The 140,433-nt window shown below is 45.5% G+C and overlaps 12 protein-coding genes, 2 long non-coding RNA genes and 1 other non-coding gene across 16 annotated transcripts; 8 read left to right on the plus strand and 7 right to left on the minus strand.

Annotated features, from left to right (window-relative positions):
* The first annotated feature begins 9,109 nt into the window (after positions 1 to 9,109).
* On the plus strand, positions 9,110 to 16,307 carry mmp23bb (matrix metallopeptidase 23bb). The gene is made up of 8 exons (XM_026193683.1): positions 9,110 to 9,498; positions 11,709 to 11,821; positions 12,803 to 12,942; positions 13,546 to 13,713; positions 14,111 to 14,275; positions 14,517 to 14,627; positions 14,709 to 14,835; positions 15,386 to 16,307. Exons 1-8 carry the CDS (start codon positions 9,448 to 9,450, stop codon positions 15,576 to 15,578), a joined length of 1,068 nt encoding a protein of 355 aa, XP_026049468.1. The 5' UTR covers positions 9,110 to 9,447; the 3' UTR covers positions 15,579 to 16,307.
* A 2,498-nt stretch (positions 16,308 to 18,805) lies between these two features.
* Positions 18,806 to 20,736, minus strand: LOC113036269 (stress-associated endoplasmic reticulum protein 1). The gene is made up of 3 exons (XM_026192488.1): positions 20,524 to 20,736; positions 19,906 to 19,978; positions 18,806 to 19,278 (listed from the first exon to the last, which is right to left on the minus strand). Exons 1-3 carry the CDS (start codon positions 20,605 to 20,607, stop codon positions 19,238 to 19,240), a joined length of 198 nt encoding a protein of 65 aa, XP_026048273.1. The 5' UTR covers positions 20,608 to 20,736; the 3' UTR covers positions 18,806 to 19,237.
* Positions 20,737 to 22,706: 1,970 nt separating this feature from the next.
* On the plus strand, positions 22,707 to 33,171 carry eif2a (eukaryotic translation initiation factor 2A). The gene is made up of 16 exons (XM_026192487.1): positions 22,707 to 22,803; positions 24,402 to 24,471; positions 24,560 to 24,631; positions 24,720 to 24,838; positions 25,833 to 25,932; positions 26,017 to 26,099; positions 26,180 to 26,253; positions 26,325 to 26,469; positions 26,547 to 26,663; positions 26,794 to 26,950; positions 27,275 to 27,359; positions 30,366 to 30,698; positions 30,781 to 30,894; positions 31,458 to 31,571; positions 31,688 to 31,753; positions 31,932 to 33,171. Exons 1-16 carry the CDS (start codon positions 22,776 to 22,778, stop codon positions 31,995 to 31,997), a joined length of 1,743 nt encoding a protein of 580 aa, XP_026048272.1. The 5' UTR covers positions 22,707 to 22,775; the 3' UTR covers positions 31,998 to 33,171.
* Positions 33,172 to 48,031: 14,860 nt separating this feature from the next.
* LOC113036853 (uncharacterized) lies at positions 48,032 to 48,996 on the plus strand. Its single transcript, XR_003274513.1, has 2 exons — positions 48,032 to 48,107; positions 48,289 to 48,996. It is a non-coding gene; the product is annotated as an uncharacterized LOC113036853 (long non-coding RNA).
* Positions 48,997 to 52,828: 3,832 nt separating this feature from the next.
* LOC113036381 (uncharacterized) lies at positions 52,829 to 56,029 on the minus strand. Of its 2 annotated transcripts, XM_026192706.1 has the most exons (6): positions 55,592 to 56,029; positions 55,314 to 55,363; positions 54,187 to 54,773; positions 53,956 to 54,032; positions 53,260 to 53,511; positions 52,829 to 53,143 (listed from the first exon to the last, which is right to left on the minus strand). In XM_026192706.1, exons 3-6 carry the CDS (start codon positions 54,731 to 54,733, stop codon positions 52,886 to 52,888), a joined length of 1,134 nt encoding a protein of 377 aa, XP_026048491.1. In that variant the 5' UTR covers positions 54,734 to 54,773; positions 55,314 to 55,363; positions 55,592 to 56,029; the 3' UTR covers positions 52,829 to 52,885. The 2 variants fall into 2 exon arrangements, with proteins under 2 accessions (XP_026048491.1, XP_026048490.1); XM_026192705.1 differs by lacking the exon at positions 55,314 to 55,363.
* LOC113036383 (dual specificity protein phosphatase 14) lies at positions 55,314 to 57,833 on the plus strand. The gene is made up of 3 exons (XM_026192708.1): positions 55,314 to 55,562; positions 56,924 to 57,240; positions 57,316 to 57,833. Exons 2-3 carry the CDS (start codon positions 56,930 to 56,932, stop codon positions 57,527 to 57,529), a joined length of 525 nt encoding a protein of 174 aa, XP_026048493.1. The 5' UTR covers positions 55,314 to 55,562; positions 56,924 to 56,929; the 3' UTR covers positions 57,530 to 57,833.
* Positions 57,807 to 65,154, minus strand: polr2d (RNA polymerase II subunit D). The gene is made up of 4 exons (XM_026192707.1): positions 64,841 to 65,154; positions 64,487 to 64,667; positions 64,317 to 64,412; positions 57,807 to 58,103 (listed from the first exon to the last, which is right to left on the minus strand). The coding sequence occupies exons 1-4, from the start codon at positions 65,121 to 65,123 to the stop codon at positions 58,025 to 58,027; spliced, it is 639 nt and encodes a 212-aa protein (XP_026048492.1). The 5' UTR covers positions 65,124 to 65,154; the 3' UTR covers positions 57,807 to 58,024.
* Positions 65,155 to 65,435: 281 nt separating this feature from the next.
* On the minus strand, positions 65,436 to 65,507 carry trnag-ucc (transfer RNA glycine (anticodon UCC)). Its single transcript has one exon. It is a non-coding gene; the product is annotated as a tRNA-Gly (tRNA).
* A 2,718-nt stretch (positions 65,508 to 68,225) lies between these two features.
* Positions 68,226 to 69,130, minus strand: LOC113035754 (uncharacterized). The gene is made up of 5 exons (XR_003274386.1): positions 69,105 to 69,130; positions 68,662 to 68,686; positions 68,498 to 68,573; positions 68,400 to 68,416; positions 68,226 to 68,320 (listed from the first exon to the last, which is right to left on the minus strand). It is a non-coding gene; the product is annotated as an uncharacterized LOC113035754 (long non-coding RNA).
* Positions 69,131 to 72,062: 2,932 nt separating this feature from the next.
* On the minus strand, positions 72,063 to 77,716 carry LOC113036238 (uncharacterized). Its single transcript, XM_026192448.1, has 2 exons — positions 77,686 to 77,716; positions 72,063 to 73,724 (listed from the first exon to the last, which is right to left on the minus strand). Exons 1-2 carry the CDS (start codon positions 77,712 to 77,714, stop codon positions 72,551 to 72,553), a joined length of 1,203 nt encoding a protein of 400 aa, XP_026048233.1. The 5' UTR covers positions 77,715 to 77,716; the 3' UTR covers positions 72,063 to 72,550.
* Positions 77,717 to 87,106: 9,390 nt separating this feature from the next.
* Positions 87,107 to 88,099, plus strand: LOC113036487 (olfactory receptor 11A1-like). The gene has a single exon (XM_026192880.1). It carries the CDS (start codon positions 87,107 to 87,109, stop codon positions 88,097 to 88,099), a length of 993 nt encoding a protein of 330 aa, XP_026048665.1.
* Positions 88,100 to 98,368: 10,269 nt separating this feature from the next.
* On the plus strand, positions 98,369 to 99,346 carry LOC113036488 (olfactory receptor 478-like). The gene has a single exon (XM_026192881.1). It carries the CDS (start codon positions 98,369 to 98,371, stop codon positions 99,344 to 99,346), a length of 978 nt encoding a protein of 325 aa, XP_026048666.1.
* A 12,606-nt stretch (positions 99,347 to 111,952) lies between these two features.
* On the plus strand, positions 111,953 to 112,963 carry LOC113036489 (olfactory receptor 51G1-like). The gene has a single exon (XM_026192882.1). The coding sequence runs from the start codon at positions 111,953 to 111,955 to the stop codon at positions 112,961 to 112,963; it is 1,011 nt and encodes a 336-aa protein (XP_026048667.1).
* Positions 112,964 to 123,861: 10,898 nt separating this feature from the next.
* Positions 123,862 to 124,803, plus strand: LOC113036490 (olfactory receptor 10J5-like). Its single transcript, XM_026192883.1, has one exon. It carries the CDS (start codon positions 123,862 to 123,864, stop codon positions 124,801 to 124,803), a length of 942 nt encoding a protein of 313 aa, XP_026048668.1.
* Positions 124,804 to 129,206: 4,403 nt separating this feature from the next.
* Positions 129,207 to 130,142, minus strand: LOC113036491 (olfactory receptor 10J5-like). Its single transcript, XM_026192884.1, has one exon. The coding sequence runs from the start codon at positions 130,140 to 130,142 to the stop codon at positions 129,207 to 129,209; it is 936 nt and encodes a 311-aa protein (XP_026048669.1).
* Between the last annotated feature and the right edge of the window lie 10,291 nt (positions 130,143 to 140,433).

Below are 140,433 nucleotides of genomic sequence, written 5' to 3' on the forward strand. Positions count from 1 at the left end.
TGGAGACGGACTCACTGCTGCCCCTGCTGGACATCTCAGGTTCAGTCTAACAGCAGCTCACACTGAGGCTGTGACACTAAAGACAACACAAACCTGAAGCTGCTCTACTTCGCGACACACACACACACACAGAGTTTTTGCAGAGGTGATAATCTTCAGTCATAAAACTGGAGCTTCAGTTAAACTGAGCAACCTGGTTTCTCATCTCTGCTGATGGTCGAGGCGTCTAGTTTGACCTGCAGGACATTTTTTGGTCGCTCCCGGTCACCACGGCAACCAGCAGCCTGTAAAAACAGAATCGTTTCTTTTCATCGACCCGAAAAAATACAAGAAAAGAACAAGATGGAGGGGCTGTTTGTGAGGTGTGGGAACCTGCTGACGAGTGTGTGTGTGTGTTTCTGACTGTGTGTGTGTGTGTGGATGGACAGATGAATGGACAGAAGTGTAATTAAATCGTCATCCTTCAGCTCCGGCTGAAAGTCTGTCTTCTCCTCCGTCTCTCTGAGTGACGTGCCGTCAGGTTCCCAATGCGCCGGGCCTCCGAGCCAGCTGGACTCGAGCCAGGAAGCCGTGGGCCCCGGGCAGTGGGCCAGAAACACTGAGACATGATGGGATACCCAGCAGGTGTTACCTGAGAGGCTGTAAGCTGTGAGGGTGTTTCCTCAGGTTTGTTTAAAAAGTATGAAAACAACAGTTCAGTTTCTGCTATGTGGGGTGGAGATCTCCATTCATAGTTATTATACTCAAAGATGGGAGACGATGAGCCCTCGGGTGCACCTGAACAGGAAGCCCACCTGTTGGCACCTGGCTCATTTTCTGTACTCATTGGGCATTTGGTTGAACTTCCTTCAGGAAGCCTGCAGTCACTCCAGCAGAGCTGCAGGAGCAGAATTCTTCATTTAGCATCGATGCATCTGAAGTCACGCTAAATAAAACCCAGTAAAAATAATTCAAAGTGCTTTTAAAGGAGAACTAAGATGGATAACACTTACACGTCCTCCAGCATTGCAGGTGCTCCTTCAGCTCAGAGCACAAGGCAGTGAAGGTGGTGCAAGGAAAGGAAGCAGAAGTGAGGTTGCAGAGCTGGAATTACAGAGACAACCTCATAAACCAGCGCTTCCCGGTCTTTTCATCAGCAATGCCAGATCCCTCTTCAACAAAATGGACGAACTAAGGCTCCAGGTTGTGACAGATTGCACCATTAGGGATAGCTGTGTACTTATGATCACAGAATCCTGACTTCATCCATTCATCCCGAATTCAGCCATCAAGCTAACGGACTTAACAACATGGTGCTAAATCAGGACCGTGGTTAGAGAAGAGTAGGTGGGGTGTGTGTAGATCAACAATAACTGCTGTACAGACACAGTTACTGTGGACAGCCATTGCTTCCCTGACCTGGAGTAAATGAATTGCAGACCCTTTTACGTACCAAGGGAGTACACTGTTGTTTACCTTCCACCAACTGCTAATGCTAACTATGCTAACCTTTGCTGACAATGACTGGGACTCAATTCCCCCTGAGATCCGGAGGGACACGGACTCTAATTCCACCATACCACCGCTGAAGTGGCGTAGGCGACGGAGGCACAGGAAACAGAAGAGAGCAGGGCTGAGTGCTAGGCTATGTGCTAACCCACACAGACCGGCTATTCCGAGTCTCTTCCTCACCAACTCACGGTCACTAAATAACAAGATGGATGAGCTACGACTGCGGATCACCTTACACTGTTTGGATTATTCTGTTATGATCATTGAGCTAGCGGGCCACGCTACATTCAGAGCGGACAGGAACAAAGAGTCCGGAGGAGGTCTGCTAGTGTTTGTGAACAATAACTGGTGCACCAACAACACAGTTAAAGTCGTCCACTGCTGTCCGGACACAGAGTACATGATGGTTCAGTGTAGACCCTTCTACTTGCCGAGCGAGCTCACAGCGATCACAATAATAGCAGTTTATGTCCCGCTGCAAGCTAATGCTAAGTCAGCCATGGAGCTACTCCATTGCTCCATTAATAAACAGCTAACAACGCACCCGGACTGCACTGTGATCGTGGCTGGAGATTTTAACCATGCAAACCTGAAATCTGTCCCGCCTGGATTTTTTTTAAAAACGTGAGCTTTCCAACGAGGGAAAACAACACACTGGACCAAGTCTGCACCAACATCCCAGATGCTTACAAAGCCCTCCCCGCCTCATCTCGGACTCTCTGACCATCTCTCTCTGTCCCTGATCCCTGCTTATAGACCTCTAATTCAAAGGCAAAAACCATCTGAAAAAACAGTACGAGTGTGGACCGTGGAAGCCACCACAGCCCTATGGGACTGTTTTGATAACACGAATTGGAGTGTATTTGCAGAAGACTTGGAGGGCCACACATCTGCCGTACTCTCATACATCAACTTCTGTAGTGAGAGTATAACAACAACAAAGACTGTTACAGTGTTCCCGAAACAGAAGCCATGGCTCAACAGTGTGGTGAGAGCCCTACTAAGAGCACGTGACAGCGCCTTCAGATCAGGAGACCAGCAAGTCTACAAAGAGGCACGCCACTCTCTGCTTAAAGGCATAAAAGAAGCCGAGCGCAAATACAAACAGCAAGGAACACAAACAACTCCAGAAACCTGTGGCAGGGGATCAAGACACTCACTGCTACAGTCGGTAGTACCATCCTGCCTTAAGTCAGCCACCATCGTTCCAGTGCCCAAGAAGAGCAAAGTGAGCTGCTTGAATGACTATCATCCAGTTGCTTGAACACCCATAATTACCAAATGTTTTGAACAGCTCATCATGTCACACATTAAAGTTGCCATCCCTGCAGACCTCGATCCACACCAGTTTACATACTGGGCAAACAGGTCGACAGAGGACGCCATAATAACAGCTCTTCACACAGCCCTCACCTGGACAGTAGCAACACCTGTGTGAGAATGCTGTTTGTGGACCAGCTCTGCCTTCAACACAGTCCAACCCCACAAACTGGTTAATAAGCAACTCATGACTCAGCAGCTCACTGTGCAGCTGGATACTGGACTTCCTGCGTGACCCCAGAACATCAGGATGGGAGAGCACACCTCCTCCACCCTCATCCTGAATGTAGGTGTCCCACAGGGGTGTGTCCTCAGTCCCCTCTTATACTCACTTTTCTCCCATAACTGTTCACCAATCCACACCAGTAACACCATTATAAAATTTGCTGACACCACCATCATAGGACTGATCGACAACAGCGATGATTCAGCTACAGAGAGGAGGTTCAGCATCTGAAGCGATGACGACAACAACCTGCATCTGAACACAGCCGAGACCAAGGAGATGGTAATCGACTGAGCACTCCACCCTCTACATTGATGGAGGAGGTAGAAAGGGTGGAGAGCTTTAAGTTCCTCGGAGCCCACATCTCGGCCAGCCTCACCTGGTCCACAAACATCTCCCACCAGGTAGGGAAAGCACAACAATGGCTGTACTTCCTCAGGAAACGACGTCAGGCCCAGTTACCCCAGAGACTGCTAATTAACCACAACCGCTCCACCATCGAGAGATTTCTGACCTCCTGCTGCACACTCTGGTTCAACTGCTGCACCATGGAGGGCAAGAGGAAACTGCAGCGGGTGGTGAGGGCAGCAGAGCGGGCAATCGGCACCTCACTGACCCCCTCAGAGACATTTATACTGGCAGACTTCAGCAGAAAGCCAGCATCATCATCAAGGACCCCTCACACCCTGGACACTCACTCCCCCCCTTCCCTCTGGTAAACGTTACAGGTCCATCAGGACGAAGACAAACAGACTCAACAGAAGTTTTTACCCACAGGCTGTCAAACATCCCCTACCTCCACCCTGATCGGAGCATAACTGCACTGCCAACACCCATGGACATTACACCTTATTTATAAACCGTATTTTTATTCATACTATAATGGAACCAACAGTCCCACCTCCTAAACTGTGCTTATAACTGTATTTATTGTAGTAGCACCCCCCCCCCCCCCCCCCCCCCCCCCAAATGCAGTTTTATTATTGCGGGGACTTCAATCATGTGGATCGAAGATAGCGCTGCAGAAATTCCATCAAGGTGTAAATTGCACTACCAGAAGATTCAACACGTTGGACAAGCTGTACTCTAGCATCAGACTGGGCTACAGAGCTAAGCAGCTCCCACGTCTGACCCAGTACGCTCCTGTTACAGGATGTCAGGGCTCCACATTTTGTCAAAGATCTTGATGGCAGCAGACTCTAGAGAGTAAACACAGCTCTGGTTCAGTTGGACCTCAGCTTAAATACTGTAGATCACAGCATCATGATAAACAGGCTCAAGGACCTGTTTGGGATTACTGCTGTTCATTTTTTTCTACATATTTTTATTGAAATTTTCTGTTGTACAATACAAACAAATATTTGAACAACCTCACATTCACACACCCATCCATACATCAAACCTGCCTACATCATATTCAAATGTAGAATGAGCATAGTTCTCACAGTAATACAAAAATACAAGAAATTACAGATAAGGATAAACAAGATTTTCCCCTCCTTCCCTTCTTCTTTTCCTTCTTTCTCATAAACATCCTTCACCTCCACTCCCTGAAATGTCCATATATGGCTTCCACATATTCACAAAGTCCCAGTTTTTGCAATATATGTTAGTCTTTCCAGGCCTAGAGCCTGCAATTTCCTTCTTCCAGAGTCCCATGGAGGGAGCATCCTCTTAGTGCAATGGCTCTTCTGGCTTGAAGTAGTCCATAGTCCAGTAATTTAGTTTGTTTTTCCAGTTGCTTAAATCCCCTTGGGTATATTCCAAGTACACAGAGTTTACCATTTAAAGGAATTTTTACCTTAAACACTTCAGTCAGACATTTGATGACATCTTTCCAAAATTCCTGGATTTTAGGACATTCCCATAAACAATGGAGAAGAGTTCCTCTGCTGATGATTTAAAATGGTTCATGTCACATTTTTCTGAGAGGTGTTTTGCTGTTCTGCTTTGTGGGGCCCTCAGGGATCTGTCTTTGGTTCAGTTCTCTTTTTTTTAACAATCATATTTCCTATCACCTGTATGCTGACGACCAGTGTTGGTCAAGTTACTTGAAAAAAGTAATCAGTAACTAATTACTGATTACTTCCCCCCCAAAAGTAATACTTTACTGATTACTTATTTTTGAAAGTAATTAGTTACTTAGTTACTTTACACCCTCAATAGGTAATGACGCGATAGATCAGGGGTCCCCAATCCCAGTCCACAAGGGCCGGTGTCCCTGCAGGTGTTAGATCTCACCCTGGGTCAACACACCTGAATCACATGATTAGTTCATTACCAGGCCTCTGGAGAACTACAGGACATGTTGAGGAGCTAATTTATCAATTTAAACCAGCTGTATTGGTTCGAGGACACTAAAACCTGCAGGGACACCGGCCCTCGTGGACTGGGATTATGGACCCTTACGACAGATCTTCAATCGCTTCAATCCCAATTCTACTTTTTCTGCATAATCCATCATATAAAATGTAATCAAATGGAAAAGTCTCTTTTTAAACTTGTTTTATTAGTTTTAATCTTTTAACTTTATGCATCAAGCAAACATTTAATTATATGCAACATTCTCTGACTGGAAGAAATTAGTTTAACATTTAAACCTATTTTCTGCACATTCCAGCTCATAAAATAAAATATTTTGTGTGTTTACACTCAGTCTTTCAAATAGATGCAAGTAAAACACAGCAGAAAATAAATAAAGTCAAAGACTCAGCGGTCCTGTTGCTCTATTTTCACCTGTTTAGCAGGAGTGGGGTAGGCGGAGGTTTACCCTGGTGCAGGTGTGCTGCGGTCAGTGGAAGGATCCGCGAGTTTCTCTGTGAATTTTATATTCCCATCGTAGCTACTCGGTGCTTGTTTGGAAGTTTAGGGGTTTTTTCGCTGTAAAAAGAAGTTTCCTTCCCACGCACAGCGGACACTAATGTTTTTGTCACTTTTTATGGAATCAAACTCAAAGTAAGGTCAGTACTTCCACGCTTTAAACGCTGCACGCTCATACTCTCTCTGCACTCCATATGTGATCCACTGTTGATCTGCACACAGCTGTTGTCACTAACGTCGCACTCGCTTACGTCACTGTCGTGAGACATTCTCGCAAAAAATCACGGTTTTAGTAACGCAGTAATGCAGCGTTACTACGGGAAAGTAACGGTAATCTAATTACCTTTTTTGAAATAGTAATCCCTTACTTTACTCGTTACTTGAAAAAAGTAATCGGATTGTCTGAAGAAGCTTCTTCAGTTCTAGGGTCAGGGGGTCCTTTTGTCCCTCTTTGGGGGGTCACTCCCACTGGGTTTAAATCTGGGACTCTCCACCATTTGACCTTAGAACTGAAGAAGCTTCTCGGATGAGAGGTGAAACGTCTTCAAGTAACTTAAAGAAGTCCAGACGCTTTTCTTTGCAAGCTCCTTTGACCACGTTGTTGCAGTATATGAATGACTAACCTCGTATTGTGGATGGATTATCTCAGTTGTTCTCCTGACTGAAGTTTGGTCCGTTTACAGCATCCTGCCATGCAATTGCATTTGTCTCTAACCATCAGGAACCTTCACGTTAACTTTTATAAGTGGAAAAGTGTTAGTGTTCGTCCTCCAGCTTCACTGTTTATATTATGCTAACATAGCTGTGTCGCTAGCGATCACGTAGCACATCATTATATAGCAGCTAGCCCAACTTCAGTAACCCTACAAACATCACTGCTGTTTAGTTTCCTGTCTTCATTTATGTTGGAAGTGATAGCAGAGTGTGTGTGGGGTCCTCCACGATGCTGGTGGCTTTGCCGATTCAGCAGGTGTGACAGGCCTCTGTGATGGCTCCAATGATCCTCTCAGCTGCTCTCACTAACAGTTGTAGAGCATTGTGATCCGATACGGTGCCGTTACCATCCAGACAGTGATGCAGCTGCTCAGGATGCTCTCGATAGTCTCTCTGTAGATGGTGGTGAGAATGGATGGAGGGAGATGGGCTTTCCCAGCTTCCTCAGGAAGCAGAGCTTAGTTATGGAGCTGGTGTTGAGGGACCAGGTGGATACCGAGGAATCTGGAGCTCTTGACGACCTCCACAGAGGATCCATGATGTTCAGTGGGCAGTGATCTCTCCATGCTCTGAAGTCAGGTCTCTTTTGTTCTGTCCACTTTGATAAACACACGGCGGAGGCGAACACATTTCAATACTTTTCAGGATTCTGTTATTACTCTGTGGCTGTCACGATGCGCGCGCGCGAGCGCACACACACACACACACACACACACACACACACACACACACACACGCGCACACACACACACACACACACACACGCGCACACACACACACACACACACACACACGCGCACACACACACACACACACACACGCGCACACACACACACACACACGCACGCACACACACACACACACACACACACACACACAGCTGAACACTTCCCAAAAACCTCGTTCACCCTTTCAATGCAGGAACAGCGTGATCGTTTATGCCGCTCAGGTGCGTCCACCTCGTTCTGCCACCGTCACATGTGATGGTGTCACATTAGAGTTACAGGTGCAATGATGTGAATGACTGTTGTCAAAAGGATCTCATTGATCTCATTATATTTCATGTATTTATAGTGACAATAAAGACAAAGACAGGTTGGATGGCACTGCGTGTGATGTCAGCAGTTTCAGTATCAGCAGTACCTGCTGCAGAACCGTCTCCTGGCCGGAGAGCACGGTGTGTTTGCAGCTCTTCCAGAAATGTGGAAAATACAAGTCCTGCAGACTAACGTCAGGGTGAAGAAAGAGTGATGATGAGACATTCAGGGACCAAAGCGTAATCACGGCTCTTCTCTCAGTTTGACCTTCACTTTCCTCAGGAGATCACTGACTTTCTAACAAACTGCCTCTCGGATGAATTTTGGTTTCAGGTTTCTGTCAACGTATCGATCGATTCTCACCCTGCCAGCACAGAGTGAGTCGGTGTGAGGTCACAGCAGTGTTGTAGTGCATGATGGGAATCTGCCAGGCCGCTCAGCTGCCAACATTCAAACCTCATTCAGCTCACAATGCAGTGTTAATGAGCTGCTTAACATGCACCATATGATGAGCTCCTCTAAAGATGCCTCTGCAGGCACTTTGTCAGAGTGAAGGTGACCGCGAGCTGGACAGAGACGCCAAGTGTGGGCGGAGAGATAAACAAGACAACAATGCAAGCCGGGCCGGGGGGGGTATTGAGGGGGCTGCAAGGAGTGATTAATTCACCCCTCCCAGATTAATTTAGGCAATAAGACATCCAGAATTAATCCATCAGCAGGGCTTTGTCTTTCTGTTGCTTCAGCCACATTAATCAATACTTTAATATTAATGACTGTGGGTGTGTAAAAAAGGTCACAACCACATTCAGAGCACAAGTCTCAACAGAGAACGTGACTGGATGTTTCCATCGCTGCTGTGTGAATAAGCAGCTAACTGTGGATGCTCCTCAACCCCAAACTGAAAGTCTAAACATGTAAGGCCCATCAAAAGATGGCATGAAGCAGATCAATAAAGCCAGACCATCAGCATCAGAGGACCGATGACGGAGCCTTGGGGAACTCCACACGTTGTTGAGTTTTATCGCAGGTTTCTCTTCTGAATCCTCCCACATCATGTTTTTTCTCTTAATTATTTCTGTAAAGTCATAAACGGATAGAAACCTGCAGCGAGTTCAACCTGTTCAATCGCAGGACCTTTGTGTGTGCGTGTGTGTAGTACTAGTAGTGCAGTATTTGTAAGGAGTTTTTGATGTGTGTATTTTTAGGTCTACAGGTCTGTTTTGTTAGTATTTCTCAGTTTGTAAACGATTTTTGGTTTTTGCTGTTTTCGTGTCTCCCTCACAGGAAGCTGTTGAGTGTTTGGACAGATGTTCTTAGCAGAGACGAAACAACTGCTGCACATCTGGACCGCTGCTGCTGGGAAAACACCTCAGGGTGGCCCAACCTGCAGTCTGGAGCCCTTGAGGCCCCAGAGGGAAACACCGGGAGCGGGTCTGGTTTGTTTATCCGCTGAGTGAGCTCAGTGCTTAAACAGAACTGTGGTTCCGGTGGGAAAGGGTTAAACTGTTCTCCTCACCTGACCCCGCCCCTCCGGACCAGCCCCGCTGCAGCAGCGAGCGGACACTCCGGGAACTTCACTCAGTTTGTTCCCCAGCGGAGCGCGTTCCTCCCACGGGTCCCGGACCACGCTGAGCACGCGCACGGAGCGGGTCGGGTCTCCGGGGTTCGGATCTTTCCCGCTTTTTGATTTTCTGCCTGAAGTGGAGCTTGCGCGACTTTTAGCTCCGCGGAGTGTGCGTGCGTAAATCTGCGCGCCTGGAAACTCCGTGGGATGACGCACGCGCTCACCGATCGATTGTTTGACTGACATATTGACGGGCACGCGGTCCGAGACTCGCCATGGACCCCGTTCAGCTGATGATGATGATGATGATGATGGTGATGATGAAGGTCAGTGTCGGGACCGACTTCAGACAAACTGGTAGAGAACAAAGAGCGCGCAGTCAGCCCGAGGTCAGACACAGGTCATAACCCTCCTCCTCTTCACCCTGGCGCTGGAGCCGGCTCTTATTCGCTCAGACTTAGAAATGATGAAGTTTCTGAGTTCAGATGATTTTGCGCTTTTCTTTCTCTCTGACGATAAACTGAAGATGAATCTGAGCGTTTTTTACTCTTTCACACATCAAACTAAAAAAAACACGTGATTGGAGTCACGTGATTGGCTCTCAGCTGAGGGACCCTGAAGGTCAGACAGCAACTGACTCCAACATCAGTTTGCAGCTTTTGTGAGAGTGGGTGGGGAGCTGATTTCTGGGTCTGAAAAGTCACTGAAACGTAAATCTGTGAAACGGTTTTACAAGATTTTCTTCTATTTAAAGTCAGGAAACAAAATTGAAACGTGATGAGAGTGTGTCTGCGCTGTAATCTTTTTATTCGCTGCGTCTCTTTGTGATGTGGTCTGAGTCTGTTTTCCACAAAGCTCTCTGAAGACGTTTGCAGACGTTTTGTGGTCTCTGTGGTTCTGCCATTTCTTTGTGCTCATTAAAACTTTTGGAATGATTCTTTAAACATCTTAAGTTGACTTTGCTGAGATGATTTTCCATGAAATAGCTGACTGGTTTGGTTTGAATATTTAGAATGAGCCTTTAAAAGCCTGCAGAGCATAGAGGTGACCTCACACAGTCCTGCACTGCTAATTAAAATGTTTACTGCTTTGTGTCTCAGACTCAGTGTAGAAACGTTCACACTGTCTGAAATCTGATCAAACTCTGTAAGTCTGACGATTCCTGTGAAACGGACTCCAGGCAGGTCTTAGGTTTGTTTCCTCAGTCACACTCAGGTCCTCAGGGTGTTAGCATCATCTGCAGTCTGCTGTCAGTCTGAACTCACCCGTCGTTATCACAGTTTTGGTTCCTTCAGTCGATCCAGATCAGAAACAGATCAAATATTCAACTTTTGCTGTTCGGTGTCACAAACGTGAGGCTGCTGATGTTATCTGTGAGCTGATCTGTCAGTGTCAGCACTGATAACAGGAGAAACACCATTCAGCCAGGCTTGGAGTGTTGGTGTTGCACAGTCTGTCCACCAGATGGCGCTCTGCAAGTTTCCTGCAGTAACAGCAAACAGCTGCTGGGAGCAGAGCATAAACGTGTGAATGAACAGCGCCAAAGCAGAACCTGTAGGTGGTGTCCACATAGCAAGGGGCGCTGGGTGGAGCCTGTGGGGTCCTTTCTGTCTGAGCGCTCAGATGTGTGAGCAGACTTTCTAGCGAGTGAAACGTGGAGGCAAAGGAGGTTCAGCCGAGTTCACATGTGGCTGACAGAAACGTGGGGAGGGGGGGGGGGGGGGGGGGGGGAAATCAAAGCACATCAAAGCCACACATGAAAGAGACAAAGAAGGAAGTGTTTCACATCTGTATGGAATCACCCTACTGCCACATCTGTCCACATCTGTGCACAGAGCCTTCCAGAGTCTCCTGTTTCATTAGAGCGCTGCAGTATTTCTGTTTCTGTTTGAACAGCGTATCATGCACGGCTGCTGAGACTTGAGCTTTTATTTTGAAATAGTCACAGGAAATCACAGAGGTCAGGAAGTTATTGCTAGGCCAAAACGCTGCAGCTGCATCAGCTCCTGACTTTGGTAAAACCAGTCATTCATGTGACCTATGACCTCCTGAAACTACAGGTGGTGTCAAATCATCAATAACAGAAAACCTCCAGACGGAGCTCGCCGTGCTCGATAAAACAGCCTCAGCCAGCAAAGCCAGCATGGCTGAGTCATGAGCTGGTCTGCATCCACAGACACGGGCCAGTTAGGGCTCAGTACTATACAATCAAAATCCTCCAGTTTGCCGCATTAAACCCAGAGCTCAGCCTTGTGGACGCTCTGTTAGTACAGTGACCTCACAGCAGACATATTATTGGTCAGATGATGTCATTACAAAGGCCCCAACAGCACAAACACGGTCCAGACGTCGCGTATCCACAGAGACCAAACAGTTTGTGTATCTGGCTGTAAACGTGTTTAATTCTGCTGTAAAGTTTAAAAACGGGAGTCTATGAGGACTGACTCAGTGCTGCCTCTGCTGGACGCTAGAGGCACTGCAACTGATTTTAAGGAAGCTGATTGGTTATTAACTCTGCATGTTTGCTGTGTTTCAGATGTCTGACAGCAGCAGATCAATGGAGGTGTTCGGGGACCGAGCAGCAAGAAGCAAACGCTATGCCATCAACCCTCTAGGACACAAGTGGACTCACCATAACATCACGTACAGGTAGAGAAACACCTGTGTAGACTTAGTAACATCCTGTAATTCATTCAGTGAAGCTCTGAGGTCATTACGTGTGCTTTTACAAGGTCAGGAACTTCAAAATGCTCTGTTTCTCTAATCGTCCTCTAAGATCATGTGTAAGTTAAAGATTTAATGTCGTCATCGTCTAATTCTGCGTCTTTCTATTATTTTGCTGCATTTCAGCGTTTATTGGTTGGACCTCTGCACCTCTGCCACAGCTTGTATTAAAGCACATTCTACGTGTAGAATATTTAATTATGAAGGTAAACATTTGGAGCCTGAAATTCAAGCTAATACTGAGGGCCTGCTGGCTGTCATATCTACAGTGATTCAGGATGTCACCCAGCAGGAGCCTGAACAGAGAAAGTGACCCTCACACAGAGCCTCGTGTTCGGCCTCCAATTTATACAAGTCAAAAATAAAGAGCAGAATTTAAACCACAAGGCAGAGAATAATCTCTGGTGTCCGAGAGTCTAACCAATAAACAGCGCAGGAACCAACCCTTCCTCCTCCTCCTCATCGTCGGCAGCAGGAGCAGCAGCCTCAGGTCAAAGTCTAGAAACAATCTTGACACTCAGGACCCTTCGCTGTAACGCCTGCAGGCAGTTATTTGGGTGGTTATTTTCATTCTGGCTCCTTCCATGCAGGTAAAGGGCCTGTAGTAGCAGGCGGAGCCCGGGTGACTGGAACAACATTTTGTCCTTTCTTTGACAACCAGTTTTTTTTGGGGTTTTTTTTGTTAACGACTGAAAAACGTTCATAGATGACGATGAAGAAAGCGAATGGCGCAGCATCGTGATTGGCTCGTTTGTTTCCTGATTCCATGCTGATGAGTACCTACCTCACTGATTGCCCTCCCATTGTATTTCTATACCAATCACACAACTGAAATCAGAGGAGGCGGAGCATCATTCTCTGAGGACCAATCAGAGTCCAGTTATCTGTCTGTCTCTTCCATCTCAGGATCATCAAGTTCCCCAACACCCTGAATGTGGAGGACACCAGGAAGGCCATCGGCATCGCCTTCACAAAGTGGAGTGACGTGTCTCCGCTGACCTTCACCGAAGTTACTGACGGCAACGCTACCGCTGACATCACCATCGGTAGGACTGAACGTTTAACTGGCTGTGGACCCACAGGGTCAGGTTAACACGCACCTCTCTCTGTGTGGGAGACTTCATTTGAAAAGGGCCAACTTCTGCTTAAAGTGATGGATTAGAGCCCTAACCCTGGCACTAAACAGGTCACAGGTACTTTATTTTAATACAAGATTAGTCCATATCATTAAAAAATTGCCTCGTAATTGTAACTGCCTGTGTTCAAAGTGATTCAAACCTTAGAAAAACCAACCAAAGTATCAACAGAAGGTGGAGAGACGGCATCGATGTTGTGTTGAACAGATATCAGCTGATATTAATATGGAGACAGGCTGTTGTTTCATGTTATACCAGTTTGTACCACAAGATGGCGTAGTGAGTCAGCCGAACCTTTACTAGTGGGCTGGACAAGCTGAAGGTTCTGGACGAAGCGGCGGTAAGAGTAAAACTCTGCCCCCTGCTGGTGAAGGCTGCAGCTACATGTTGCTGGTGGTAATTAAAGAAGTGCGTTCAGTAGGTCGTCCTCATGAAAGGACACGAACACGTCTGCAGGATGAGGAGCTCTGCTTTCGTCCTCTGAGATGTTCCACTTCAGTTTCCTATTTCCAGGTTTCTACACCTTCAACCACACGGACTGCTGGTGGTCTCCTCTCCACCCGTGTTTCGATGGGCTGAACGGCGAGCTGGCGCACGCCTTCCTGCCACCACGGGGAGAAATTCACTTTGACAACCACGAGTTCTGGATCCTCGGGAAGTCGCGCTTCAGCTGGAAACAAGGTTGGAGCACGTAGGATGGTTCTGTGTGTGTTTAGTGTGTTCCTAGAAGGCCACCGTAGTCTGAGAGATGAAAGAAACAGCACAAATGTTGTTTTAGGTGTTCCTCACTTTTTGAGTTTATAACATGTGTGTGTGTTATAAACAGCAGCGCTGGTATCGTGACAGGATTTATTCCTCAATGCTTCTTAAATGATAAAAATCTAAACAAACTCCTGAAACATGACAGACAGGAAGAGCACAGCAGAAACCTCAGAGATCATTGTGCGAGTGTGGTGGGCGTGGTCTGTTTGTAGGAGGCTGCAGCAGGAGTGACGCTCCTCTGAGAACACGTCATTACCATCCTGCAGCCGGCGCTCTGAGGATGATAATGATTGGATGTAAAAATCTCCTCCTGCAGGAGTCTGGCTGAACGACCTGGTCCAGGTGGCGGCACACGAGATCGGCCACGCTCTGGGTTTGTGGCACTCCAGAGACCCTCAGGCTCTGATGCATCCCAACGCCACCTACACCGGACAGAGGAACATCGCCCAGGACGACGTGTGGGGCATCCAGAGACTCTACGGTAAACCCCAGCGCGGCCGGAAACGAGCTCGTCCTGCTTCAGTCAGGTTTACAGCTGTTCGCTGCAAAGCTGGGAAACAGCACATTTATGCATTTGAGATATTTAAGGTGGACTGAGGGGAAACTGCTCTGACCGATCAGAAATAAACATCCCCTGATGCAGACAGGCGGAAACACGCCGCTGCATCATGTGACGTGTGTTTGTTGTGTTTAAGTGACTGGACACGTCTGTCGCTCTGCAGGTTGTCTGGATAAGAAGCGAGTCTGCGACCCGTGGGCTCGGCTCGGCTTCTGCGAGCGAAGGAAGACGTTCATGAAGAAGAACTGTCCTCAGCGCTGTGATTTCTGCTACGGTGAGGCCCCTCTGACCTCTGACACCCTCACAGAAGCCCGCACGACGCTCATTGCCCGTCTCCATCCTGTTCCCACTGCAGAGCCTCTGGAGGTGGTCACTACAGCAACACCGCCGGCAGCCAACACGAAGATCAAGATGGTTCCTCGGGGAAAGGTGGTGGGTTTCCGCTGTGGGACCAAAAGCACCCGCTCACCCCCCAAAATCAGGTCAGCTCATCAATGCTGGCGTAATCATTATTGTGGGTGATTTTAACATGTAGATGCTAAGAATGACAGCCTCAACATGGCATTTAATCTGTTATTAGACTCAACTGGCTTCTGTCAACATGTAAAAGAACCCACCCACCACTTTAATCACACTCTAGATCTTGTTTTAACATGTGGCATAGAAACTGAACATGTAACAGAGTTTCCTGTCTGATCATTTCCTGATAACATTTACAATAACTGAGCCTTCAGTTTTCAGGCCCCTCTTCTGTGGAACCAGCTTCCAGTTTGGATTCAGGAGACAGACACTATCTCTACTTTCAAGATTAGGCTTCAAACTTTCCTTGTTCATGTTTTGAAGCTAATGCTGCGGCGTCACTGGTCATGGACACAGCTCGTCAAGGTTAAAATCTTTCTCGGAGAGTTTCAGGAGCCAGGACGAGTCACAGTTAACGAGCCGGGCTTGTGGTCATTTTCTGTACAGCTGTTTGAATGATTGTGGGCGGAGCTGAAAGCTTAAAGGTCTGTGGTGTCTGTGGTTTTCCTGCAGCTGGTACAAAGATGGCGAGCAGATCCTCTCATCCATTCCAGGGTACATCGTCATGAAGGACCGAGACTTGCGCATCGTCGCCAACGAGTTCAACGAAGGCGTTTACACCTGCCGCGTCCATCGCCGTGGCGACATCGTCTCTGCAAACTCCTGGGCTATCAGACTGAAGCCGGAGCAGGCATCCAACAGCTGAAGACGACAGACAGGAAGTGACCTGACAGGAAGCATGGCGTCTGTGGACTTTTTTCCTGACTTCAAGGGACTTTAAACATTAAAGAACAACGAACCATTGGCAGCTCTGTGATGTCACGGCGCCACATCCTCATGACTGCGAATGACATCACAATGTGTAAAGTGGTGACTGAGCTGACTGGATGGCGTTTTGGTGATAAGCAGCCTGCTGCTCATCTACGTGAGAATATTTCTGTAGCCTGTAGGAACTGTGGCGTTTGACCCTGCCCACTTTAGTTGCAGCGGTTGAGTTAATTACTTAGCAACGACAGTCATGTAATCCCTCTTTGCCCTTTGACCTTTGCTTAGACTTGTGTCCTGTCAGACGCTGTTCCTCTGTCCTCCATCATGGGGAAGCTGTTTCACATCTTTGTGCACTTCCTGTTTCCCCCGCCGGCCCGTCCTCACCGCCACGATTTGAGTGCTGGACTGACGTAGAGCAGCTTTGCATGATTCACAGTTCAGACTAATCCCGCCTCACAAACAGCACGGCAGCGCTCTGAATGCGAGTGATGGGCACTATGACAGGTGTGAGTCCTTCACCCAGTAAACTGGTGGTGTCCTCTTTCTGTCCTTAATGTGTGAAATTTGTTTGTTGTTTTGTTGACAAATTACAGAAATAAACAGAAACATTTTAGTAAATGTTCTCCTGCTGGACGCAGCTCGTACGAGGTACGAGTTCTCAGAGGTGGAGCCCCCTGGTGGCCGTTAGAGAGAACGCAGGTTTGAGACGCTCTCAGGTCGTCCATGCTCTCTTTGGGGGGAGGGAGGGGGAGGGTGCTCCAAATATTCAGATGAAAACAGGTCAGACTTTAAAGAAATGGGTTGGATGATGAATGTGTGTGTGTGTGTGTGTGAGAGAGACACTGTCTGTGGAAACAAAGGCCTGAGAACAAAGAGTGTCTGCAGGGTTAGCGTGGGTCGCTCACCCTGCAGACACAAACAAACCGACAAAATCATTTTAAAAATCAAAAACAAATAAAGTTTAACAATCTCAAGTTAAATATTATAAAATAAATAACTACAACTAATAAATAAAACAAAATAAACATCTGAAATATTAATATTTTAAAAGTAAATGAAAGATTTGTTTTGTGATATTTTTGATTTTTACACAATTATCAATAATAAACAAACAAATCAGCAAGAGCTGCGAGAGCCAAACAGGAAGTAAACTAAAAACAAGAAATGACAGAATTAAAACACATTTACTAAGTGATGCGAGTGGCTTCCATTTACGTGAAAGGCAAAGACCATCTCTGAATGGAGGAGGGGCCTAAGGGTTCATCTGTCGCCATCTTACTTGCTGTGATTGCAGCCATTCCCCAACTCTCTGTGAATGGGACTCGTGGTTATTGATCAGTGGTTGTTGATCAATGGTCATGAGAATTTGCATAATTATGATGAAGGTGACCTCCCAGCCCTTTGTTCCTTCAGTGCTGCTGGTTTCAGTCATTGTACAAATGTCCTGTTTATAAGGTTGGAACCTGCAGTCAGCTGAGACTGAAGAAGTCGCCTGATGATGATGAAACGTTTCTCCCACTGAAACCATCCAGATGAACAGACTCAACTTGTGTACATTTACATTTAGTGTAAAAAGATACAAAATAATATTTATAATAAAATCTATGAAAAACAAGTATTCACAGTGAAGACCAGCTCAGGACAAAAGTGTACATAACCAGTTTGACACACACACACACACACACACACACACACACACACACACACATGTGTGTATTCATGTTGTTGTTGTTTCTATATCGTATTTAATAAATGGAAACATTTTATTATTTTCATGTAATTATGTAAAAATACGTTTGAAATGTTCAAAAGTCCGGACTGCAGATTATTGACTGATCAGCTGTTTGTTTACGCTGATCAATGAGGCCTGAAAACATGGTTCACACTCACACAGCACCACCTGGTGGGCCAACAGGGACACTGCAGCAGCTCCCTCCCTGCTGCCACCTGCGATGTCCAAATTCATAGGCTGCATCGTCCTGAGGCCGATTACAGCGACGCAGCAAAGGCTGTCCAAATTTGTAGACTCCTCCAAACGGGTCCTCCTGTTCTCCAGATTTGAAGGATGGGTCCGGTGTATCCTTCGTGGCCCGCGTTCCCAGCATTCATAGTGTTTCCAACAATGGTGGCAGCTGCTCAGTTTTAATATTACTCTTACTAATCTTTCTGGGTCACAAAATAAACGTTTAAGATATTTTCAGGCGAGAATGTTTCTGTGTAAACTTCAAATATCTGCTCGGTTTATCAAGACGTCACATATTTGGAAAAGGTTAAACATGATACATAAGTCACTTAAAAATGTCATCGTCCATCCATTTTCCTCCGCTTATCCGGGGCCGGGTCGTGGGGGCAGCAGCCCAAGCAGAGAAGCCCAGAGGGAGGTCTGTTCGTGAGTAAATCGGTTTGGCTGAGATCAAAGTTATTAGATTACATAAAACTTTATTAATCCATCGGGTGCAGTGGCGGTCCTAGCCTGTTTGGCGCCCTGGGCGTACACTCCCTCTGGCGCTCTGTTTGGAAGCAGCATGTCTCCTCCCCTTTCAACGACCTTTACTCCTGGTCCTAAAGTGAGGGTTAGGGTTACCCTAGCTCTAACCCTGCAGCGCCCCCTGGAGGATGAACCAACTTAGCCAAAGCTGCTCAGATCTGATTGGTCACAGTAACAGCACAGTAAGAGGTCAGAGGTCAGCACAGGCCTTGATCCAGGAAGCAGCTTCAACACTGATCAGCTGATCAGTCAGTTCATGACATCATCACAGACTTCAGAGGAACAGCTGCCGGTCCTCGTCACAGAGCGTGAATCCTAACGGTACCTTTGATTTGAAATCTGTGACATCACTCAGCGACTGACTCTCCACCTGTGAGGTTAAATGTAATCTGATTACACTGTAAACACCCTCGTTTCAGTTTGCAAATAGTTTCATCGTCTTTGCGACTGTGACACCGTCACACCCACCAGTGACCGCCGACTGATCGCTGTGATGTAATCAGGGACTCTACAGTAAGGCACAGTGAGTGTAATCTGATTACACTCACAGATACAGACGTCTGACTCTGACGGAGTCGCCGTCTCAGGTCTGATGACTGATTAGAGACGATCGTGCCGACAGCTTTGACTTGGTGAGCGAGGAAAGGCGGGGCTTAGACACGACACACACACGGCGCTCCGTATTCAAAGTGAACTTTATTGAGTGATCGGGAATGTTCAGGTGCAGCTGCACACGGTGCAGGCTCACCTGTGAGCTCCTCACTACCTTCTGATTCAAAAGACCTTCATGTCCAGACGCCACCATCACTTTGGTCTGCAGCTGGCCCCGCAGGGGGGCGGGGCCAAAGCTCAGGTAAGCACAGAAAGGCACAGAGTGAAACATGAACACGGTGAGAAGGACAGCGGGTGGCGACAGGTTAAATCAACAGATAACAGGCTGGTGTCAGGGGGCGGGGTTTGTTTGAGAGGGGGGCAGGGGGTTGGTCTGCTCAGGTGACGGTGGTCAGAGTTCAGGAATGTTTTCGTCGGGTTGGGGCGGCAACACGGTGTTCTGATGGTGCTGGCGTTCGCCGCGCCTCCGTGGCCCCGCCGCCGTCGATGACATCACTCTACATGCCCATCCTGATGCTCTGGATGATCTGGAAGATGGCTGCGGGACAGACGAGGCATCAGCGTTACTGCGTTTCACGTTTGTCTTTAATCCGTTCAGAATAAAATAATCACTGGTGATTTTATTCACACCACTCGAGTTATGTGAAAAACGATTTCACGTGGAAAATGTGATTCTTCATCATTTTGATGTTATTTAAAGGATTTGTTTACATTTTTATTCAAAAAACAAACTTATTTTTAGTATTAATGCGATTTTTTTGCCCTAAACTTAAAATATTCAGTTTATTTAAATATTTATGACATTTTCAGAACTTTTTAAAGCATTTTTCTCCCTTTGATTTTATATTATTTTAAATATATTTTTTAAAAGTAGTTTCCATTAAAGATAACCTGACACGACCTCTGTGATCACGTCTGAGCGTGCTCAGATCACCCTGATCAAACACACCTGAAGCACCAGGTGCTCGTCATCAATTAAAGGTCACAGCAGCACGGCGTGCCATGACATCACAGGGACAGGCCCCACCCATTTCCAGCTCTTTAGTCAACAGTTATTTAAATCTTTCATAAACCAGAAAATCAAAGGACACGTTTATAACACACAATGAACGAGCCGTCAGCGTGAAGCAGACCTTTATGACCGAAGAAGAAGAGGAGGACTCACCTGATCCACAGACGACGAAGATGAAGAGGGCGAGCAGCCACGGCCCCACACCTTTGTCATCAGTCAGGCTCCTCTGAAACACACACACAATTTATTGATCAGCCCATCACGCTCATCCCGATCTGTGTTTATTGAGGATTGGGTGGAGCAGCGGTTATCACGGTCGCCTCGCTGCAGGAAGGTTGTGGGTTTGACTCTGATTGTGACTAAAACTAGACCTGACACCTGTCCAGGTGTACCCCACCTTTCTCCCAGGCCTGCTGGGACCAGCTCCAAGTGCGCTGCCTTCACGGACAGCCCGTTTCTCTGGAATTCTCAGACTTCTGAGTCACATTGGCTCTAAACTCGATCACCTGTGATCAATACCTGCGCTTTACTCTCCTGTAGAGACACTTTTAAAGCGTCTCACCTTTAAAACAATCATCTTTGACCTTTGACCTTTCCTGTTTTTAAACACATCTGTTACAGCCTGTCTATAGGGGAGCTGAAGTGCTCCTGAAGTTGGCCTGACTGGACCTGACGACGGATCCTCACGCGATCGATCGGTTTCTGATCGTTTATCGATCAGTTTCGGCTCGCGCTCTTCGCCCTGACGATGATGATGACGGTTTTACTCACCGTGGTCTTGGCCACGTTTCCTCTCTGCGTGATGTTCTTGCTGTGTTTCTCGTTCGCCATGCGGATCCTCTGTTTGGCCACCATCTTGTCGTCGCTGTTGTTTGTTTGTTTGTTTGTTTGCTTGTTTGTCGTCGTTTCGTCCTCGCGCTCGTCGCTCCGCTGTTTCACGCACTGGGACCGACTCTTGTTTGTCGACGTACTCAAAAACCTGATGTCCCGCCCCCTTTCGTGCTGGTCACGCCCACACTCCATGGAAAGCGCCTTACTGCGCAAACATGATTTCCTGCAGGACCTTTCAAAATTAAAGCCAGTTGTGGTCTGCCGTTCAAGAGGACGTGGTTCCATTTTTATCATGTTTAAATCAAGTTTATATCCTTTCTGTGTCGTAATAACTTGTGATGTAATATCTGTTAGCTTTTATTTTGAATCCTTTATTGTTACTTAATTTGAAGGCTGTAATTTATAAAGTATAAAACAGGTTGAATTGTTTATTATCAGTTTTCTTTAATGACTTGCAACCAGTCAAAAGGAAAGGTTCACATTTTTTCATCTTTATCTTTTTAATAGCCATACAATTTATTTATTTACAATCATATAAAACAATTACAGACTCAGTGAAAATTCTGATAAAATGTGTGTTTGAAAAAGTTCCCCTCTCCACTGTGGATTTATCAAGGTTCAAGGTTCAAGGTTCAAGGTTCTTTATTTGTCACATGCATAGTTATACAAGTATAACACACAGTGAAATGTAACCTGACACGCTCCTCGACATGTGCAAAGGGGGGGGGGGGGGGGGGGGGGGAGGTAATAGTATATACACTGGGTGAATGTGCAGTAGTAGCAGCAAGCAGGTGAATTCTGTACATTAATATGAATAGACATCTGACTATTTTACAGGATAGACAATATAAACATATTTAAAATTAAAGGAATTGAAATGTACATTGTGCCTTGGTTTAGTGTCTGGAAGAGTCCTGTCTCAGTCAATTATAGATGATGTGAGAGGGCGGGTGTGTGTGTTTAGGGCACGGATGGCTTGGGGATAGAAGCTCCTCTTGAGTCTCTCTGTCCTTGCCCGGAAGATGCGGAACCTTCTACCAGATTGCAGAAGTTGGAACAGTTTGTTGCCAGGATGGGACGGGTCCTTCAGTATCTGCGCTGCTCTAGTCCGGCATCTCCTGGTGTAGGTGTCCTGAAGCGGGGGGAGAGCAATCCTGCAGCAGCGTTCTGCTGTACGGATCACTCTCTGGAGAGCTTTTTGGTCCTTCACACAGCTGTTCCCGAACCACGATGTCATGTTCTGTGTGAGGATGCTCTCCACAGCGCCTGTATAGAAAATCCTGAGGATCTTTGGAGAAACCCTGAACTTCCTCAGTTGTCGTAGGTGATACAGGCGCTGCCTAGCCTTTTTGGTCTGGACCTGAATGTGGGCAGCCCATGTCAGGTCTGAGGAGATGTGGACACCAAGATACTTGAAGGACTGCACCCTCTCCACTGGAGCTCCATTGATGATAATGGGCTTGTAGTCTCTGTGCTGACCCCTTCTGAAGTCCACCACCAGCTCCTTGGTCTTGCTGACGTTCAGCTGGAGGTGGTTGTCCTGGCACCACGATGCCAGATTCTTCACTTCATCCATGTAGGCCGCCTCATCGTTGTTGGAGATGGCACCCAGCACCACTGTGTCGTCAGCAAACTTCACAATGGTGTTGGAGCCGTGGGTGGCCACACAGTCTGAAGTGTAGAGGGAGTAGAGCAGTGGCGAGAGGACACATCCCTGAGGTGCTCCTGTGTTGATGGTGATGCTGTTGGAAACGCATCTACCCACCCTCACCACCTGCCATTTCAGTGTTACTGTTTAAACTGTTGTTTTTATAAAGCTGATTTAAATAAAACCTTTCGACTGAGGTCCTTCATTTTTCCTACCCTTCCTTCGCTTTCAGATGCCTTTTATTTTGAAAGCAAAAGCGGAATCCCTTTTAGTCAGTTTCCGACATTTTTGATGCAACTTTGACCTCAAATTTACATCAAAAAGAAATGATATTTAATGATAATTGTTGAACGTGGCTGATCTTATAAGCTCGCGATTATCAGAGAATCGTTAATTACATGTTAATAAATGATAAAGTAAGCGTCTTCTTTTCAGTTTTTAACGACGTGTCACTGACTGTCTGCTGACGTGGCGCTGATAGACCCACCTCTCGGTGGTCTGAAGCATTTCCGGGGTGCTGTTTTCTTCTTCCGGCACAATAAACATGGCGCCCCCCGTCCCGTTGCTGGCAGGTGGGTACATTTTTGTTTATTTTGATTTATATAAAAATGTCTGTCTTTTTAAAACCCACGGACAACGACACAAAGTCACACATCCGCCACGACCAGCGTAAGCCTCCGCGCTGTTAGGTAGAGCCAGCAGCCCGCCAAACCCAGTGAGGAATCGGATAAAATATTAATTTGTGCGAATATAACAAAGTCACGTGCGCTCGCAATGAAAGTGTTGTATGTTTTTAAATCGGTGGAGTCTTTGGGTTGATTCGGCTGTAAAATAACGCCCGTGTGTGTTTCCGTTAATAAAACTGAGCTGGTTGAATTTTACCACGCTGTTTTCTGTTTCACGTCAGTGAGGTTTCGGGTACAAAGGGCTTAACAACAGCAGAGCAGCAGCTACGTTAGGGTCTGTGTTAGAGCCGATGTGCGAGGCGATGCTGTGCGCTTCAAACGCCGCGTTTGCTGTAAACTCACGTGACACTGTTTTGGTTCAATCGGGATTACGTTACATTAAGGGATTTTTAAATGGAGCTCTTTCAGGGCCTCTTTTACTCTTCGGTTTATTCCAAACTGTGTTGATATCAGAGACCAATGGTCACAACCCATCTATCCATTCGCTTCCGCTTATCCTTTTCAGGGTCGCGGGGGGCGCTGGAGCCTATCCCAGCTGTCATAGGGCGAGAGGCGGGGTACACCCTGGACAGGTCGCCAGTCTGTCGCAGGGCCAACACACAGGGACAGACAACCATTCGCACTCACATTCACACCTAGTGACAATTTGGATTATCCAATTAACCTATCCCCACAAGCTGCATGTCTTTGGACGGTGGGAGGAAGCCAGAGTACCTGGGGGGAACCCACGCAAACACGGGGAGAACATGCAAACTCCACACAGAAAGACCCCGGCCTGATGGTGGAATTGAACTCAGGACCTTCTTGCTGTGCGGCAACAGTGCTAACCACCGTGCTGCAACCAAAGGGGTGTGCAACTCCAGGCCTCGGGGCCGGTGTTGGCAGGTTCTCACCCTGGGTCAGCACACCTGAATCACATGATTAGTTCGTTACCAGGCCTCTGGAGAACCTCAACACATGGCGAGGACGTCATTTAGCCACTTTAATCAGCTGACACATCTAAAACCTGCAGGACACGCCCCCAAGGCCTGGAGTTGGACACCCCTGATGTAAAGCATCTGTTTTCAACAGCATCTTACCGCTGAAGGAGCGAGCCGCTTTAATCTGACCTGTTCACAGTAACAGGTGCAAGAATAATTTGTAATTTAATTTCAGTCTCACAGATTCTCAGAAGCTCCGTAAACACGAAGACATGTTGACTCCTAACAGTATGACTACAATCCAGCGAACGTAAAGAAAGAACTTAAAATGTTTACATTCAAATGACAGTTAAATAAAATAAAAGCTCCGATGAAAATCAGTTTTACATTTGAGGTCTTAAGGATAAACATTGTAGGAATGAACAACTAAAAAAAGTTCAAAAATATTAGAGAGCATTGACGACGGTGAGACCGTCCCTCACAGCGCTGAGCTAACGTCAGTGCTCAGGAGTCACAGACGCGTCAGTGAGCCGTCCACATACTTCTGGTGTGTTTGTGTTTCAGTGCGAGGATCCGATGGCACGTCTCTGCTCCGAGGCCCCCCCCACTGTGAGCCACATGCAGCTTTCCAGAGGTAACCCTGCCCCCTACGCACCCTGTCACCAACACACACGGACACAGTTTGTTTGTTTACAGTGTGTGTGTGTGCGTGTGTGTGGCAGGGACTGCCGGCCCAGCAGATGTGTGACCTTCAGCACAGACGGGACACTCTTTGGTTGGTGTAACGGACAAAAGTAGGAGCTTCTCCATCCCTGTGAGTAACATCTGTCTTGCACCCTGTCTGACCTCTGACCTCTAACCCTCTGTCTGCCTGTACATCAGTGTCTCCATCGTGAACCCCTCAGATGGCGCTGTGGTGTCGACCTTTGACCTCCCGAAGACAGCCCTGCTGGAATTTTCTCCACTCAACAACATCCTGGTTACCTGGCAACTGTACACGAGTAAGAGAAGAAGAGGGAGTTTCACGTCCGTAGAGAGATTAGAGATAAAACAAGTTCACATGAGGTCACGAGTCCTTCTACATCAGGGGTGTCAAACTCAAACACACAGTGGGCCAAAATTCAAAACTGGAACAAAGTCGCGGGCTAACGTTAATATTTATTGAAATATATTTATTCCTCCAGATATAAGAATGAATCTTTTCTTATGGACTCAAACAGGTTTTGCTGAAAAACTGAATATGGAACAAGCAAAGCTTGATACTAAACAATATATATATTAGCTGTATAATACCAGTAGGCCAGCTCTGATAATAATTTGGTATGGCTTCGCGGGCCAAATGTAATTAGGCTGTGGGCCAAATTTGGCCCGCGGGCCAGAGTTTGACACCTACGTTCTACACCCAGACAGGTAGACTGATGTCATGTGACATAAACATTTCTCAGCTGTTTGCAGACTCTCCTCTGCACTCGGAGTTCACGCTCAGTCGCAGAGACAGTGACACTAGACCGGTTGCGCAGATACTCCTTTTTGTTCCCCTGTGCAGGCAGGTGTGCCTGTGTCTGCACGGAGCCTCTCTCCTGCAGCATGGCATGTTTAATTTTATCCAAACAAAGAAAGTGAGTTCTGTAGGCGTTTACAGGTGAGGGCTGTCTGCACACCTGGTGGAGCTGTTTTTACTTTTTTATGTAAGAAAAATTCACAGGTAAAGACTTTCTGAGGTTAAATGACTGTTTTTGTGAATGGAGTCTGGTGGAAAGGGACATTTCCTGTGTGGGCTAAACCCACACTGACCCTTTCAGGTGTCAGCGGCACGTGGCTTTAGTTTGTGTGGGGGTGTGGCCTGCTGCAGATAACGGTTTTTAAGGAGGAAAGCTGCTGTGTCTGAATCTAAATTGTCAGTTTTTCTGCTGATTGGCGTGTTTCAGTGTGTTCGGTGTGTCGTGCTGGTGTGAACGGTGCTGTTTAAACAAAGTTGACTCTGTGACGCTGCAGAGACTCAGGACAGTCCTCAGGGGGAAGCCAACCTCCAGCTGTGGGAGCTGCGCAGCGGACGACTCATCAAAGCCCTCTATCAGAAGAAGGTCGAGTCGTGGTGAGTCCTGACGCACCCTGACTGATTGATTGATCGACTGATTGGTTGTTGCCTGTCAGTGTTGATGTCTGTGGTGGTCTGCAGGTGTCCCAGCTGGTCTGAAGACGAGAAGATCTGCGTGAGGATCGTCAACAACGAGCTGCACTTCTATGAGGACAACGACTTTGGTAAGGACGCGTGCAGCGGTAGCCAGCGGCTCTGTCGCTGTGAAACCAGCAGCTGATGTCTGCGCCATCGTTTTTCCCAGACTCCATCGCCAACAAGCTCCACATGCAGAAGGTGTCCGACTTTGCGCTGTCGCCTGGAGGTCAGCCCAGCAAGGTGAGCGGAGCGTCCAGCAGCATAGTTCATTCTACCTGAACATGGTCCCACCCACCGTCTGTCCCCGTCAGGTCGCCGTCTACGTTCCGGGCAGCAAAGGAGCTCCTTCGTTCGTCCGCCTGTATCAGTACCCGGCGTTTGGAGGGCCGACTGCTGCACTCGCCAACAAGAGCTTCTTCAAGGCTGACCGAGTGATGATGCAGTGGAACAAGAAAGGTAGGTGTCCCGAGTCCCGACAGCTAGAACCGTGACCCCTGTGAGCGCTGACTTTAACCCGCCTGTCTTTCCCGCAGCCTCGGCCGTGCTGGTGACGGCGAGTACTGAAGTGGATAAAACTGGCGCGTCGTACTATGGAGAGCAGACGCTGCATTACCTCGGCGTTAACGGAGAGACGGCGCTGGTCCAGCTGTGTAAATCCTCCTTTTACTTCCCAGTTTAGCTTCTCGCTGCAGCGCCAGCGCTGGTCACCTGAGGGGTAAAATATGGCGATAGCGACAGGAAATGTTTGTGTAACGACTTTTCTTTATCGCTTTGAAACAGCGAAGAACGGCCCAATCTACGACGTGGCGTGGAGTCCAAGCTCCACCGAGTTTTGCGTGGTGTATGGCTTCATGCCGGCCAAAGCCACCGTCTTCAACCTCAAATGTGACCCCGTCTACGACTTTGGGACCGGACCGCGAAATGCAGCGTACTACAGGTGAGAATCCGCCTGTGCTCGACGGCGTGTTGTCGCCTCTTTGGTCACGTCTGTTAATGATGCCACCGTGACGGGGGCTCAGCCATACGGCGTCTTCAGGAGGAGGTCGGTACGTGATGGAAAAGCGTCGTATCACCGCAGCAGAAAACGTGGTTGGCTCCTCGGTGGGTAACGGCTACCAAACCTGCTGACCTAGTGTAGTCAGTAGGATGGGATGCTTCCTGTGAGAGGCTGCACCTGATTGGTAGCTTTTAACTGTGAGGGGAAATCAGGCTGGATGTCAAACCTTAAACTGCTGGATGTTGTCTGTCTCCCTGTCTGTAGCCCTCAGGGCCACATCCTGATCCTGGCCGGCTTCGGTAACCTGCGAGGTCAGATGGAGGTCTGGGATGTGAAGAACTACAAACAGGTGAGGGAAAAACACCTGCGGAGGGAGGGTGGGGGTGGGTCGAAAAGCAACAGGTAAATGGACCTTCAGCGGTGTTTCACTTCCTGTGAGCGTCACAGCGCCATGCGGTTAGTGCTGAAGCACACGCCCAGCGTGAGTTTCATTCTTCAGCAACACGCTGTCGGCTCACACGATAGTCATAGGGGGCGCTGACTGGAGCCCTGAGGGACACCAGGCCAGGTCACAAAGCTCTGACCCCTGCCCCGATGGTGGAGCCTCAAACCAAGAACACCAAACATGTAAAAGAGACCTGTTTGATCCCGGCTGTTTGGTCCCGGCTCTTTGGTCCCGGCTCTTTGGTCCCGGCTGTTTGGTCCCGGCTGTTTGGTCCCGGCTCTTTGGTCCCGGCTCTTTGGTCCCGGCTCTTTGGTCCCGGCTGTTTGGTCCCGGCTCTTTGATCCGGGCTCTTTGGTCCCGGCTCTTTGGTCCCGGCTCTTTGATCAAACCGCTCCATCTGTGGTTGTGGATGGTGTTCAGTCTGATTTGACTGTTACTGAAGCTTTTTTTATTGTAACTGTATCATTACACAGTTTTATTGTTTCGTATGCATTTTCCGTCACGTTTGTGTGTTTCTGTTATCACATGTCAAAGCGATGCTCTTATTTACAGCTCGTATCATCACTGATTCAATTCAGCTCATTTTTGACTCAGACTGTCAGAAATAATATAATTCTGATCATTTAGATGTGTGCTGTCCAAAGAACCCTCTAAACCTTGGAAATTTAAAAGTAACTGAGGATCAAACAGAGAAACATGAAGCAGGTTTTCCTGTTCTGGCTTTTTATAGCAGAAAACCTTAAAAATATTCTGCAGTCGATCAAAAACTGAAGCAAACCATGAATCAACATGTGAACATGACCTGATGAGGTTTGATTACAGACACAGCTGAGCAGTCATTTGTTTCCATTCGTTCAGTTTGAACAGCAGAGACGAGGCTTTGCTGTCAGAGGCCGACAGCACTGAACACAGCAGCAGACTGGTGGCTAATAAACAGAGAATAATGCAGGAAGCAGAGATTTGATGGTAAACTGGTCTCTGAGTGCTGAGAGAGAGAGAGCTGTGCAGGAAGTACAGCAGCCAAAGTCAGAGGGAGCTCATGAGCATGGTTATCAAACGTGAAGCGCAGTTTGATCTTCTTTTGCTGCTGGTTCAGTCAGTGTTGGTCAGAGTGACGAAACCTGCAGCTTCAGGATCTGTGAGCCGTCGACTCTCAGCGCCGACGGCGTCTGTGGACGATCCACGCTCTGTTTCCACGTTTTTACCTGCTCTTTAATTGTTTGAGCTAGAGCAGGGCGATATGGCCAAAAATATTTATCACGATATATATTTGAAAATTTGCGATAACGATATAACCGACGATATAATTGATGCGAGACAAAATACAACTCCACAACATTACTAGCGCAAAAAGACAACCTTCCATTTATTTTCACTTAAACAAGAAGCTGGTTTTTATGTACATTAAAGCTTTATAAAAATGTAACAGTGCAAATGCAAATTCCTTGCTGAAAGTTTAACCAAAAGGCATGTCCAGTAGAAATGGGCTGACATATCCTGAGCATAACCATGTATAATATCCACTGAAGTTAAAAAGAGGTGCTTTGCAACATTAAACTGCAGTGTGCAGTACGTATTTTTCGGACCATAAGGTGCACGGGATTATAAGGCACATTGAGCTAAACAAAGCAGTCAGATAAATCAAACTTTATTAAACTCATTCTTCTTGCTTCCTCCACTTCTGTACCATTGATTCATTAATGTTGAATTCTCTGGTAGCTGCTCTGTTCCCATGTTGTTGCAGTATATTAATGACTAACCTCGTATTGTGGATGGATTATCTCAGTTGTTCTCCTGACTGAAGTTTGGTCCGTTTACAGCATCCTGCCATGCGATTGCATTTGTCTCTAACTATCAGGAACCTTCACGTTAACTTTTATAAGTGGAAAAGTGTTAGTGTTCATCCTCCAGCTTCACTGTTTATGTTATGCTAACATAGCTGTGTCGCTAGCGATCACGTAGCACATCATTATATACCAGCTAGCCCAACTTCAGTAACCGTACAAACGTCACTGCTGTTTAGTTTCCTGTCTTCATTTATGTTGGAAGTGATAGCAGAGCTGTACGTTTGATTTTTTTTCAGAACATGCTATATCATGCTTAGGTAACTAGCGAAACTAGCGAGCTAACTTCCGCTAGCTTCCTGCTAACTTCTAACTCCGTTAAATGTAATAACTTTTGTTTTCATGGATGCCTGGAAGTTAAACTTCATAGTTACACCTGGTAAAGCAGCAATGCTGATCGTTTTATTAAAGATGAAAGAATTTAGACAGTTTTTAACTCTCAGTGATGCTGCAGTGTTGTTTGACCTGAAGTATACGGAGTTTAGGACCCAGATTACTCCCAGATTTAAGAGCATCTTAGTCCGACAAATACGACAATAACAACGGCCGCTTGCATGTTCTGCAAAAAAATGTGCTTTGTTGTGTATCTGACGGACAAACAGCAAACCAGTTCCACATCACTGAGGTTGCACCATTTTTACAAACCAATTCTGGTTCATCTGTTTCACTCAACAATCGGCCATGTGCGTATGAAAACAAAGGCACTGCGCATGCGCGTTTTACTCATATTCTATCGCGATATTTCATTTTGCCTAACATTATACCGGTATTACCGTGAACGGTATAATATGGCCCAGCCCTAGTTTGAGCTGTTTGCTGAAATAGTTTTGTGAGCTTTAACCTGAGATTCTGACGTTTCTGATAAAATACATTTATATGTAAAAGTCATTCAGGATTTAATGAATTGAACTGTAAACCCAGCCCTCATTGAGCTGTCCTGTTACAGGCAGCTTTACAGGAAGAATCAGTGATTTAATCGAACGAGTTGGCGTCTTGTCCATCGGTTTCTCTTTAAACTCCATCATTGTCGTGTTTGGCTTCACCAGTCTCACCTGTCTCGTCCAAGGTGTCCAAATCTCAGGCGCCAGACGCCACTCATTTCTCCTGGTGTCCCGATGGTGAGCATATCGTCACGGCGACCTGCTCTCCTCGGCTGCGGGTCAGTAACGGTTATAAGATCTGGCACTACACCGGCTCCGTGCTTCAGAAATGGGACGTGGCGGCCGGCTCGGAGCTGTGGGAGGTGCGCTGGCAGTCGCTCCCCGACGGCAGCTTCCCCAAGCGACCAATCAAGTACCAGGCAGCGCCCAGCCAGCTGGGGTCCACACAGGCCCCGCCCACACAGGCGTACCGGCCACCCGCACTGAGACACCTGCCCGCCACGCCCAGCTCCAAACTGGTGAGATGACGATGGCTTTCTGGTTTATTTAGGCAGAAGTCGTCGTTATGGTAACCTGACCTCACCTGTCTTTTCCTGTCAGCACGAGGACGAGCCTCCTCAGGACCTTCGTCCCGGAGCTTCGGGAGAGAAGAGTCTCTCTAAATCTGCTCTGAAGAACCAGAGGAAACGAGAAGCAAAGAAGGCAGCGAAGCAGGTGAGACTCGAAAGTGTGACGTACCTGTGAGCACAGGTGCTGAAATCCAGGCGAGCTGAACGCCGTCACACCGTCGCTCGCACGGCGTCGACGTCTGCTGCTGGAGAAGCAATGGTCACCTGCTCCTGCTCTCTTCCTGCATCAGCTGTTTATACAAACACTACACATGCTGTGCCTTTTTCAAATTAAAAGCACTCTAAAGTTTGGCTTTTACTGTGAAACACTTGTTTACATGAAACATCTGATATTCAGCGTCTGATTAAATTCATGTGTCATCATCACAGAGGATGATGAGGAGACAGACAGACTGATGATGAAGAAGCTGAGAGGCTTCTTCATCATCAGCTGACGTGTGATCATGTGATCTGCTGATATTCATCTGCTAAAAACAGGAAAAGCCTGACTGATGATTTCAGCCTCGTTTCAGGTGTGGAGGATCTTTGTCTGCTCTCACCTGGATCTCACACCGCCTGCCAGCATTCCTCTTACTCCGGGTTCTGCCATGTTGTAAGGTGCTCGAGGCAGTCACGTGAACACGGTCACTGATCTGATTATTTCAACAGGAGGCGAAACCAGAACCAGAACCTCCCACTGACCCCGCCGCTGTCAGTAACAGCCAATCAGAGGCAAGCATCGGTGACCCAGAGGTGGAAAAGAAGATCAAGAACTTAAAGAAGGTGAAGGCTGGTTTATTTCTGTGAACGTCAGTCAGGTGGATCTCAGCCTGGGGGTGGGGTCAGTGGTGTGTGGTGCTCTGATTGGTCAGTCTCTCAGTGACTTTTGTACGTTTCAGAAACTGAAGGCCATCGAGGAGCTGAAGGAGCAGCAGGCATCGGGGAAGGTCCTGCAGAAGAACCAGGTGATGTTTGTTGACAACCCGACACTCATGAGGGGCAAACGCCGCAGTCATCGGCGGGCCCTGGGTGGTGTCTGGAGGAACTGTGATCACGCTGTAGACGATGACTGGTAACGGTTGCTGACATCTTGGTGCTGCGAGCACAGCGGCGCTAACTCTGAGCTTAACCTTTCCTCTGCAGGTGGAGAAGATCCAGAAGGAGGAGCAGCTGCTGAAGGAGCTGCAGGAGCTGCAGATCGGACAGTAAGAGGTCCCTGGGAGCTACAGACCACGCCTCCCATCCTGCAGAGCACAGAGGGACGGTGGCGTCTGTGATTGAGTTTTTAGTTGAGGGGCGGGGCTTATCTGACAGGTGTGGCATGCCTCCAGAGGGTTAGACTGAGTGGATGTTTGTTCCTTGTGTTCACGCCCTGCCCGTGGCTGCGAGCGGCGAGCGCTCCTCTGTCTCAGCTGGAGGTTGTCCAGTAATAAACTGTGTAACAGAGCATGAGACCAGTTCTTCTTCTTGTCGCAGTGAAACCTTTGTTTTTATTTGTCACCAGAGTTTTTTTGTTTTTGGCCGTGGGAGTGCTGATAGACAACAAAGTAAGTCGGACTCGAACCCAGGCCTGCTGTTCTGCGACTACGGTCACCTGCTCTCCCACTGAGCCAACCCGGTGCCCCAGAGTCGGGTCCTTTTAATTGGATTCATTTACACAAACTCGGCTACACCTGCCGAGCTTTGTCGCTGCCCTAATATAATACACTTTTTCTCTCTGCCTCACAGTTCCATTTTTTATGGGTAATAAAAAGAAAATAAAGCCGTTATTTCTAATAAATTCAACAAAAAAATCTGGTCATTTGTGTAACCCCCGTTCTCTGCAAAGTGAGTCCATTATGTATGGGAAGTGCCCTCTGGTGTGAACAATCACGGAAGCTCCACCACCTCCGTTTCCTGTGATTGGTCTGTGCGAGGCCGTCCAATCACTGCAAAGGACACGGGGATCCCCAGCCCTCTGCCCATGCAGGTAGGGCAGTTGGGTGAGATATCTCACTCGGTGTTCAGAGAACCGGTGTTATGCAAGTGACCAACCTTCTCTTTCAAGCAGCACTCAGTGTCTCGCTGTGGGAAACGGCGCCACTCCTGGATCACGTGCATCAAAGCCTGTAACTCCGCCACCCAGGCAGGTCAGCGCTTCCAAAGGTCTGCGTGTCTCTAGGAGCCCACACTAAGGACTGAGTGTGTGAGTGAGGGTCACATGGATCATCATCATTGTAGCTCCGCGACAGGCACGGCTTCTTCAAGACGCCGCTTTGCTGCATTTATTGAACGCCGTGAAAACTACAAACACAAACGCTGTAGGCCCTTCAGTCAGTTCAAAGTAACGTGTTTCACACAATCCTGTCTGTGTTTCTTCAGCAAAATAAACATGAAGTCAACATGTCTGTATCTGTAGATAATAACTGTTATGCCTACGTGTACAAATATATTTATACAAACAAATAATTCCTTACGATACCACATATATAAAAGCTATTTCTGTGACACAATCATGGTCGGCGTGTGCAGATGTGTCCCACAGAAACACCCCAAAGGCCCCACGAGGCTGCAGTCCTGGGACTTGCACACCATCACAGTAGCCTCTTCCACCCAGTGTGATAAGCACCACTGTGACAGGCTTCAGTCCTGTCTGTGAGGAGCAACAGGCTCACCAGTAGGCCTCAACCTGTGGGTCCTGTTCTTAAAGCTTCTCAGAGATGTCGGCCAACTGGTGCAATTCCAAAGCCAATATGACAGGCTGAAGTAGCAGCTAAATACACTTTAATAGTGGAAGATGCTCTCCGCTAATCTAGCAAATCCTAAAGGAAGCATGACAGATTGGAGAGAGAGCACTGATAAGCAATTATATTCCTAGCTGCTCACCATCTTTCAAATACATGCTGTTGGCGATCAGAGTGGCCATGTGGAAAAGGCTTTGGATGGTCTCAGTCACCCTCAGAAGGAGAGCAGACCTGGCTTTGTGCCCGGCTGCGACGATGGCGTTTTTATGGAAAATCCACATGAAGTGCTGCCTGCTGAGCCTCTGTCAGGCTGCTTCTCTCCTCACTCCTCCTCACTTAAGTGCAGTGAACAGTTAAGTGAATTTTCCTGGTCCAGCACTTGTGATCTTCAAGAATCCCTGGTGTGGGGCCGGGGACTGTTGTAAGGGGGCACCCCGTATCCTTTTAAGTGTGTGTTGTGGACAGATGTGGTGGTGTCAGGGTATACCGAGGATACCTGCTATACAGGATATAAGTGAGGTTTGAAAGCGTTTGTATTACTGTAATTGAAATGCAAAGTTAAATGACCAAAAATCATAACAGGCACATAAAGATTCACCTCTGACCGGCTCAGTTGTGTCACCTTCGTTAAGATAGGACAACGTTTAATTTTTTTTTTTTTTTTTTTTTTGTCCCGTTTGGATCTTTACCATCAGAATTGTTGTCTTGAGGCCAAGAAAGATGCCAAGCGGATTTATTTTACCAAGTGGATCATCATGGCCTTGCCATATTGGTCCATTTGATTGACCTTTATTATAATTATGAATTTATTTTATTTTCAGTTGCAAACGGGACAGACATGACTGTGGGATAGGACAGGGGGAAAGAATGAAAGAAAGAGGGGGAGAGAAAGAAAGAAAACCAAAGGGGAGAAGAGACGGTGAGAAGGGGGGGAAGAGAGAAAAAAAAACAAAAAAAAAAAAAAAAAAAAAAAAAAAAAAACTCCTGGGTCACCTGTATGGAGAAAAAAAAACAGAGGAGACAGCAAACAACAAAGAGCAACATAATAATAGAAAAAAAAAAGCACCATCACAATAAACTAGCTAGCCATAGATATCAATAGTTACTAAATAATAAACGATATTGTGCAACACGCAAGATAGACAGCGCACAGTGTGCTTTGAGGCAGCAGCCAAGAAAGCTGTAGTCCGCGTCTGTGAATACCCATGTGTACACCTGTGTGCATACCTGTGTGGATCAGCATGCTTGCATTCCAGAGGTTTCTCCATGTAATGATCTGCTAGGGAGTGTGGGGAGCCACAGCCCTGTCCTTTATGGTATCAAGCAGGTATGGAGGAGATCAAAACTCCAGACATCCAGAGGCCCCCAGAACACAAGAGACCAAGGAAGACCCACAGAGGGGCAGCTGCGCCACTGTCCCAGTAAGAGCTAAGGAGAGTCCCAGATGAGGGTTCATTCAGCAGCAGGACAACGTTTAATTAACAGGTAAAAGCTGAAGTTAAATGTCGGACACGTGATTTCAGTGAAGTATTTACAGGCCTCGGATACGTGCGTGGGTCCAGGCTGGTGTTACAGGCGTGGCCCTTTAAGGATGAGCCTGATGGGAAATGTGTGCGGGGGGGTAGAGCAAAAAAAAGGAAAAGGAAGAGTAACGGTTAGCTACAGAAGAGACGAAGGGAAAATGCCCGCTGTGAGTAAACTGTTTCAGCCCACTGTACGCGGTGTTCGTGCCTTGGAGGAGAAATAAAGGTTCGGTAAAGCAGTTTCCTACGCCTCCCTCGATCTTCTTGCTAGCGGAGTTGACCTGTATAGTAAGCTGTTGCCGGCTGCGAGTCAGTTACGGAACCTTCAAGTAACTGCCAGAGGTTTCCTTACTACGGTTCGGGGCCGCGGATCTGGCGCGGTAACACTGGGGGCTCTTTTCCGGGATTAAACTCCGCAAAGCGCCGAGAGAGAGGGAGCGAACTTTTTTCTCTCTTTTCCCTCGGACGACAGAGAAAATGGCGGCTCCGAGAGATGCTGAAGGGGATGGCATGGTAATGTACTTCAGTAAGAGCAGCAACCCATTTTTGTCAGAAACACCAGAGAGTGGCACAGCTAACATCGACCGTGCCACTTATGTAAACAATAGAATCCACAGCAGCAACCCCTTCATCACGGACATAGAGTTAACGCCAGCGGCGAGCATAGCAGCAGTCGATACGACAGAGTTTGAGGCTGCATGGCATCTCACCCCGCCACCTTCAGCTCACACCAACCCTTTCTTAACACCAATAGCGAAGCAGAATGCAGTGTGCAGTGAGTTTAAGCAATTGCAGTGCTCAGACTGCGAAGGCCCTGGTAACACTGCATCTACACCGCTCACAGTGGGACAGCATGGCCTGCATGATCACCCATCTCGGATTGTTACATCTCGGCCATGCAGCCAGCCATTCACCGCCATGAACTGTACCTGCAGTGTCCCTAGAAAAACACGGTTTACTGAGCCAGCGAAGCTACACATTATGCCGGGTATACCCCAACCTGCGCAATACAGCTATGAAATGCCAGCTCAGGGCTATTTTTCCCCAACACCTCGCATGGTAATACCAGCACCAGATGGGGGGTGTGGGCTTTGTAAGCATGACCAGGGTCACAGTTCAAAACAAGCCATGCCAGGGCCACGCGGCTGTTTTCCTGGTGTAGTGCAAGACGGTGGTTTTGCAGATTGTAGTGCTGATGGACAGACAAGGGGCAAGGAGAAAATTCCCACATTACAACCAGACCATTTCGATGGGTCAGGGTCATGGAAAGACTTTCTCTATCAGTTCGAGACCTGTGCAAAGGCCAACTGCTGGACGGAGAACACCATGGCTGTCCAACTGAGATTCAGCCTGAGGGGCGCAGCTGGAGCCATAATCCACAAAAACCCCAAATCTGCTCGCTGGAGTTACCAGAGGATTGTGGAGGAGGTGGAGGCTGCCTATGGGCCGTGTTCAGAGCATGCAGCAGCCATTGGCATTGAGCTACGGCAGAGAATCAGGAAACCAGGTGAGGCCCTGCACACCCTCAGAGATGATATTTATGAGAAGGTTTCCATTGTGTATGCCAACCGCTCCGAGCTGGAGCAGGACTGTATTGCTGTAGAGATCTTCACTAATGCTTTGGCAGATGCTGAAATGGTCCAGAAATTGTTGGAAGAACAACCACGCACCCTGGCAAGAGCCTATGAAATCGCCCACAGGTTCGAGACAACGAAAAGGGCCGCCAGGGCAGTCACGCAGCTTATGCAGCCAGGGCCACGAGTCTCTACAGCACAGGGGCCCGAACAGCTGCATTACGGGAGAATGTTCATATGCTAAGTTATGAACCACCGGAGAGGGCTCAAAGACCTATCCAGCATGGGCGCCAAAGCTGGAGCACATCCAACAAGTCAAGCAGGAAGGAGGCTGTTTGCCATAACTGCTCCGGCATAGGACATCTACAGAGGAACTGCCCCTCTCCTCGCTCACCTGCCCAAAAGCCTGTAAAAGCTGCTAGAGGCCCAGCCCCTGACCCAGGCACAGTGTTCCACAACGGAGGCCAAGATGTGATGTGTGTCCAGATAGTAATACAGGGACGGGAAATACGGGCCTTGCTGGATTCTGGTGCACGGCGGAATGTGCTGCCCCTCCACTATTTTAACACCATAGGTAAGGTAAGGTAAGGTAACTTTATTTATACCTAAAGGCAAGGTAAATTTGCTTTACAGAAAAATGACAGCATTTGACATCCCTTTAAAAACACATACCTAGTAAATATATAAAACTCACTGTGACACATACTTTAATATTTCGAATCAAAAACATTTTTATAACGCTTTGTCCCCGCAGAGTCAAGACCCCAGGTGCAGGCATCCATTGCTCAGACTCTACAAGGCATTGGTCCAGAGGGATTGGCCGTTCTGGGCGAGGTCATCCTGCCTGTACATGTGGGGAGCGGTGTTAAAAATGTAGACTTTCTTTTGGCCGACATGGCTGAAGGCACTGAAGTTATCCTGGAGCACCCTTTCCTGCAACAATCGTGCGCTTGCTTAGACTACGGCCGCCAAGAGATAACCCTGTTTAATGAAAAGATACCATGTTTTGGTGTGGGCCCTCAACCTCAGGTGCTTGTTGTTAGGGTGGCACGCACTACGGTTTTGGAACCAGGCTGCGAGTATGTGGTCCCCGGGTTTTCCAGCTCCCACTGTGCCGCTCATAGAGACATGATGCTAAGCCCCACAAAGGGCTTTGTGGAGAAGCACCAAGTACTGGTAGCTCACGCAGTTGTGCAACCTAGTAAACCCTCTAGCATCCCAATCAGAGTCTTTAACCCTGGGGCCGCAGCTGTCACCTTAAAGCGGGGTGCCGTGGCAGGGGTTCTTCAGCCCGTGCAGGTCCTGGAGGGGTCGGGGGGTCACCCACCAAGGGTCTTGGCTGCCCTCGAGCTTAATGGTACTCCCCCTGCTTCTGTACCAAGCCATTTGCAGGCCCTTTACGCCGAGAGCAGCCCCGGTTTGACTCACGTTGCCCGCTACGATCTGGCAGGCCTGCTGAGGTCCTACGGTGATGTCTTCTCCACTGGCCCAAATGACCTTGGTCGCACTGGTGTTGTCCAGCATGACATCCTGACCACGCCAGGGCCACCAGTTAAGCACCTGCCGTGCAGGATGGCAGGGGACAAACAAATAGCGGCCGACCAGCAAGTACAGCAGAGCCTGGAGGCTGGGCTAGCTCAACCTAGCAATAGCGGCTGGGCTGCTCCAATTGTGATGGTGAAGAAGAAAGACCAGAGTCCCAGACTATGCGTGGACTATAGACCACTAAATGAGCGAACCCTTAAAGACGCTTATCCCCTGCCACGCATCCAGGACACCCTTGACACGCTTTCTACTGCCAAGTACTTCAGTACACTAGACCTGACTTCAGGGTACTGGCAGGTAGAGATGACCCCCAGAGCCCGAAAAGCAGCTGCATTTTGTACTCGTAAGGGATTGTTCGAGTGGAATGTGATGCCGTTTGGACTGTGCAATGCACCGGCCACATTCCAAAGGCTTATGGACAGAGTCCTGGCTGGGCTGCAGTGGGAGACATGCTTAGTATACCTAGATGACATCATTGTCCTGGGTCAGGATAGCACCCAGATGCTGGAGCGGCTCGAGCAAGTGTTCATCAGATTGCGTGGAGCAAACCTAAAACTGAAGCCATCTAAATGCTGCCTGTTTTGGGAGCAGGTGGCCTATCTGGGCCATATCATCTCTGCTGCAGGTATTTCCACAGATCCCAAGAAAGTTCAGCAGGTGACGGACTGGCCTGCACCGCGGACCGTCACAGAAGTGCATCAGTTTGTTGGCTTAGCGTCATACTACCGCCGGTTCGTGGAGGACTTTGCCACAGTAGCCAAACCCCTCCACGAACTCACTAAGTATGCCCGTTTTAACTGGACTGCTGAGTGCCAGGGAGCATTCCAGGAATTAAAAAGACGGCTTACAGCAGCCCCTGTCCTGGGTTACCCACTGGACCAGGGTGACTTCTTCCTCGACACTGATGCCAGCAATTGTGGGATCGGAGCGATTCTCTCCCAAGTGCAAGGGGGCGAAGAGCGGGTCTTGGCCTATGGGAGCAGGTGGCTGTCAGCTACCGAACAAAACTATTGTACGACCAGGCGAGAGCTTCTGGCGGTTGTGGCGTTCACTTCCCACTTCAGACAGTACCTGCTGGGTAGGCCGTTCACTGTCCGGACTGACCATAGCAGCCTCCGCTGGCTGACCAGGCTGAGGGAGCCCGAGGGCCAGCTGGCCCGCTGGTTGGAGAAGCTGGCAGAGTATAACTTCCAGGTGCTGCACCGACCTGGGAAAAACCACCAGAATGCGGATGCACTTTCCAGGAGACCCTGCCGCGCTTCATGCCCGTGCACACTCCCAGAGCCCACCATCAACAGCGGCCGGTTCGAGCATAAAGGTGTGCAGTGTAACTTAGAGGACTGTTGTACCAGCATAACCCCCCCAGGGCAGCCCCCAGTGGGGGTAGTGGGGCCTGATGGTACCGATGGGAAAAGCCGGGTAGCAGAACCAGAGTGTGCACCCGTAGCAGCAGTGGACTGTTGTTCCGGTAGTAGCCACGACACCCGCCCAAATATCCACCGGGTGGATGAGTCCCATCACACTAGCTTGTTCAGTGGCTGGACCCCAGAACAGCTCTTGGCTAGCCAGAAGAACGATGTGGATATAGGCCCAGTTTGGGAATGGAAGGAAAAAGGGGGAGGTCGGCCCGTCTGGGCCGATGTAGCGGCATGCAGCCCCGCAACCAAAGCCTACTGGGCGCAGTGGAAAAGACTGTACCTAAAAGATGGAGTGCTGGTGAGGAAATTCCACTGTACAGAAAGTAATGTGTTTTTCCCCCAAATCCTTCTGCTTCACGCCTATCGTTACTCCGTAATGCAGCAGATGCACGATGGCCCAGTGGGCGGCCACTTTGGGGCAGAAAGGACCCTGGCACGCTTGAAGAATAGGTACTACTGGTACAACATGAAAGATGATGTGACCCTGTGGTGCCGCACTTGCACCAGTTGTGCTGAAAGGGCGCGGCCCCTAAAAACCCCCCAGGCAGCGATGGGCACGGTATTTAGTATTTAGTATTTATTTATTGTCATTGTCAAGAACAATGAAATTGCGTTTGGGGCTTCCATACAACCCAAAAAAAGAAGAAAATAATAAATACCCCTTAAAACCCAAGTGTACATATTTAACCCAGTGTGACTCCAATGCAATAAGACAATCCTTAGCAATAATGTTCGTAGAAATTCAGACAAAGACCTGAGAAACATGACAAAATACAACAATGCAACCCATTCAATATTATTGTACTGTGAGATATGATATCAGATATGATAGTTATCTATTTAAGAATGAGGGGGGGGGCAGGAGGGGGAAGAGAATAAAGATATGATGCACCAATGCAGACCAGTTCATTGCTATTAAGAAGTTGGATATGGTTATTGTCCGTGAGAGGGGGGCAGAGAGTTCAGGAGCCTCACAGCCTGTGGATACAGGCTGTTGGCCAGTCTGGATGTTCTGGCCTGTATAGACCTGTACCTTCTCCCTGAGGGCAGCAGATGGAAAAGGTGGCGCGCAGGGTGATGTTGGTCCCGCAGGATACTGTGCACCCTCCTCAGACAGCGAGTGGGGAAGATATTACTGATCTCTGGCAGACTTGTTCCAATAATTCTGCCAGCTTCTTTCACCACCCGCTGGAGTGCTTGCTGATCGGCCTTGGTGCAGCTGGGGAACCATACTAGAAATCCATACGTCAGAACGCTGCTGATGGCACAGTTGTAGAAGTTCAACATCAGAGATCTGGGAATGTGTGCGCTCCGCAGTCTCCTCAGGTAGTAGAGGTGCTGTTGGGCCTTCCGTGCAACTGAGGTGATATGGTTGCCCCAGGACAGGTCCTCGGTCACAGTTACCCCCAAGAATTTAAAACTGCTCACCCTCTCCACCGCCTCACTGCCAATGAAGAGAGGCAGATGGTTGTTATGACCCCTCTTCCGGAAATCTACAATGATCTGGAGCCCACCAAAACAACTCCCAACTCCCTGATAACGACTGTGTGATGACTATTCTTCCCGTCCCATGAAGGCCACCTGGGTTGGCTGGCAGACTGTTTACTTAGCCTGATAGTGCGAAGGACACTGTCTCCGCTGAACTCTGGACACACACACACACACACACTTACACTGACAAGCACTCACTCATCCCCCTCCCTTTCCAACGCCTTCGATGCTTGTGCCCTACCGGGGATGATAGCAGTCAACTGGACCAGCGCAGATGCTGCAGGACCGGATGCGCTGTCTACGCCGGCTCTCTCTTACCCTTTACCCGCCCCTGTTGCTTGTCTCGTGTTTCTATGGTGTGTTGATAGTCATGTGCTTTTGTGCTGAGGTGTTTTTTCTGTTATCAAACTGTTCTCCCACCAGGAGCTCAGTCTGAGTGGAGTTTTTTTTCTCCTCCTCTTACCTCATGTAGTGTATTTTCGTTGTTTTTCCTATCAGCCTACCTTTCTGACATGTCTCCCCAATGTGATGTTTGTGTAAAGTTGGTCAGAAGGTTCCTTTGTGAGTGCGCATGCGCCATTAGCGTGCTGCCTGCTGTAACCCCTAATTTCCCTCGGGATGAATAAAGTATTCTGATTCTGATTCTGATCTCCTTGGTCTTTTTGGTGTTTAAGACCAAGTTATTGTCGTGGCACCATGACTCTAGTTGTTGCACCTCTGTCCTATAGTTTGTCTCATCATTGTTGGATATAAGTCCGAGCACTGTAGTGTCATCTGCAAACTTAACAATGAGATTGGACGCGCAGGAGGAAATACAGTCATGGGTGAAGAGAGTGTATAGCAGAGGGCTCAGAACACACCCCTGAGGGGCACCGGTGTTGACCACAAGGGTGGAAGAGGTGTTCTTACCCACTCTGACACTCTGTCTACGGTTAGTGAGGAAGTCCACAATCCAGTTGCACAGAGAGGAGTTAAGTCCCAGTTGGTGGAGTTTGGGACGGAGTTTGTATGGCCGGATGGTATTAAAAGCCGAGCTGTAGTCTACAAAGAGGAGCCGTGCATAGGTGTTCCTGTGTTCCAAGTGCTTCAGTAATGTGTGCAGCACTGTGGCGATCGCATCCTCGGTTGACCGGTTCTCCCTGTATGCAAACTGGTGCGAGTCCAGGGATGGTGGAAAAGCAGCTCTGATGTGTTTAATGACCAGTCTCTCCAGGCATTTGGCGGGAATGGGGGTTAGTGCCACAGGTCTGAAATCGTTCAGACATGTGACATTTGACTGTTTTGGGATGGGAACGATGGTTGCTGCTTTGAAACAGGATGGTACCAGTGAACAGGACAACGAGGTGTTATATATAGAGGTGAAGACGTCCGCCAGGTCCACAGCACAGTCTTTTAGCACCCGGCCCAGCACTCCATCTGGCTCGGCCGCCTTCCTGGTGTTAATGCTCCGGAACACACGCCTCAGCTCATGAGTGCTCAGGACCGGAGCAGGGTCGGTTGAGGGGAGAGGGGACAGGACAGGGTCGGTGTTCTCCCTATCAAAACGGGCATAAAAGAGATTTAGATCCTCAGCCAGAGTAGAACTGTCGGCTGAGTGTGATGGTGTTCTTCTTTTGTAGTCCGTGATAGCCCTGATGCCCTCCCAGACCTGCCTTGGGTTTGTGTTGTTCTCAAACCTGGCCTCGATACGCCTCCTGTGCTGCTGCTTGGCAGTCTTGATGCCTCTTCTCAGGTTGGCCCTGGCAGCACTGTATGCCTCCTGGTCCCCGGATTTGAAAGCGTTGTTCCTTATTCGAATAAGTTGTTGAACTCCGTGTGTCATCCAGGGTGGATTATTAGGGAACACACGGAATCGTTTCCAAGTTGTTACATTGTCCACACAGAAACAGATGTAGTCCAAGACAGTGGAGGTGTAACTGTCCAATGCGACACGATTGTCAGTGTCCTGCACCTTGAATACATCCCAGTCTGTGCAGTGGAAACACTCCTGAAGCATCGGAATAGCATCAGGTACGTGTTGGCGCCCCCATGGAGAGGATTGCAGTCGATCTGATGGGACCGTTGAACGAAACAGAAAGGCATAAGCGGTTCATATTGGTGGTACAAGACTACTTCAGCAAGTGGGTGGAGGCTTATCCAGTCCCCGATGGACAAGCACCCACAGTGGCATCAAAGGTTGTTGCGGAGTGGGTATGTAGATATGGAGCCCCACAGTCTCTGCATAGCGACCAGGGCACCAACTTTGAGTCAGATGTGTTCCAGGGGATGTGTGAACTGTTCGGAATCAAAAAGACACGCACCACGCCCTTTCATCCACATTCCGATGGCCAGGTAGAGCGTTTTAATGCTACCCTGCAGAAGGCCTTAGCCACCACCGCGGAGCACTGCCACTGGGATTGGGATATAATGATCCTCTATGCTGTCATGGCTTATCGGGCAACTAAGCACAGTTCTACAGGATTGACCCCAAACATGATGCTTCTGGGCCGAGAGATAACCGAGCCTATTGACCTGGTCGCGGGTCTGCCGGCCGACGACACCCCCAACTGCACTGTACCACAGTATGTGGTGCAACTCAGGGAAAGGCTGGAGCTTTCCCACCAACTGGCACGGGAGGCTCTCGGGAAATCTGTTGAGCGCACTAAGAAACAGTACGATAAGAATATCTGCCAAGTTCAGTATCCAGTCGGCGCTGCAGTGTGGCATCTGATCAAAGGGACCAAGAGAGTGCGGCACAAGGTTCGCAAGTGTCTGCCTTCCTATGAGGGCCCCTACTTCGCACGTGTTTGGAGACCACAGACTGGGACACATTGAAGGCTGCTTCTAACAGCTTGGACGAGTTTACGGACACTGTCACCTCCTATATCCACTTCTGTGAGGACAGCATTGTGCCATCACGCACCAGGGTGAGTTATAACAATGACAAACCCTGGTTTACTCCTAAACTCAAAAAGCTGTGGCTGGAAAAGAGAAAGGCGTTCAGAAGCGGAGACAGGGACTGCTACAGAGAGGCCAAGTACAGGTTCACTAAAGAAGTGGACATTGCCAAACATCAGCACTCTGAGAAGATGCAGCAGCAGATCTCAGAGAATGACTCGGCCTCTGTGTGGAAAGGTTTTAGGAATATCACAAACTACAAGCCTAAAACCCCCCACTCCACTGACGACTTGCTCTTAGCCAACACCCTCAACGACTTCTACTGCCGTTTTGACGAGCCATCAGGCAGCCTTCACACCTCCAACGGCCCCAACAATAGAGACACTTTGGACACTCATTCCCCCACCTGTCCCCCCTCCATAGAGCCATCACCACCTTCAATCACTTCACCTGCAACACCCCCCTCCTCACCCCACACAAAAGAGGATTTCACACCACCTCCTGCCACCACAACTCTTCATATTCATGAAGCAGATGTGAGGAAGCAGTTTAAGAGTCGGAATGCTCGAAAAGCTCCCGGCCCAGACGGTGTGTCTCCTGCCACCCTCAGACACTGTGCAAACGAGCTGGCCCCAGTGTTTTCTGGCATCTTCAACTCCTCACTGCAGGCATGTCATGTGCCTGCCTGCTTCAAGTCCTCCACCATAATCCCTGTCCCCAAGAAACCTAGGATCACTGGACTAAATGACTACAGACCCGTGGCTCTGACATCTGTGGTCATGAAGTCTTTTGAGCGCCTAGTTCTCTCCCATCTCAGGACCCTCACGGCCCCCCTCCTGGACCCCCTGCAGTTTGCATATAGAGCCAACAGGTCTGCAGACGACGCCATCAACATGGCCCTACACTTCATCCTGCAGCATCTGGACTCCCCAGGAACCTACGCCAGGATCCTGTTTGTGGACTTCAGCTCTGCCTTCAACACCATCCTTCCAGACCATCTCCGAGGCAAGCTTTCCCAGATGAATGTGCCTGATCCCATCTGCCGGTGGATCACTGACTTCCTGACGGACAGGAAGCAGCATGTGAGGCTGGGAAAGAATGTCTCGGACTCCCGGACCATCAGCACCGGCTCCCCTCAGGGCTGTGTTCTTTCTCCTCTGCTCTTCTCCCTGTACACCAACTGCTGCACCTCCACCCACCAGTCTGTCAAGCTAATCAAGTTTGCAGATGACACCACCGTTATTGGACTCATCTCGGACGGGGATGAGTCTGCCTACAGGAGGGAGGTTGAACGTCTGGTGTCCTGGTGCAGCCACAACAACCTGGTGCTGAATGCCCAGAAGACAGTGGAGATTATTGTGGACTTCAGGAAGCACACAGCCCCACTCCCCCCCATCATCCTGACTGACACCCCCATCACCTCTGTGGACTCATTCCGCTTCCTGGGTACCACCATCACCCAGGACCTGAAGTGGGAGCCCACCATCACCTCCGTCATCAAGAAAGCCCAGCAGAGGATGTACTTCCTGAGGCAGCTGAAGAAATTCAACCTGCCAACACGGACGATGATGCAGTTCTACACTGCAATCATCGAGTCCATCCTCACCTCCTCCATCACCGTGTGGTACGCTGGAGCCACTATCAGGGACAAACAGAGACTGCAGCGTGTTGTGCGCTCTGCTGAGAAGGTGATTGGCTGCAGACTCCCATCTCTGCAGGACCTGTACACCTCCAGGACACTGCGGCGTGCAGCCCGGATCTCTGCTGACCCTTCTCACCCTGGACACAGTCTGTTTGACCTGCTCCCCTCAGGCAGGAGGCTCCGGTCCATTCGCACCAGAACCTCTCGCCATAAGAACAGTTTCTTCCCCTCTGCTGTGGGACACATGAACAATAACCGTATGACTGTTCCCACCACTAACACATGACCCTACGCTGTGTCACTGCATCATTCCATGTTTGGCACTGATCACCACCTGCACTCATGTATATATTTATGCACATATCTTTCTACGTAGCACTTTTAATTCTTATCCCTACTTTTATTTTTTCATGTCTATTTAAGTGCTATTTATGACACTATGTTTGCACTGAAGCACCGCAGCAATTTCCTAATGTTGTAAACCTGCTCAACATTTGGCAATAAACCCTTTCTGATTCTGATCTGATTCTCTGATTCTGAACTGTTTATACTAATGAAGTAAAGCTGGATATAGGGGCAAACGTTCAGCTGTAGTGCCTTAATGTCGTGCCGCATCTTGGATAATATGGGCATCACCTCTGAACACTCATGGATCGATGTAAATGCTGTTGTGTGTGTGTTTTTTTTGTCTTTCTTTATGAATACTGTATATGTGAAGGACGGGATATGGACATTGACTTGCACCCTCCCCAAAGTGAACTCTGTACATCCTATGTTTTTTTTGGTGCACAAGATATGGACAGTTGTCTACTTCAAGATTGTTCCATTCTAAGGATCGCCATTTATGGACTGGGGGCATGACTGCTGTCCCGCATAGAATGCTGTATGTTTCCTTGTTAATGGGGGGGTTCATGTGCTGGAATGATGTTAAGGGTTTAATTATCATCCAGAGTGGGGGTAGTGTTACAGGCGTGGCCCTTTAAGGATGAGCCTGATGGGAAATGTGTGCGGGGGGTAGAGCAAGAAAAGGAAAAGGAAGAGTAACGGTTAGCTACAGAAGAGACGAAGAGAAAATAAATAAAAGGAATATAATAACTCCCTCGACAGCCAGAGTTGTATCGGCGATGCCCGCTGTGAGTAAACTGTTTCAGCCCACTGTACGCGGTGTTCGTGCCTTGGAGGAGAAATAAAGGTTTGGTAAAGCAGTTTCCTACGCCTCCCTCGATCTTCTTGCTAGCGGAGTTGACCTGTATAGTAAGCTGTTGCCGGCTGCGAGTCAGTTACGGAACCTTCAAGTAACTGCCAGAGGTTTCCTTACTACGGTTCGGGGCCGCGGATCTGGCGCGGTAACACTGGGGGCTCTTTTCCGGGATTAAACTCCGCAAAGCGCCGAGAGAGAGGGAGCGAACTTTTTTCTCTCTTTTCCCTCGGACGACAGAGAAAATGGCGGCTCCGAGAGATGCTGAAGGGGATGGCATGGTAATGTACTTCAGTAAGAGCAGCAACCCATTTTTGTCAGAAACACCAGAGAGTGGCACAGCTAATGTGGACCATGCCACTTATGTAAACAATAGAATCCACAGCAGCAACCCCTTCATCACGGACATAGAGTTAACGCCAGCGGCGAGCATAGCAGCAGTCGATACGACAGAGTTTGAGGCTGCATGGCATCTCACCCCGCCACCTTCAGCTCACACCAACCCTTTCTTAACACCAATAGCGAAGCAGAATGCAGTGTGCAGTGAGTTTAAGCAGTTGCAGTGCTCAGACTGCGAAGGCCCTGGTAACACTGCATCTGCCAGAGGTTTCCTTACTACGGTTCGGGGCCGCGGATCTGGCGCGGTAACACTGGTGTGCAGGAGCTGCAGCGCCCCCTGGTGGACGGCAGCATTACAACACAACACAGAAATCGGTTTAAAAACAGTGATGTGGTTTTCTCACATCATTTTAGTCTTGAGTGTTTGAGTGAAAAACATCCTGATGGTGGAAATGTTTTTGTTTACATAAAGAGAAACAAATCATCAAACATGCTGAATCAGAGCCGAGTAAAACTGGGAGAACAGCGAGTGTCCACGCTGCATCACTGCACCCCGGCTGTGGTGAACCGTCAGTGATTCTACCTGGATGGTGATTGTAACCAAAGGACCCGACACGACTCAGAAACTCACATTTTTTCTTTTTCTTTTATATTTATTATAAATATAAATAAATAAATAAAGGAAGGCTAGAAGGCTGTCCAGTTTCACAGCCCCTCACTTGTGTCCAAACTGGCCGTCAAAGGATCCTACGCAGCATCCTTCCCCTGAAGGATTGTATTGTGCATACTGGGTTGCGTCTTTCCTGTTTTATTTTGAAGGTCTTGTGCTCCATGTTCATTGCGTTACTTTTGTTTCCTCCCTGGCGTCATGTTCATTTGTGTCAGCTGTGTTTTCCGAGTGTTTCCACTTCCCTCAATACCCTTCTGTGCATTTAAGTCCTCTGTCTCTTGCTGTTCAGTGTCGGGTCGTCTGCTTATCTCCTGTCACTGTAAGTCTCAGGATTGTTTTCATGCTCCTCTTCAAGTTTTTGGTCACAGTTTTTGCATACACCTGTTCAGATTACGTCCCATGTCATAGTTTCATGTTTATTTTTAGTTTGCCACAGTTTAGGCTTTAGTTTAGTTTTTTTCCCTCAACTCACCTTGTCTTGTTTTTGTTTTGGATATCAGCCTCAAAGAGCTGGCTTTGTGACAAACCTTTATTACAAGATGACCAACCAATCACAACAGATGCTGTGCCGAGGGTTTTCAGCAGAGGGCGCTGTCTCATTCAGCCAAGGGGTGCAGCAGTCTCCAGCCACACGTTGGCCTTTCCAACAGTGATCGTGAAGCCTCGGACAAACACCAGACATCAGGTTTCTCCCCACCTGCTCCTTAAACATCGCAGTCTCTTCCACAGTTTCATGTCTTGCCTATAAGTGTCCCCTCCACCCCAGCTCACGGTAACGTGACCACATGTGCACAGCAGAGCTGCTGCAGACATATTTGGACCTGTTTTCTCCAAGGAACTGACACCAGTGACCTTAGTCTTCGGGGACACAATGTCTGCACCTCGTCCTGATGCCCAGGTCCAGATGTGGGAGGAGATCCCTCAGGACAGCTGCTGAGTTGCTGCAGGGAAATTTCAGCTCAGTGGACTCACTTTGATGTTGATCTTTGGGGTATCGTTGAACTCTGTGTGAGTCAAACGATGTGGCACCGTTTCCTCCCGATCACGTCACCCAGCTTCGTTTCTCCCAGTGAGATCTGATGTTTGGTTTCTTTACTTTCTCTGATGGGTTTATTTTATACAGGAGTGTTTTTAATGGCTTTATTTCACCTATACTGTTTCTTTTCTGTGACAAATGATGTCATTAAATATGATAATTAATAATCACAGAAATAATAGTATTAATTTGGCGCAGTATGGCTGAGGTTTAGCCTCATGGCTTTTGCAGATGGTTCACTACATTCCAGAACCTTCCGTCATCCTGCCACAACAATGGGTCAAATTCTTTGAAGCACAGAAGAATTTATAGAAGTAAATTAATAAAACATTTTTATGATTAAACATATCCTAGAATCCAACAGTGACAGCTTGACTGCCCTAAACCACCACCCGGACCCCGCCCAGCATGTGTGCGTGTCAGTGGCGGTCCTAGCCCGTTTGGCGCCCTGGCGAACACTCCCCCCCCCCACACACACACACACGCAACATATTAAGGATTGTACGTTAACATCGTTGTCAGAACCACACTGAATTTCACCAGAGAAACACGCACACATATGAAGAGAGAGTGTATACAAACAGCTACCAAACACGTCACACAATGAGAACAGGACAAATCAACAACTGACAAGGACTCATTAATATTAAAATCTGTAACATAATGTATTGTTTGGAGTTTAGTCTGTTACTGTTGCTGTTTTTACCATTTCTTCTTGCAGCAACTGTAACCCACATCATTTCCTTAGAGATTAATAAAGTATTCTGACTCTGATTGGTTCAGGATGAGCTGCCATTATCCAATCACACGTCTGCTTACCTGCATCTTTTGCTCGTTTCTCCTCCTCTTCTTTTCTCTTTTTTCTAAACTGAGCACCTGATGGCTTTGAATGTTTCTTGTCCATCTTACATTGGTTTTAATTTTGCACTCCAGTATGAACACCCATCCCCCAACCTGAGGATCACCACAACATAACCTAACAGACCTACACCTTAGTTCACAGATTCACTTTGTCTAAGGTGCATTTCACACGACCCAGGATTCAAATCATGAATCCATGATGGGCTTGGATTTACAGCATTATAAATGAAATGTGCTCTATTTGGAAGCAGCTGGCCCCGCCCCTTTCGACGGGTTGTGTGTGAGACTTTAAATCATCAAACTGTAAATTTTAAATTGTTATTGATCCTTTACCCCGAGTCCTAAAGTGTAGATTTATTTTCTTACTCTTCTTATATTTGTTTGTTTCCTTGCACCTCTGTAACTGCAGCCTCGTCGTCTCGTCTGTCTCTATGCTGGACTGTCTGTAGCGGAGATGACAAAGTTTACTTTGACTTCAGCACCGCGCAGGCGCACCGAGGGCTCTCGCTCACTTCTCGTGTACAGAATTTCAAAAAAACATCGGTGCAAATTATAAGTCTGCATCATGATGTCTGGTGTTTTCGTGTTTGTTGTTTTGTTTTTATTTTTAAGTTGATTATTAGACGCTGCTCCAGCCAGCCAGAGAATCCCCCGCCGCCCCGCCCTCTCCTCCCTGTGCTGCAAGCAGCAGGTGCACCTTGCAAACGGAGGGCGCCCTTACTCCCAGCAAATGGGCGATAGAAAACCGATCGGTGCCTCTGACATTCCCAGTATTCGCTGGCTGATGTCGGGGCAGCAGGAGTACGAGCAACTTTTTTTTTTTTTTGTCGATGCCTGTGATGCCGCCCCGGGCAACCGCCCGTGTCGCCCGTATCTAAGACCGCTACTGGTGCGTGTGGACCGAGGGGTTCGTCGTGCTGCTCCAACAGGAGTCCGGGAGGTGCGGCGTAGCAACAACGAGCGTGGAGACAAAGCTGGCTTTCAAAAAAAGATTTTTTATTAACAGGAAACTAAAACCGCCGTCCGCTCACCAGTAAAACACACAGTTCCACAGTGGGCCAGGAGCCGGCACCTGTGGGGTCACTACACTTCAACTCAATGAAAAACAGGCCTGCAGAGGGCGCTGTTGCACAGCTGCTCTATCAGCAGATCTTTTGTGGTTTCATACCATCAGTCATTTTCTTTTTGCTACGAGGTCACAACTTTAACAACCTGCAGGGCGGAGGTCATGTGACTCCAGTTTATCAAAATGAAGAGCGGGTGGAGCTCACTCAGGTTCCACATGATGACTCATCGCGGTCAAACAGGAAGGTTGCCGGGCGAGACATCTTTCTCCCAGCATGCTTTGATGATGACGGCATGAACCAAATATGTGGCGATCACATGATTAAAGACAGCGTCTGTCAGCAGAACGCCACCTGCCGTGACTGCGGGTAAACCCCACACGCTTCGGGCCACAAAGCTCTTCCCGCAGGTAGCGACCTCAGGGCTCGCAAAATTTTAAAATCCCCGGTAGCCCTTCGGGCAGGGACTCTTCAGTTTTTGGTAGCCCAAAATAAATTTAAGTAGCCCGAATAAAAAAAGAGCAATTTTTTGATTGATGTTTTGTTTCTGTTACAATATTATACATTAAAGTATAATATTGCAAAGGAAACAAAACATTAATCAAAAAATTGTTGAAACACAAATTACAACATTGTATAAAAATTACAATCATCAACTCAAATACTTGGTTCTAATTGAACAGAAATTTCTATGAACTTGTAAGAACTGTGTAGGACATGAATCTGTGTCAGATCCTGACTTTGAAATTTCCACTGAAGTCACGGTAAGAGGCGAGTGGAACCAAGATCGAGGCCGTTTGCTTTGTGAAGTTTGCACAGACGGCTACATTGTGCCAGTGGTAGTTCACTCTTTGCAACATAGTAGCTGCTCTAAACTGATTTTCAGGTTTATTTTTAGTTTGCAATTGGTGTTTGTTCTGGGAAAGATATTGCAGACTGAGCAATAATGCGTTTCTAATGGGGGCCTTTCTTAAAATTACTGGTCCCAGTAACAAAGGCGCTTGTCGACTCAGAAATCGAGGGAAAACCAACAACACACCCGGCAGAACATTATGTTATTTACACGGGTGCACATAAGTGGTCCGCATGTGCGCATTCGCTGTCAAAATAAAAGACGCGCAGCAGATAAGAAGTTGCAGCGCGCGTTTGCGTCCATATAAAGGCAGTGTTTTTGTCCTAGAGTGGGATTTTCACGGCACATTCCACACCACATCTCTGTGCGTTCATCATTTGTTTGAAGCCAGCTCACCTCCTGCAACCACTTGTCCGAGAATACGCGCTTCTTTTGTGGTTCGAACTCCTTCTGACATTTCTTTGGAGGTGGAGGAACATCACAGTAATTGCTTAAAGGAGCTTCTTCGACATCTTTAAGAGTTCTAAACTTTAAGAGTCTGTCCTCCTCCAGAAAATCGTATGTACCCAAACACGCGTTGCAACTTCTTATCTTGTGCGTGTCTTTTATTTTGATAGCGAATGCACACCTGCGGACCACTTATGTGCAGCCCTGGTTATTTAGCTCATCATATCGCAGCCACAGAAATTCTTTTGTCCATGAAACCATAAAGCTGCACTTTCTTTTTGCCTTATAGTCTGATTTGTCATAACTTCTCCGTTTTGTGGTAAGCTTTTCTTTGGCTGTCACTTCTTCACCCTGACCTGTCTTATTTGGCTCAGCAGAACTGAAATATATATCCTGCTGCTTTTACACACGGACTCACATAAGCTCAGCGATTCTCTGCGTGATCAACCTCTCACATGTTTAAGCTGCGGGAGATTTCACTTGTCATGTTTGCATAGTAAGCTAACGATTAATAAGACGATGTCAGAGGAATTGGTGCACAAATTATCATCACTCACAGATCAGTGCTGTCGCTCTCTATACACAGTTCACGCGATTGCAAAGTGAAAGCAAAAAAACAAGCGCAAATTCAAACGCAATTACAATATGTCACATATTGACAGTGGCTCACCGATGCCAATGACATAATTACCCAGCTACATTTCTGAAAGAATGCAAAAGCATTGACATATATTTTTCCTTCCTACGATAGCCCGACGGACAGGGCAGAGATAGACTCTGGTAGCCCGACTGGAAAAAAAGACTGGCAAAAAACAGATTTTGCGAGCCCTGGACCTCTACAGCTCCGGCGTCCCAGCGGCTGCTGCACGCTGCTGCATCTTCTGCCTGACGTGAGGCAGCACAGCGTCCCTGTAAAACACCTCCAGTTTGGACACTGTCTCCTCCCACAGCTCGGGGTCAAAGGTCACCAGGACCACAGCCGTTTCCTTCAGGGTGAAGACCACGAGGTCGGCCTCCCGCAGCCCCGTCACCGCCAGCTGACACTGGATCTGAGTGTAGTAGCTGTGGGAGGTCTTCAGGCGGTACACTGGAATCTGGAGGAGGAGGACACGAAATCAGAGAGGAAGAGGTGGAGGAATTGGAGGAGGAGGAAGAATCAGAGAAGAGGAGGAAGAGGAGGAAGAGGAGCAGACTGATGTGTGTTTGCTACCCCGCCGCGCTCCCGTGTGGCCTCCTCATGCAGCTGCAGACAGAAGGCGGGGTCCTCCCTGCAGGCGTCCTCCACCCGCCTGTGTCTGTGCTTGTAGGGACACTTCACCTCCAGACAGAGCAGCCATTGGCCGCTTCGTCTGTCCGTCACGATGCCGTCAGGACTGGCAGCCAACCAGGGCCTCCGGGGGTCGACGAACAAGCCACAGTCCCGAACGCAGACCTGCTGGCCCAACGCCGAGGACTTCAGCCTCTGTGGGGTGATGTAATCAGTGACATCATCAGCAAATGTTCAATAAAGTTTAGTGTGTAGAAAACAGCAGTGAAGGACCTCCTCCTCGTCCCCAGTTTGTAACGTTCTTGTGATCATTGCGGTTTTCTCACATATTTTGTGCGTTTTCTGATATTTTTCACTGATTCTGGTTTTCTTATTATTTTATACACATCTTTCTTTCACGTCACTGGTTTAAAACTATTATTTTCTCTGTTCACTGTTGACCATTACCATAATAATTAGTAATTAGTCATTTATTTGTATTTTACCTGTCAGGCGTCGCACTTTTTAGTCTTTTCCTCGTGATACTGAGCTTCTTTGACTTGTTAAATTAAACTTTAACTCAGAGCGCTCATAATGCCCATATATCCTGCTGGCCGTGTTTGTGAGATGGCGGAGTGTTACAAAGACGCTGAAACACACCTGGTACCTGCGGATGACCTCAGCCTCCATGTGGACCCCCCAGCTCATGGCTCTGGTCTGGACTCTGGGCCCCTCACCTGTCGAGACAGTCAGGTAACCAGTTACTGGCTGACCTCTCGGGATCCTGCACGTGTTACAATAAAAACTCACACCAGCAGACGTCCTGGTGAAGCTGCTAAAAGATACATTTATATGGAGTCAGGGTACCAGGTGGTAGAAGGTGTGGCCTACCTGTGACAGCAGCCAGGTAGGAGGTGGGCGGAGTTTTGCTCTTGCCGTTAACAAAGCCGGAGCGAGCGATGCTGTGTGCCACCGAGGCCGTGATTCGGTTCTTCCTCCAAGCGAACCAGTCTGGGTTGTTTCTCTGTCCGCGGGTCAAGACTTCCACCTCCTCCACCACACACCGGTCCAGACGGACACCCACATCCAGGGGCACCTGCTCGGGTTTGGGAGGGGCTGCTGGGGAAGGTTTCTGGGGAGGATCTGGATCAGCAGCAACCGCCTCCTTCACAGGTTTCTGTGCCCGTTTCTGTCCTCCTTCAGGAGGAGGTCTCGCAGCCGAGGCAGCTTTTTGGGCGCCGCTGTTTCCTGGATCTGCCCGGGAGTCAGTCCCAGTCTGAAGGGGGCGCGCAGCACCGGGTCTGGTTTTACTGGAGGTTCTGGTTCCAGTGATGCCTTCTGGAGTCTGGATGGAGGGGTGGTATCTGACCTGAGGGAGGACTGGTTTCTGAGCCGTGCCAGTACCTGTGGAAGTCTGCTTGGTGTGGTGGTTCCGCATTGTTGTTGGGTCTTGATCCGAAAGGGGACCAGAAGAGAAACTGCAGGAAAGGAATGAAAAGCAGAAGAGTCTGAATCCAGGAAGCAATAAACGTGATCAGATGAAATAAAATCACGAAACGAAATGAATATCAAATCAAACGGGTAATAACAGATTTTTAACTTGACAGAGTCGACCGAGGCTTTTATTTTGAAGAGTCAGATGTTTCGCCACACATCCGGTTCAAACAGCCGAAACAAACCACGTGATCGCCCGACCCGTCCCCAAGCCCATACACTCCTGCCACCAGACTCCGTTCAGATTTGTGTAGAAACACGGAGCTCGGCGCTCCGGTGGACGCAGGCTCACCGGGAGGCGTTTGAGACTCACGGGGAGGAGCCGCTCTGGTTTTCGGCCCGGACCTCACGAAGGCAGCGTTCATCGTTTTTCAGGGAGATCCTTCCAAATAATCAGGCCAACTTTAACGTTTCCTCGTCTGTCTTTCAAGAAACAACTAAAAGCTCATATTTTTTAGTTTTTATGCGCTGTTATTTTGTTGTGAAGCACTCCGTGATCCTTGTCTTAATACAATTTTACTTACTTTTATAATGTGTTCTTAGGGTCCTCGTCTTATGGGAAATAGCTTGATCTCTTGAAACAGAAAAACAGGGAAACACAGAAACGGAAGGAGGCCCTAAAGTGAATGAATTTTGAATAGAGTCTGGTTGAAGCCGCTCCGGCTCCTCTGAGAGCACACGGCGAGGTTAGTTCGTGTTTCCAGACCTCGGCCTGTCTGTTCTACGCTCATTAAGCTGTAAACCAGCGGGCTGGCTCCTTATCTAACTGCCAGGTGAGTGAAAGTGTCAGAATGTACCTTACCTGTCTCTGCTGTCGGTCTGAGAGCAGAAACGAAACCGAGTCTATTTAAAGCTTCGCTGACTCATTATCCCGTGACACCAGACACGTCCCGGCATGTTTCAGCTCAGCCTGCTCCCAATAATCTGGGGGATCATCGATGAATCGTATCAATAACAACCGGAAGACTCGGGTTTGGAGTTTGTTAATACAGCCACAGTAGACGCTGAACACTCTTCATCATCACTATCACTGTGTATGAAGGACGAGCTGCCGTCAGCCCACCTGTGTGCAGGTCGCAGTCTCACCTGGAGGCGTGGCTTCGAATCCACTTCTGACAAAACGCTTTGCTCTTGTTTGTTTACAATAGTGAAAAACAGTGATGCATAAAAATACCAACTATGCATTTTAATATGCTGATTCAATTCAACTTTATTTATACAGCGCCAAATCACAACAACAGTCGCCTCAAGAGAGATAAGATAAGACTTTATTGATCCCACAACGGGGAAATTTTTGCGTCACCTCAGCTCAGGTACAGATATATGAAGGAAATACAAAAATACAATTTAAGTACAATCAATGAAAAAAGTAAGATAATACACTATATACAATGGTAGCATACACAGTATGTGATTATGGATATAGTTGGAAATACGGAAGACATAAACTATATAGCTTGGAAGGTCATGGAAGGTCCATTATGCATGAAGTGGTTACCGTGGATGTTCACAGTGTCCAGTGACTTATGACATCGTGATTGAGGAGTTATAGTCTAACTGCTGTTAGACTTGCTTTACATTGTAAGGTAGACCCTACAACAATAGATACAGAGAAAAACTCAACAATCATTTGACCCCCATGAGCAGCACTTTGGTGACAGTGGGAAGGAAAAACTCCCTTTTAACAGGAAGAAAGTGCTCTAATAGGGTGATATGGTACTACAAGGTCATTAAGATAAGATGGGGCCTGATTATTTAAGAGCTTGTATGTGAGCAGCAGGATTTTGAATTCTTGATTTAACAGGAAGCCAAAACAGGAGAAATCTGCTCTCTCTTTCTAGTCCCTGTCAGGACTCTTGCTGCAGCATTTTGGATCAGCTGAAGGCTTTTCAGGGAGTTTTTTGAACATCCTGATAATAATGAATTACAGTCGTCCAGCCTGGAAGTAATAATACTGGTACTGTCTCCAGTCTGGTCAGAGCCCGCTAACTGTCTTTGGTTCTGTGTGGTTGGCTGAACCGCTGCTCGCCTCACTGAAGAGAATTTGACAGGAAGTGGCGAGCTCCTGTTCTTTGAGTCCTTGTTCTGTTAGACCTCAGTTTGTGTTGAACCGCTGTGATGTGTCCTCCTGCAGCGGATCATGCGGGTCTCTCGGGTCTCTGCCGGCCTCTTCCTCACTGATCTGGACTCGGCTCTGAACACCAGCGTGTTGACCAGCAGAAATGTCACTCTCATCATCAACGCCAGTGGGCTCGAGGACATTTCCTACCCGCAACTGGATGGTCTGCAGGTGCTCCACATCCCCGTCCAGGACCAGCCTCATGCCCCCCTCAGAGAGTACTTCGACCTGGTAACTGAACGGATCAACCAGAACCAAACGGGGGCGACTCTGGTCCACTGCACCGCCGGCAGAAGCCGGTCCTCTGCGCTGATCATGGCCTACCTCATGAGGTAGCCACAGTGCTTTAGTCTCACTTTGACAGTCAGGTTCTGGTCTCTGATGTGGTTCTGGTCTCTGTGCTTCAGGTCTCAGGGTCTCAGCCTCCGTCGAGCTCACCAACTTGTTCTGGAGCAGCGACCATTTATTCGACCCAACGCTGGTTTCTGGAGGCAGCTGATAGACTTGGAGAGGACCCTGTTTGGTAGGAACACGGTGAGGATGGCGAGGACACCAGGCGGCGTCCTTCCTGAAGCTCTGGAGGACTCGGACGCTGCAGCGGTGCACTGCCTGAATGTCTGATGCTGGCTGGCTCTGCAGCGTTTTCGGTCTGAAGCGCTCTGAGGAACTGCTTCCACGTGCTCTTCCTGTTGTTGGGAGGAGCTTATAAACCTGTGCATATTTCTCCTGTTCTCTGGGCCTCAGAGTGCTGCTCTGCGATTGGTCGTGGTTTAAATGCCGCTGAAATCATCTGTTTTCTGCAGTGTGTGTGTTATGGTGCCAGACGGTTATTTACTTGTAATTTTATGGTACAAATGAAAAAGTCACATGACTGAGCAACTGGTTCAATCAAACCTTTATTTAAAAAAACCCCCAAAACAAAAAACAAAAAAAAGCATCAGCAACAGTTCAGGTCAGACGCTGCACACAACCCTGCAATCAAGCTGAACTGAGCATGTGCAAGAAACGCGTGAAAACAACAAGTAAGAAAAAGTTTTATCAAGACAGCAGATTGACCACATTAGTCCGGGGGCGGGGCTGTAGGGGGCGGGGCTGTGTGTGTGGGGGGCTGAGGTCTCAGTACTGGAAGCTTCTCTTGGTCTGGATGTCATCGAGGATCTGCTGCAGCTCCTCGTCCTCGAAGCGACCCTCCAAGCTGAAAACACAGAAAACTTTATTGACACAGCAACCGAACAACCACACAGACACACACACAGGTGTCGTCATGGAAACACAGCATCGTCACAGATCACTGACGCCACCTGCTGCTCTGCCGCCTCCTGCTGCCGGTTCTGCTCTGAAGTATCTGCAGAACTGAACCAGGACCAGCTCTGGACAGGAAACTGAATCTCTCTGCAGCTGTGTACCTGACTCCGCGGTATAATTCTCAAACACGTAGCCTAAAGCAGACGACTCGTAAGCTGGAGAGTCACAGATTTAGAGGATCATCATTTAGCCTGGAGAAATAGTTTGCTGCTTTATAAGAAAGCCCTCCGCAGAGCCAGAACATCTTACTATTCATCACTGATTGAAGAAAATAAGAACAACCCCAGGTTTCTCTTCAGCTCTGTAGCCAGGCTGACAAACAGTCAGAGCTCTGTTGAGCCAACCATCCCTTTAACATTAACTAGTAATGACTTCATGAACTTCTTCACAAATAAAATTTTTATCATTAGAGAAAAAATTACCAGTAATCATCCCACAGATGTAATATTATCTACAGCTACTCTTAGTACCATTGATGTTAAGTTAGACTCTTTTTCTCCAATTGATCTTTCTGAGTTAACTTCAATAATTACTTCCTCCAAACCATCAACGTGTCTTTTAGACCCCATTCCTACAAAACTGTTCAAAGAAGTCCTGCCATTAATTAATGCTTCGATCTTAAATATGATCAACCTATCTCTAATGATCGGCTATGTACCACAGGCCTTCAAGCTGGCTGTAGTCGGTCTTGTGTCAGTGAAGTAAAAGACGGATTTAATGCGACAGGACCATTCAAACAGCAGTCGCTTTCTAAAACACCGGATACAGTGGATGCTAAAGTATTGGGCCCCCTTGAACTTTCCCACATTTTGTCACATTACAGCCACAAACATGAATCAGTTTTATTGGACTTCCAGGTGAAAGACCAACACAAAGTGGTGCACACGTGAGAAGTGGAACGAAAATCATTCATGACTCCAAACATTTTTTTACTAATAAACAACTGCAAAGTGGGGTGTGCGTAATTATTCAGCCCCCTTTGGTCTGAGTGCAGTCAGTTGCACATAGACGTTGCCTGATGAGTGCTAATGACTAAACAGAGTGCACCTGTGTGTAATCTAATGTCAGTACAAATACAGCTGCTCTGTGACGGCCTCAGAGGTTGTCTAAGAGAATATTGGGAGCAACAACACCATGAAGTCCAAAGAACACACCAGACAGGTCAGGGATAAAGTTACTGAGACATTTAAAGCAGGCTTAGGCTACACAAAGGTTTCCCAAGCCTTGAACATCCCACGGAGCACTGTTCAAGCCATCATTCAGAAATGGAAGGAGTATGGCACAACTGTAAACCTACCAACACAAGGCCGTCCACCTAAACTCACAGGCCGAACAAGGAGAGCGCTGATCAGAAATGCAGCCAAGAGGCCCATGGTGACTCTGGACGAGCTGCAGAGATCTACAGCTCAGGTGGGGGAATCTGTCCACAGGACAACTATTAGTCGTGCACTGCACAAAGTTGGCCTTTATGGAAGAGTGGCAAGAAGAAAGCCATTGTTAACAGAAAACCATAAGAAGTCCCGTTTGCAGTTTGCCACAAGCCATGTGGGGGACACAGCAAACATGTGGAAGAAGCTGCTCTGGTCAGATGAGACCAAAATGCAAAACGCTGTGTGTGAAAACTAACACTGCACATCACTCTGAACCATCCCCACTGTCAGATATGGTGGTGGCAGCATCATGCTCTGGGGGGGCTTCTCTTCAGCAGGGACAGGGAAGCTGGTCAGAGTTGATGGGAAGATGGATGGAGCCAAATACAGGGCAGTCTTGGAAGAAAACCTCTCGGAGTTTGCAAAAGACTTGAGACTGGGGCGGAGCTTCACCTTCCAGCAGGACAACGACCCTAAACATAAAGCCAGGGCAACAATGGGATGGTTCAAAACCAAACATATCCATGTGTTAGACTGGCCCAGTCAAAGTCCAGATCTGAATCCAATCCAGAATCTGTGGCAAGATCTGGAAACTGCTGTTCACAAACGCTGTCCATCTAATCTGACTGAGCTGGAGCTGTTTTACAAAGAAGAATGGGCAAAGATTTCAGTCTGTAGATGTGCAAAGCTGGTAGAGACAGACCCTAAAAGACTGGCAGCTGGAGCTGGAGCTGCAGCAAAAGCTGGTTCTACAAAGTATCGACTCAGGGGCTGAATAATTACGCACACCCCACTTTGCAGTTGTTTATTAGTAAAAAAATGTTTGGAGTCATGTATGATTTTCGTTCCACTTCTCACGTGTGCACCACTTTGTGTTGGTCTTTCACCTGGAAGTCCAATAAAACTGATTCATGTTTGTGGCTGTAATGTGACAAAATGTGGGAAAGTTCAAGGGGGCCGAATACTTTAGCATCCACTGTAGGTAAGTATCGGATTCAGTACCACATTCAAAAGTGACCCAGATTGGATTTGAAAATATTGGATTTGCCGTTCACACTGTCATTACCATGATTGGATACGGGTCGCAAAGGGTGAAAAAAAGTCAGATTTGATGTGCTTTCGCCTGCAGTGTGAACGTAGCTTTGTTATTCTGCAATAGACCTAGGATTCCCATGATGCACTGGGTTTTTCCTTTCCAGTCACCTTCCTCACTATGTGTTAACAGACCTCTCTGCATTGAATCATATCTGTTATTAACCTCTGTCTCTCTTCCACAGCATGTCTTTATCCTGTCTTCCTTCTCTCACCCCAACCAATCACAGCAGATGGCCCCGCCCCTATAAAGCTCCTTGAGGTGACTGTTGTTGTGATTTGGCGCTATATAAATAAAATTGAAATGAACTTTCAAAATAAAGCTGCAGGGCTGGTCAGGTCTGTTTTTATGAAGTGTTTTACGTGGCCTGTGTGAGTGCAGCGTCACACGCAGTGCTCTGTTGTCCAGATTCTGTACAATAAAGTTCAGATTTGTCTCATGAAGCTGTTCCACTGTGCCAAAAATCATTATTTCAGTCATAAACTGATATAAAAAACTGGAGAGGTGGTCACAGGTTCATCCTGTGGGCTCAGACTAAAGCCAACTGTCTCACCCAGCTGACTCGCACAGCCAATCAGGATGAGCCTGTGCCTCCACCTCCACCTGCTTTTCAGTGATCTTTTATTTTTCATCTGAATCGTTAAGATTAAGACAGACACGGTCATTAAATCAGAAGTGTGAACAGGTAACACTTCCCGCCTGTGGAGGAAACACGACCCGTGTATTTAATGGTGGAACGGCAGGAAACGCATCACTCTCCGTGCCCTCGCCTAACTGGTTGTTGTTCCATGGGCTTAATCAGAACGGTCCCATTTGTCACTACCCGATCCGTACTGGAAACCCGATCGGTACCACGCATGTGTGAAAGGCGTCTACTTCATTTCACGATAGTTACAGGTCAGAGTATCTGTTGAGATGTTAACAATAAGTATCTCTTAAAACTTTTGCAATAATGAAACATTCAATACAATGTAGACAAAAACGAAAAATAAAAAGATAGTTACGGATCAGGACTCCCCGATGCTTACCGCGCATGTGCAGATGTTTTCTTCTTCTTCTGTTCGTTTAATGGCAGTTTACTGCCAGTGTACGAGGACACTGCCACCTGCTGACCGAGCGAATGAACCCTATTGTAAACTGAATTAGCGTCGTTACAAACGTGTGTTAAATTTGATTTAGTGATAATCGAGTGTGTTTATGCTCGTCTGTGAGGAGAGGATTGTTGGAAAAGTGATGATAATGTCCGCTGTCACTGTCAATTGTCAGTAAACACTTCATCTGGCTGATGAATCTTCACGTGACACATTACAAAGTCTGTATTATTAACTCTGTAATTAGGCGCCATTCTTCTTATTTTACGGCGCTGTTGTTCAATCAGGGGACGCTCTCTGTTGAGGAGAAAAGCATGAAGTTGTTTGTATACGGAGGTGTCCATTGTTTAAATGTCCGAAAAAGAGGCAGAGCTGTCGAGAAATGCTAGGAGCTAACTGGGCGCTAACCGTATCATATTAACTGTCACAGTGTTGGCAAAGAGAGAAAGTGACGTAAGATTTGTGCATGCGTGGTACCGATCGGGTTTCCGGTACGGATCAGGTAGCGACACCATCCATGTGATGGTCATGTGACCACGCCCCTCAGCTACAGAGTAAATGGTCTGTGTGCAACGACTTCCTACAGACACACGCAAGGAATTCTTACCAACCCCACTCATGCTGTGATCACCCACCCACAGGTAGGGATGGGTATTGATAAGATTTTCACGATTCCGATTCCATTTTCGATTCGATTCTTTATCGATTCTCTTAACGATTCTTTTTAAAAAAGGAGAACACTAAGGTCGATTAGCTTAGAACTTTGTTTTATATCTTCTCTTTGAACAAGATAGAAATTTAGGAGTAACATGGCCTTACAAACCCAACAGTGAGATCTTGAGAGATCCAGCCTACGGCTCTTCAATGGGGTGTCACAGGGTCCCCGGGGAAAAAAATTGTAAATGTAAAATAATAAAATAAATATTCTTCTGTAGCAATAACAAAGTATAACATAAATTATTCTGTAGCAATTACACAAGAATATCCAGTAATGTCCCTGCCTACAATTAAACACATTCACTTACTGAAAATCATCTGCTGTGGCAAACGGGTGCAAGCCTTTGACCACAAACTGAGTCTCTGCTCGGTGACATTAGTCTATCCTGGCCTGAAAGGAGACGCTACCGGTAGACTGCAGCGAGAACTGCCAGCATCTGAGCCAGACTCTGTCTGTCTCATCATGGTCACCTAAACGCACAGTAATGGCAGATAAGGCAGATTGCGCTAACATAATATGCACTGTTGTTGATTATTTACCTGCCGCATTAACGGGAGAGGACGTGCAAACGTTACCGCTGCTGCTGGGTTGAGATTCACGAGTCCGGAGTGGAATTAAAAACACGACGTTCATTTAAGGTCATCGCGTGTTTTGTGAGCAAATGCTTTTGCATATTCGTAGTGTTTCCTCCCTTAAATGAAATATCTACTTTGCAAGTATTGCAAGTTGCCCTGTTGTCATCCGTTCTTGTAAAGTATAACCAAACTTTTGAGCGTTTGAGCCGCCGTGTTTCCTGCCAGGTAAATGACGCTCCGCAACGTGGTGACGTCATTCAGGGCGACTGGAATCGATAAGGGAATCGTTTGCAAAAATGGCAAACAATTCCAAGGAATTGAAACAGTGGGAACCGGTTCTCAACAAGAACCGGTTTTCGATACCCATCCCTACCCACAGGTGTGGTTTCTGGATTCCAAATGTTGTGGCCATTTTTGTTGAATGTTTATAAAATGCAGTTTGTATTCATTTTAGTTCTTTAAAGTTGTAAGAATATGCTGACCTAGTTTTGTTAAGTAAATTTGTAATTAATTTTTGGAAAAGTTCTTTGGAAAGTGATTGGTTTATTAGCTTATGGAGCCTCCCATTAATCAGGGGATTAAGAGCACCTGGAGGGGTGTGGTAAATGTTTTTGGTTTTTTGTTTGCCAAATGTCTGATGGGAAGACAGGACGGTTAGAAAATGATTTTTTGACCACTTTTGAAGTTGTTAAAGCAAATTAAGTTAACTTTCGTTTAAGTTGTAAGAAGTTATTTGGTTGATTTTTGTTTATAATTTTGCACGAAATAAACGCCATATGATTTTTAAACAATGGAGTCAGAAGTGCGTTCCAAAAGCAAACCTCCCGTTGCCACCCACGGCCTTTTCGGTGTTTGGAACATAAAAGGCCGTGACACCAAATGTTTCCACCTGCCGCATCCAACCGGTCACAGCAGATGGCCCCGCCCCTCCCTGAGCCTGGTTCTGCCAGAGGTTTCTTCCTGTTAAAAGGGAGTTTTTCCTTCCCACTGTCGCCAAAGTGCTGCTCATAGGGGGTCAAATGATTGTTGAGTTTTTCGCTGTATGTATTATTGTAGGGTCGACCTTACAATATAAAGTGTCTTCAGGGAACTGTTGCTGTGATTTGGTGCTGTATAAATACAACTGAACTGAATTGAACCTGCCTATGTGTTTAACTCAGCTAGTTATGAACTGTGGAGCAGCTCCTGTACCTCAACACTGCAGCTGTCAGAGGCTTTTATTGTGAAGTTCCTGCTGTGACGTGGATCTGACTTACCTGGGGATCAGGGCTTTGGCCTCCTCTGCGGCTTCTGGACACAGGTTGGCCAAACTGGCGAGCTCGAACTTGTGGAGCTTCTTCTGCAGCAGGAGGCTGAAGACAGAAAGATGACAGGGGTCAGAACCGGATCGCCTCAGACCTGGGTAGGAGCCGGGGCGGGGGCGTACCTGCGCACGGCCGTGATGGTCTCGCGGTTCTTGAAGCGGCTGAAACGGGCCGTGTAGTTGAGGGTCTTCATGAAGACCTCGGACAACTCCTGCTCGTCCTCGGCGCTCTCGTTCTGCTGCTTTCTGTGCTCCAGCAACATGTGGACCTCCGAGTTCAGCAGCGTCTCCGCGTTCTCGAACTCTGAGGGGGAGGAGGAGGGGTTAACATCTGTCAATCACTCAGCTCAGAGAGGCTTTGAACCTTCAGCCGAACCCACAGACAGCAGCTCGGTCTGTGTACCCGCGTGCACCCACGGACCGCCCGCGCGTGTCTGTAGTTGTTCGAGAGTGCGTGCGCGCGCTGCAGGTACTCACCTTTTGGAAAGAGCAGCTGAGAAGCGTCCTCTTCAATATCACCAACATGCGGAGGAGCCGCGCCGCCTCCAGCCGCCATGTCGAGGAGCGTGAAGCCGCCCGGAGGGTGAGACACAGCTGCCCGGTCAAGCCTGGCAGCTCTGCAACAAAGCGCAGGTCGGGGGTGAAATCCCGGAGAGAACGGTCGGGGGGTAGAAAGCAGCGCCGCCGCTCCGGACCGCAAGAAAACAGCGAGAACTACTTCCGGGGCGCCCACAGTCACTTCCGCTCTTTGTGACGACATTAAAGAACATTATGAAAAACAGAAGGAGGGTGCAGTTTGTGCCAAAGAGATGACAATATAAAAAAAAATTACATAAAATTAGAGAATCAGGTCGACAGTTCATTTTCCTGTCTGGCAGGGATTCTTTCAAAGTAACAGTCTCTGCTAGCAGCGCCCTCCTGCGGACGGGAGCGGCAGCTTCGCACTGAGTGTCAGAGAATAGTTTTAAGCAGTTTAAAAAAAGATTATTTTGTTACATGAGTGCCGGAAGCCGCTAAACCCCGACAAAAAGAAACAGAACAGAATCTATCTCAGCGGTCGTAAAAGGGAGACTGCGTTGGCCGGGAATCGAACCCGGGTCAACTGCTTGGAAGGCAGCTATGCTAACCACTATACCACCAACGCCTGAAGGCAGTGGCGCTGTACCACAATAAAACACACGCAGCATCAGTATGACTCAATATGGCGTAACGTGACGGCTGTGACCTCACAGCAGGGAGGTCCTGGGTATCACAGAAACTCAGGAGAGGCTTCTCCAAGCACACCGGCCACAAAGTCAACAACCTAGTGTAGCTGTGCAGTACAGCGACGAGAGCTCAGACCTGGAGAAACCAAACAGCCACTTCATAATATCAGCTATCAATTTTATTTCTACAGCACAAAGTGCTTCACAAGTAGTTCATGAACAAGAGAAAATAGAAAAATAACACATGATATAAGGCAAACGCAACATATTTAACATAAAAACAAAACAAACACAAAACAAGCCTGATGGTGCTCAAACTGAACTTTGAGTTTCATCAAGCCAGTGTAAAAAACGTGAGTTTCAAGACGAGATTTGAAACACTGTATGGACTCTGAAGTACGAATATCAAGTGACAAGTGATTCCCAGTGTTGGGAAGGGTACATTTAAATGTATTCCATTACAGATTACAGAATACATGCCCCAAAATGTATTTTGTAATGTATTTGTAACTGAATACTTTGGATTACTTAATCTATTATCATGCTTTTTATAACTACATGAATGTCCTATTGCTGTGTGATTCATTACTGTTACTGAAGGTTACTCTCCACACCAACACCAACTAGATGTTTAAATCTTAATATAAATGAGTAACAGTAGGTGGACATTAGGTAAGGCTGCACTTTTTGCAGCGATCTCGTATAGAAAACTATTTCTGTATCAGTAATATGTTTTCTTTCTGTCTGTTAATAATCATGTGGAACTGCACATGATTATTTGCAGCTAGCAGGTTGTTAATGCTATCCATTAAAAACAGCATGTTAATACGTGGAGATCCTGAAAGCTGCTCCAAAAATGATCATTTTTTATTTGAAATATTTGTTCAGTTCTCCTCCAAACCCCAGCAGCTGTCTGTTGTAGGCTTTGATTGTTTACTAAAATAATAATAAAAGTGTTCTAACATCTCACTGATTTTATGTGTACTGTGTTTATTAAAAGAGATGAAGCTTGTGCTTCTGTCATGTAGTGATTATGCTTAACTGTATGATGCTTATTAGACATTATGAAACAGATGATACATGAAAGTGAATTTTGCCAAAGTGCTTAAGATGCTTTTTTAAATAATTTTTTATTTTTTTTATTTTTTTATTTTTTTCCTGTCCCATTTGGATCTTTAGTTGTCAGAATTGTTGTCTGAAGGCCAAGAAAGATGCCAAGTGGATTTACTTTAACTGGGTGTCAAAGTATTTAATACTTTGGGAGTAAGTAAAAGACTCATGAAATCAATTCAGACGCAGCTGGCTGTTCACCTGCATCTAAAGGTCAAAGGTCACTCTTTGAGGATGCCAGTGTTCACATGTTGGACAGAGAAGACAGACGGTTTGAAAGAGGAGTGAAAGAAGCATCTATGTCCACTGTGAACGACCATCTTTGAACAGAGGGCGGGGCTTACCACACCAACTGTCGGCCATCTGTAATCTGGTCGTCTTAACGCCCACTCACACCTTGGGTCAGTTGATCTCAGTAGGTCACATGATAGGGGGCAGGGTCTTTGAGTGGTGTCACCTGCTGATGACGACACACCCTTTTCACACCTTGGGTCATGTGATGAGCAGTGTTGGTCAAGTTACTTGAAAATAGTAATTAGTTACTAATTACTGATCACTTCTCTAAGAAAGTAATCCCATTACTTTACTTAATTTTCAAAAGTAATTAGTTACTTAGTTACTTTTTAAAAACATGATACACGACCTGAATACGTAATAAAGAACAGACCTTTCAGCCCAATTCTATTTTTCTCCATAATCCATCATATCAAACTGAATCAAATGAAAAAGTCTCTTTTTAAAAAACCCTGAAGGAAATTGGGTTAAGGCTGTGGGCCTTATGCCAGCGCCGTCTTACCCTTACACAAACATCACATGTGGAAGGCATGTCAGAGAAGTATAAATAATAAATAATAATAATAGTAAATAATCATTCTGTACATCCTATAATTTTTAATCCTACAACAGTTTTTAACTTGCATAGTTCACATTTCTGTATAGCTGTATATCTCAGATTCAGAACAGGACACCGTGGGACACAGACGAACCAGCAACAGGCAGGAGAACTCACAGGGCTTAAATACACACACCAGTAATCAGGGGATGAGAGACAGGAGGGCAACACGGCTGGGAGGAATCAGAGCTGACGGGACAGGGGAAACGTAAACTGAACACACTCACGTCAGACAGAGACCTTCACAATAAAACAGGAAACTGACGGAGAACCAGACAGGACACTGAACTTGACAGGCGGACTCATAAGTAGACACAATAACACCATGGACAGACAGAGGGAACAGAGAAGTGGAAGCAGGCAGGCAAAGAACAGAAACCTAACAAATGGCAAAATCACAACAGAATACACACTCGGAATGAACAAAAGCATAAGGAAACACAAAACACTGAGTCCACAGACTCAGGACCATGACAATAACCTTTCAAATGTCTTTTTTAGAGTTCTATGAAAATTTTAAGCTTGCAAAGAAAAGCGTCTGGACTTCTTTAAGTTTCCTTGAAGATGTTTCTCCTCTCATCCAAGAAGCTTCTGCAGTTCTAAGAGCAGTTGGTGGAGCGTCCCTTTTTTCACATGACTGTAGCAGCACATGTACCTGTTGAGGCTTTTCCATTGGGACAAAGTCGTGCTGGTCAAAGTCGTCTTTCGTCTGAGGCCATTCATGGTGATGGCGTTTTGATGGGACCCTTTCTTTAAGTAGATGTCAGGGGGGACTTATTAAGTCAGTAACTGTATAATGACTGATGATGACGAGCCCAAAGATACTTACCTAGACTTTGATGGGTCCTAAATAAAAGACAGAAAAGATGCATGTAAATAAGACATTTAAAAAAGCATCTTGAGAAGCCTGAAAATATAAAGTCAGACCTTCTTTCTAAGTGAGACTCCAAATCCAGTGAATGCCTGTAACTGCCAGGTGTAAGACTTTCAGAACTGAGTGGACCTAAAAATAAAAACCCTTTATGTGTTAATACAGTTGTAAACAATTATTGGTAACACTTTATCACAAGAGGCTGTGATGTTTATCTTACCTTTCATATGTGAACTAAACTCTGCCTGTTAAAAGTATAAAAAGAGAGTTAAGCGACAATGCTTGGTGAAATTTGTAGAATAAAATCAAATGTATATATGAATCAGGAAAGCATGTTTATTTTACAGTATTTCTCATAGGACTTAGTTTGTTAAGAGATGGTGAATAAAACGCAAACAACACCTTCTAATATTCAATTCAATTCAATTCAATTTTATTTATATAGCGCCAAATCACAACAAAAGTCGCCTCAAGGCGCTTCATAGATACAGAGAAAAACCCAACAATCATATGACCCCCTATGAGCAAGCACTTTGGCGACAGTGGGAAGGAAAAACTCCCTTTTAACAGGAAGAAACCTCCGGCAGAACCAGGCTCAGGGAGGGGCGGGGCCATCTGCTGCGACCGGTTGGGGTAATAGGTTCAGCATTTTCAGCTACTTACATTTCTAGTGGTCCCGTGCTCTCTGCTGAAATCAAATGACAATAAATAACATGTCAGAAGAGCCTCCAGCATTTGCTGTGATAATCTTTCCAACCAGCAGATGGTGTCATCGCTACACTGTACAAACTGTGGGGTGTTGTTTTTGCTGTACACCATTATTGCAGGGAAAAAGTCACACTGGGTTATCGTCAACTCCAGCAGATCTCTGCTGCCTGCTCAAGGACCACTAGAACCTCTTCAAGGACTTCTTAAACCAGATCAAGGCCATGCATGTTCTCCTGAACCTCTCACAGCCTCCCCATAGAGATCAACAACCTAATCAAGGACCTCCATGACCACCTTTAAGACCTCTGCTACCCCCAAAAGAGTCTCTACCTCCTCCTCAAGGACCTTTCCTATTTTCTCCAGGACTCCCAAACTAAACTAACCATTACAACAGAGAATCCTGTTCTCTGATTGGCTGTCAGCTGTCTATTAAAGACAGAGTCCAGGTAAACCAGTTAAACCTTATATATAAACTACAGCACTACAGGACTGCCTGGAACCTCCTCAATGACCTCTGATGAGTCCTGAAGGACTCACCTCTGGAAACTCTCCAAAGAAAAAACTATGCAGAGAGACAACAGACAATGTAGTTTAGCTTTGTACAATTCGATCTATGAATATGTCACTGATTTCTCCTCACATTTAAACATTTACATTGAATAATACATTATATATGAACATTTTCTGTATGATATAAATCACAGCTCTGTGATGTAAAACATCATCTGACAGTTTCATTTTGTTTTGTAATTTTTAAAAGTTTAAATGATGATATTACTTTTCTCATAAAGAGGTAAAGGAAAACAAAAATGTGATCTGGTCAATGAAAACACATCACCAAGATCTGAAAATATTTAACCACGTCTTCTGAGAAAAATAAGAAACATGATCATGCTTTGAAAACTGACAGAGAAAAAAAAATAAAACAGATCAATTCTCATAAAATGTCTAATAATAAATGAATGAATAAAAATAAAATGTGTTTTCATTGGTTGTCAGTATTTTATGTAAAATATAAAACCAATGTAATCCAGTTTGCCTCAATATATTATACATTTTGCTTTACTTTGAAATGTATGTATATAATATAAGTATATGTATGTATTATGAACTTTATGGTACATTTATGACCATATGTCAGGTCAAATCTTATTTTAATTTTACACTACATTTTATTATTTCTTTTTCTTCAACATTTAATTTTCTTTCTTCAGTTTTTTTGATAACTAAAATAGAAATAAAATGGAGCTAAAGATCCCTCTGACACTCATTTTTCACTTCATATTGTTATCGTGTGATCTCATTGTGTTGTGTTTGTGTTTATTTGATCTCAATTATCTATTCTATCTAAATTTTTAGGCAATTGTATCTTTTTATCTGCACCATCACTCAAGAAGCTGTTAAATGGTGTTTCACTGTTTTGGAAACAATGACAAAAAGTTCTGTTCTATTCTATAATGTCATTTCTACCAGTAGAAGAAAACAGAAAACTCTAATGTCTCTACTAAACCTCAGTGTCATCTGACATAAATCAAACAACTGGAGGAAGTTACATTTTAGGAAAGACACAATGTTCATTTAAAAGTTTATAACTTTTACAGGATCTTTCTGAAGCTGTTTTATCCTCATTTGTTACTTTATTTTGTGATTTTCCAACTTTTCCAGAGAGGGGCTCTGTAACAGTGTTTTACCTGCAGTAGAAGTCAGATCCAACCATCCTGCTCTTTGTGTTTTCTTCTCTTCTATTCCTGAAGGGGTGAGTCCAAATCACACAAACAGGTGTCTCTCTCTCTCTGTGTGCCTGTGGCCCCGCCCCTCCCTGACCTGCCAGTCCCAGCTTGTCCTCCTTGCAGAACAACAGCGCCCTCTGTGGCTGCAAGCAGGTGGTGCATCATTTAGTTCAGGGGCTCAAAAAACTTTTTGATAACAAACCACAGAATTAAACATTGAGCATTATAAATTATTTATGTATATGCAGTTTTTCTATAGTTTTATACTTTGTGCCTTTCTTTTCTCCTTTAATCCTCTTGCTTTTTATTCATTCGTTTCCTTATTTATGTCTGAACTCTGGGGGTCAAAGATAAATGTCATTTTGATATTCTATATGTTCTGAACACATAACAGGTTTGACAATAAAGGTAACTTTAACTCTTTTGACCTTTAATTATTCCTCCTCTGTATAAATTTCAGTGTGTAACTATTCCTGAACTTTGAGAAAATTCAGACAAAATTTACATCAAAATCTGTGGTTCAGTTAGGAATAGTGTTCAGTGTTATTCAATGTGATATAATTGCTCTAACTGAAAAACCAACAGAACAAAAGTGTTTATACGAGGTCTGATTCTGAATTGCTCAAACGTAATGTGTACAAAAGCTGTGAAATTGTTCACTTGTGTGAATCACGTTTAAGGCCGATGTGAACAGTTCATAACTAAAAGTAAAGATGGTCGACAAATACCTCCATAAATGATCAATATTTGCAACGTTATTCAGAACAAAATGCAGTCTGTTGAAAAGAGTAAACTCTGTGGGTTTGTGTAATTCAGCAGCTAATTCAGAAGGTTTGTTATATCTGGCTCCAGCAGCTGCACATGTCGATTGTGGGTTTGTCACATTTAAAATGCCTTTAAATATAAATGTAATAAAAATAATAAAATGTACAATAGGAAAAGTTACTGAGGTGAAAATCCGTGAGAAAGTCTCAGAGAGGTTTAAGCTGAAGCGACAGACTAATTAAAAATTCCTCAAACCGAGATGGATTTAATGTGAACAGCTGTTGTAAATATTTTGTTTTTTAAAACCAATGACCCACAGAAAGTATGATCATTAGTTTGTCCTCGCAGGCTTTGTGATATTATCCTCACAAAATATTTGTTTTTGCCAAACTGTAAAAATGAAATGAAATGTCTTTAAAAAATGTGTTTATTTGGCATTATCTTTATTATTGTTTGAATAAATGCATCGTACAAAGTACAAATATAGAATTTTAATTTGGTCATTTTACACTGTTTCACTACAGAATTGCTTTTTAAGCCTGAAACACAATGAATTGATAGATATTAAACTATATTTACAACAAAAATGAAATCAAAATGGAAGACTACTGTTATCTTCATGTGATGGTACAAAGCCTCAGAATAACTCAGGCTTATCGTCCGACAGTTGTCTGGTTATTATGTGGAATTCAGTGATTGAGCAACTGATGAAGAAATAAAGTTAATAGAGTTTTCTGTCTCATTCATTAGCTACATATGTTTCAGTGATAATATTAATGACGTTTGTGACAGCTGTTGTCGTTGTTTATTGGTTGGTCAGTCACTTCCAGTGAAACCGTGGCTCGGTTCCGTAAACTCTCCCTGAGGGCCAAACGCATGTACTCAACTGGAGTGTCAACAGGGGCTTCATTGTGTGCCAGAGTTGTGCTTTTCTCCACTAACACGTTGGCTCTTCACCTGGACCTGCAGGTTGTAATACTGCTGATTACTCCTGTTAAACAGACCCTGTAGGTCAATGCGAAGGTTTCTTGATGTAACCAAGTTGGACCTGGCCCGTTGGCCCAGGCCCCGGCCGTCCCATTCATTAATTAAATTGAATGCTTCGGCACGGTAATTATGAGAGTCTGCGATGGTTTGGTGATTTTCTACTGCTTCGAACATGGTCACTCTCCTCCTGCTGTTGTCCTCCCGAGTACAGATCAGCTGTGGTGGGTTAGTTTGATTGGGTTTCTTGGGTTGCCGTTTGGTGCGGTGTGGCACAGAATACCTGCACTCTCCAGGAGAGATGACTCCACAGTAATCCCAGTTATTGTTGTCTGTTGTGTAGCACCAGTTATATCCCTTGCCATGGTCTCCACAATTGTGATCTGAGCGACAAGGCACACCTCTGTAGGTGACGTCTGGCGCAGGTGAGCAGTAGTCCCAGCTACCATGAATGTGGCACCAGAAGTAGCGAGAATACTGGCAGTCATCAGTGCAGCGTTTTCGGGATATGGTGTCATGAATCACTGCCTTTGGCTCCACTCGTCCACACTTGTCCCAGCCTCCTTTGTCCAAATAGCACCAGTGGTAATCTCGTCCATGTGTGTCACAGGGATGGTCTTGGAGACAGGCGTTGCCTTTGTAATCAACGTTTTTTCTTGGTGAGCAGTAATCCCACCCCTTTGTGGAATGGCACCAGTAGTAGTTCTTACCGCGCGTTTCACAGCTATCATAACACGGCATACCATATGTTAAGGTGTAATGGTTTAAGTCCTCTATCACATCTCCACAGTATCCCAAACCCGAGGCTGTTTCACACTGGTAGTAGCCATTGTCGTGCTGCTCACAGCAATAAAAGCACACGTTTCCCTTGTAGTCCACTCCACTCATTGGTGAACAGTACTGTAGTTCTTCTGTGCCATCTGTCTTGTGTACTGTGCACTGGTATGTCTGCAATAAGCCCTGAGGATGACAGTCGCCGGTGCATTTTATCCCATGGTGGCTGTAGAATGTTTTTCCAGAGGTGGACCATGGAGAGACGCAAAGGACAAGAGTGAGGAAGAGTGAGGGGAGTCTCCTTTGATCCTTCATTTTAGCTCTGTAGAGGACGAGAGAGAGGAGAACAACTCTTTACAATCATACATCAGTAAGAGCAGGAAACACAACACCAAACTGACGTATGTCTGCTCATATTGTTGGGCTTTGTTACAGTGAGACGCTGATGGTAGTTTGGGTTGCGATCATGGACCCTCTGGGCTCTATCCTGGCCATCTGTGGCCACTTCACTTTTCTTTTTTCAACCATTTTCGTTCTGTTAATGCAAGTGGAATGAAACTTCCCAAAGGTGTGTATTTTTGTCAGATTTTTTAATTTTCAACATCAGCTCCTTAATAATGTCAATAATATTCACTATACACCAAATTGTTCCTCTTGACTCTATCGTGGCCATTTGTGGCCAATTGAAACCCATTATAACCACCTTTTTTGATTCCTTGTTACTGACAGTACTATATCATGCGATTTAGGTAAAATTGCTTTCATTCTAAACTCAACACATGAAAATTGTAGTTTTTAATGTTTTTTACCAAATGACATCATTTACCCATTTTTGGCCAAACAAGCGATTTCATGTAATATTCAGAGTTTCTAGTAGCGGCCTTTGATGGCTTACCACACTCCAATGGACCAAAATAATGACACAATTTTGACATAGGTTTGATCTTAAGGATCTAATAGTTTGTGTTTGTGCATGACATTGCAGCACAAACATGTATTTGCAAGATAGACTGGAATAAATTCAAACATTACATAGGCTGCAGTGAATTTCTGTGGATGCAGGATATTGAGCTTTGAGGTTCCCAGTCAAACTTAGCTTTGAAGCACATGTTAAAAACACTTTTACTCTTGTATTTTTCATAAAAAGAGACCACACCCAAAATATCAACTCTAGAAACAAAAACAAAAACAACCCAATCACAGGACATTTTGCAGAGTTCAAACCTGCAGCTGCAGCTGGAGCACAAACAACAACAAACACTGTAAACGTGTCCTGGAGTTTCTGCAGGTGCAGACAGAGCTACTGCTGTAAGTCAGCCTAACAGCTTCCAGATCATTTATTCTGGCTGTATGGCAAGAAGGTCATCACTGCTTCAAGCACTGTCTGTGTGATCTGGTCAGAGAGCAAGGACAGCAGCAGTCCTCTGTCCTTGAAGAAAAGACATCTGCCCAAGATGAAGAAACCTGCTCTCCAGAAGATGATGAGTACTAGCCAGTGCCTGAATCCTCTTCTTTGGGGGAGGATTGGGGTTGGGGGGCATGGAGGTGGAGGCCGAGCAGCTGATGGAAAAGAACATAGGAGCATTTTCTGAGACCGAGGAGAGTGACCGAGTGGATCCCTCATGAAAGGAAAACCATGTGGGTCCCACCACTGAAGAGAGACTGCTCTACATCCAGTACCCACTGGTATCAAACCAGGGCTCAGCCTGTATGCAGTTCCCTGCATTAGCAGCCTGAGATCTACTTTTGACGTTTTTATAACAAAGGAGATCTTTTAGCTGCTGTGCACCCTTACAAAGCTGCACGGGAGGCCAAGGTGTGAGGACTGGAGGATCATAGATGAAGTGAAGATGTGAGCCTAAACCAGAATAAAGCAATACATAGCATGTTGGATGACAACACTGGAAGTTCTCAGGAAGTAAAAAAGGGAACAGGGTTCAGACTCCAACTGACGGAGGAGCTCTGAGGACAACGTCTTTCCTTCGGGCACCTTGGTAGAGGAACTCCTCAGATGAAAACTGGCACAGGGGAAACAACCCAGAGCTTCCTCCCCAGCTCCTTCAGTTGCAACAGAGGAAGATTTTGTTGTCTGTCTTTGGCTTCAATAAAACTTCCACAGCAATATCCCACATGCCAAAGCAACAGAGGAATGTGCTTCTTTTGACAGCAACACACAAGGAACCAGCAGTCGATGATGGGGAATAAAGGATGCGTGAAAGCAAGAAGCAATCCTGGACTACAATAGGCACAAATACTGCTTGGATAACTTAGAGAGGATGTTGGCACCTCGAGTTGCAGAAGGAAAACTAACTGATGGCTGCTGGCTCTTCTCTCCAATCTCCTGGATGTCTTGGGATACGATGCCTTTGTCCCACCGGAAACAACTTCACTGAAGTGGGGGAGTGCTCTACAACCTACAGATGAAGAGTGATCCTGGGAGAGCTGGGACACATGCTGGTGACCTCAACAACTGCAAGACACCCATGTCCCTCAGCCACTTCTGCCATTGATCTCAAGATACAGTAGTCTGACCCAGAGTGTGACCCACACCCCACCAACGAAATGAGAAGAAGGTGCAAAAGGCGCACCTGCAGGACTGGAACAGCAGCCCCTTGCACCAGGTGCAGAAAGTGTGCCTACAACAACCACTCTACTGTGGTTAGTACATCGTGCTGCTAATGAGGATGCACGCAGAAGCACACACATACTGGACTATAAATTTTCTTGGTCATTTCAGGGGTTATTTGGTCATTAAATTGCCTTTCTGGCCACTAACACACCATGTGTGATATTCTCTTTGGCCATTCATTCCCCCCCAAAGAAAAAATTAATAAATAAATAAATGAAGTAAAAATAAATCATTGTTACAGTTACTGTTACTGACCTGCAATGACAGTAAAAAATATTAGGTTTCACCATTCATATGCTAAAAAATGTGAACTTTATTACTATTTCCCCCCAAAAGCGTAGCAATAACACATAATCTGACTGGTATTCAAAGGGTATAATATCTGAATTTGAATTATATTTTGGTTTTCATGACTAGGACTGGTGCTAATTTAAAAAATCAAGTCAATGAAAGTAGAAAAATGTTTTAATATATATTAATTTTATAGTATTTTGTAAATGTAAACAGGGGGTGGCCATTTTTGGCCACGAACAAGCTGAGAGGGATTTTTTTTTGTTTTTCTGTCACTGCACAAAAAAACAAAGATACATAAAACTCATTGATACTTTATTGCTATTCATCTAACCTCCATCATGGTTAGAAAATAAATCAGTTTGCATGTATTATTTAGAAAGAAATGGGGATTTTATGCTTTTATCCCCATGTAAATCATTAAAATTATGTGATTTAACTGGTATTTAAAGGGTTAAAATTCTGAATTTGAATGAAATTTTGATTTTCATGAACAGCACTGGTGCTAATCTAAAAAAATCAAGTCAAAAAAAAAGTGGAAATTTTTCTTAATATATATGAATTTTATAGTATTTTGTAAATGTAAACAGGGGGTGGCCATTTTTGGCCACGAACAGACTGAGAGGGAGTTTTTATGTTTTTGCTCTCCCTGCACAAAAATAACAATGCATTATAATCAATGTTGATGTGAATCAATTACATGACCCATACTCTACTATTAATAATACAAGAAATTTCAGTAGCAACTCAATTATATAAAATTGCAAGATTTGAGGTTGTCTTCCAGCTAGTCGCAGTGGACAAACAAACTGGTGTTTAAAGGGTTAAAAATGTAAAAAGTAATAATTATTTTATATTTATGAAAAGAACTGAAGTTACTTAAAAGCTTTATGCAGATAAAATGGCAAAATAAACATAAAGATAATGAAAATAACAGACCTAATCTGTTGGTGGCCACGAACAAGCTGAAAGGGTAGTGATTTTGAACCAACCCAGAGGGTCAAAGAAACAGTGACTACTAGAATCAAACAATCTCCTTCTGACACTGTTCAATGATCTCTAAAATCTGGAAACATCTGTGTTATCATTAGTTTTTTAATTACACCATGTTACATATTTATGAACTTAAGTAAATCAAATGCATCACTCTAGGAATGGACATGTTTAATGTTGAGTATTAGCTTTATACAACAGTAAAATAACTACAGTATCCTTTACTGTTAAATCTATGCAAGATGATGAATTCTGTTGCTTTGAGTAAATAATTTGGGTTAAATTTGTATCCATGCATCTATTAGCTATTAGTGTTAGTTAATCTCTGAAATCCAATGATCTCAGCTTAGAGGGAAAAACACCAACTTACAGTTGCTGCATCTGCTGCATCTGCTGCATCGTCTGCAGTCTGCTGTTTGAGGCTGACGTTCTTTATACACAGGGTGTTTGCCTCAAATCTTGGGCTGAATCATTTTGGAAGACCTTGTACTCTGTTAATACAGAACAGAGGGCCTTCTTCAAACACAGTGGTCAATGTTTCTGTTTGCTTGACAGTAAATTACTGCTAAGTGTTTCTGGTAAGACCATATAGATCCACTGATCAGCCACAACTTTAAACCACTGACGGGGCTGTGGCCCCCCCACACCCTCTAGCAGATCATTACATGAAGGAACCTTTTAAAAAACAAGCGCGTCCATGCTCACAGGTGTACACACGGGTGATCACACCCACAAACTACACCCTTTTTGCTCCTACCTCAAAGCACACTGTGTTCTGTTGATCTTATGTGCTGCACAATAATGTTTAATATTTAGTATTTACTGTCATATTCCCATATATCATCGTGATGTTGTTTATTCTATTACTCTTGTTCTCTTCTGCTTGTTTTCTTTTTTCTTTCTCAGCAGGTGATCCAGGTGATCGATAGATGCATTTTTTTTTCTGCCCATTCTGTTGGTTTTTGGTTTTTGCCCTTCTCCCCCGTCCCTCTTCTCAGCTGTTTCTCTTTCCCCCAGTCAAGTCTGTCCCGTATTCAGTAAGTGAAAATAAAATAAACAATAAAAGGTGAATCAAATGGACCATTACGGCAAGGCTGGGATGGTCAGTTTGGTAAAGTAAATCCGTTGGGCATCTTTCTTTGCCTTTAGACAACAATTCTGATGCAAAAGAGCCAAACGGGACAGGCAAAAAATAAATAAATAAAAGGAACCTTGTACTCTGTTAATACAGAACAGAGGGCCTTCTTCAAACACAGTGGTCAATGTTTCTGTTTGCTTGACAGTAAATTACTGCTAAGTGTTTCTGGTAAGACCATATAGATCCACTGATCAGCCTCAACTTTAAACCACTGACATGTGAGGTGAATGACACTGATCATTTGGATCCAGTCCAATGTTGTGCTGGGAAACCTTGGCTCCTTCATCCATCTCCATCTTTGGCATGTACCACCCACATAAACACTGTTGGAGACCAAACACACACACATTGTTTCTATGTATGTTCACATTTTACTTGTTTTTAAGGACACCTGAGTCTTTAGGATTTCAGTGGTCATCGACGTCTGCTTGACACAAACAGACCAAACATCCTCAGTCCTCCATCAATGTGAGGAAGATCAGACACACAAATGAAATAAGACAAAAGGTTGCTGACAATGTGCTCAACAAAAACACCTCCTGGAGTCTGCCATGTTGATTTCTCTGCTGATATGCATAATGTGGAAGACAGTTAAATTAGTTTTTGGATTTTGATGCTGTCAACAGCACATTTGGTAGACTGTACTTTAGGACTAAGCTGCACAATTCTACTGTAAATGTGTAAGATTGTCACTAAGGGCTTAACAGAAAATGTATTCATTAAGGATTTGACAATTATCATAAATATTTTGAGTCTGTGTTTGGAAAAAGGCAGACCCAAACATTCAGACCCTGAGCCATAGCGAGCACCACAACAAAACCACCTACCTCAAAACCTGGTACACAGAACTTGATAGCAAGTTTTCAGATTTTACCTGATCTGACTTACTGGAAACTGAAGATGATCCTTCAGTTTAATGCAACATGGAGTTCATTGTTAATGCATTTATTAAAAAACATCAAGACTCAACTCAAACCAAACAAAAAGAAATTCAGGCTGAAAAATCCTTCAGATTCCTTCAATACAAATCAAAGAGCTCAAAAAAGAAGAGAGAGAAAAGAGACAGCATCTGTAGGAGGAATAATACTCAGAATGATATCATACTGGAACAAATAATCAGGCAATCATTTTCACAGCCACCAGGTGGCAACATTTCCTCTTCTCCACTACAGATTTCCTGTTTGTTATTTCGTCTTTAATGTGTCCATCTTTCTTCATCACATAAATGAATCATTAAATATTTTACGTAGAAGACAAAGAACGAGATCGCGGATACAAGCGGCAGAAATGAGCTTCCTCCGAAGGGTGGCTGGCCTCTCCCTTAGAGATAGGGTGAGAAGTTCGGCCATCCGGGAGGGGCTCAGAGTAGAAACGCTGCTGCTCCACATCGAAAGGAGCCAGCTGAGGTGGTTCGGGCATCTGACAAGGATGGCCCCTGGGCGCCTCCTGGGTGAGGTGTTCCAGGCATGTCCCACCGGGAGGAGGCCCCGGGGCAGACCCAGGACACGCTGGAGAGATTATATCTCTCGGCTGGCCTGGGAACGCCTTGGTATTCCCCCGGACAAGCTGGAGGAGGTGGCTGGGGAGAGAGAGGTCTGGGCCTCTTTGCTCAGGCTGCTGCCCCCGCGACCCGGCCTCGGATAAAGCGGATGAAGATGGATGGATGGAAGACAAAGACCATTTAAAACTGAGACATTAGAATTACAGAAATATAAACCAGAGCTCTCTGTGCTTTAGATGGAGCTAAATACAAAATACATCAACATGAAAGAACAGATCAGCCTGTAAACTGACAGCTAAATACAACCTGGAATACAAAGACCATTTTTAGAAACTGATAGTTATTCTAAGAATGTCCACTAGATGGAGCCAAGTCCTTCGGAGCTGGTTTACCGAGTCTGTTAACTCTCATCGCTCTGTGTTTAACCCATTCAGAACCTGCTGATGAAGTTCATTCATGTGCACATATCATTGAATCATTAATGACTGAAGACTACACACAAGACAAAGTAAAACAATCATGGAACTTGGCCTCACCAGCAGCCGTGGACCCAAAAGAAAATCACACAAAAAGAAAATCACTACAGCCCACCCGGTGCTGTACAAAAGAAAGTGTGAAAACGACCCACCACCTGAGGTCCCAGGGCCACTGGCTCGTCCTCCTTTCACTGAAATACAACACAGAAAAATATGTTAAAAGAATAAAAGGACACTGAGCGTCAGGCTCGCTACCAGTGTTGGTCAAGTTACTTGAAAAAAGTAATCAGTAACTAATTACTGATTACTTCCCCAAAAAAGTAATCCCATTACTTTACTGATTACTTATTTTCAAAAGTAATTAATTACTTACCGTATTTTCACGACCATAAGGCGCACATAAAAGCCTTAGATTTTCTTTAAAAAGTGCGGCGCGCCCTATAGCGCAGTGCGCCCTATGTGTTGTAAGGAGGACGTAGTAGAGAACACCATGAGAACGTTAAAGGGTGAAGTGTGGGCGTTGATCGTATATACCGGGACAATCGCACATACCTGTATAAAAGGACAGGTATGTGCATTATGCAGGACATCGTTGTTTTAACAACCCTGAAAATGGCAAAGAGACACGCTTACGAAGCACAGTTTAAACTGAAGGCCATCAGCTACGCGGAGGAACATGGAAATCGAGCAGCAGTGAGAGAATTTAAGATTAACGAATCAATGGTTCGCAAATGGAGGAAGCTGGAAAACAAGCTCCGGCAGGTCAAGAAAACGCAGCTGAGTTTCCGCGGACATAAGGCGAGGTGGCTCGAGTTGGAGGAAAGACTCGAGCGGTGGATCATCGAGCAAAGAGCGAGCGGGAGAAGCGTTTCGATGGTCACCATTCGGCTAAAAGCGGTTTCACTAGCTGAAGAGATGAACATTGAACATTTCCAAGGAGGTCCGTCTTGGTGCTTTCGTTTTATGAAACGGTGCCATTTTTCCATCCGGACCAGGACTACGGTAGCGCAGCAACTTCCAGCGGATTATAAGGAAAAGCTGGCCATCTTCAGCTCCTACTGCAGCAAACACATCGGCGACAAAAACATCCAGCCCAGCCACATCACAAACATGGACGAGGTCCCGCTCACTTTTGACATCCCGGTGAGTCACACTGTGGAGAAGAAGGGGACCAGCATGGTAGCGATACGCACAACGGGGTATGAAAAGTCTTCTTTTACTGTTGTGCTAATGGACAGAAACTGCCACCTATGGTGATTTTTAAGCGAAAGACTTTGCCTAAAGAGAAGTTTCCAGCAGAAATCATCATTAAGGCAAATGAAAAGGGCTGGATGGATGAGGAAACGATGAAAGACTGGCTGAGGGAGGTGTATGTAAGGAGACCAGGTGGTTTTTTCCACGCATCACCATCGCTGTTGATCTGTGACTCTATGCGTGCCCATCTCACAGCCGATGTGAAAAAAACTAGTGAAACAAAGGAACTGTGAGCTTGCTGTCATTCCGGGAGGCCTGACAAAGGAACTCCAACCGCTGGACATCGGTGTGAACCGCCCGTTCAAAGTAAGGCTGCGAGCGGCCTGGGAGCGATGGATGACCGATGGAGACCACAGTTTCAGTAAGAGTGGAAGGCAGCGCCGGGTGAGTTACGCCACAATTTGCCAATGGATTGTAGATGCTTGGGCTAACATGTCTGCTGGCACTGTTGTTCGAGCTTTCGCAAAAGCCGGCATCGTTTCCGAGGAGCCGCACGGCACGGAAAGTGACTCTGACAGTGAAGACAGTGAACCTGGCATGTTTGATGGAGATTTAGCGCAGCTGTTCAATTCAGACACAGAGGATGAGGACTTCGATGGGTTTGATTGATGATACAAATGTGAGTACCAAACTTTGTTTTGCTCCTGCTTTATTTTTAAATACGCACACTTGTATGCTTGTGTGTTGTTGATGATGACGATTATTGGTAATAAAAATGTGAGTAAGGTACCGAACTCAGGTTTGCTCCCGCTTTATTTTTAAATACGCATACGGTACTTGTATGCACCCTATGGTCCAGTGCGCCTTATGTGTGTGTTAAATACAGTAATGGCACACATAACTGAGACTGCGCCTTTTAGCACAGTGCGCCTTATGGTCGTGAAAATACGGTAGTTACTTAGTTACTTAGTTACTTTTTAAAAGCACGATTTACAACCTGAAGAGGTGATAGAGCGATAGATCTTTCAGCCCAATTCTACTTTTTCTACATAATCCATCATATAAAATGTAATCAGATGGAAAAGTCTCTTTTTAAACTTGTTTTATTAGTTTTAATCTTTTAACTTTATGCATCAAGCAAACATTTAATTATCTGCAACATTCTCTGACTGGAAGAAATTAGTTTAACATTTAAACCTATTTTCTGCACATTCCAGCACATAAAATAAAATATTTTGTGTGTTTACACTCAGTCTTTCAAATAGATGCAAGTAAAACACAGCAGAAAATAAATAAAGTCAAAGACTCAGCGGTCCTGTTGCTCTATTTTCACCTGTAAAGCAGGAGTGGGGTAGGCGGAGGTTTACCCTGGTGCAGGTGTGCCGCGGTCAGTGGAAGAATCTGCGAGTTTCTCTGTGAGTTTCCCATTACGTCGTAGCTACTCGGTGCTTGTTGGAAGTTTAGGGGTTTTTTCGCTGTAAAAAGAAGTTTTCTTCCCACGCACAGCGGACACTAATGTTTTTGTCACTTTTTATGGAATCAAACTCAAAGTAAGGTCAGTACTGGAAGACTTATACCCCACGGATCAAACTACAACTCGTGCTGGTGGCAATTGTCCAAGCCTCAATTGCAAGCTGGTCTGGCTCCCCACAGGCTGAGACCGGCAACTGAGGCGATTTAAAGTTCCTAGCAGGACACTCGGGCAGAGGATCGCTCCAGCCCGATCACAGAAGCGTGGGTACGAGCAACAGTCCAGGATAAAAATAGAATAAAACCAGGTGAACCAGGAAAAGGTAAGCCTACTTAATAAAAACAGTCTCACGACAAGCTAAAACAGGACAAGACAGCAGGCTCCACCAAGGAGGAGCCCTCACAACAGCGGCTAGGCAGGCGTCTTGATTCTCCAATTAAGGCTGGGCGAGTTGCCACAGAGAGGTGAAGGCAGCAATCAAACCCCCAGGACCGGAGGCGCTATACTCTCACTGGTGGAGATAACTCGAGCACCCCTCTCCGCAACGCCGGAATAAATCAGAAAACTGCCGCGCTGTGGCTGTCATATGATCTACTCGCTTTCTGATCAGTCCGTCGCAGTGTGCCAGCATTTACTGCTGCTTTGCGCCAAATGCACGGGAGGAATGATCCAGAAAAACACCGGCTTAGCTTTATACGGGCTGACGCCACCATGCAATCAATATGCAGGTGGGTTCTCAGTTAACCGAGTTGCACAGCCGAGAGCGAGGGAGGGAGAGAGAAAAGGAAAGGCGAGTAGCCCATCCAGCTACATCAGCATAGGCTTCATTAGTAGCAACAGGCTATTGGTTCTAAAGACTTTCACTTTTTCCTTCACATGGTCAGAGAAATGTCCACATTTGTTTGTAAAGAACAAACACATTGAGGTGTTTGTATGTGACCTGTACATGAACGAAAGGCGTTCTGCTGTGCCGCCTTTCAAACAGCAATATCTGATCAATCTGTTTCCAGAGGTGGGTCGAGTATCCAAAAATTGTACTCAAGTAAGAGTAGCATTACTTTAAAATATTATTACTCAAGTAAAAGTTAAAAGTAGTCGTCAAAAAAGTTACTCAAGTAAGAGTAAAAAAGTACTTGGCGAAAAGACTACTCAAGTAGTGAGTCACTGTTTGAAATGTCCGATTTATTTTATAAATAAATGCTATCAGACAAAAAATAAATAAATATACAAACTTTAGTATTTTCAAAAGGAATATGTGTAAAAACATCAACAAAATAAGGCACAACAATTCTAATTTCCAGATTTCAGATTTTCACAACATCAAGCTGTTTTCACCAAAACCTGCAGTAAATAATATAAATATATAAACAGTGCAAACAATTTCCAGTGACAAGATGTGCTGCAAACTTTATATTCATCTTTGCTCCAAATGGCACAGCAGCCTCAGAGAAAACAGAACGAGGCATCTTCAACATGTGTTCATACAAGGCAGCTCAGGTTACCATCAGTTGTATGGGTGTGCATCAGAGGTGTGGACTCGAGTCACATGACTTGGACTCGAGTCAGACTCGAGTCATTAATTTTATGACTTTAGACTTGACTTGAAAAAATGTTGTAAGACTTGTGACTTGACTTGGACTTTTACACCAATGACTTGGGACTTGAATTGGACTTGAACCGGTTTACTTGAAAAGACTTGATATTTTACCCCAAATATAAAATTTAACATGCATATTATATAGAGATTGAAAATGTGACGTCATTCACGGGTAGAACCGCAAAGGATTCTGGGAACTCGTGGCAAGAGGTACTAGCGCACGCAGGCTTTCAATTAAAATCAGTCACACAGCGATAAAAAGAAACACAAAAATGTCAAGAAGCCGTTGTATTATTAACTGCAATAGCCGGTCGCATGACAGCCACGGGACGCCGACGAGTAAAGAGATCGGTTGTTATCGGATTACGTCGTTGAAGAGAAATTGTTCGAGCCATGTTTCCGAAGTAACAAAGAGGCGACTGGATTGCAGCCATTCAAAGACCAAATATAACGTCCCAGAACACTCCAGCTCACAGGTTAGTCTGCTCCAAGCATTTACACAAAGGTCAGTCTGCTGTAGTAGTTAATACGTCATTTTCATAACATAATTGGTGATATAGGTTACAAGCAAGTCTGGCGCTGAACAGAAATTGTCGCGCTATGCTCCTTTATTTATTGTGCATAAATAGTGAATTGTCCTGACACAATATTGCGTTTCGCTTCTGTTATTATGGTACATTGACAAAAACACATACTTTTATTCACAGGATAAAACAGGTTTTTTGTATCACTAATTGCCCAGTACGATTACAGCATACAGTATTATTGTCACTGCTACATTTCTGTGATGCTACCAGAAATTATTTCCACTACTAATTAATTACCGTTGATCTCAAAGGTCCTATTAATAAACGGTTAACGAATGTGTATTTATGACGACGATTTGTGAGACTGGTAAACTTATGATACGTACGATGGTCTTTACTTTCTACACGGTGCATTTCAAGGTCCTGCACCCATCCGTCGGTAAACTGTACCTGGGCTTGTTGCAGTGACCTGAAGTTACTAAACTTCATGAGTGTATGCGCTCACTCCAAGAACCGTATGATTATAAATATGCATATAAATATGCTAAGATGAGATAGCTGACTTCATCTAACTAGCAAATGTTTTCCAGGCTACGTTGGTGATGCAGTTTTTTTTAATGTGTATGATATTTTTGTCATGCGATTTTAAAGCCGGTCCTACAACCGCATCCAAGAATAACATGCAGCTTATCTCAGAACTGTCGGTGAAAATTATTCTTGGAGCTAGGTTTAATTGAGCTGCATTTTAAAGAGGTGCAATTTCACAATTTGTGTATATTTTCCAAGTTCACTATTTTGTCATGTGTTGAGAAAAACACAGATTTTAAAATTACATGGTCTAATATTTACATTTAGCATAACTGCAACATTATTTTTTCGTTTGTTTTTTTTAAAGACTCGAAAGGACTTGAAATTCAAAGTTTCAGACTTGTGACTTGACTCGGACTTTTACACCAGTGACTTGAGACTCGACTCTGACTTGCCTGACATTACTTGAGACTTGACTTGAGACTTGAGGATAAAGACTTGAGACTTACTTGAGACTTGCAAAACAATGACTTGGTCCCACCTCTGGTGTGCATCTATTTCTGCATATTCTTCACTCAGTGAGGTGATGGTTCAGCTTCAGCAGCAGTTTGCTCTCAGGCAGGGCCGTGCAGAGACGTTTAAAGGGGCGGGTGCTCAAAGTTAAAAAGGGGCACATTGAACCAGGCTGAATAACAACAACACACATTCATCAAGAATCTAATATGGGATTGCATCATACTATATCACTGCTGTGAGGTGGGGCAAGGCAAAGCAAACGTAGCCGATGTTTTACCTGATGGCTACAACGTTGCTGTTGAGGTGTTTCTGCTGCTCCTGCTGCTGATGGTGCTGGAGGGCGGGCTGTGTTGTACTCGAGTAAAAGGAAAAAGTATCGTGCAAAAAAGGTACTTTAAAAGTAATTTTTTTCAAAAACTTACTCAAGTAAATGTAACTGGTTACTACCCACCTCTGTCTGTTTCTAATTGTGCCCTCATACACTTTGACCTTTTAAACTCACACCTGCTGAAGTCATTTGATTATCGGTACCTAACTACTGCTGTGTCTCTCATCTTCGTACTTTCAGAAACAAGGATGGACCCGTGGGTGATGGGTAATGAGGTCATGCTGTTTGTGCACATTTAAACTGATGTGAATGGGTTACACAGTTGCAGCTCAGTGGGGAGCGACTGGTAGTCAGGCTGTGCTGTGCAGTGTCTCAGTTTTTGTATTGTATAGCAGAATGGTATGTTTGGAGAATGTTTCCAAGCTGTTCCTGTTATGTGACGTTAACTGAACTTCAGGTAACCTGCAAGAAAAGAACAAGAAACAAGTTCCTGTGAGGTATTCTGAGCCTCAAGGATGATGATAAACACTACAGAGATTACACATTTCACTCTAAGTCCCTACTTTGACACTGGTGCATACAGATACTTGTATTTCCTCATTATTCTTACGTCTTATGCTGCAATCATTTGTGCGAACCTCCTGCTGATTGTGGTTATCTGTGTGAACAGAAGCTTACATGAACCTATGTACATGTTTCTGTGCAGCCTGTTTGTGAATGAGCTGTATGGTAGTACAGGGCTGTTTCCGTTCCTCCTGCTTCAGATCCTCTCTGATGTTCACACTGTTTCTGTTTCATTTTGTTTCCTGCAGGTTTTCTGTGTGTACACTTATGCTTGTGTGGAGTTTATAAACTTTGTCGTCATGTCTTATGACAGATATTATGCCATCTGCTGGCCTCTTCAATATAAATCATGTATGACACTTAAAACAGTCACCTCGCTGATTTCTCTGACATGGTTATTACCTTTTATTATGATTGTCGTGCTTATATCTTTGAGTGCTCCTCTACAGCTCTGTGGAAACGTCATCAATAAAGTTTTTTGTGGAAACTACGCCATCATTAAACTGGCCTGCTCTGACACCAGAGTCCACAACATCTTTGGACTCATTTACACTTTCATCTCTGTCATTATTCCTCTTGTTTTAATCCTGTACACCTACGTGAGGATCCTCAAAGTCTGTTTTTCTGGCTCCAAGCAGACTCGACAGAAAGCCGTCAGCACCTGCACGCCTCACCTCGCCTCCATCTTGAACTTTTTCTTTGGTTGCTGTTTTCAGATATTACAAAGCAGATTTGACACCAGTGGTGTGCCAAATGTTTTTGGCATTTTATCATCATTGTACTTTCTGACATGCCAGCCGCTCTTCACACCGCTACTGTACGGGCTGAAAATGACCAAAATACGCATTGCATGTAAACAGCTGTTTTGTGGTTCACTGACACGTTTGTTCAGTTGTAGCAGTGATATCTTCTCCAAAAGCCACCAAAGTCAGAGTTATTGTTAATGCATGTCGATTAAAAGGAAACTTATTTTGGAGCTGAAATCATTCAAAATCTGTTTTTGTCAGTATGCTTGAACAAATAAACTAATATGAGTGACTTAGTTTTCTGTTGTGACGCTTGCAGCACGTAACATTTATTTTGTGTGATGTGTGTTTTTCACTTGAGCAGAGATAAACAGTCGGGTGGTTTGGGATCAGTGTGTCTAACTTCCAGAGGGAATGGATCAACACACAAACAGCAAAGTAAAAGCAAAAGATGATCCATCAACAACTGTACATAAACACTTTGAACAGATAACAAAATAAAAATATATTTTTGCTAATTCATGCATAAAATTACACATTTAAACTGAAATCACATGAATATAAAGTTCTATTGGTTGATAAATTTCCATCACATGATTCAAAGTGAACTCACTTACTGCCATTTAATAGTGAGAACATTTTCTATAAATATTAAGTCTCACAACACAACTGTTTCCCTCACTGAGATATTTGATCTTGCTGCACTGAAAAAATGGGATTAGGGGTTATGCTTTTCTTTCATGTCAAATATTTATAGAAACTACTTGTTTATCAGACATTAACTGGTTATGTAAAATGTAAAGAGCTCTTCTATGTTAATTGTATTTGACTACCATGTGTTAGATTGACAAGATAATTTTATGCTATAAATATGTGTGTGTGTCTATATATATATATATATAGACACACACACAGTGTATGTACTGTACTTTTTTTCCCAATCAAACTAACAACTAAAACATTTTTGAACAATGACGTGTATTTTTCAAAACAGTATACAATTGTAAGTTGTAACAGCAGTCCAGATTATACATGAGTCATGTGAGTGCATCTCTTCCAAAGTGTACCGCACAAACATCTGCAGGATCCTGAATTCAACATTCTAGTGCCTATGACAAAGTTAACACTGAATTTTCTACGAATACTGGCCCAAAGGTAAAAGGTGAGACTTCCTCGGGTAAAATCATTTTTTTTCTTTCTTTTTTTTTTCAAACGTAAGAGCCTTAAGGCACTATGGCAACAGGAATGCAAATACTAAAATGTGACGGAGAAAAGCTTGAAAATAACATTTTCACCCACAAGCACAAAACCAAGAGCCCTAAAATGTGATTCGTTTTGGCTTGCTTCTATAACTAAAACATGGCAATAACTTATAGTAACAAACAAAACAAAACAGTGGTTGGACATCACAACACAACCAAAATTACTGTAATCATGTCCAATGAACTTAAAAATTGTCTGACTTCTAAACAGCTGTTACAATTACTTCAGGCTACAAACTATTCCCCAAAAGAGTATGGCTTGAAAAATGAACATTAAATGCTATAGTACAAGGTTATTATCGTTAACGAAAACTAACGAAATAACGACAACTAGAAGTGTAAAAACATTTTCGTTAACGGAAATAAAAATAAAAACAAAAAAAGCAAAACTAACTAAAACTGTAATGAGTGTTCATAAAACTAAAATTAACTGAATTTATAGCAAAATGTGTTTAGTTTTCATTGATGTGAGCGTGTCCTGGGTGAAAATAAAGTTTCGTTTCCAGATTTTTCTCTTGCTGTGTCTCATTATGCCAGCAGGTGGCAGCACGTTAGTCGAGTCGTCTGTGTTGTTGCTCCGCCCACGCGCAGAATCATGTCAGGAAAAGTCAGGAGAAAGCGCCAGAGTCCAATTTGGGATTACTTTGAATATGACTGTGTTTTGGATAAAGCAAGTGTCTTGTGTCTTGTAGTGGAAAGAGACAAATTATGAGGGACATTTCTAAAGGGAAAAAATCCCACAAACCTTAAAGTGCACTTGAAAAGCTCACACAAGAAGGCTAACCTAGCTTAGCTTGAGAAGGGAGCACACTCAACCCTCATCCCCAGAAACAGAAGCTAACCCCAGGCAAGGCAGCGTGATGCATCCCGAGACAACAGGACGGGGACATCTACATAACTGTGTGAATTCACCAAAATTACGAACACCCGGTGCTGCGAGAGTTAATAGTCTCATTGGGGCGATCGTGGCTCAAGAGTTGGGAGTTCGCCTTGTAATCGGAAGGTTGCCGGTTCGAGCCCCGGTGGACAGTCTCGGTGTTGTGTCTTGGCAGCACTTCACCCGTTGCCTACTGGTGGTGGTCAGAGGCCCGGTGGGCAGTGTCGCAGCTCGCTCTGCAGTAGGGTGGTGTGGCTACTGTAGCTGCCATCAGCAGTGGTGATGTGTGCGTGAATGGTGGATGATGGATATGTAGCGCTTTGGGGTCCTAGGATATAAGCGTATCGGCAACATTACCTTACCAATATCAGTGATCAGCCTCAAAACCACATGAAACTGAGGTGAACCTGTCATTTGACATATCAGCATAGTAATCATCCATGGCAGACCATCCACATAAACACTGTTGGAGACCAAACACACACACATTGTTTCTATGTATGTTCACATTTTACTTGTTTTTAAGGACACCTGAGTCTTTAGGATTTCAGTGGTCATCGACGTCTGCTTGACACAAACAGACCAAACATCCTCAGTCCTCCATCAATGTGAGGAAGATCAGACACACAAATGAAATAAGACAAAAGGTTGCTGACAATGTGCTCAACAAAAACACCTCCTGGAGTCTGCCATGTTGATTTCTCTGCTGATATGCATAATGTGGAAGACAGTTAAATTAGTTTTTGGATTTTGATGCTGTCAACAGCACATTTGGTAGACTGTACTTTAGGACTAAGCTGCACAATTCTACTGTAAATGTGTAAGATTGTCACTAAGGGCTTAACAGAAAATGTATTCATTAAGGATTTGACAATTATCATAAATATTTTGAGTCTGTGTTTGGAAAAAGGCAGACCCAAACATTCAGACCCTGAGCCATAGCGAGCACCACAACAAAACCACCTACCTCAAAACCTGGTACACAGAACTTGATAGCAAGTTTTCAGATTTTACCTGATCTGACTTACTGGAAACTGAAGATGATCCTTCAGTTTAATGCAACATGGAGTTCATTGTTAATGCATTTACTAAAAAAAAAAATCAAGACTCAACTCAAACCAAACAAAAAGAAATTCAGGCTGAAAAATCCTTCAGATTCCTTCAATACAAATCAAAGAGCTCAAAAAAGAAGAGAGAGAAAAGAGACAGCATCTGTAGGAGGAATAATACTCAGAATGATATCATACTGGAACAAATAATCAGGCAATCATTTTCACAGCCACCAGGTGGCAACATTTCCTCTTCTCCACTACAGATTTCCTGTTTGTTATTTCGTCTTTAATGTGTCCATCTTTCTTCATCACATAAATGAATCATTAAATATTTTACGTAGAAGACAAAGACAAAGAACGAGATCGCGGATACAAGCGGCGGAAATGAGCTTCCTCCGAAGGGTGGCTGGCCTCTCCCTTACAGATAGGGTGAGAAGTTCGGCCATCCGGGAGGGGCTCAGAGTAGAAACGCTGCTGCTCCACATCGAAAGGAGCCAGCTGAGGTGGTTCGGGCATCTGACAAGGATGGCCCCTGGGCGCCTCCTGGGTGAGGTGTTCCAGGCATGTCCCACCGGGAGGAGGCCCCGGGGCAGACCCAGGACACGCTGGAGAGATTATATCTCTCGGCTGGCCTGGGAACGCCTTGGTATTCCCCCGGACAAGCTGGAGGAGGTGGCTGGGGAGAGGGAGGTCTGGGCCTCTTTGCTTAGGCTGCTGCCGGCCTCGGATAAAGCGGATGAAGATGGATGGATGGATGGATGGATGGATGGGTTTAGTTCATGAAGCAACCACATTTATTTTCAATAAAACTGACCTTCTATAATAACACTTACCACATGTTCTGTCAATAAATTGCTGGGGTCTTCGTTGAGGTACACGCAGAGCCCCTTGATAATACATTGACACACAAGATCAACATCATCCTGGCAAAGGGTGACAAGCAGCATTTTATAAAATTATTATTTTCCCTAAACTGTAGACACAAATTATGCACAGTAATAGTCATGGTCCTGGGTCGGTGACCCAGCGCTTTAAGTTTATTATTAGCATTTTCCAATTTATTGATTATTATTGTTTGAGTTCTACGTGTTATATTCGGTCTGCCTCTGAGTCTGTCTGTCTGTCTATGGTGTCACCCCATCTGTTTGTGAGTCTGTCTGTTTAGTTCAATGTCTTGTCTGGTTCCATGTGTCTGAGTTTCCTGTTTTATTGTGAAGGTCTGTGTCGTATGTGAGTGTGTTCAGGTTACGTTTCCCCTGTCTCGTCAGCTGTGATTTCTCCCAGGTGTGTTCCCCTCCTGTCTCTCATCCCTTGATTACTGCCATCTGTGTATTTAAGCCCTGTGTTTCTCAGTGTCAGTGTCCGTCGGACCCTCAACAAGCTGTGTGTGGTTTGCCTCTGTGTTGCCAGTGTTTCGTCTCCAGCTCAGTATTTCTGCTACAGTGTTTTAGTTCACCAGCATTTTTGTTTGTCTTTTGGTGAGTTTAGTTTAGTAAGAGGTTTTCTGGCAATAAAGCTGCGCTTTAAGTTGTACTTCTGTGTCTGAGTCCTGCATTTTGGATCCATCACTCCTGCTTGCCTGCCTGCCACACAGCCAACCGTGACAGAACGACGCGACCAGTATGGATCCAGCAGACTCACTGAGGAAGCGCAGCTCAGCCTTTGACGGGACCCGGCTAGCGCTTGGAGGGCCTCCGTGCTGCCGTTCCTCACTAGCTGCTTACCCTTCGGTCCACTCACCTGCTTCTTCCCCCCGGATGCCCCGGTCTCACAGAAAACGCTCCCGCCGGTCCCGGGAGGATTACTATGAGACCGCGAGCAGCCAGCTTACACCAGCTCAAGCTTTCTACAAGATGTTAGGGATCATTATTGTGCCACCCGACTCACCCAGCGTTTCCACATCACAGCAGGAGCAGCCACAGCCGAGTCATTCTGCCAGCGCTGCTCCCTCTTCTACTTGGAAGCGGCGAACGCCTATTTTAAATAGGTACCTACCACAGGTCACAATTAAGGCGTTCCATGTCTTAAATGTGCATAGGTGTCCAAAGTGTAGATGTTTGAGTTTGTAATGAGTAAGTAGCTCCAATCTACCTTTAACTGATACTGAGCACACTTTACACTGCCGCATTCACTGGAGAAGGAGGAGAGGGAGAGAGACAGCTTTATTAACATTTGCAATGCAATTTAGTAGAGCTTAAATGTACTTAAAGCCCTTAAGTACTGCCCTATGTTTAGTTCAAACACTCACTTCTCCTACAGAGCCTTTAGGATGGAGGTAAATTTTGTTTCACAGGCAGAATAAGATATCTAGAAAATATCAAATTTTTCATCAATTATAGAAACATTTAACATCTATTAAAGATGTAGACAAACTATTCAACATAGTTCTGTGTGTTTTAAAATAAACTAATCATGGTTATTAATTATACATTGACCCTTGAGCGACAGTTGGACGACATCGCGGAACGGATCACTGCAGTTGTGAAGTCTCAGAATCAAAAGAATGACAACACCATGGAACAGAAGTTTGATAGCATCATGGGGAGGCTCGCGGCGCTCCAACGGGAGATCGAGAGGCCAGTGTGGGAGTGTTAGGGCAGCCTGAAAATTCTCCTGGGCTGCTCGCACGGAAATTTACAAAATCAACATTGAGATTGTGGACCCCATCACCCCAGCTGCAGGCCCAAGGCTGGAGCTGAACTATCACTCCCTGATAACGACTGTGTTATGACTGTTCTTCCCGTCCCATGCAAGGACACCTGGATTGGCTGGAGGACTGTTTACTTAGCCTGATAGGCCGAAGGACACTGTCTCAGCTAAACTATGGACACGCACACACACTTACACTGATAAGCACGCACTCATCCCCCCCTCCCTTTCCAACGCCTTCGATGCTTGTGCCCTACCGGGGAAGATACAACAACAACAACAACAACAACAACAACAATCTTTATTTATAGAGCACATTTAAAAACCAACGGCATGCCAAAGTGCTTAACATAAAACAAATTAACACAAGTATAATCAGAGTCATAAAAAAAATAAAAGTGTAAAATGATGTTCACAGGAAAAAGCCACCAATAGAAAAATATAACTATAGCACAATATAACTATGCCATCAAAACACAATGGCGATATGACAGACACGGCGCAAATAAAAGCATGATAGGAAAATTAATAGAATAAATCGCTGCAAACAAGGCCAGCATTTAACCGGTAGAAAAAGCAAGATTAAACAAATACGTTTTAAGCCGTGATTTAAAAGATTGAATAGAGTCAGACGCCCAGATGCCAATCAGAAGGTTGTTCCACAACTCTGGTGCAGCCAGAGCAAACGCTCGATCACCTCTAGACTTCAGCCGAGATCTAGGCTGCACCAACAGTAACTGTGAGGATGATCTTAAAGCCCTAGCAGGAACATATGAGCTTAAGAGTTCCTTAAGATAGCTCGGTGCTGTGTTGTTAGTGATTTTAAAAGTAAACAGCAGAATTTTAAATTGGATATTTCACAGGCAACCAGTGCAAATCAGCTAGGACGGGAGTAATGTGAGCAAACTTCTTAGTTTTGGTTAGAATGCGTGCAGCAGCATTTTGGACTGTCTGTAATCTATGAAGGAGGGCAGAGCGGAGACCAAAATAGAGTGAATGGCAGTAATCCAGCCTCGAAGTTACAAAGGCATGGATGAGCTTTTCCAGGTCTTTATGCGGGATATACTGCCTGGCCTTAGAAATAAGGCGGAGTTGGTAAAAACTGGATCTAACAACAGCAGACACTTGTCTATCAAGTTTAAATGAGCTGTCAAGTAACACGCCCAGATTCCTAACAGTGTCGGAAAAGGAGTTAGTGAGAAAACCAAAAGCATCACGAAGTTTGGCACGAAGGACGTCACTGCCAAAGACCACAATTTCAGTTTTCTTATCATAAAGGATAAGAGTATTTGCCAGGAGCCATTGCCTGACCTCACACATGCACTCTCGAAAACTATTCAAGGACAAAGCTAGGTCATCATTTAACTCAAAGTAGATCTGAATGTCATCAGCATAATAATGAAAAGCGATGTGATATTTCTCAAAGATAGCGCTTAAAGGAAGCATGTACAATGAGAACAGAGTAGGGCCTAACACAGATCCCTGAGGGACACCACAGCAGACAGGTACAGCGGGGGAAGAGGAAGTGGCCAAGTGAACCGAGGAGAGCCGATTGGAGAGGTATGATTTAAACCAATCCAGGGCAGCACCCTTGATGTCTACAGTGTGCTCAAGTCTCGCCAATAGTATGTTATGATCAACCATATCGAATGCCGACGATAAATCCAATAGCACTAGGACCGAGGAGCGCCCATTATCAGCCATTAGTAGAAGGTCATTGAGAACTCGGAGCAGCGCTGACTCAGTGCTATGATGTGGTTTGAAGGCCGATTGGAATTTATCATTAATGCTATTCTCATCCAGGTAGGCCTGGAGTTGAAGCAAAACTATCTTCTCAAGAATTTTGGCCAAGAACAGAAGCTTGGAAATCGGCCTATAGTTCGCATAATCATTATAATCGAGGTTCCTTTTTTTAAGAAGAGGCTGAATTATAGCATGTTTAAAGGCTGATGGTACGCAACCAGAGAGCAAAGAAGAGTTCAAAAGGGACAATATACTAGGTCCAATTGCACTAAAACAGTCCTTAACTATACGAGATGGAAGAACATCATATACGAGATTAGTATTGTTCAGTTGTTCAACCAGACGCTTAAGAGTAGGGAGTGAAACGGGTTCAAACTGATGGAAGGTAGAGGAACAGTCAGGGGTAAACACAGGGCCTGTCATTAAAGGAAGAGCAGATTTAAGAGATGAGACTTTATCTAAAAAAATAATTTAAAAATTGTTCGCAAAGAACCGGGGAGCACGGCAGCAGCATAGTGGGGCAGGGGTTGACCACAGAGTTAAAAATTTTAAATAAAATTCGAGGATTGTTACCATTAGTAGAGATAATTTTTGAAAGGAAAGCTGCTTTAGCCATTTTGGCAGCAGTTTGAAACTTCAAGCGGCTAATACGTAGGGTGTCGTAAGATGCCTGGAGTTTATCTTTCCTCCACCTCCTCTCATCACGCCGACACACACGTCGTAGAGCGCGAACAGAGTCGCTTAACCAACATTGTGAATAAGTTCTGGGGCGCTTCATTTTAACAGGTGCAACAATGTCGAGGATGGAGGAACATGTAGTTAACAGGGTATTGGCAAAATTCTCAACCGTATGAGGGGTAAGACAATCTGACGTAATAAATGCAGAATACACAAAAGAAGCAGAGAAATTCACCACAGTATCAGCATTAACACCTTTACACTCTGCATGTGTGGGTGGTTGTGGTGGAGCGGGAAGAGGGAGGCAGCTGGAGATGGGGAGAGAAGGAAGGGAGGGGCAACTGACCCCTCCCTGGGGCCAGCTCCCCCGCTGACCCCAGTAGGCACCCCCATACTCTGCAACCCGCCAGGGAAAGGGGGCCCAGGCCCATCCAGACCGGGGCCCAGAACAGCAATGCCGCCCGGCCCCACAGAGCCCGGGACAGCCCACCCAACCCCACCACAGAGAAAACTGCACCCACCCCCCCATCCACTCATCTTCCAGACTACATGAGACAATAGACGCCCAGGTTTCCCTTGTTAATTCCTAATTGTCCATTCCTCTAAGAAAGGATTTGTTGCTCGAACAGTAAACTGTACTCTGTTGGACTCTGGCAGTATTATTTGCCCAGAGAATTTACCCATGGGACGTTGGTGGCTTTTATGTTCCTCCCTCTGCTAACCTCGCAGCTGCATGTGACATTATCCACTCTCCTCCCTCCCCCCACTGGGTAGGTCATATCATAAACTGATTCATCTCATCTCCTGCTATCTGCATGTTGTGAGGAGGCAGCCTATGACCACTAGCAGCATTAGGCAGTGGTTGGAGGAGGCCTTAGCAGAACTTAAGGGCTGTTTTGAGATGACACACTGGGAGACACTCTGAGCCTCACGGTGAGGACATCAATGGGCTCACTAAGTGTATCACCGACTACATAACCTTCTGCACTGACTCCATTGTTCCAGCTCAGACTGTTCATTGTTACCCAAATAGCAATCCCTTGTCATGATCTGAATGAGTGGCTGGAAACTTCCTCAGTCCCCTTGGTATCCACCCCTGGGCAGGGCCATCAGCAGTACCCCCCCCCCCCCCCCCCCCCACACACACACACACACAGGCAAGGTACTCTTTGTGTGTATGTAGACGTCATATGTTAATGAACCTATGCATATTCATGTAACCTCAATAAAAGGACAGTGTTACGGGAGAACGGACGAGAGCAACTGGGGTCAAGCGAAGGGACGGCGCTTTGTCCGGTTCTCTCCCGTGCACGAGTAACATGAAGAACTTTGCCTACTTGTGTCTTGCTTGCTGTGTAATTATATTGTCTTCAACGTTCCAGCGGATGGGTTCAAGCTACAAACCTATCAGGCACTGTATAAATAAAATTGAATTGAATTGAACAATGAACTAATAATGAAGCAAGCTGCCACTATGGGTGTACAGGGAAGGAAGTGCTTGCAACAGGCCCAAGACGTCAAACTCAAAGAGCAGCACTGAGAGGACACTTTAGTGCTGCTCTTAAGCCTGTTAAATCCAAATGAAAAAAATATCTACTGGTTTGGGCATGTTTGCATATTTCTGTTTCATTCTGTGTGATTTCTGGTATTACACAGGGAAAGACACTGTAAGCAAATAAATTGTATGGCAGCCATGGACAGCCATTGCTACATCTCCATGAGTGAATGAGAAAAACATCCCTCCACTCATGCATTCATCCATCCATCAATACTTTCAGTCTGCCCTTCCTTTGGCCTTGTGTTGAGATTGATGTTTCTTTTATGCAACTGTTTATTTTTTTGGTTTCAAAGAGCTATTTAGTTTGCAAAGCATGTCCCTTGGTAATGACACCAGACTGCTGTGGGACTAAAGTGAAAAGCTTAAATGAAGCAGAGGTGAAGTCACAGTTCAGTCCGTGTGTCGTTCAGTGTCCCATGTTACACATGACTACAGAGACTTTTGATACTACACATACACTAAACTGTAGTGCAGAGGTAAGTTTGAGATCTTTGTCACAAATGATCCTTCAGTGATATAATGTGTTGCTTGTGTGGTTATTTTGGCTAATTCATGCCACAGTTCAAAGCAGGTGAAAGGATCACTAACATAGTATGAATACTTCTAAATGTACAGTATCCTGTGGATAGTGTTGGCTTGCTGTGAACCATGGAGATCATAAGAAACTCCACACAGTTTTCATATTTTACTCTTGGTGCCTATGTTGATACACAGATGTTTAAATATTTATATTTCATGATTATTTTGTCTCTGTATGTGTTTACAGTAGGTTCCAATGTCCTGCTGATTGTGGTTATCTGTGTGAACAGAAGCTTACATGAACCTATGTACATGTTTCTGTGCAGCCTGTTTGTGAATGAGCTGTATGGTAGTACAGGGCTGTTTCCGTTCCTCCTGCTTCAGATCCTCTCTGATGTTCACACTGTTTCTGCTCCTCTCTGCTTCCTGCAGGTTTTCTCTATTTACTTATATGCAAGTGTAGAGTTTAGTAACTTAGCTGCCATGTCTTATGACAGATACATGTCCATCTGTTATCCTCTTCAATATCACACACTAATGATGTCTAGTAAAGTTGCCCTTCTGATAGCTGTGACCTGGATACCCCCTTTACTTGCTGTTTGTGTCACAACATGTCTGAGTGCTTCATTGCAGCTCTGTGGAAATGTCATTAACAAAGTGTACTGTAACAATCACTCCATTATCAAGCTGGGATGTCATGGCGCCACAGTTAATAATCTCTATGAGCTCACTGCTGCCTCTGTCACAGTGTGTGTCCCAGTATCTGTAATCCTGTACACCTACACAAGGATCCTGAAAATCTGTTTTTCTGGATCCAAACAGACCCGACAGAAAGCCGTCAGCACCTGCACGCCTCACCTCGCTTCTCTGCTCAACTTTTCTTTTGGGGTTTCCTTTGAAATACTACAGAGCAGGTTTGATATGAGCCACGTTCCAAACATGTTACGGATATTTTTATCAGTGTACTTTCTTACATGTCAGCCCCTCTTCAATCCTGTCATGTATGGCTTGAACATGTCCAAAATACGGACCATATGTAAAAATCTGCTCTTAGGTTATGTTGGGAAGAGCAGGATATTAATCAAAATTGTTCAGATTGAGAAATAAGAGACAAACTACACTGATATGAAGAATGAGCGGTTCTACATATGATATATTGTTTATGCTTTGGAAATTTACCATTCGACAGCTGATGCAGACATGTCTAACAGTCATTGAAATCAGTCAAATAAAAATAATGGAGATGTAAAAAAATGAGGAAGTGTCTTCATTCCCAGACAGATTATTGAAAACTGTTTGAATAATGAAAGAAAAGATAATTGTTTCTGTGTTATTGCTGCTTGATGTGAACATTAACATTACGATACTTTAAACTTGGACCACAGAAACGTCACTACACTCACCTGTTCTCAGCTGCATTTGAATAAAGCACCAAATCTGCACTGTTTTACTTTTGAGCTTAAATTTCAAAACTTACATTTTAACTACTGATTTTATCTACTAGTCCTTTCTTTTTCTTTTTTTTCAATTTTAAATCATGCTTTCTATTTGTTTTGTTTTTTAATGTCTCTGTAAAGCACTTTGAATCACCTTGTTGTTGAATTGTGCTATATAAATAGACTTGCCTTGCCTTGATACACTATCTGCAAAAGACTTGAGACTGAGGCGGAGGTTCAGCTTCCAGCAGGAAAACGACCCTGAACATGAAGCCAGGGCAACAATGGGATGGTTTAAAACAAAACATATCCATGTGTTAGACTGGCCCAGTCAAAGTCCAGATCTAAATCCAATCCAGAATCTGTGGCAAGATCTGAAAACTGCTGTTCACAAACGCTGCCCATCTGATCTGACTGAGCTGGAGCTGTTTTGCAAAGATTGAGCAAAGATTTCAGTCTGTAGATGTGCAAAGCTGGTAGAGACAGACCCTAAAAGACTGGCAGCTGGAGCTGCAGCTGGTTCTACAAAGTATTGACTCAGGGGCTGAATAATTACACACACCCCACTTTGCAGTTATTTATTTGTAACAAATGTTTGGAATCATGTATGATTTTCGTTCCACTTCTCACATGTACATTGATTCATGTTTGTGGCTGTAATGTGACAAAATGTGGGAAAAGCTGAATACTTTTGCAAGCCACTGTATAACAACCCCATTGTCACAAACTGTGGTTCGCTAAGGTTCTTTCTTTCTATCTTTACATCATCAAGTGCCCTGAGATGGCTCATATTAGACTATATAAATAACTTCAACCTGGATTTAAATAAACTGAGTGTTTCAGCTGATCTGAGGCTTTCTGGGAGTTTGTTCCAGATATAAGGAGCATAAAAGCTGAATGCAGCTTCTCCGTGTCTGGTTCTGACTCTGGGAACTGATAAAAGACCGGATCCAGATGACCTGAGGGATCTGGATGGTTCATACTGAGTCAGGAGGTCACTGATGTATTTTGGTCCTAAACCATTCAGAGCTTTATAGACCAGCATCAGAACTTTAAAGTCTATCCTCTGACGGACAGGCAGCCAGTGTAAAGACCTCAGAGCTGGACTGATGTGGTCCACTTTTTTGGTCTTAGTGAGGACTCGAGCAGCAGAGTTCTGAATGAGCTGTAGTTGTCTGACTGATTTTTTAGGTAGACCTGTAAAGATGCTGTTACAGTAATCAAGCCTACTAAAGATGAATGCATGGACTTTTATCTCAGCCTTGGCACCAAGCACAGATGGATGACGTATGGAATAAAACAAGTTGGAGGTGAACAGTTTCACCCCTGACTTGTTAAAATTAAATCCATTTGCTTTGAACAGATGCCTGCGTTCCCAAAAAATATTAAAGTTGTTGATAAAATGCACTGAGTGGTCAGCACATGCTGATATAAGCCATTTATTCAGTGTAAACAACCTGCTGAATCTCTCGTCTCCTCCTCTGACCGGCGGTACAGGTCCACTGATGAATACAGCTGCATTCAGAGAGTTTACAGTATTTAATAATCCAGTAAAGTCCCGTTTCAGAACCTCCGACTGTTGTTTGGACACATCGTTTGACCCTGTATGCAGAACAATGTTTGTCACAGTTGGATATTCATCTGCAATTTGAAGAATTCTCTCCTTCAGGTTGTTGACCATATCGTTAGGAAAGCAGAGGACTTTAGTGTTCTTACCGCACATCCTTTGTACATCCTTTACGGCAGAGTCACCCACAATCAGAGTTTCAGGCCTAGCCTTTAGCTTTCCCTGTGGCCTTTCACTTTTCAACAGATTTTCAGACCTTATTTCGCTGCTTTTAGATGGATGGTTGTCCGATATAGATCCAGGGTCCTTTGATAGTGGAGCAAATCTGTTCTGCAGTTTCACATTCAGTTGTTTTGGAGGTTTGTTGTTAACCTTCCTATTCACGGTTGTCCAGTCCTGTTTCCTCCCGTATACAGGGGTAGAAGAGCTTCTCTGTCTCGTAGGAAGTGAAGGCCAGTCGGTTTCAGAGATTTCAGCTCGCTGTGCCCTGCCTGTGATACGTCCTCCCCCTTCCAGGAGACATGATTTATGTCTTGGTTTTGCACCAAGACAGTCTAAGGGGGGATTATCACTTGAGGATTTATAATAATGCACAAAGTCTACTTTCTTGGTCATGTTATCTGTGCTCCTTAGCTGTGTGCTAGCTTGCTCATCGCCATTGTTTTGAATCAAAGGCAAGGTTGTTTCATTTCCACACAGTCCATTTACCTCCACGTTTACTTCTAAACAATGAATTTTTGTCTCCAGTACTGCAATCTTCTGCAGGAGGCTGTGGTAGTCATCTGTGGAGAGGGAAGGCATCTTGTTGCTAGTTAGCCTAGCGGTTAAGTCAAGTCAAGTCAAGTCAAGTCAACTTTATTTGTCAATTCTGCCACATGTACAGGACATACACAGAATAGAAATTGCGTTACTCTCAAACCCTAGTGATTAGAAAAATGCAAATAAAATAATTAAAAAGTAAAAATTTAAATAAATACAATACAATTTTACGTATAACAAAAAAAAAGCTATGCAATATACAATATACAATATTCAAGTAAGAAGGCATAGTGGTGCAAAATAGGCAAATAGTGCAAATGGAGATTTAGTAGTGTACGGTAAGAGATAGTGTAACAGCAAAGTCTTATGAGGTCCAATGCTTAAGCAGTCCAATGCTCCACAAAGTGACTGGAGCAGGCCAGTGAGTGAGTCAGAGAGTGTGTGTGTGTGTGTGTGTGACAGAGTTCAGTGAGACCGTGGTGGAGAAGAGGGGAGAGGGGGCAGAATCAGGAGGGAGTTAAGCTTCCTGACAGCCTGATGGATGAAGCTGTCCTTCAGTCTGCTGGTCCTGGCCTGGAGACTCCGCAGTCTCCTCCCTGACGGCAGCAGCTTGAAGAAGCTTTGCATTGGGTGCGTGGGATCAGCCGCTATGCAAAGGGCTTTTTTAGTGAGACGGGTGCTGTAAATGTCCTGGAGGGAGGGGAGAGAGACACCAATGATCCTCTCTGCAGCTCTCACTATGCGTTGGAGGGTTCTATGGCAGGACGCATTGCAGGCTCCAAACCACACAGTGATGCAGCTCGACAGGATGCTCTCGATGGTGCCTCTGTAGAAAGTGTACATGATGGGGGCTGGTGCTCCTGCTCTTCTTAGTTTGCGGAGAAAGAAGAGACGCTGCTGTGATTTCTTGGCCAGTGCTGTGGTGTTGTACGTCCAGGAGAGATCCTCTGTGATGTGCACACCCAAGAACTTGGTGCTGCTCACTCTCTCCACAGACGCTCCGTCAATGGTCAGAGGAGCATGTTGGGTGTGCATTCTCCTGAAGTCCACAACAATCTCCTTCGTCTTCTCCACATTCAGAGAGAGATTGTTGTCAGCACACCACGTGGCCAGGCGTCTCACCTCACTTCTGTAGTCGGTCTCATCCCTGTTGCTAATGAGACCCACCACCGTTGTGTCGTCCGCAAACTTGATGAAGAGGTTGGAGCTGTATGATGGAGTGCAGTCTTGGGTCAGCAGAGTGAAGAGGAGGGGGCTCAGCACACATCCCTGCGGGGCCCCCGTGTTTAAAATGATGGTGCTGGATGTATTACTGCCGACCCGTACTGCTTGAGGTCTTCCGGTGAGGAAATCCAACAGCCAGTTGCACAGTGAGGTGTTGAGCCCCAGCTGGACCAGTTTTTGAGTGAGCTGTTGGGGGATTATAGTGTTGAATGCTGAACTGAAGTCTATGAACAGCATTCGAACATATGAATCTTTTTTGTCCAGGTGTGTGAGTGCTGAGTGGAGTGCAGTGGAGATGGCATCATCGGTTGAGCGATTGGGCCGATACGCAAACTGGAAGGGATCCAGGGAGGGGGGCAGGACAGTCTTGATGTGTTGCATGACTAGTCGTTCGAAGCACTTCATCAGGATGGGAGTAAGTGCAACAGGACGGTAGTCATTAAAGCAGGAGGGAGATGACTTTTTTGGGACCGGAATGATTGTGGTGGCTTTAAAACATGTGGGGACGACAGCCTGGATGAGTGATATGTTGAAGATGTCTGTGAAGACATCAGTGAGTTCCACTGCACAGTCTCTCAGTACACGACCAGGAATGTTGTCAGGACCCGGAGCTTTACGTGCATTGATCCTGCTGAGGGATCTCCTCACGCTGTTAGCCCCTTTCCAGGCTATTGAGGCTGTTCGGTGCCCAGACGCTGTAATCAGGCTTCAGCTGTGTGTAGGCCACAGACACACGGAGCGCTGAAGGTAAGTTAACTATAAAAATGTTGCTGTTTCTGTTAAGAACACTTTAGTCCTAATGATCTATAAGTGTCCAGAAGCTATCGCAGGTAAGCTCATACGGAAAAAGGGAAAAAATCAGCATAAAAATCAACAAAAGAAGCAAAGCATTAAAGAGCAAAGAGATGAAGCGTCCACACTCACAAAAGGGCAGGAGCATTCAGCACACTAGAGACTGTCTGCTGCCCTCTCTCGACCCCTACCAGGTTGCTTACAGAGCAAATTAAACCATGTAGCATCACTATTGCTCTTCACTGAGCACTGAGCCATCTGGAGAACAGGAAGACCTACGTGAGGACTACAGCTCAGCATTTAACACCATAATCCCAGACATCTCAGCACCAAACTGGACCACCTTCAGACACCCACCCACTCCTGGATCAAAGGCATCCTTACCAACCGGCATCCATCAGCTTATGTCTACACTAATCGGGATAAATTTGAAAATCTAAATCTAAAAACATCCGTGTCCACTCTATAGTTTTCCATTTGTGCATTCGACCTGCGTCATTTCCGTCTGCCGTTTATTTACTTTCTGGCTCTTTGAAACATTGCAGCAAAATGTCGAGGAAAAGCGCTGAGTTTTTTAAATGGACTGACAATGAGGTGGACTTGTTGTTAGTAGTATTTATTTATTGTCATTGTCAAGAACAATGAAATTGCGTTTGGGGCTTCCATACAACCCCAAAAAAAGAAGAAAATAATAAATACCCCTTAAAACCCAAGTGTACATATTTAACCCAGTGTGACTCCAATGCAATAAGACAATCCTTAGCAATAATGTTCGTAGAAATTCAGACAAAGACCTGAGAAACATGACAAAATACAACAATGCAACCCATTCAATATTATTGTACTGTGAGATATGATATCAGATATGATAGTTATCTATTTAAGAAAGAGGGGGGGGGGGCAGGAGGGGGAAGAGAATAAAGATATGATGCACCAATGCAGACCAGTTCATTGCTATTAAGAAGTTGGATATGGTTATTGTCCGTGAGAGGGGGGCAGAGAGTTCAGGAGCCTCACAGCCTGTGGATACAGGCTGTTGGCCAGTCTGGATGTTCTGGCCTGTATAGACCTGTACCTTCTCCCTGAGGGCAGCAGATGGAAAAGGTGGCGCGCAGGGTGATGTTGGTCCCGCAGGATACTGTGCACCCTCCTCAGACAGCGAGTGGGGAAGATATTACTGATCTCTGGCAGACTTGTTCCAATAATTCTGCCAGCTTCTTTCACCACCCGCTGGAGTGCTTGCTGATCGGCCTTGGTGCAGCTGGGGAACCACACTAGAAATCCATACGTCAGAACGCTGCTGATGGCACAGTTGTAGAAGTTCAACATCAGAGATCTGGGAATGTGTGCGCTCCGCAGTCTCCTCAGGTAGTAGAGGCGCTGTTGGGCCTTCCGTACAACTGAGGTGATATGGTTGCCCCAGGACAGGTCCTCGGTCACAGTTACCCCCAAGAATTTAAAACTGCTCACCCTCTCCACCGCCTCACTGCCAATGAAGAGAGGCAGATGGTTGTTATGACCCTTCCTCCGGAAATCTACAATGATCTCCTTGGTCTTTTTGGTGTTTAAGACCAAGTTATTGTCGTGGCACCATGACTCTAGTTGTTGCACCCCTGTCCTATAGTTTGTTGCGAGTAACACAAGGGCACAAAGTTGCTGAACAACAGCTCTGAGTAAACACTCCGTCTTCTGGAGCATGTACAAACTGATATTAATCTTTAATAGGGCTGTCAAAATTGAGAGCCAACAAAACAACTGCCGTACAATGCCTGTCATGGTCCCCGTGTCTGCCTGGCTGACTCAGGTTGGCTACATGTTTCTTGTTTACATCTACCTCTCTCACGCTTGCCGTGTCTCGCTGGGGCGGAGCTCATTGCGGGCTCCCGCCCCTGGCCCTCTCACCTGAAGTTAATCACACACGTGTTTCATTGCCTAAACTCATCCACTACTTAACCCTTTAAAGCCGGTCGGAGCAGCACGCTCCGTTTTGCATAACTATTTTTAAATCCCTGTAAAACCTGAACCGTGTAAGCTAGCGCAATAATTTTTTTTTGCATATGAAACCGGAGGAGTTGTACTTACATCTTACGCCATCAGCTTGTCCTCGGTCACGGTTTCCTTCCACATAAAGCTTTGCAAAAACTGCATATGTATTTGTGATTTAACACAGGTGTTATTCTAGAAGGGAAACCCTCCTCAAAAACGGACGGAGCAGTGGAGCCGCCGAGGGAATGCACTGAATTAAAAACTGTATAATTAAAATATAATTTATTATACAAACAATTAAAAATGCAAAAGCAATTAAAACAACCCTGGCCAAGGGGTAACACAATAAAAATCAATAAAACACAACATTAAAAGTCCAGTGGCATCCGCCACGATATAAAAGTCACAAAGAACTAAAAAATCCAGCGAAGTGGTGTAAAAGGGAAACCCAGCGGAGTCCTCGCCTTCCTCCCTGCATTCCGCGTCCCAGTGCGCTGAAGGAAGGGAGGGAGCGGCAGTCACTATTCTTTTCAAGCAGTTTTCATTCGTAAAAAGGGGATAAGTCGAAGACTTACCCCGGGTGGGCAGAGCTCTCAATTCCGCTCGCCGCTTCTTTAAAACTGCAAATCGGCACCAGCTGTCTCGCCGCCTCTGCTCTCCCGCAGTGCACAAGCTGGGCTCTTGTTGCTACTGCCGTCCGACTGTTCACTCTGCGTCCCTAGTCGCTGGTGCTGTATCGTCCTCCCGCACTGCTGACACCAAGCTTCGCCAGCCCTTCGGCTTGCAGGCGCCGGCGCCGCCTGACACCGCTCACTCCTGCCCGTCGCTCAAGCCTCCCCTCAAGCCTCTCCTCTCTGTGGTCTTCCAGGCCCTCTTATTGGCCTCTGGGACCTCCCAGGTGTGATCAGGTTTATAATCGGGTAGGGGCTGTTAGGATGCCTGGGTCGTTGACCCAGGGTTTTTGAGTTTATTTTATTATTTATTATTTTCAGTCTTTGGTTTCTTGGTTCTGTCTTATGGTTTATGTCTCTGTCTTCTTTAGCTGCTCTGTCTCCCCTGTCAGCTGTATCCCCTTGTCTAGTTCGCGTCTCTGTGTATCCTTAGTTCCTATATCCCCGTGTCCAGTCAGTGTCTGTGTCTGCCCTGGTCCCACGTCTCTGTTCCCTCTGTTGTAGTGCCTGCATGTGAGTCTGTGTCTTTTGTTCAGTCTTTGTTATGGGTTTCCTGTTTTACTTTGAAAGTCCATGTCTGATGTTAATGTATCTGGTTTTGCTTCCCCTTGTCTCGTTAGGCCTGATTTGCCCCAGCTGTGTTTCCCTCCTGTTACTCATTCCCTGATTGCTCCCTCTGTGTATTTAAGCCCTGTGTTTCTCTGTGTCTGTGTCGTGATCTGCCGTTTATTTAGCTGTGTGCTTTGTCAATCCGCCGGTGTTAGTTTATTGTTGACCTTTTTCCAGTTATGTTATGTTTGAGTTCAGCATTAAAGCTGTTTTGGTTTAAGTTTCTCTCTGGAGTCTGTATCTTGGGTCCTATCCCTGTCCGCACACAGCCGTCACCTAACAGGGGCGGAGTCTTTCCAGGACAAGTCACCAAATAAATACTATTAAAAACATGCAGTAAAACTCATAAAAATAACCCATTGTACAATATTAAAATATTAAAAAGGTAAAACACAGCAAAACATGCATAGTAAAAAACCCTAAATAACTTCTCCCTTTCTACCCCGTGACATATATAAAAATTGCTGTATCTCCAAAATAAAACTATGAAGACACTCAAAATAAATTTCCTGTTGGTTGGAAACTATTTTTTGCAACTTTTTTGTATTTAAAGATTTGAGGGATAAGTCTCTTAAAGTTCTCCAAGTAGAAATATATGTTAAAAAAAAAAACAAAAACGATTTTCAATTTTTTTGTACTTTATTGCACTTGTTTGCAATTGATGTAGTTACTATGGACTTAATGCAGACATATTATTAGAATATGGGCTATAACAGTTGTATTGATGTATAGCAACTTGAAATGCTCCCAAAAATGGCAAAAAATATAAAGTAAGTTCTGGCAGACTTGGTTCTATGGTAGGTCTTAAAGGGTTAAGGCAGTGGCTGGAAGCATCTCGTCGCGGACTATTGAGTAACCTCGGCAGTAAGCTCCGGAGTACTAGTCTCTTGTTGCCTTTTCGTATCGCTGACCCTTTGGATTAATCACTTGTTGTCTGTAAACAGGAATTCAGTTTCTGTCAGGGTCCTGGGACTGGGCGACCCAGGACCCCTGGGCAGTCATGGACCTGTGATACTATTATGTATTTTTGGTGTTGCTTCCCCTTCTCCGTGCTTGTACATGTGTGTGTGTGTGTGGGTGGCTGTGTGTCTGAGCGCATGTTTATAGGCGCCGTCAGGCCTGGGGGGTGTGGCCCTGCTAGGGGACTGGCCACACCCGAAGCCACACACCTGCTGCTGATCAGGCCTCGTCGGGGGAGCTACTTAAGAGAGTCTTGGAGCGCCCACCGACGCGGGATCATTGCACGAGACTCCACGTTAGTCTTCTGTTCAGTTTAGTCTGTGAGTGTATGCCTACTGGAATTACGTGTCTTGACGGCTGCCTCTGTCATTTTCCCCTCAGGAGGAGCGTGGAACACCGGAGGGCAGCAGGCACGGGGTGTGTGTGGACACACGAGAGTGGAGAACACGGAGCACAGACTTTTTGGGAAGACACGACACGGGAGTCACGGGAGAGCACGGGGATTTACTGTTATTCTTTCCATCACTGTAAATAAACGCACTGTTTATACACAGAGTACCGCGCCTGGGTCCTCCCTCCCCACATCCCCCACGGTTTGCCACGCCAAACCGTGACAGCTTCCCTGGAACCCTTGGTGTGCGGGCTGCTGGTGTGCTGTGTTTTTGTGAAGTCCCTTGTGTGTGAAGAGCTCCTTTCCCGGATTTCCCTGTGCCCTGGATTCCCCCGCCCTCTCACTTGTATATATTTGCACCTGGTGTTGTATAGTAAACGTAACTGTATTCTAGCTTCCTCGTCTGCGCTTGAGTCCATCCCACTTCGTGACAATGCCATCTGCCATCTTAGCTGTAAAGGTCACATGACTGCATCACGTGATTAAAATGCATTATCGTTTTTGAAAACCTTCGGTTTTTTGCAGTTGTAGAATGTTTAGCTGATTTAGAGTTTAGAAATGTGTTATCATAGAATGTAGAACTGTTGTAGAGACACTGCCCTTAAAGTAATAAAGGCCTCACTCTGTCGTGGACTTAGGAGTAGGGTACCCCTCCCCCACTTGAGCTGTGAAAGTAAAACAGAGAAGAGTTTATGCTGAGTGGAAATTCCCCAGAGGAAGTTTTAGGGTGGGGGTCTCAACATTGTAACTGGATACCTGTGGTCTGGAAGTGAGAGGGGTTTTATGACCTCTAGGGAGTTACCTACACCCACAGTGTTTTAACGGTCACGCACACACATCCACACGCACACTCACTCATGAGCACTCACATAGACACGCGGGAACGCGCACATGTAGGCATTCATGTGCTCGTGCACATAGACACAGACAGAGTTTGCAGCACACCGTAGGGGGTTTATGATGGGGACGTTTCTATAAAGCTGGCTGTAACTAACAAAGGGGTGAAGATTTTGGAGAGGGACATTGGCCTCGTCTTCCCTTCTAGAAGTGCATGCTTAAATGAAGAAGAGTAAATTTTAAAATTTTAGTTGTAACTTTTAGAGCTCTGCACGGTGAAGCTCCCCAGTATATCTCTGACCTGTTGAAACCTCATGTTTCATCCCGAGCACTTAGGTCTTCAGGTCAGAGGCTACTGGTGGTCCCACGTACTAGATTTAAAACACGTGGGGATCGGGCTTTTCAGGCACTGAGGCTGTGGAACTGTCTGCCGTTGTCTTTACGCTGTCTAGACTCTACTGACTCCTTTAAAAAGCAGCTGAAGACATTTTTGTACAAACGGGCTTTTAATTAATTTAATTAATTTTAACTTGTATGTCGGATCTTATTGTAAAGCACTTTGTGATTTTTATCTGTGAAATGTGCTATATAAATAAATTTTACTTACTTACTTACTTAAAGATAAATGAAGATGAATAAAGATTTTGTGGCACCTGACTACTAAGTCCGGTGCCATCTCTGGATGCTCGAGGAATAAAAAGAACCGGGGTAAAACTGATTTGCCAACACAGTCCACAAGGCGACACGAAAACGGCATTTCAAATGTCTCCACTTTGGAGAGCGTTTTCAAAAAGCTCCGTTTTCCTTGACTGAAGACGCCGTCTCAGTTTGGATGGAGAGAAAATGATGCGTTTTCAAACGAAAACGTATTAGTGTGGACATGGCCTCAGTCAGACTCGGCCCCCACCTCTCCCCCCAACAGGTCAATCTGCCTCCCCACCTACTCCACCCTCCTCCACCCATGCACACATTTTACAATGGCAAGTATATTTGTCCTTAAAAGGTTTCCCCTTTTTTTTGTTCACTCCCTCACATCCACCCTGATCAGGAATTTGCTGAGTCCTTCCATACTCTCACTGATTCATTCAACAACTGTGGTCAGAATGCAGCTACCCGTGTCCACTAACAACTTCTTAAACCCATGAAACCTTCAAACTTCCCTGAGAACAGTTAGTGATGAGACCAGGGTGCTGCAGAGGAGGTTGTTCTGGTGGTTTAAGATAAGATAAGATAACCTTTATTAGTCCCACACGTGGGAAATTTGTTTTGTCACAGCAGGAAGTGGACAGTGCAAAAGTTATGAGGCAAAAATTAGAATACAATAAGAATAAATACAGTACACAGCTGTACAGAATAGAATAAAATAATATACTATATACAGTAGAATAAAATAAAATAAATATACAATAAGATAAAAATAGAATACAAATACTATATACAACTGAGTAAAAATACAACGATGACAGAAAGGATTATTGCACTTAGTGTTATTGCATATGTATGGATGTGTGTGCTTGATCAGTTAAAGTCTTTATTATGGAGTCTGACAGCAGTGGGGAGGAAAGACCTGCGAAATCTCTCCGTCCCACACCGTGGGTGCCGCAGTCTCCCACTGAAGGAGCTGCTCAGTGCTGTCACAGTCTGCTGCATGGGGTGGGAGACGTTGTCCAACAGGGATGACAGCTTAGCCGCCGTTCTCCTGTCACTCACCACCTCCACTGGGTCCAGAGGGCATCCTAGAACAGAGCCGGCCCTTCGGATCACCCTGTTCAGTCTCTTCCTGTCCCCAGCAGAGATGCTGCCGCCCCAGCAGACCACGCCATAAAAGATAGCAGAAGCCACCACAGAGTCATAGAAGGTCTTCAGGAGTGGGCCCTCCACTCCAAACGACCTGAGTCTCCGCAGCAGGTACAGCCTGCTCTGCCCTTTCCTGTAGAGGGCGTCTGAGTTATGAGTCCAGTCCAGTCTATTGTTCAGATGAACACCAAGGTACCTGTAGCTGTCCACAGCCTCAATGTCCATACCCTGGATGTTCAGTGGTTGCAGTGGAGAATGCTTGTGCCTGCGGAAGTCTACCACCAGTTCCTTGGTTTTACTGGCATTGATCTGGAGGTAGTTCAGCTGGCACCAGTTCAGTTTAGTGTCCAGGATCAGGAAGGTTTGTATTTCATGGTCTCTGCAGACGGTGCTGTTCATAAGGCCAAAGACTGACATCATTTCCCTGAACAGGTAGGCGGTCTTTGTCAGGTTTTTTCTGCTGATTTGTTGCATCAGTCAGCTCCAGCTTTAGTGACGGCTGCCTCTGCGATCAGGGAAAGTTTCAGTGAGCGTGGCAGCAGTAAGGCGAAGCTTCACAAACACACAATGGTACGTTTGTGTAGAGAATACTTTTAAGTAGATACTTTGACAGATGTGTGTAGCACATCTGTGTTCATTAACATAAAGAGAGAAACGTGTTTTTCCTGCTCTGATCATGTGATGATGGCTTATGATGAGAAACGCCTAAAATGTGAAATTGTGTGTTTGCAGGATCACAGTGAAGACACAACGCAGGGGAACAAAATACAGCTCATCATAAACTCCTCAAAGGTTTCATACTTCACACTTGCTGCTTACTTCGACACCAGTACTTTGAAATATTTCTGTTTCACGGTTGTTATGTCTTTATACTTATTGATTCTTTGCGCCAATGTCCTGCTGATTGTGGTTATCTGTGTGAACAGAAGCTTACATGAACCTATGTACATGTTTCTGTGCAGCCTGTTTGTGAATGAGCTGTATGGTAGTACAGGGCTGTTTCCGTCCCTCCTGGTTCAGATCCTCTCTGATGTTCACACTGTTTCTGCTCCTCTCTGCTTCCTGCAGATCTTCTGTCTGTACTCGTATGTCTGTGTTGAGTTTTGCATCTTAGCCGTCATGTCTTATGACAGATACCTCGCCATCTGCTGTCCTCTGCAATATCACACACGTATGACGCCTGCAACGGTTGTCTTGCTGATTGCACTTTCCTGGTTATACTCTTTTCTTACCATTCTTGCTTTGATCTTACTGATCGCTCCTCTGGAGCTCTGTGGGAACGTCATTAACAAGGTTTACTGTTTGAACTACTCCATTGTGAAACTGGCCTGCTCTGAAACCACAGCAAATAACATTTATGGTCTTTTTATCACAGCTCTCACAGTCTTTGTTCCAGTTATCTTAATCCTTTGCTCGTATGTGAGGATCCTCAAAGTCTGTTTTTCTGGATCCAAACAAACCCGACAGAAAGCCGTCAGCACCTGCACGCCTCACCTGTCCTCTCTGCTAAACTTCTCTTTTGGTGTTTGCTTTGAAGTGATCCAGAGCAGGTTCAGTCTGAGCAGTGTGCACAGCATGGTGCACATTGTTTTATCGCTGTACTTTCTAACCTGCCAGCCGCTCTTTAACCCCGTACTGTACGGACTGAACATGTCCAACATCTGCAAACGTCTGTTTGCTCACAAAAGGAGATAACTGCAGAAGCAAAATCATCATCATGTCTGCTCTGAACACTGTGGTGAATATTGTATATTATTATTATTATTGCATATTATTCCATGTAAATACATGGCTGCCTCTGACTCGTGTAAACTCTTCTGTGCAGATTCAAACCAGCAGCCTCTGAAAGCCATCTTACTCCTCTGGTTGCTCATGAATCTTACAGCTACAGTCACATCCTAAAAGGCTGTCATGATTCAGACTCAAATACTGTGTCTGCAGCATGAATCACAATAGGTTTCTTACACAGTTATTACAGTTCTTCCGGCAGAGGCACAGTCTGCCGTCGCTTTGTTGAGAGATTCTGAGTGAAATGACACACCAGCAGCTGAGTCTTTACCTCCTCCAGCACACAGCACATTTTCAGAAACCACAAACAGAAGATTTTAGCTCATACATGCATCACAGCTGCACTTTCCATACAGCCGGACCAACGTGGAAAAATTCAGTAAAAAGGGTTAAAAGTTCATTTGACATCTCTGTGTAGGCCATCCAGGTGCTGGTTGTCTGAGGAGCTTGGAAAGAAAAGCGACTGGACTTTTCAAAGTTTATTTTGGGCCTTTGTTAGACAGTGCAGTGAAGACAGAGAGAGAGGCGAAGCCATGTGGCAAAGGGCTGTCCCGGGCTGGCCGCTCTGAGTCACATGGGGTGCTGTACAGGTGACTGGCTGTAGCTCAGGAGGTAGAGCAGGTCACCTACTAATCGCAAGGTTGGTGGTTCAATCCCCCTAGCATGTATGCCAATATCCCTGGGCAAGGTAGTAACCCGAAGTTGCTCTCCAATCCCTCCGTCCATTGTGAAAAAGGTTGTGGGTCATTACCAGCAGAGATTTGGGCTGAAACCATTGTGAGACTGACAAGATGTGAGTGGACATCAAGGCATCTGGGAAGGATCCCAGAATAAATCGGAGTTGTAAGCCCCCCTTTGTTCAAAGATGGTCATTCGTAGTGAACATAGATGACTTCTGTCAGTTCTGAGTGAGGTCGTTTATGTCCAGAAGTCCAGATGCTTTCTGTTCACGTCCTTAAAAGTTAAACTGACCTAACACCCAACAGGATCTTGCTGTTCTGCAGGTTGTTAACCTGTAAAGTCTGAACTATGAAATAATTGCCAGAAAATTAAACTTTTTGGAAACTGCAGTTTTTAATTGAACCTTCTGACAATTTTTTTTTTCAAAAGTAGAAGACAATACATTCATAAGTTTGCATCATTTTTGCCACCTTAAACATTTCTGCTTAACAGGATCAGCTGACCATGGGGTCATTCTGCACGTGGATCATTCCAGATCCGTGGGATGGTCTATCAGTCTCAACCTGCCTCAGTTTCATGTCTGTGATGTGGAGCAGCAGGAACTTGGTGGCAGATCTGTTTTTGATCATTCACTGCAGGAAAGTTCACAAAGTGCATTCTGGGAAAACCTTCTGATTCAACTTTCTCTTTTTGAATTTTGCAGCACTTCATTAGAAATGCTTAAATCAGTTGATTTGTCAGGGGAGCAGTTAAGAGGCACTCGCTGACTTTTAGTGACCCACTTGAGGTTTAGGTCAGGGTTCACTGAAGGCCGGGTTCAGACATGGGTTCATGTTTGGCAGCGATGACGGTCCAGTGTTCTCTGAAGCGAGTGACGTTTCTACCACACAAATGCAGCCTTTAATAAAAATGCATATTTAAAGGGTTTTGTTTTTAGTGCGAGCGACGAGTTTATGGCCGTTTTCTTCTTGTCTCAGCGTGCAGTTAATCATGTGACAGCCTGACTCTAAACCCTCAGTGGCCCTCAGGCCTGCTGTGTGTTAGGAAGCTAACGTGGCGCTGGGATCAGTGCCGTCTTGGATCGAGAGTTGACTTTTAGTTATTTCCACAAAAGATGAATTTAAGACTTTGAACAAAGTGAGAGAACTTTTCTGTTGAAGTAAACCTGCTGATGCTGTAAGAGTTACATCATCACTGTAACAGGTAGATTAAAGGTCACCTGTGCATGTAAACATTTCTGTCCCTGAGGTGTCTCCTCATTAGCCACAGTTTCCTCCAACTCCCTCTGATGCAACTATCTGTGAGTGCTTTTGACCAGAGAGACCAATCAGCCGGAGCGGACCTCAGCTCTGGTCTCAGAGGGCTGAGGACGGTAATGACCCCCCTCAGAGGACCCACCCATGAAGACACACCCTGCAAACTTCATACAGACTTTCTGAAACACTGCTCCAGCTTTTTCCTGATGTTGTAGAATGTGTTGTCCATATTTATGTGGACACCAACTCTGAACATCCACCAGCTCACTGCTGATCCACTTAGTGTTGCACTTTAGCCACATGCTAAGAAACAGAAAATAATATAAACACATTACAGAAAACTTTAGAGTCACACGTGCAGTTTTATTATGCATATTCCACACCGGTGTAAATAGGTATAAAAGTTCATAAAAGTGTTACCAACGATCCAAACATTGTCCACTCCTGCAGTTCCTGGCGTGACAGCAGTGTTCTGCTTTTTATAATGGCCTCCTTCACATCACTGTGACCTCTTTGGGCTGCATAATGAAAGTTCACAGTCAGCAACCCCGACTTCCATGCCTGGACTCAGCAATAGGCCACAGCTAGTCATGAAACAGCTTGTCATTGTTTCAACTTTGTTGTGACCAGTAGGTTACAAAAAACAAGGAAAGCTGACAAAACAGACACAATATCGTAAGTTATGAGAAGGTTTTCTTACATATTGCACTGCTGAAACAGAAATAGGCGGTACTGTATGTTCCCAGGTTAAACTCATTATAATCAATGATTATCCTAATCCTATGGAATCAAAATACATTGATATGCAAAAGATCTTCATTTCTTTATATTCAGCCATGTGGCCACAGCTCCGTACACAGCTTCAACAATGAAGGTGTGGTCCACTCAGCTTCCCTCAAAATGCTGTTGAAGCTTTGCAAGATCCAGGAATTAAAGATCTTGTGGACTGGACCCTCTGCCAGATCCTCCCAGCACACCCTCACTTTATGTTTAGATATTCTAATTGTACCCAGCATCCTCCCCCTCTACCTGATCCAACTTACCACCAGCTGGTGATCAGCTCTATTCCTTTCACCTGGGTGTCCAGAACACATGACTGCAGATCTGATGATTTGATGATCACAAAATTGATCATCGATCTGTTACCTAGGGTGTCCTGGTGCCATGTGCGCTTATGCACATCCCTGTGTTTGAACATGGTACAGACATACATACATCCGGCAACAATCCCCCAGCAACACAATAGAATAGCTTTTTATTGTCACTGTACATGTACAGTGAAATTTTGTGTGTTCAGCACCAACTGTGCAGCAATAAAAATATAAAAAGTAGAAAGCAGGAATGAATAAAAGACAAGGGGAGTTTATATACAACAAAAATAATATATAGAAAACAGGACGTGTGGGATCTGCTTGACCTGAGGCACCAACCAGAGGGCAGCAGGTGGTGGGCGTGGTCACCTGTGATGGCCCTGGTTTACCTGAGACAGGAGGATCAGGTGATGACCTCCAGGGGTGTCAGAGGGCAGCCAATGATGTTTCTGGCAGTGTTAATGACCCTCTGTGCAGCCTTCCTGCTCTCAGTCGTGGCCCCTGAGGAGAGCACTCTCCACTGAGGAGCAGTAGAAGGCCAGGAGCAGCTTCTGGCCCAGGACACAGAGGAGGTACAGCTGCCGCTGGGTCTTCTTTTCCAGGGCGATGCTGTTGTGGGTCCAGGTGAGATCAGCTGAGATGTGGATGCCCAGAACCCTGAAGGTGGAGACAGATTCCACCTGTTCTCCATTTATAATGAGAGGGGAGTGGACCCGTCTGTGTCTCCTGAGGTCCATGATGAGTTCTTTGGTTTTAGGATGTTCAGCTTCAGGTTATTCTCTGAGCACCAGCAGGACAAGTTCTCTACCTCTGTCCTGTGTCCTATCTCATCTCCATCAGAGATGAGCCCAATCACAGTGGTGTTATTGGCATACATGATGATGACACCACTGTGATTGGGTGGTTTGGTGTACAGTCATAGGTGTACAGAGTGTGCAGTAGGGGGCTGAGAACGCAGCCCTGTGAAGCTTCCGTTGGTGAGGAATTCTTTGATCCAGGAGGGGTCTGAAGGTGGTCCAGTTTAGTCCTGAGGATGTTGGGGATTATGGTGTTGAATGCTGAGCTGTAGTCCACAGAGAGCATCATCACCAGGTGCTTCCTGTTCTCCAGATGGCTCAGCACTCTGTGACGGGTGATGGTATCCTCATGGATCAATTTGCTTTGTAACCAACCTGATAGGGGTCGAGAGAGGAAAGTAGACAGTCTCTGATGTGCTGAACTATCCACTTAAAACACCTCATGACTACACATGTGAGGGTTATAGGTCTGTAGCCATTGAGGGTGTCTATTCCAGTCTTTTGGGGGATGGCGATGATGGTGGAGGCCTTAACCCTTTGTGGTCGGTCGGAGCGGGCACATTCTGTTTGCCAATGCCAATGTGTGATTGGGCTCATCTCCATCAGAGATGAGCCCAATCACACATTGGCATCCTCGAAAGAGGACTTAACAACGTGGTGTATGCTGTACAGTGCAGCGAGGAATGCTCAGACCTCTACATCGGAGAGACCAAACAGCCACTTCACAAGCGCATGGCACAACACAGAAGAGCCACCTCCACAGGACAAGACTCAGCAGTCCATCTGCATCTAAAGGTCAAAGGTCACTCTTTCGAGGATGCCAATGTTCACATTTTGGACAGAGAGGACAGATGGTTTGAAAGAGGAGTGAAAGAAACATCTATGTCCACTGTGAGCGACCATCTTTGAACAGAGGCGGGGTTTACGACACCAACTCTCTGCCATCTATAATCCAGTTTTGAGATCCTTCCCAGACGCCTTAACGCCCACTCACATCCTGGGCCATCTGACCTCAGGAATTCGCATGATAAGGTGGGGCCAGGTTTCACAATGAACTCACCCGAAACTCTGGCTGATTGGGACCCACACCCAGTTTCACACCTTGGCTCAGGTGATTAGAGGATCATCAGGGGTCCTTTTGTCCCTCTGTGGGGGGTCACTCCTGTTAGGTGACGGCTGTGTGCGGACAGGGATAGGACCCAAGATGCAGACTCCAGAGAGAAACTTAAACCAAAACAGCTTTAATGCTGAACTCAAACATAACATAACTGGAAAAAGGTCAAAAATAAACTAACACCGGCGGATTGACAAAACACACAGCAAAATAAACGGTAGATCACGACACGGACACAGAGAAACACTGGGCTTAAATACACAGAGGGAGCAATCAGGGAATGAATAACAGGAGGGAAACACAGCTGGGGCAAATCAGAACTGACGAGACCAAAGAAGCGTAAACTGAACACACTGAGATAAGACAGAGACCTTCAAAGTAAAACAGGAAACACATAACACAGACTCACATGCAGGCACTACAGAGGGAACAGAGACGTGGGAACAGGGCAGACACAAACATTGACTGAACACGGGGATATAGGAACTAAGGATACACAGAGACGCGAACTAGACAAGGGTGACAGGGGAGACAGAGCAACTAAAGAAGACAGAGACATAAACCATAAGACAGAACTCAAAGAAACCAAAAACTAGAAAGTATAAATAATATCATAAACTCAAAAACCCTGGGTCAACGACCCAGGCATCCTAACAACTCCCACTAGGTTTATATCTGGGACTCTCCACCATTTGACCTTAGAACTGAAGAAGCTTCTCGGATGAGAGGTGAAACGTCTTCAAGCAACTTAAAGAAGTCCAGACGCTTTTCTTTGCAAGCTCCTTTGACTACGATGACCTGGATGACTGAGAACCTTCACAGACATACTCAACTCATTCCTCTACTTCCGTACCATTGATTCAGTATTGATCCATTAATGTTGGATTCTCAGGCAGCTGCTCTATTCCCATGAAAACAGAGTTTGATCTTTGGTTTCATTCTATAATACTGGACTTATTTTTCCACGAAGGTTTGAACTTTGACAGTTTAAACAAGAGAGAAAAGTGTGAAAATGTGTAGTGAGGGGTTTTACAGCCTTAAAACATCTTGTGGTGGGGCGTGATTGCGGTGCCGTGCGGACGCACCTGCACGGCATCCGCAATCACGCCCGCCGTGTTAAAACACGGGGACTCAGGGGTTGGTGGGTGTGTGATGTGGCGTGAATAAGGCACAGCGGGACCACGGAGCAACGTTCAGAACCAACTTTATTTTAATTCACGTCACACCACACACCCACCAACCCCTGAGTCCCCGTGTTTTAACACGGCGGGCGTGATTGCGGATGCCGTGCAGGTGCGTCCGCACGGCACCGCAAACCACGCCCCACCACATACCCCCATCGCCCGATTGAGGCCGGGGAGCAATCTGGCCGAACCTACTCCCCCCCGCGAACTGGGGCGAGACTCGGCCCAAAACATCGGCGCCCCAGCCCAAGCGACGGGGAAGCGTCCATTCTGGTGGCCGCCCGCGCATCCAGCGGCAACGGCGAAGCTGGTCCGGAGGTCGGCCGCGTAGCAAGCGGACACGGCCCCACAGGCATGGCCGTGAGCTCCTGCACACAGGCGGCTGGGCAGACGTCAGGCGCGCAGAATCGACTGGTGGCAGCGAGGCTGGACTAGCCAGCCCGCTGACCCCCGGCTTAGCGGGGCTGTCCCGCTCCTCTGCCTCCAACTCCGGCTGCGCAGGCTGCTCTGGAGCAGGGACCTCCGTCTCCTCGCACGGCTGCTCCGCCACCGCCTCCGCCACTCCCGTTTGGAGCGGCTCCCCGCACTGCGCCTCCGCCTCCAGCAGGCACAGCCCCTCGTCCACCTCTGGGTGGAGCGACTCCTCTTCCTCCGGCAGGTGTAGACCCTCGCCCGCCTCGTCCTCCGCCTCCGATTGGAGCGGCTCCTCCACCGCTCCCGGCAGGAGCAGCCCTTCACCCGGCTGCTCCTCCTCCTCCGGCAGGCTCGGACCCCCGCGTGACTCGTCCACCACCTCCGGCTGCCGAGGTGCCCCACACGGCTCCTCCACCGCTTCACTGTCCTCGGGACACACTTGTGGTGGTGGCGCCCAGGCCCAGAGCAGCGCCACCAGCTCCCCAATCCTTTCCAGGTGGCGCTCGGACCGGTCCTGCAGCTCTTCCTGCTGGCGACGCACCTCCGCCGCCTGCTCCCGCTGGGCGGCCGCCATTTCGGCCACCCTTCGAGCCAGCTCCTCCATTCCCTGGCTCCGATACGGACCCGCCGTGCCGCCTCCTGGGTTTCGGCACCAATGTGGCGTGAATAAGGCACGGCGGGACCACGGAGCAACGTTCAGAACCAACTTTATTTTAATTCACGTCACACCACACACCCACCAACCCCTGAGTCCCCGTGTTTTAACACGGCGGGCGTGATTGCACCAACCACCCCAGTGGTTGGTGCAGCTTTTTATGGGTGGAAACACCTGCAGGAGTGTTCACAGGTGAGGTGGTGTCTTTAATGCAGGTTTTTACTATAAAATGTTCAGAGAAGAACAAAACTTTTGTTTGCAAATGTTGCTGAAGATTTTGGGGTAATTATTTGAATCACACGGTGTCATCTTTTTATACTTATTTTGTGGCTTAAAGAAAAACTATGCTAAATGTAACTTCCTCTGTCTTGTTTCATTCAAGGTTATTATCGTTAACGAAAACTAGAAGTGTAAAAACATTTTCGTTAACGGAAATAAAAATAAAAACAAAAAAAGCAAAACTAACTAAAACTGTAATGAGTGTTCATAAAACTAAAATTAACTGAATTTATAGCAAAATGTGTTTAGTTTTCATTGATGTGAGCGTGTCCTGGGTGAAAATAAAGTTTCGTTTCCAGATTTTTCTCTTGCTGTGTCTCATCATGCCAGCAGGTGGCAGCACGTTAGTCGAGTCGTCTGTGTTGTTGCTCCGCCCACGCGCAGAATCATGTCAGGAAAAGTCAGGAGAAAGCGCCAGAGTCCAATTTGGGATTACTTTGAATATGACTGTGTTTTGGATAAAGCAAGTGTCTTGTGTCTTGTAGTGGAAAGAGACAAATTATGAGGGACATTTCTAAAGGGAAAAATCCCACAAACCTTAAAGTGCACTTGAAAAGCTCACACAAGAAGGCTAACCTAGCTTAGCTTGAGAAGGGAGCACACTCAACCCTCATCCCCAGAAACAGAAGCTAACCCCAGGCAAGGCAGCGTGATGCAACCCGAGACAACAGGACGGGGACATCTACACAACTGTGTGAGTCAATTGCCTTCAAAAAGTTTATCAATTCACTTGAACCAAAATTACGAACACCCGGTGCTGCGAGAGTTAATAGTCTCATTGGGGCCAAGATATACATTTTATAGTTGCCTGGTATCAGTGGTTGTTCATCTGCCTTTGTTTATTTATTTATTTAAAGAACCCATAGGTGGGAATGTGAGTTGTCTGTCTCTGCGTGTTAGCCCTGCGACAGACAGGCGACCTGTGCAGGGTGCAGGGTATGGTAGCTGGAATAGCAACATACCCGAGGATAAGCAGAAGAGCATGACTGATATGATGAAACTGGGATTTTGTTGCACTTAATTATTGCAAACACGACTAAAACTAAACTGAAACGAATCAAAACTAAACTGAAACTAAAGATTTTCAAAAAAATAAAAACTAAACTAGCAAACAATTGGTAAAAACTAATTAAAACTGATATAAAAATGAAAATCTGAAGTCAAAACTAAATAAAAATAAAAACTAATGAAAATTGCAAAACTATTAAAACCCTGGTTTCATTCTTGGAGGTTACATGGATGTTGGAAGTTTAAAACTCCTACATTATACATCATGATCATTGCTGCCAACAAGTCTCTGATTGTGGTTATGTAACACTGATGAAGCGCTAATGAATGAATACAGGCTAGGTATTGAGTGAAATATTAGGTTATTATTAATCAGAAGATTTAGGAATGCTACTGGAGCTGATGGGCAGTAATTAATAAATACACACAACGCTTTTGCAGGTACCGTGTATTTAACTGAAACCAAAGAAAAATAACAAGAAAAGAAAAGGAAAACTTAAATAATCACTCCTGCTGCAGCTATTCAATTAACCGAAAAACCCAGTGGGTGTCACAGGCTGGGTCTCTGACCCAGCGCTCTGAGTTCATTTTTGTATTTGTCTCATTTTGATATGTGATTAGTTTTTGTGTCATTTCCTATCTAGCTTTAGTTTAAGCTGTTATTTATTATTGTTCCCTTGGTTTTCTATGTTTTGGGTTCTTGTATTATTCATCACGTATTAGGTCTGTTAAGTTGAGTTGTCATGTCTAGTTTTAGTGTTTCCCGTTTTATTCTGACAGTGTCATGTGTTCTTTGTTCATTGTATTTAGCTTTCGTCCTCCTGGTCCTGTCATTAGGTTTATGTCAGTCAGCTGTTCCCCCATGTGTCTCCACTTCCCCTGATGGCCTGGCCTGTATTTATATAGCGCTTTACTAGTCCCTAAGGACCCCAAAGTGCTTTACACAACCAGTCATCCACCCATTCACACACTGATCACCTCATGTATGTATTTAAGCCCTCTGTTTTCTGCATGTCATTGTCGGGTCGTCTGTTTATCTCACCAGAGTTACAGTTATAGTCATAGTCTTCGCCCGTTTTTCCACCATAGTCATAGTTACAGTCTTTGTCATTGTATGTTATAGTTTTTGTTTCTTAGTGGGTTTTTTGTCAGTTTGCTTTCGGTTCCTGGTTAACCCCTGCCGTCATCTAATAAAGGATCACTTTTCTGTTTAAACTTACAACTCCTCGTCTTCATCTGCTTTTGGGTCCTGTTTCCATACACATCGGCGCACCCCGCCGTGACAGTGGGGGTGCACAAAGACAACTAAGCAAATTCTTCTGGCTTATACCAAGCAATACAGATTCTCAAAAAGAGTTCCCCATAAATAACACATGTTAACATCAAAAACACTGATCCACACTGAAGTCCGTGAGTTTTATCTGAATGTCCATGAGAGATGTCCAAGCGCTGTTGTCCATAAACGGGGGGAATGGTGTGTATGATTGTGGAAATCAGTGCATTTGGTGTATTCCTACCCAACCAGTGCCGATCCTATCAGCTGTTGGCAACACTTCCTAGGTTGGAATAGACGTCAGCGTGAACTATCGTATGTCCGCTATTACCTGGCCGAAACCGGAAGTGATGTCATTTTCGCAGAAAAAATGGACAGACTCGAGCCGTGGAGACCTGGCTTGTATGTTCTCACTCTGCTAGCAACAAGTAAAGGTCTGTTCTGTTTAACTGACTGGGCTCTGAGTTGTCCGGCTAACCTCCACACCACATGCCTGCTAGACATGCTAGCTGCTCCTTCCTCGCCAGACCGCCGTTACAAGTTGTTAATCTGCTGTCATCTAAAGTGGAGCAGTGTTTGCTGCAGAACTCTGAAAACACACAAGTACACATGAACTTATTATAAACAGTAAGTAAACCAAATTTTGATTGAAGTTTATAACTCTTTTAAAGGCCCACTGCCATATAGGAAACCTGTCACGACACATCTTTGTCCTGCAGGTCCTTTCAGGTTTCCTCTGACTCAGGCAGCCAATCAGGAGTTCTCATAATGAGATCAGTCTGCTGCTGTGACGTCTGCTGAGCTGAATGGTTTAAAAGAAGCAGGGCTTCAGTCTGAGGGTGTGTGTATGAGTGTGTATGATTTACATGCTGTTAGCCTGAGTTTCACACAGGAAGGATTTTATATGTTGAATATAATGTTTTTGATGTCAGTGACTGAATATGATTCATCTGCATTTAATGTGTTGTCTTGATGCTTGTGAATTGTGTTAATTAACATTCATATATGTAACAAAATTAGTGTTAAGACTGTTTGATGAACAATTAGAGCATCATGATAAACTTCACAGAGGGCTCATACTTCATCCTTGGTGCCTACTTTGATGCCGGGCCTACAAAATACTTGTTTTTCTTGCTTCTCTTGTCTTTATATTCTTTAATCATTTGTGCGAACCTCCTGCTGATTGTGGTTATCTGTGTGAACAGAAGCTTACATGAACCTATGTACATGTTTCTGTGCAGCCTGTTTGTGAATGAGCTGTATGGTAGTACAGGGCTGTTTCCGCTCCTCCTGGTTCAGATCCTCTCTGATGTTCACACTGTTTCTGCTCCTCTCTGCTTCCTGCAGATCTTCTCTTTGTACTCGTATGTCGTTGTGGAATTTTTGACCTTAGCCGTCATGTCTTATGACAGATATCTTGCCATCTGCTGTCCTCTGCAGTATAACATGCGAATGACATCCAGCACAGTTTCTGTGCTCATCGCTGTGTCGTGGATCTATGCTTTGTTGCTGGTTGCTGTGACAGTTTCTCTGAGCTCACCTCTGCAGCTGTGTGGGAACATCATCAACAAAGTGTACTGTGATAACTATGCCATTGTTAAACTGGCCTGTTCTGACACCACACTCAATAACATCTATGGACTGATCAGCACAGCATTCACAGCGTTTGTTCCTGTCACGTTAATCTTTTTCACCTACATGAGGATCCTGAAAGTCTGTTTTTCTGGATCCAAACAGACCCGACAGAAAGCCGTCAGCACCTGCACGCCTCACCTCGCTTCTCTGCTCAACTTCTCTTGCAGCGGCTGCTTTGAAATAGTACAGAGCAGATTTAATATGAACAATGTACCAAATGTACTGCGTATTTTGATATCACTGTACTGGCTTATGTGTCAGCCGCTCTTTAATCCTGTGCTGTACGGGCTGAAAATGTCCAAAATTCGTGACATTTGTAAAAGTTTGCTTTATTCAAAAGTTAACACAATATTGAGTTAGATTGAAAAAGAATGAAAACAATAAATGTGTCTGGCTTTATTTATTTTATTTCTTTGTGTACTTCATTACTGCCATAAATAGGGCTCGTTCATTTTTCTGTAAAGTCTGAAGTCTATATCATATAATGTTATTTCTAACTACTACATCGTTTCTCTTAGACAGCAACAAGACCTGCAAAACACTGAAAATGCTCTGCTTTTTGGACTGAGGTTGAAGCGTCTAATCGGGAGAGGGAGATAAGGTGGCAGACAGTCAGTTGTGGGTTCTGTGCTCCTTCCTCACAGAACTGAAAGCATCCTCAGCTAAAACAAAGCACAGACACTCATAGAGGCTTTAACGCCTGGCCCATCATGGCAGCACATGCTCAGGATCAGCTGCAAACTGCAGCAGCGCCACAAGTCCCCTCACAACATTTCAATACCATTACAAATTCTTAGCATTATTGCGGTTCACCTTTTTTTTCTTTTGTTTGTTTGTTTGATAATTTTTTATTTCAACATTTGTTGCCTCTTTGTCTCAGGGCAAAATTAAGAATGCAAAAGTATGAAAGGTAAATTAAACAACCCATAAAACTAAACAACAAAAAAAACAACAGTCTGCTCAGGTTGTGAATGCACATACTTCATATCATGAAAGAGGAGGTGGGCGGAGCTTATAAGTGCTGACGGACATCACAGAGTCAGAGGCTCAGACACAGCTGGCTGTCACAGCTGATCTAAGGTCAGATGTAAGACATCTTTATAGGTGAAATGCACAAATTGTTGCAGCCAGCACACCTCACTTTAGAGAACAACCTTTGTGGTTCAATGACCTTTGACCCTTATTTCACTGAGTGTAGAAATGTCTTATCTTCTGCAAAATGACAGTCAAATTGTAAATTTCAAAAACAATCTTAAAAACAATTTCTCCAGAGGAACCGGTTTACCTTCATCCAGGAGAAAGAGATGAAATGTTCAGGAATCAAACACCAGGATGATTTCATGGCTGAAAAAAACAACTTTCTCCTCAGAGCTTCTTTTGCATAAACACCCAGCAGGCCTACTGATCATTTCTATTAATATGCTTTAGCAATAACTACATTTAACTAATATACAGCTCTTCAATGCTTATTCAAGGTTTTACTTTTACTGCTGTTCATGTTATCTTAAGAGTTCAGACTGTCAGGAGCTTTTACCTGGCGTTGGCTCTCTCTGCGGAAGAGCATCACTTCCTGTTCCAACACAGTGGGGTTTTTGTGTAGTTTATCTGCGGAGCAATTTAATAAAAAAAACTTCTTATTTCATAGTAGAATCTTCACGTGCTTCATCCGAAGCACTCTCTGTGTACTCACTCGCTAATTTGTATTCGCTCACTGTGTCTTTAGATTTTGCTAGCTTAGCTTAGCTCATAACCGACTCACTAGCAGCATGGCCTCTAAAAATTCCCCGAAAAGCCTTCAGTTAATCCAAAATGCTGCAGCAAGAGTCCTGAGGGCTCCAGTATTCCTTGGAATGCTGCTGAAGATCTGCCAGAGGTGGAAGATTTTGCGGACCGGGCCCTGTGCTAGGTGTTCCCAGCTGATTCTCACTATACATGTGGGTGCTCCAAGTCTGTCCAGCGTCCTCCCTGACCACCTGATCCAATTCATCACCAGGTGGCGATCACCTCAGCCTCTCTCTTCACCCGAGTGACCAGAACATCTGACCACAGATCTGATGATATGATCATAACATCAATCATCAACCTTTGGCCTAGGATTTCCTGGTGCCACATGCACTTATCGATGCCCTTAAGTTTAAACATGGTGTTCATTATGGACTAAAACTTTGAGTTTTTGATGCCACTGAGGATGGAAAGGTAGCTGACAGAATAGAAATGCATAAGTGATGTCAGACACCAGAGACTTGGTGGAAAAACCCCCAAAACCAAACTAAACTAAATGTTAGCTTAGAACGAACCTTTTTAAGCTTCAAATCATACCAATCAATTGATGAATAACTAAATAAATAGGCTTAATCATTTCCAACACCCTGGAGGACAGCAGGGAGAATTGAGACGCTGAATGGTGCTTTGATGCGATCGTCATGAAGCATTTAAATCACCACCAATATCAATTAAACTGCTGATCAAAAGTTTAGGACCACACCTCCAAAAAAAACTGTAAACCCCCAAAAACAGAAATCAAAGATCCAAACATGAGCTCAGTGATGAGCTCCATCGTTATAGAAACCACCTCAGGTGGGATCTGCTTGTCATGCCAGTAGCGTTGGAAACCATCAGGACCATCAAGGTTACATTTGTTCTCATCAGAGAATAAAACTCTCTTCCACCTTTCAACGTCCCATGTTTGGTCCAAACGGTCAGTTCTGTGGCGTTCAGGGAGACGAGGCCTTTGAAGAAGTTCTTTGTTTTTGAAGCCCTACAGCCTCAGATGCCATCTGATGGTTATGGGGCTGCAGTCTGCAGCTGTAACGGCCTAAATTTGGGTCGACATATAGGGCCTTGGGGGTTGGCTCACTTACCGGTATCCAGAGAACAGTCTGTTTATTCAACCTCACTTCTGGCCCCGGTGCCCACCTCTTAATTTTAAATACATGTAGACATTGAGGGTTCCCGGGAGGGGCCATGCTGCTACCAGATGCTATTTGGCAGAGGATTGTTAGCACCACCATTTAAATGCATTTTAGAAAAGCATGCATCAACACCACATATGAGCGGGTGGAGTGAGGTATGGGGTCTTCTCACACCCCCGTTCCCTGTTCCCTGTTGGGGGCGGGGAGCCGGGGGAAGGAGTTGGCCATCTGGTTGGGGTCTGGGATGGTGGGCCTCCTTGCTGCTGCAGGACCAGGGGGCGGTCTCAACCCCAGATTAAAGAGAAACATCTCCTGGGTCTCGGGGGTGATGGTACCTGTTATAGAGTATGTACTGGGAGTGTGAGTGCGTGTACAGTGTTCATTTCTGTGTGTCTCCATGTTGGGTGAGAGCTGAGTATTTGTAGATGTGTGCATGAGAGTGGGTGTGGTGGAGGTGTGGTCCCGGGCGCGGCTGCAGGGGAGGAGTGGTGCAGTGAGCTCAACGGGGCGGTGCTGGAGACGCAGGTGAGAACAGCTGATGGCGTTTGGACTGATGATGGTTTCCTTCCCCTTTTATAGTGAGACGGGAGAGGAGCGGAGGGGAAATCAGCTGAGACTGGAGCTGTCAGACTGTGGACTATCTTAATAAATGAAAACTAGAAATAAACGTGGCATCTGGCGACAAACAAACGTGCATGTGTGTGCGTGTGTGAAGTGCATTTCACAGTGGGAATGCATGTTTATGTTTGTGTGTGTCTGTGTCAGGGTTCCTGGGTCATTGACTCAGCATTTTAGTTCATGTTCCGTTTATTTTCCACATTCATGTTTCCCGCTTCACCGTGCCAGCCCTCTGTCTCAGAGTCATTAATTCTGGTTCTACTTCCTATGTGTCAGCTTATGTTCAGCTGTGTACTCACCGGTCATCATCCTCATCAGTCAGAGTATTTAAGTCCTTCACCGTCTTGTCATTGATGTGATGTTGTCACTGCCATCGTTCCCGTGTGTGTTTCCAATTCAGCCAGCCATTCAATCATCCAGCCAGTCAGCGTTTGTTCATGTTCTGTTCATCCGCTCACTATAATAAACTTCTGTATCCTGCGCCGTGAGTCCTGCTTTTGGGTCATCTCCTCCTTGCATCCACACACGACCCCTGACAGCCTGTTAGTCTGTGTCTATATGTCAGGTTGGGTCTCAGACTCCACCTCTCTTAGAACATCTCAAACTAGATTTCATTAAATGTAACATTTAAACGTTCCATCTTACTTTAGTAAATAACTTTGATGTAAAAAGTTAAACCCAGCATTCTTGGCAGACTTTTTCTTTCAGTGTTGGAGAATCTAATTTTAAAAAATTGCTGAAATCTGCTTTTTTGAGTGTCTCAAAGAATTCAGTGACAAAAGGTCCACCATGTTGGTGTCGCTTTTACCAATTTTATCTGGACATCCTACATCAGGGGTGTCAAACTCCAGGCCTCAAGGGCCGGTGTCCTGCAGGTTTTAGATGTGTCCTTGATCCAACACGGCTGATTTAAATGGATAAATGACCTCCTCAACATGTCATGAAGTTCTCCAGAGGCCTGGTAATGAACTAATCATTTGATTCAGGTGTGTTGACCCAAGGTGAGATCTAAAACCTGCAGGACCCCGGCCCTCGAGGCCTGGAGTTCGACACCTGTGTCCTACATGAACACATGTGGAAGGTACCGTGTGGCTGCTTATGTGTTGCTGAATGATTAAAGGCTTTGCTGTCTCTTACAGTGTTTAAGTGGCTGAAGACTGAATGCAGCCTAACGGGAAACAACAGCCAGTGAAGAAATGTCTTTAAATATTCTCATTTGTTTAATTACATCTGCTACATGATCCAAACTTTCCAGTAGAGCAAACTTTTACAAATGTCATAAATTTTGGACATTTTCAGCCCGTACAGCACAGGATTAAAGAGCGGCTGACATATAAGCCAGTACAGTGATATCAAAATACGTAAAATGTTTGGTACAGTGTTCATATTAAATCTGCTCTGCAATACTTCAAAGCAAGCCCCAAAAGAGAAGTTGAGCAGAGAAGCGAGGTGAGGCGTGCAGGTGCTGACGGCTTTCTGTCGGGTCTGTTTGGATCCAGAAAAACAGACTTTCAGGATCCTCATGTAGGTGAAAAAGATTAACGTGAGAGGCAGAAAAATGGTGAATGCTGTGCTGATCAGTCCATAGATGTTATTGAGTGTGGTGTCAGAACAGGCCAGTTTAACAATGGCATAGTTATCACAGTACACTTTGTTGATGATGTTCCCACACAGCTGCAGAGGTGAGCTCAGAGAAACTGTCACAGCAACCAGCAACAAAGCATAGATCCACGACACAGCGATGAGCACAGAAACCGTGCTGGATGTCATTCGCATGTTATACTGCAGAGGACAGCAGATGGCAAGATATCTGTCATAAGACATGACGGCTAAGTTATAAAACTCCACACTTCCATAAGAGTACAGACAGAAGATCTGCAGGAAGCAGAGAGGAGCAGAAACAGTGTGAACATCAGAGAGGATCTGAACCAGGAGGAGCGGAAACAGCCCTGTACTACCATACAGCTCATTCACAAACAGGCTGCACAGAAACATGTACATAGGTTCATGTAAGCTTCTGTTCACACAGATAACCACAATCAGCAGGACATTGGCGCAAATGATTAAAGAATATAAAGACAAGAGAAGCAAGAAAAACAAGTATTTTGTAGGCCCGGCATCAAAGTAGGCACCAAGGATGAAGTATGAGCCCTCTGTGAAGTTTATCATGATGCAAAGGTCCGTCACAATCAGCTTAATGAACAATACTTACACCAAATATTTTCATATAAAAACACACATGAACTGATGAGAAATGTGTAACTGCATAACAATATTTCACAGAGCAAATGAAAGGAACCTGTCAGAGTTTTTAACTGAAAACCTTCCGAAAAGTCAAAAAGCAGTGAGTGCATCAGACCAGCTTCTTTTAAAGCCTTCAGCTCAGCAGACGCCCCCAGCAGCAGAATGACATCATCCTCTGAACCTTCCACTGGCTGCTGACTGCTATGAAATGTTAACATCAGCTTTCAAACTGGCAACATAACACGGTGTGTTTCCAATGGCATTTACAATGATCCACAGGGATGGGTGCTGTTTGTGTGTGAAGTTTTCCTAGTTTAGTTAGAAGACCCAAATGCCATGCTGCAATACTACACTGCTGTGGTAGCCAACATTTCAAATGCAGGTTGTGTGGTTTGTTACTGTTACTGAAGGATACTCGCTGTAAGTGTCACAGAAATGGCTTATGTATAAAGAAGTTTAATAGATGGTTCCAGCAGTTAAAATGTTCTTGCTTGTACATTTCTGTGGACAACATTGTAAGGGTGTGTTTATCTTGTCACAAAGAACCAGTTTTGTTACACCGCTATTATCGCGAGGTTTGGGCGTGATAATATAGGCTGTGAGCCCACGTTTAATAATCACGCTAAGGAGTTCAGCGAGCTATCTGCAAAAGCCTGGTTAGTCTACCAGCTGTTCAAGAATGCACAGGACTGTAAAGTTATTGTTCTAGGACCTCCGAAGTGGCAGGTGGCCACGAGCCTTTGTGTTTTATGTTTGTAGTTTTCACGGCGTTCAATAAATGCAGCAAAGCGCCCGTCTTGAAGAAGCCGTGCCTGTGTTGTCATTTCGGAGTTATACTCGCCACACCAACACCAACCAGATGTTTAAATCTTCATATAAATGAGTAACAGTAGGTGGACATTAGGTAAGGCTGCACTTTTTGCAGCGATCTCGTATAGAAAACTATTCGCGCGTATATAAAACAGGTCCGCGGCTCCGAACCGTAGTAAAGGGACCTCTGGCTGATACGTCAGGTTTGTGTCGGGCTCGTAGCTGAAAACTAGCTTTACTTTGTTGTGTGGGTCAACTTTGCTAGAGACAGAGAGAGGCGTTGAAAGGCTCCAACGGAGCTTATTGTTTCAGAGGAAACACGAACACAGTGTACAGTCGAGTCTTAATAGCTTACTTACAGCTGGGCTCGTCAGGCTCTCTTCTTGGCTGCAGTGGTTATTATTATATTTACATGCTTCCAGCTCCCGTTTCTGCTCGATGACAACTCGTACACAGACACTCGCTCACAGACACTTAACGTGTATGGCAGTCCATTCTCCCTGCAGCACGGACTACACTGCCCATGAGGCTACATTGTTTAGGGCGATGCCTGTAACACTCTGCTATTACCTTCATATTAAATAACATTAACTAGTAATGACTTCATCAGCTACTCTTAGTACCATTGATGTTAAGTTAGACTCTTTTTCTCCAGTTGATCTTTCTGAGTTAACTTCAATAATTACTTCCTCCAAACCATCAACGTGTCTTTTAGACCCCATTCCTACAAAACTGCTCAAAGAAGTCCTGCCATTAATTAATTCTTCGATCTTAAATATGATCAACCTATCTCTAATGATCGGCTATGTACCACAGGCCTTCACGCTGGCTGTAGTTAAACCTTTACTCAAAAAGCATCTCTAGACCCAGCAGTCTTAGCTAATTATAGGCCAATCTCCAACCTTCCTTTATATCAAACATCCTTGAAAGAGTAGTTGTCAAACAGCTAACAGATCATCTGCAGAGGTTTATTTGAAGAGTTTCAGTCAGGTTTCAGAGCTCAGCACAGCACAGAAACAGCTTTAGTGAAGGTTACAAATGATCTTCTTATGGCCTCTGACAGTGGACTCATCTCTGTGCTTGTCCTGCTAGACCTCAGTGCAGCGTTCGATACTGTCGACCATAATATCCTATTAGAGCGATTAGAACATGCTGTAGGTATTACAGGTACTGCACTGCAGTGGTTTGTATCATATCTATCTAATAGACTCCAGTTTGTGCATGTAAATGGAGAGTCCTCTTCACACACTGAGGTTAATTATGGAGTTCCACAGGGTTCAGTGCTAGGACCAATTCTGTTTACATTATACATGCTTCCCTTAGGCAGCATCATTAGAAGACATAGCATACATTTACACTGCTATGCAGATGACACCCAGCTCTATCTGTCCATGAAGCCAGATAACACACACCAATGAGTTAAACTGCAGGAATGTCTTAAAGACATAAAGACCTGGATGGCCGCTAACTTTCTGCTTCTTAATTCAGATCAAACTGAGGTTATTGTACTCGGCCCTGAAAAGCTTAGAAATATGGTATCTAAGCAGATTCTTACTCTGGATGGCATTACCTTGGCCTCCAGTAACACTGTGAGGAACCTTGGAGTCATTTTTGACCAGGACATGTCCTTCAACGCACATATTAAACAAATATGTAAGACTGCGTTCTTCCATTTGTGCAACATCTCTAAAGTTAGAAATATCCTGTCTCAGAGTGACGCTGAAAAACTAGTTCATGCATTTATTACTTCCAGGCTGGACGACTGTAATTTATTATTATCAGGATGTCCTAAAAACTCCCTGAAAAGCCTTCAGCTGATCCAAAATGCTGCAGCAAGAGTCCTGACAGGGACTAGAAAGAGAGAGCAGATTTCTCCTGTTTTGGCTTCCTGTTAAATCCAGAATTCAAAATCCTGCTCCTCACATACAAGGTCTTAAATAATCAGGCCCCATCTTATCTTAATGACCTTGTAGTACCATATCACCCTATTAGAGCACTTCGCTCTCGCTCTGCAGGCCTACTTGTGTTAGGATGCCTGGGTTGTTGACCGAGGGTTTTGAGTTTATTATATTATTTGTCATTTCTAGTCTTCGGTTTCTTTGTTAGAGTTCTGTCTTATGGTTTACGTCTCTGTTCCCTCTGTTGCAGTGCCTGTGAGTCTGTGTCTTTAAGTTCAGTCTGTGTTATGTTTCCTGTTTTACTTTGGAGGTGCATGTCTTATGTTAATGTATCTTCCCATGTTTCGTTAGGCCTGATTTGCCCCAGCTGTGTTTCCCTCCTGTTGCCCGTTCCCTGATTGCTCCTCTGTGTATTTAAGCCCTGTGTTTCAGTTTGTCTATGTTGTGATCTACCCTTATCTTGCTGTGTGTTTTGTTTGCGTAGGTTTACCTTGGAGTCTTAGTCTTGCTGCCCTTATGCTGTGTGGATCTCACTGTGAGTTTAGTTTAGTTTAGTTTGCTTTTGTATAACTTTCCCCTGCCAGCAAATAAAGCTGAGTTCTTTGTGTTTAAACGTGCCTAATTTTGGGTTCAACTCCTGTCTGCCACACAGCGATTCATGACAGAACGATGCGACCAGAACATGGACCCTGCAGACTCTTCAGCCTTTGAGTTTAACGCTGAGATGGATCAGATGATTAAGCTTCTTGACCGCATTGCCCAGGCCAAGGATTTGAGAACAATGGCGGTTGGGCTAAGCGCAGTAGACGCTGTCATTCGGAGCAACCCTCGGCTAAATCTGTTTTCTACAGACACTGTGCTGGGCAGCTCCATAGCTGCCTGGAGGGAGCAAGTCAGGGCTGGCGAGCTTGCTCTCTCTATTTCCACCTCAACTTCTTTACCGCTGCCCCAGGACAACACACACTCTCCACCTGCCTCAACGCTGTCACAGACTTCGTCTCCTTCCTCCCGTCAGTCGGGACCTTGTTCGCCTGTCCGTTCACCTGCCTTTTTCCTGGCGGCTATGTGGTCGGAGGAGGAGGTGGTCTCCATTTCTCCACCGGTTCCCTCTTCCAGAAGGAAATGTCGCCCTTGCCATCGCCACTCCTCTCCCCAGTCCTCTGTTCTGCAACCTGGTCCCGCTGGAGGGTCCGAGGGGCCCGTCCGGCCTTCATCTGTTGTTCCCGCTGGGGGTTCTGGAGAACCGCACCAGCCTTTGTTTGCCTTCCGAGGGGCCCGTCCAGCAACCTGCCTCCGCTGCAGAATCCGGGTTCCTTCCATAGCCATCATTCGTAGATAAGGACTAGCATTATCTAGTATCCACCCTCGACACAATTATTCGAGACCACTCTCTAAGTCGACTCACGGTTCTGACTGCTTCTAAATGGCTTATCATCTCCGATGAAGTTCAGTGGCCTCGCACTCTGCTCTCGGACGATTTGTGGGGTTATTATTATAGAAGATTATTTTCCCCTAATCAGTCTTTTAATTCATCAACTCCCCCCAAGCTGCTGCTGTCACCGGGGCCCCTGGAACACACAGGTCAGAACCAGCAGGCGCACGGGCCTCTGGCAAACACAAAGCAGACTGCAGCTGCACTGAGCAGTGACTCAGCTCAGGCAGCGACAGTCCGGTGCAGTCCTCAGCTGGCTTCTTAACCTCCAGGGGTCCAGAGTCCGCTGGGGGCTGGAACCCAGCCTCTGGGGAGGCCCTGGAGCAAGTAACAGTCTCTAAACTAGCCAGCTGTTGAGGAACGATGGCATTTTTAACGTGTTTGTCTCTCTGCAAATAATACGTACTAGAAAAAGAGTCAAAAATGGGAGGCACGGACGCAGCCTCCCGTACAGAGGGAGTCTGTGAAGACAGAGACGGCATGGATGACTGGGCTAGCGGAGATACCGGAGTCCGAGTTGCTTGCAGCTGTGCAGCTAAACGAGGTAAAGGCAGCTCAGCAGGAGAATGAACAGGCAACAAACAGTTCTCCTTGTCGTCTGCTGCACCAAACAAAGCCCCTGGATAAACTGTTCCACAGTCCAAGACAGAAAAAGGGTCCTTCTCACTCACCACGACCGGCAGTTCTGAAGTTCCAATATCCGGCTGTGGGGTGACGCGCCGACGGCGCGATCGTCGCTTCCTCCCGGGCAACACCTCTGGCGGGCCGGGCAACACCTCCGGCGGGCCGGGCAACACCTCCGGCAGGAGAAGCTGACGTGACTGTTCCGGGGCGGCCGTAATCCGCTGCTGCTGGACAAAGTCTGTGGATTCCCGAGCTTGCACCACCCCCCGGGCTTTACGCAGGTTGCAAATTAAGCCTGAAACTCCCTTAAGCTGGCAGAGGTAGGGATTTTCTTCCAGGATTGCTTCGATGGCTTTTAACCCCACCACTTGTGCCCTTGCGTTGGTGGTGTGGGTTACCCAGTCCATCAGGCGTCGGATGCGTGCGAGGTCGCTCTCTCCAGACAAAGCTGCTGGGTCCATGTTTGGTCGGCTCGTACTGTCACGGCTGGCGGAGTGAGCCGTGTGGTGTGGAGGAAAGGGAGGACCCAAAATGCAGCAGTGACTGATGATACGAGTGATGTTTATTTACAAAGTGACAATGGCAGAAACAGGCAGTGAGGCATGACAAAACAACTGAAGAAACCTAAACTGGGAGAACTAAATGACAAACCTGAGACCATACAAAAGGGGTGCGGGGCAGAGAGACGCAGAGACAGGAACACCATAGAACGCAGAGCTACACGGAGGAACGCAGTGATACATGGATGAACACAGACAAGCCGACAACGAACACAGACCGACACCCACTAAATATACACACACAAGGTAATCAGGTAATCACACACAGGAGGGAAGAACAGCTGAACCTAATACACCTGGGGACCGGAGGACACAAGCTGAACACAATAACAACAGACACAGACCTTCAGAACAGAACAGGAAATCCAGAACACGAGCCTTCAAAATAAAACAGGAAACAGACTGATGTACAACACAACACGGGGACATGAACAGAGCACCAAGGACAGACACAGGTAGGGCTGACAATACACCAAACTTCAGGTTAACCCTAACTAATACAGATCAGAAAAAACGCAAAACGCTGGGTCAACGACCCAGGACCATGACAGACAGAGTGCAAGCACATAAAAATGATACCAATAGATTCAAGATGAATTTTAAAACAGATGAAGAGAAGTATTTCTTACAGATTCTTAACAAGTTGATTCTTACACTCATGCGCCTTAACGGTAATATTATTAATATAATTACAGTTCCATACTTAGATTGCCATAGATTAGATATAACAGACACACAAACAAATGTGAATATTGCATCATCATTATCATCACAGTCATGGAGTTGTTTGCTGGTAAAATCCTCAGGTCTTCATTACACCTCGTATTAAAGTATACAATAGGTACATGTGTTTTAGTATCAGTTTTCAGGCCCCTCTTCTGTGGAACCAGCTTCCAGTTTGGATTCAGGAGACAGACACTATCTCTACTTTCAAGATTAGGCTTCAAACTTTCCTTTTTGCTAAAGCATATAGTTAGGGCTGGACCAGGTGACCCTGAATCCTCCCTTAGTTATGCTGCAATAGACGTAGGCTGCCGGGGATTCCCATGATGCACTGGGTGTTTCTTCTTCACTCACTATGTGTTAACAGACCTCTCTGCACTGAATCATATCTGTTATTAACCTCTGTCTCTCTTCCACAGCATGTCTTTATCCTGTCTTCCTTCTCTCACCCCAACCAGTCACAGCAGATGGCCCCGCCCCTCCCTGAGCCTGGTTCTGCTGGAGGTTTCTTCCTGTTAAAAGGGAGTTTTTCCTTCCCACTGTCGCATACACACACACAGACAAACAAATTGAGTTCATGCCTCAATGTGTATATTATTTTCTGTTTCTTAGCATGTGGCTAAAGTGCAACACTAAGTGGATCAGCAGTGAGCTGGTGGATGTTCAGAGTTGGTGTCCACATAAATATGGACAACACATTCTACAACATCAGGAAAAAGCTGGAGCAGTGTTTCAGAAAGTCTGTATGAAGTTTGCAGGGTGTGTCTTCATGGATGGGTCCTCTGAGGGGGGTCATTACCGTCCTCAGCCCTCTGAGACCAGAGCTGAGGTCCGCTCCGGCTGATTGGTCTCTCTGGTCAAAAGCACTCACAGATAGTTGCATCAGAGGGAGTTGGAGGAAACTGTGGCTAATGAGGAGACACCTCAGGGACAGAAATGTTTACATGCACAGGTGACCTTTAATCTACCTGTTACAGTGATGATGTAACTCTTACAGCATCAGCAGGTTTACTTCAACAGAAAAGTTCTCTCACTTTGTTCAAAGTCTTAAATTCATCTTTTGTGGAAATAACTAAAAGTCAACTCTCGGTCCAAGACGGCACTGATCCCAGCGCCACGTTAGCTTCCTGTAACATGTTTCACGTTAGTGTCAGAGAAGTGTTAGCCAGAAAAACCTAAAGCTGACGCAGCAGGCAGTGTTTGTGTTCATATATCAGATGTTTTATTCATGTGGAATCAGAGTGACTCTTCAAAGTTCTTGTAGCCATGGAGACCGTGGTTTCTGCTGGTCACTGAGTAATTCGGTGTGACAGCAGCTTGCTGCACAATGCTTTCAGGCCACACCACCATCGCTTCCTTTCTTCTGGCTGTGGTCACGGTGCGTCAGCTGATGCTGCAGCGAGCATTAATGCAGTAACTTTACTGAAAGTTCAGCTTTTCACTGATAGGTGGAAGAAGATGTAAGAAAGAGTGGAGGTTAAGGTTTTCTGAGGTTAAGGCTATTAAAATGTAATATTCTGATTCATTTTAAAGATTTTCTTTTTTGGATCCAAACTTTATCCACGTTCTGTTTGACGCTGGTGCGTTTAACATTTTTTTCTTATTATGCCTTCCCTGTCCAGCACTGTAGCAATCAAAACTGTTGTCTGAAGGCCAAGAAAAATGCCCAACAGGTTTACTTTCCCAAGTGGACCTTTTCCTATACTTGATTGTCATAGTTGATTCACTCTTTATTATTTATTTTTATTTTATTATTACAATCAGAAAGAATAAACTAGAGGAGAAGAGGGACAAAGAGAAAAGACACTGAAAATCTTATTCACCACCTGCTGAGAAAAAAACACAAGCAAAAAGCAGAGTAGGGAAACTACAACAACTAGCATAAGCACAGGTAACAGCAAATAATAAATACTGAATCGTACTGAGCAGCACACAAGACTGACAATGCATGATATGTTTGGAGGCAGCAGCCAGCCAAGAGAGTGTGTGTCTGTGAATACCTTTTTGTCCACCTGTGTGTGTGAGAGCGCTTGTATCCATAAGGTTTCTCCATGTAAATGTCTAATAGTAGATCGGTAGGTGTGGGGAGTCATAGCCCTGCCCCCAGGGACATGAAGCAGGCATGGAAGAGATCCAGGCCCCAGACATCTAGAGGCCGTCCAGAGTGCGGGAGCCCACGGAGGACCACCAGAGCGCCAGCAAAGCCACCCTCCTTGAAAGAGCTGTGAACAGTTCCAGATGAGGGGTCACCCAGCAGCCACGGCGCAGAAGCCACGGGGGGCTGCTGGGTGAAATGCCCGCAGGCTCTGCCTGCAGCCAGCTGTGCCAGAGAGGACTGAGCCCCAGGCCCTGAAGGGGCCCGACCGAGTCACAGGCGCCAGGCCCCTCCAAGCAGCCACCAGGAATGAGCTGTTACATACCTGAGGGCCCAGCACCGGACACCAAAAACCACCAACGCACCGACGCCTGAGGACATCAGCCACTGGCAGGGAGTGTGATGGGGGGAGATAGGCTTCCACACTTTGGAGGGCCGGAGATGTTCACAGAGAGGTGGAGTCTAAGACAAAAACATAACATATAAACACAGACACAAACGCGCATTCCCACCCTCATGCACACATATACAAGCAAAGAAGCCAGCATCCCGGATCCAGACCAGATGGCCAACTACTCCTCCCAGCCCCCTGCCCCCGATGGCGAACAGAGAACGGAGTTATGAAGACCCCATACCTCTCTCTGCCTGTTCATATGTGGTCTTGCTGCGTGCTGCATTTAAAACAGGTGGCCTCTCCTGCACCTCAGTGACATGCCTGCACTCCAAGGTCCTGCATGCCTGGGGGGTTTGATGGAGTGGGAAGAGGGAGGCAGTTGGGGGCAGTTTAATAACACACTTTAATAAATGACAGTTTTAACCTAATTAAAAAACAAATACGTTGATTTATTGAAATAAGTAAACCAGTTAAAGAAAAACAGGAAAATGTAAGATAATAACAAAAAAAATCACATGTAGTGAATAAATCTACAGGCTAACACGTGATAAATCAAGTTTGTTTATAAATAATCTGTATTTACAACAACAACGTGGATTTTTAAAATAAAAAATGTTTTAATCATGTAAATTTCCTGCACCTGTCACAGACGTCCACATGACGATCCAGTCAAAGCTGCCCAAGATGTTGAACTTCATGTTGTGTCACGGTTGGACATCTAAAATTTGGACGTCGTACAGATCTCCTGAACTGGTCATGTACCGAACACGATGGTCTGCACGTTTATCCGCCGTCTAGTGTTTGGTGGGGGGAGGAACTTCTCTGTGGACGGCGCCGTCTTCAGTTCTTCTTTCTCTGCTTTTCTGCTTCTTGGACTACCTGCCTCCTTCAGGGTTTCACTCATTGCTCCACAATTCGTGGCAGCAGTTCCTAAAGTTGCTCTAGCTGATTATACCTCTGATACCTGAAAACTAAAACTTCTAACAGTCATGTTTCTGTATTGTATAATGTGCCTTTCATGGCATCAAGGAGGTTTGTAACGTATAGATCTTGTATGTTGTTATCTCCTTCGTATAAAACGTCTTATTGCCCATAAAAGAGGAAGTTCACTCAGGCCCTAAAACTTCTCCTTTTTCTGAGGTCATATTATAATTATTGACAGTGTTATGTTATAAGGCCTGTGCCAGTAAAACAGCAGGAAGCACAGATACAGGCCTTTGCCATCGGGAGGGATCGATTTCCACCCATGTAGCCTTTTTTTCTTTGTCCTTGCATGTGAAGCTGGGAGTTTTGGGGAGTCCAGTCCTGAAACTGAGCCATCACGTCGTGGGTGTATCACCCGCTCTGCTGTATAGTTGACCCACATCCTGATTCCCAGGGTGCGGCTTTAATGAGGTCCCACCTATGGAGCGTTTGTTTGTGCGGGATCCGATGACGACCTTCAGTCAACCTGCTGGATCGTACATCAGAGGATTATAGTTACACCTGGGCCTATCAGGGCCTCCTCCACTCACCTGAGCAGCTTTCTTTTTTGGCTTTAACTGACTTATTCTGATTTTGTTCTCATGTTGTGTTTTATTTAAATGATATTTCTCCTTCGTGTTGTTGGTTTGATGTTTCAGTAACAACCTGTAAAAACTGTACTTGTAACCGCACACGCTGCGGAGACCGTCGTGCACC

The sequence above is a fragment of the Astatotilapia calliptera genome, chromosome 14 (assembly GCF_900246225.1).
Source record: "Astatotilapia calliptera chromosome 14, fAstCal1.2, whole genome shotgun sequence".
NCBI classification, from domain to species: Eukaryota; Metazoa; Chordata; class Actinopteri; order Cichliformes; family Cichlidae; genus Astatotilapia; species Astatotilapia calliptera.

What these genes read in the sequence shown, in the direction of transcription:
- mmp23bb (XM_026193683.1), top strand. Translation starts at nt 9,448, where the DNA reads ATGGACCCCGTTCAGCTGATGATGATGATGATGATGATGGTGATGATG. An exon ending in TGATGATGGTGATGATGAAG is followed by an intron (nt 9,499 to 11,708) that starts GTCAGTGTCGGG and finishes GCTGTGTTTCAG; the next exon opens with ATGTCTGACAGCAGCAGATC. An exon ending in GCGCTGTGATTTCTGCTACG is followed by an intron (nt 14,628 to 14,708) that starts GTGAGGCCCCTC and finishes TTCCCACTGCAG; the next exon opens with AGCCTCTGGAGGTGGTCACT.
- LOC113036383 (XM_026192708.1), top strand. Translation starts at nt 56,930, where the DNA reads ATGCGGGTCTCTCGGGTCTCTGCCGGCCTCTTCCTCACTGATCTGGAC. An exon ending in ATCATGGCCTACCTCATGAG is followed by an intron (nt 57,241 to 57,315) that starts GTAGCCACAGTG and finishes TCTGTGCTTCAG; the next exon opens with GTCTCAGGGTCTCAGCCTCC.
- LOC113036381 (XM_026192705.1), bottom strand. Translation starts at nt 54,733, where the DNA reads ATGCGGAACCACCACACCAAGCAGACTTCCACAGGTACTGGCACGGCT. An exon ending in CTACCTGGCTGCTGTCACAG is followed by an intron (nt 54,033 to 54,186) that starts GTAGGCCACACC and finishes CTGTCTCGACAG; the next exon opens with GTGAGGGGCCCAGAGTCCAG. An exon ending in CCACACGGGAGCGCGGCGGG is followed by an intron (nt 53,144 to 53,259) that starts GTAGCAAACACA and finishes CTCCTCCTCCAG; the next exon opens with ATTCCAGTGTACCGCCTGAA.
- LOC113036238 (XM_026192448.1), bottom strand. Translation starts at nt 77,714, where the DNA reads ATGCAGCAGATGCAGCAGATGCAGCAACT. An exon ending in ATGCAGCAGATGCAGCAACT is followed by an intron (nt 73,725 to 77,685) that starts GTAAGTTGGTGT and finishes CGTCCTCTACAG; the next exon opens with AGCTAAAATGAAGGATCAAA.
- eif2a (XM_026192487.1), top strand. Translation starts at nt 22,776, where the DNA reads ATGGCGCCCCCCGTCCCGTTGCTGGCAG. An exon ending in CGAAATGCAGCGTACTACAG is followed by an intron (nt 26,951 to 27,274) that starts GTGAGAATCCGC and finishes CCCTGTCTGTAG; the next exon opens with CCCTCAGGGCCACATCCTGA. An exon ending in CCACGCCCAGCTCCAAACTG is followed by an intron (nt 30,699 to 30,780) that starts GTGAGATGACGA and finishes TTTTCCTGTCAG; the next exon opens with CACGAGGACGAGCCTCCTCA.
- LOC113036487 (XM_026192880.1), top strand. Translation starts at nt 87,107, where the DNA reads ATGATGATAAACACTACAGAGATTACACATTTCACTCTAAGTCCCTAC.
- LOC113036269 (XM_026192488.1), bottom strand. Translation starts at nt 20,607, where the DNA reads ATGGTGGCCAAACAGAGGATCCGCATGGCGAACGAGAAACACAGCAAG. An exon ending in GAAACGTGGCCAAGACCACG is followed by an intron (nt 19,979 to 20,523) that starts GTGAGTAAAACC and finishes TGTGTGTTTCAG; the next exon opens with AGGAGCCTGACTGATGACAA. An exon ending in CTTCGTCGTCTGTGGATCAG is followed by an intron (nt 19,279 to 19,905) that starts GTGAGTCCTCCT and finishes TCTGTCCCGCAG; the next exon opens with CCATCTTCCAGATCATCCAG.
- LOC113036491 (XM_026192884.1), bottom strand. Translation starts at nt 130,142, where the DNA reads ATGATAAACTTCACAGAGGGCTCATACTTCATCCTTGGTGCCTACTTT.
- LOC113036490 (XM_026192883.1), top strand. Translation starts at nt 123,862, where the DNA reads ATGATAAACTTCACAGAGGGCTCATACTTCATCCTTGGTGCCTACTTT.
- polr2d (XM_026192707.1), bottom strand. Translation starts at nt 65,123, where the DNA reads ATGTCGTCACAAAGAGCGGAAGTGACTGTGGGCGCCCCGGAAGTAGTT. An exon ending in ACCATCACGGCCGTGCGCAG is followed by an intron (nt 64,413 to 64,486) that starts GTACGCCCCCGC and finishes TTCTGTCTTCAG; the next exon opens with CCTCCTGCTGCAGAAGAAGC. An exon ending in GCCAAAGCCCTGATCCCCAG is followed by an intron (nt 58,104 to 64,316) that starts GTAAGTCAGATC and finishes CTGTGTTTTCAG; the next exon opens with CTTGGAGGGTCGCTTCGAGG.
- LOC113036489 (XM_026192882.1), top strand. Translation starts at nt 111,953, where the DNA reads ATGGCTTATGATGAGAAACGCCTAAAATGTGAAATTGTGTGTTTGCAG.
- LOC113036488 (XM_026192881.1), top strand. Translation starts at nt 98,369, where the DNA reads ATGGAGATCATAAGAAACTCCACACAGTTTTCATATTTTACTCTTGGT.